The sequence below is a fragment of the Elaeis guineensis genome, chromosome 7, assembly GCF_000442705.2.
Source record: "Elaeis guineensis isolate ETL-2024a chromosome 7, EG11, whole genome shotgun sequence".
Lineage (NCBI taxonomy): Eukaryota > Viridiplantae > Streptophyta > Magnoliopsida > Arecales > Arecaceae > Elaeis > Elaeis guineensis.
This window is the reverse complement of record NC_025999.2, coordinates 37,283,647-37,410,200: the sequence shown is the minus strand read 5'-3', so window position 1 is coordinate 37,410,200 and position 126,554 is coordinate 37,283,647. Positions and strand designations below refer to the sequence as shown.

The following is a 126,554-nucleotide window of genomic DNA, read 5'->3' as shown; positions in this document are numbered from 1 at the left end:
GGCTCCTTAGGTGTCGAATTCATCAGCAATACAAGATCAGCTCGTGCTCTAGGACTATCTTCAATTTTCGATACTAGCTATCAAAATTGGATCCTCCCAATTTAACACTGTCTAACAGCAATCAGAGCGATAAGTCGGTGGCCATAACTACAAATAAAAATTAAAACCTAATTAGTATATGAATCGATTAAGCCTAAAATATAAACTTTAGTCTAAAAATTCTCTCACTATTTTAAACGAATTGATAGCCTCTACCTCCAATTCGAAGAATTATTTTAATTCTTTAGCGAGTACTAGAATCCACACAATTGCACATAAGTCCGACTTTGGCCGGCTCACCCATGTACATCTATGGATAGGTTCTTAATCAATTATTTCAACAAATAATTTTTAGTAATTGATTTTATCTCAGGATTCTAACAGTAGGCTTTGGCCTCCACTGAGAGATCTGGTTAGGTCCAACCATTAACATGATCATACTTTAGGAATCAAACCACAAATGATCAGGCCTGACTTTGGTTGGTCTCCTAATTACCCATAAGAGAGACTTGACTGAGTCGTCATATTGTGAATAATAATTTCAATAGTAGATGAACACCAGGCCTTTGGGCCATCCAATGATCTCTAACTATTGGATCCATTATCACTCAACTTAATGAGAGGCTATGATCTAGTTATCTCCATAACTAATTCATTTTTAGAGATCTAATAATTTTAAAAAATTTAATTAATTAAGTGATAGATGAAAAAAGACTCGATCAGTTATTCTTAATCCTCCCACTGACTTCACCAAGTCAGATTAAAGAGATTTAGTTTAATCTGGTCCGCCCAACGAGCCATAAATCTTTCTATTGACTTCACCAAGTCATGAAGAGGACTTAAAACAAGTTGGACTAGGAGCACTAAATCAGTCATACTGAATTTTTAGTTAGCATAAGTCAAGCCCAATCACTAAGTGATCTAAACAAAACATGATTAAGAATATTGGCCAGGGTAAGTGAAATCAATGGGAGGGATATACCATTAACTTGTCATAGACTCAATCTATATGAGTAGCTCCCAATAAGTGACTACTGATCAAGACTGTCAAACTTACATTAGACACCAACTGGTTAATCAGTTTCAATTTTATCAACTTATAACATGGATTCGACCATAGAGCTATGATCAAAGCCCATCTTGATCTAATCAAAGATATGGACTTGACCAACTACAACTATTAAAATTGATCAAGAGAAAAAATTGATCCAATCAGGATTAACTTTTAATTAGATTTGATCAATTACTAATATGGTCCATTATCAATGATTTCTAACCCTAGGTCTAATCCAGTTAAATGGACTTAACTCGAGCTAACCATTAATGCATGAATTATGAAATTGATGTCTTAGATCTTTGATTCTCAAATCTAGATCGCTTAATTCTCAATTAAGTTTTGGGCTGACATAGGTTGAGATTCGATGTTTGAAAATAGTTTTCAATTTTGTAAAATATTTTTACAAACAATCATCCAATGATCAAAATCCTAATGTCATATCTAAGATACATTATTTTAGATCTAAAATAAAGTTTTAAAATTTTTTTCATAATTCATCATCATGAAAAAGATCACGCAAACTCCTACACGCCATAGGAGATCTATCGAATGGGTAAATAGGGGTGCAAAATCCTGATTTCTCTTATGATCAGATGGCTATAAAGATCTATCCAATCAAATTACTATACTACTCAAATTTTAAATTAATTATTTAGATCTAATCTAAATAATTAATATCAAATTAATATCAAATTTATGCAGAAAATTCATGTCATAAGAAACCAAAGCTCTGATACGATTGTTGGGAAACAGGCAGTTCAAGCATGTATATTTTTAAAATTTTTAGCAAAAATAATAGATTAAACTATTTAATCTCTTACACATGCTTTAGATCAAATCTAAACTACTTCCTAAGAATTTATGCCAAGAAATATTATATAAAAAAATTTGATTTGAAATAAAACACTACATCGATCATATTAATGCCCTGAATCAGATCTAATGCTTAGATCTGATCTGATGAGTTCAGAACCCATTACCTGATCATGGGTCGATGATTATCACTATTGATATATATAGTAGGAGGTTCTTTCTGATGTCAAGTAGCCACACAGTATGTCCGACCTCTACAGGTGATCCACTCAAAGTCCGAACAGATCATCCTTCCCAAGAGTGCTAGCTCATGATGAAGGATCTGGATGGCTAATGGAGATCCTTTTCTTCAGATCAAATGGATACCACTAGATCAGAAGAAAGAGCCTTTTAAGGAGGAGATGGTGTGGAAGAAGAAGAACAAAATAAATTTTATTTTCTCTCTCATGAAATAGGAACTAGGAAATCTTAGAAACCCAACCATGGATCTCATGCCACAAAGAGGATCTTCTTCCTCTTTTTCTCAAGCACGGATGCCCACCCCTCTTTCTCAAATTTCTCATGCACTCTCTAAGGTTTTCTTATGCCAAAACTGAAATGGTTTTGTTGCTCTTTGAATTGATTTTGATGATTACAAAGTATTTGAGGGGGTTACTAATGATTTTGGCTTGAAAAAAGATTTATTGTATTTCAGGGCAAAATCATAATTTTATCAAGTTCTGATTCGAAGCCTCAAGAGCAAGAAACAAGATTTGTAATCTATTGGAGGTAATTTTAATATTTTTGGATGTGTATTTTGAAAGAAAATTATGTTTATAATTTGAGTCGACCCCATGAGTCGACTCATGCAAAATGAACGGCATGTATTTTTTGGCTGGCAACTTTGAGTCGACCCCATGAGTCGACCCTGCAAGTCACCATGAGTCGACCTCTGCTGTGTAGGCAAAATTATAGAACAGTCATTTTTTTCTGCCAAGAAGTCGACCCATGAGTCGACTCATGAGCATGAGTCGACCCTATGAGTCGACCCCTGCAATGGAAAAACTCCACACTGCTATTTTCAGCTCATTTTGGCTGATTTAATGCCCATTTAATGTGCTCTAACGACTCTATTTCAGCCCAGATTACTCTCCACCATCATTTAAGTTATAAAAGATACTTAAAGGAGGGAATCAACAAGGTTTTGAAAAGGTTCTTCAAGCATTCATTTAACCCTAAGCAAAGCCCTCTTAAAAGTTTAAGAAGCTTTTATTTCAAGTTCACCAACCCCTCAAGAGCTCATTCAAGTCTTCAAACCACCTTGAAAAAATCAGAAGAGCTTCATTCTTATTGTGTAAGTATATTTAAAGCTTTATTCGCTCATTAAAGGAGCTACATCTATATTTTCGTGTGATTAACTATTATACTCTATTTTTGAGTTGATTTTTTATTTTGGAAAGGGTTCCAAAATATGAAAAGTTGATCCGAACTTGAATCGGACTGTATTGGTTGGCTTGTATCGAAAAATAAGTGTTCTAGCTTTGAATAGCTAGAGTCAGAGGTTCTGACATTATATTGGGTTGAATACAGTTTAGTAATTTGAATTCTTAAGTAGGAGCTTGGGGAGTGGACGTAGTGCAAGGTTGGCACCGAACCACTATAAATCTTTTTGTTTGTGTTGTGCTTACTTGCTCTCCTTTTAAATTTTTTTATCTTCTTGCATTCTTGCATCCAACTTCTACACCTTGTATAAATTTCACTCTCCACATTTATCCTGCTCATTGTCAAATAATCCTCATAGTTATAAGTTAATTTTTAAATTTTTAAAAATCTAATTCACCCCCCTCTTGGGTTGCATAGCTGGGTAACAAATGGTATCAGAGCTCGGTGCTCTAGCCCTACTTTTATTTAACCATCAAAGAGCTAAAGATCTATGACAACTCAAGTTGGTGCTTCACTAGCCGAGGGGCAGTCTACCAACTGACCTCCACTTTTCCATGGGTCAAACTATACCTATTGAAAGTTTGGATGAAAATCTTTATTCAAGCACTTGACTATGATATGTGGAGTATCATAGTAAATGGACCACACACACCCACTAGAATAATTGATGGTGTGAATCAACCAAATTCGAAAAAGAATGGGATGAGGTTGATAAGAAAATGGCTCAACTAAATGCTAAAGTCATGAATGTTTTGTATTGTGCTCTAGATGCTAATGAATTCAATCATATTTCAACATGCATGTTAGCTAAGAAAATATGGGATAGATTAGAAGTAACTCATGAAGGAACTAATCAAGTGAAGGAATCAAAAATTAACATGCTTATGCATAAATATGAACTTTTTAAAATGGAGCATGATGAATCAATAACTGAAATATTTACTCATTTTATTGATATTATTAATGGTCTAAAAAGTCTTGGTAAGTCTTATTCTAACAGTGATCTCGTGAGAAAGATTCTTAGATCTTTACCAAGGACTTGGGAGGCCAAAGTGACCGCAATCCAAGAAACCAAAAATCTGAATATCCTACCATTGGAGGAGCTTCTAAGATCACTGATGATACATGAGCTAAGCATGAAACAACACCAAGAAGAAGATGTCAAAAAGAAGAGGATAATCATCCTCAAATCCACTGCTCAATCTGATGAAGAATCTGATGATACAGAAAATGAAGAGCAGGATGAAGAAATGGCCCTCATTACTAGAAGGTTTAAGAAGTTCTTGAAGAAAAGAAGATAAGAAATGAGAAGAGGCCACCTACAAAAGGAGAACATAGCAAAGAGAAGGATAAGGAGCAACCCCATATTTGTTATGAATGTAAGAAATTGAGACACTTTAAGTCTGAATGCCACAACTGAAGAAGGTCCCAAGAAGTACAAGAAGAAGGCCATGATGGCTACATGGAGCGGAAGTGATGAGGCAAGTTCAAAGAAGAAGACTCAAATGAACAAGCCAACTTATGCCTTATGGCACATAAAAATGAGGTAAATACTGAAACTCCTATTGACTTTACCTTTGAAGAATTTTATGAAGCATTTTATGACCTAATTGATGAACTAAAGAAGCTAGGGTAAAGAACAAAGAATTAAAATCAAAGAATCAATCTTTACTAAAAAAAAATGAGAGTATTTCAAATGAAAATCAATCCTATCCCAAAAAAATTTGAACTTAAAAAATGAGATTGCCAAGTTAAAATCAATGGTTGAAAAGTTTACTTTAAGTTCAAATAAATTTCACATGATACTTGACAATCAAAAGGCCATTTATGATAAAGCCAGTCTTGGATATAACCCTTTAAAGAAATAAAAATTTTTGAAAAATATCTTTGTAAACTCATCATACAATAAGTTTTCAAATATAACTTGCTTTAAATGTGATAGAATAGGACACAAATCCTATTCATATTTTTTCTAACAAATCTGAAAATTTTAATGTAAAAAAATATGAGTTCCAAGAGGAACCATTATGACTAACCAAAAAGGATCCAAAAAATTTGGGTACCTAAAGTCAAAATTTGATTCTTGTGTATAGGTGTGTCTTGCATCCCAAGGAGCAAACCGGAGATGGTATCTTGATAGTGGGTGCTCAAGACACATGACTGGTGATGAATCCCAATTCATCATACTTGATGCTAAAAATGGAGGGATGGTCACCTTTGGAGACAATGACAAAGGAAAGATCATCGGTATAGATAATATTGGTATCACTCCTCCAAGTATATTAAAAATATTTTATTAGTAGATAGTTTAAAATATAATTTATTAAGCATCAGTCAATTTTGTGATAAAGGATACAAAGTTATTTTTGAATCTTCAGTTTGCATTGTAACTAGTCTTATTAATGAAGGTATTAAATTTGTTGGACATAGACATGGTAATGTTTATATGATAGATTTGAATGATCTTTTCAAAATAAACATGCAATGCCTAGTAGCCTTGAATGTCAAGATTAATGAGACTAGTTGGCTTTGGCATTGTAGGCTTGCACATATTAACATGCATTCACTCTCAAAACTTATTAAAAAGAAATTGGTTATCGGCTTATCCAAATTGAATTTTGAAAATGATAGAATTTGTGATGCATGCCAAATAGGTAAACAAACACGAGTCTCATTCAAATCTAAAAATATTGTTTCAACTTCTAGGTCATTAGAACTATTGCACATAGATTTATTTGGACCCACTAGAACTACTAGTCTAGGTGAAAAATGATATGGTTTTATGATTATTGATGATTTTTCTTATTTTACATGGGTCTTCTTCTTAGTACATAAGGATGAAATGTTTCATGTTTTCTCAAAATTTTATCGAAAAATCATAAATGAAAAAGATTTTTCAATTCAAAATATTCGAAGTGATCATGGAACCAAATTTGAAAATTAAGATTTTGAAAAATTTTGTGATGAAAAAGGTATTGACCATAATTTTTCAGTACCTAGGACACCCCAACAAAATAGGATAGTAGAAAGAAAAAATAGAACTCTTGAAGAAATAGCCCATACCATACTATGTGAAAGCAACTTTTCAAGATATTTTTAGACGAAAGTAATTAACACGGCATGTTACATATTAAACCATACTTTAATTAGACCAATTTTAAAGAAAACTCCTTATGAGCTTTGAAAAGAAAGAAAACCAAACATTGCATATTTTCATATTTTTGGTTGTCAATGTTTTGTTTTGAACAATGATAAAGAAAGACTAGAAAAATTTGATGCAAAATTTGATGAAGTAATTTTTCTTGATTACTCCTCTTCTATTAAAGCTTTTAGAGTTTTCAACAAAAGAACTTTAATAGTAGAGGAGTCAATACATGTTATTTTTGATGAAACTAATGATCTTCCTTCAAGGAAGAAAGAAGGTATTGATGATGCAGATCCTCTTATAGAAGGGATGAAGGAGATCACTCTAAAAGACTCAACTATTCAAGATGATGAAGAATATGAAGACAAACAAGATGAGGAAGGTGAAGAACAACAAGAACAACCTCTAGGTACAAATGATCTATCCAAAGAATAGAGGTATGATCACAATCACCCCAAGAAACTAATCATTGGTGATCCTACACATGGTGTAAGAACTCGCTCTTCACTTAGAGATGCATTCAATCATTATACTTTTGTCTCTCATCTTGAACCTAAAATCATAGATGAAGCTGAAAATATTATAATTGGATAAATACAATGCAAGAAGAACTTAATCAATTTGAAAGAAATAATGTATGGACTTTACTTTCAAGACCTAAAAATTATTCAATAATTGACACAAAATGGGTATATAGGAATAAATTGAATGAACATGGAAATGTGATAAGAAATAAAGTGAGATTAGTTGTAAAAAATTATAATCAAGAAGAAGGAATTGATTTTGATGAGACCTTTGCACCTGTTGCTAGATTAGAAGTAATTAGACTTCTACTTGCTTTATGAATTTTAAGTTATTCCAAATGGATGTCAAAAGTACTTTTCTAAATGGATTTATTGCTGAAGAAGTTTATGTTGAACAACCTCCAGATTTTGAAAATCATGCTTTTTTTAATCATATTTTTAAATTAAACAAAGCATTATATAGTTTGAAACAAGCACCTAGGGCTTGGTATGAAAGGCTAAGCAAATTTTGCTTAATAATGATTTTTAAGAGAAAATGTAAACACAACCTTTTCATTAAAAGAAATCAAAATGATATATTAGTTATACAAATATATGTTGATAACATTATTTTTGGGTCTACTAATGAAACTCTTTGTCAAGATTTTGCTAAGCTCATGTAGGGGGAGTTCGAGATGAGCATGATGGGAGGACTTACATTCTTCCTCGGACTCCAAATCAAACAAACAAAGGAAAGAATCTCCATCACCCAAAGTAAGTACACAAGAGAACTACTCAAAAGATTTAGAATGGAGAACTTCAAAGCAATTGGTACACCCATAAGCCCATCATGTAAGCTTGACAAGGATGAAGGAGGTAAAAATGTAGACTTAAAATTTTATAGAGACATGATTGATTTTCTATTGTATTTAACTACTAGTAGACTAGATATTATGTTTAGTGTTTATCTTTGTGCTCGCTTTCAATCAAATCTGAAAGAATCTCACTTGAATGCAGTTAAAAGAATCCTTAGATATTTAAATGGTACACAAACTCTAGGACTATGGTATTCTGAGGACTCATCAATTGACTTGATAGGATATTCAGATGCTGATTTTACTGGATGTAGATTAGATAGAAAAAATACTAGTGAAACTTGCCAATTTCTTAGAGTTAACTTAATCTCTTGGTTTAGCAAGAAGCAAAACTCGGTAGCACTGTCTACAGCTGAAGTCGAATACATTGCAGCCGAAAATTATTGTGCTCAAATCTTATGGATTAAGCAATAACTTGAAGACTTTGGCATCAAACTCAATGAAACTTTCATAAGATGTGATAACACTAGTGCTATAAATCTAACTAAAAATTCAATTCAGTATTCTAGATCAAAATATATTGAAATTAGGTATCATTTTATAAGAAAACATGTCCAAAATAAAGATATAATTTTGATTATGTTGGTACTGAAAAATAATTGGCTGACATCTTTACCAAGGCCTTAAGTGAAGATAGATTTTATGAAATTAAGAGAGAACTAGAAATTCTTGATCCATCAGCTTAAGTATCTCTCTGATTTCAAATTCTTAATGCCAAAAATTTATTGAACCAAATCTATTAAGCTCAATTCTCATTTTTCTTAAGAGCTCAAAAGCTCAAAACTATCATTCACATGATCAATACTTGGGTAAACATCCTTCTCTCAAAGTTTCAAATTTTTTTGAAATTATCCCATCATTCTTTTGAATTTTTCTGTGCCATGAGTCACCCCTAGGGTCGACCCTAGGGTAATCTTGTAATTTTATCAAAACCCTTCGGGCGCTCTCTTCTTATTGAGAATTTTTTCTTGAGCCAACTCAGTCCTTCATCTTCTTCCTCCCATCGAACCAAAAGCTCTCCATCTCTTCTTCCTAAAATCAAAGATTTCTCTCAAATATCTCCTCCCACTAATTTTCACTCCTCAAATCATCGGTTAAGGAACCAACTTCCTCTCCTCTCCCTTCCTCATTTGGGGCGGTTTGAGCTTGCCCTAGAATCATCTCCTCTTCTCCAAATCAGTGATTTAACTCCTCAAATCCTTGCCTTCTTCCTTCCAAAATCCTTTCCTCTCTGCCTCACATTTAGTCTCCTAAGCTCCTTTCAAGTCTCTCTTGACATAATGGCTCCCAAAATGACGCTACCACAAAGGAGAAAATCTATTCGCAGGTTGGAAGAGAGTGTGTGCAGAAAGAGATTAGCAGTCGAGCCCTCTCCTGCTCCAATCCCTGCTCCAGGTCCTGCTTCAGCTTCCACTCAGTCCCCAATCAGCCCAAGCAAGGTACCTCTCTCTGATCGAAAAGTGGAACCCGAAAAAAATATTGATTTCAAGTTTTTTAAAAAAGAAGGGTTCACTATTGGATCGAAGATTAAGTATCAAGGATGAAAATTTTACTACTCTTTAAAGAAAAATACTTATGTCGATCTAGTCAGAGAATTTTACTTAAATTTGAGCTGTAGCAATGGAACAGTGAAATCTACAGTAAAAGGTATTGATGTTATTCTTAATCCAGTACATTTGGGATAGATACTGCATTTGCCTTGTGAAGGCTATACCAATATGGAGCTCCCTATTAAAGAAAAAGGAATTAATGTTATCTTAGGGAGAACCTATACTGGAAGTCTAAATAAATTGGAAGCAAAAATTCTTTCTGTTGATATGAGGCTGTTACATCACTTGGTAACTAAACTGTTTGTCCCTAGGAGTGGTAGACACGACCTTCTATCTGGTAGGGATATTTACATTATGTACCATGTGATCATCCAAACCCCCCTGAACCTTTCAGCATTGATGTTTGAGGCCATGAGGGAAACTCTGAACAGGTCCAAGGCTTACTTGCCTTTTGGTATGGCACTCACTTAGTTTTTAGAAGGTTCGGAATCAGTTTTGAGGGGAGGCAGTTGCTAGACTATCTCATTCTGACACCATCAACCACCACACACTGCATCGCATGGGTTTCTCTAAGACTGATGGCGGTTGGACAAAGGGTGTTGTGGAGAGAGCGGAGGATAGAGCAGAGGAGGAGGGACCATCTTCACCTCTTCATGATCACAGAGCATCTTCAGATATTCAATACATATCTGATCACGAGGCTGGTCCTTCAGAGTCTGTGAGGAGGTATGCTTCAGTTCCATAGTCAGAGAGTAGGGCACATCCTTCAGAGCTCAGACTAGCAGATGATCAGATTGAGATGATGTCCCAGCATGTTGCCTCTATTCTATCTCAGTAGTTTGCCACTTCAGTCTTTGCTCAGAGATCGACATCCCAGGGTGACTCAGACTAGACTCTGATCCCTCACATTTCTACTATTTTTTAGATGCTTACTGATCAGTCGGTATGCATTGAGCAGCTTGAGGGATGTATTTTAAGATTGACAGGTAGAGTATTAGACTTGCAGGGGCAAGTATTAGCTTTAGCCCATCTCCAACCGCATGAGAATATCACAAAGGTCTCAGACCTATCTGCAGAGGTGGCTAGACTTTGAGGAGTTTTAGAGTGTGATTTTGACTTCTTGAGGAGATCAGGGGCTCCAGTGAGAATGCTTCTACTCAGTTCAGTGCCCTGATGCAGTCTATATCGAGAGCCTTAGATCTTTTGGACACCATCAGATTTTTTCTTATAGCACAGTCCGTAGCTTCTCAAGCTCTAGGATCCTCTCACCCCTCTACTTGTGCTGGTACCTCTATCCATGGCCGAGACAAACATGATCGAGGTCGTGCTCGTGGACTTGATTCTACATCTCCTCACCCTATCTCTGATTCTTCAGATTTTGATCCCTCTAGCCATAACATCTATTAGATCTAGATTAGTTTGTCTCCTATGTCTAGGATCTATCTTATGGGCCTTGTATTTGTTGGCTAATTAACTCTTGGATAGTTTCTATCCATGACTTTTGTATTTTGAGTTGACTCATGTGTATTGGGACACCTTTTGTATTCAGTCACTTTTGAATATATAATATATATATATATATGTACTTTGACTTTCAATGAATGTCTATGAATGTGATCAAATTGAATTATTTTAATTATGAGATATGAAAAATAACTCATATTAGTGTTGAGAAATACTATGAATTACAATATCTTCTAGATAAGCAAATTGATATATCCTTTATGTTTGCTATGTTGAGGGGGAGTAGAGAAATAAGTAATCAAAGAAGCAGACTAAAGAAGTAAAATATGGTATCAAAAAGGGGGAGTAAAAAAAATATATCCTTTTTGTCATCTTTCTTTTCTTTTCTCTATCCTTAAAATCCCTTAAGATCTTAATCGATGCTATCAAAAAGGAGGAGTAAAGAAAATTTATCCCTTTTGTCATCTTTCTTTTCTTTTCTCTATCCTTAAAATCTCTTAAGATCTTAATTGATGCTATCAAAAAGAAGGAGTAAAGAAAATTTATTCTTTTAAGATCTCTTAAAAGAAAGAGTAGAGAATCTTAATTGATGCTATCAAAAAGGGGGAGTAGAGAATCAAAATGAATTTGAGCAATAAGCAATAAAGAAATAAGCAATAAGCAATAAAAAAATTAATAATAAGCAAAATTGTTAAGCAAATGTGTCAAAGAATCAAAATTGTCAGCTCCTTTTTTATCTAATTTTCAAAGAAATGAACTTATAAGCAAATTTCAAATTGATCTTCAAACTGCTTATGATGCATTTCGTTCAAATACTTGGCTATGATATTGAAGTGATGCATCTTCATAAATTTGAAATTCATGTTCAATGCTTTATATGCTTTTGCTCAAGTATTTTGTCATCATCAAAAAAGGAGAGATTGTTGCTCTTTGAATTGATTTTGATCATTTCAAAGTATTTGAGGGGGTTACTAATGATTTTAGCTTGGAAAAAGATTTATTATATTTCAGGAGCAAAATCATAATTTTATCAAGTTCTGATTCGGAAGCCTCAAGAGCAAGAACACAAGATTTGTAATCTATTGGAGGTAATTTCAATATTTTTGGATGTGTATTTTGAAAGAAAATCATATTTATAAATTTGAGTCGACCCCATGAGTCGACTCATGTCAAAAGGGGCCGACACGTTATTTTTAGCTGGCACACCCAATTGAGTCAACCCCATGAGTCGACCTCTATGCATGAGTCGACTCTATGAGTCGATCTCTGTTGCAGTGCAAGCCAAAGATACAGAACTGTCAATTCCTGTTCTGCACCATATGAGTCGACCACTATGCATGAGTCGATCCCTATGCATGAGTCGACCCTATGAGTCGACCCCTGCGATGGAAAAACTCCGCAATGATTAGTTTTCATCTTATTTTGGCTACATTTAATGCCCATTTAATATGCTCTAACAGCTCTATTTCAGCCCAGATTACTCTCCACCATCATTTAAAGTTATAAAAGGCACTTAAAGGAGGGAATCAATAAGGTTTTGAAAAGGTTCTTCAAGCATTCATTTCAACCCTAAGCAAGAGCCCTCTTAAAAGTTCAAGAAGCTTTTATTTTAAGTTCACCAACCCCTCAAGAGCTCATTCAAGTCTTCAACCACCTTGAGAAAAATCAGAAGAGCTTCATTCTTATTGTGTAAAGTATATTTAAAGCTTTATTCGCTTATTAAAGGAGCTACATCTGTATTTTCATGTGATTAAATGTTATACTCTATTTTTGAGTTGATTTTTTTATTTTGGAAGGGTTTCAAAATATGGAAAGGTTGATTCGAACCTTGAATTGGATTATATTGGATTGGCTTGTACCCAAAAAATAAGTATTCTAGCCTGGAATAGCTAGAGTCAGAGGTTCCGACGTTGTATTCGGGTTGAATATGGTTTAGTGGATTTGAATTCCCAAGTAGGAGCTTGGAGAGTGGACGTAGGTACAAGGTTGGCACCGAACCACTATAAATTTTTTTGTTTGTATTATGCTTACTTGCTCTCCTTTTAAATTTCTTTATTTTCTTGCATTCTTGCATCCAACTTCTACACCTTGCATAAATTTTACTCTCCACATTTATCCTGCTCATTGTTAAATAATCCTCATAGTTGTAAGTTAATTTTTAAATTTTTAAAAATTCAATTCACCCCCCCCCCTCCTCTTGGGTTGCATAGCTAGGCAACAGGTTTGGTGCACAAAAAATCACACCCATTTAAAGGTGTCATCCCATGTAGAGATTGAATAATCTGGTTCAGCTTCAAACAACCTTTGATCTTATTGTGAATTCAAATCAAATTTAATTTTTTTTTTTAATCAGATTTCATCCAGACATAAAGGACTCAAAAAGGAGGGTGACACAACTATGATTGGTGCAAAAATAATTACATAAAAATTTATTTTGCATGTGAGAAGAAGTCTGGTTGGTGGTGGGTAGAGTCCTACAAAACTTAGACTCTTGATTTAAGCTTAATTTTAAACCAATTCGAAGTCAAACTTAATCCAACCAAATCCTAATCCAAAGATAATCAAAAGAAAACATCATACACCTTCTAGACACAAAAAATTCCACATGAAAATCATTCCATGTGTGAAGAAAGGCAGGGCACAATGAAAGGTGGTGCATGGGGTGTTCTTGTTCCACTCAAATTCTAACTTGTATTCTTATCTAATTGGGTTCTTGACCCAACCAAATTAAATTAGACCCAATTAGATTACCTAATTTAATAAGGTGACAAGTGGTCTTGATTAAATCCTAATCAGATTAGAAATTAATCCAATTTGAATCAAAAATTGAACACCCTTAGCGATTAGGTCATCTCATAACCTAATCGGATCAAACAAAATTGAATCATATTCAATTAGATTTAATCCAAACTTGAATGCTCAATCAAATTAGTTAATTAATAATTTAATCGCTAATCAATCATCTTTTAATTCATCAATAATTAATAAATTAATTTATTACAACTTTTGCACAAAGTTAATCATCAATCGAATTGATGATTAAATCCTAGAATGATTTTCAATCATCAATCAGCCAAATGATCAGTCAGAAATTTCTTTTAAATGTGACCCCATAGGTTCAAACCTAAGTTGGTAGCATAAAAATAATTTTTTGAATCAATCGATGTAACCATCTAGCAATGGGATCTGATATCCGGATAGGTCAAAAGATTGCAAAGCATCATTCATGAACCCATTGGAATATGGTTACTGTATAATTCATCCTTTTGATCCTAATACTCAAGGTGACCTAAAGTTTAAATGTCAACCCTAGATATGTCAATCATATTATGTTTCAACCTTTCAAATCTATCACATAGATTATCCTAACCAAGATTTTACTAAATTGAAACACACTGATGTATTAACTCCTACTTATTCAGAGAGATCAATTTCATCTTGACTCACGCACCGACTTCGTAAGTGCTTGACTGTACCCAAAAATCTTTCATCACTAAATTAAAAATTCAAGTAGTCTGGCACCAAAGCACAGTGAGTTGCTTGCAAGTCACCGTGGTGATCTCAAATCAGAGGGACACTTATACCCATATCCTTCATGAGCTACTCTTGATAGCAAAGTGCCCAACAGTTGGTCACATTCAATGAGATGTACTCATACATCTCACTTGTATGTCATACCAATGTCTTCACACCACTTGGTTACAAGAACAACCAATGCATATGACATACAACAACATATACTTGATAAACATTATTATCCTAGTAATAGCGTATGATTTGATCGTGAACTAAATTTAAGGACCAAATGATATATCCCCCTATATCGATTAGGATAGTCTTAAGGACTTCATCACAACAATTGGAGTTCAGAAGATGTACACTATTTTATGATGAAAAAATTAAATAATAATTTTATTAATTTATCAATTTATACATATTTACATAGTTTAACACAACCGTCAACAGACTGATGATTGGCTTTGAGATATAATTTTTAACACATGATTTATCTATATTTTTGATAAAGCCAAATGATTTGACTGTCTCATCAAAATAGATATTTCAACTCCTCGATGCTGCTTTAATCTATAAATGGATTACTTTAGCTTACATACTTAATTTGCCCTCCCACTGGACATAAACTCCTCCAGCTGAGTCATATAAATTTTTTTCTTAAAATTTTTATTGAGAAAAGAAGTCTTGACATCCATCTGCTAGATCTCATAGTCATGATATATAGCTATAGCAAGCATAATCCGAATAGACTTAAGCATGACTACAGACGAAAAAATTTCTTCATAGTCAACATCTTGCCTTTGTCTGAAATTTTTTGCCACTAGCCTGACCTTATAGGTCTCTACTTGGCTATCTACTCCAATCTTCTTCTTGAAAATTCATTTGCAGCGTATTAGGGTCATATCCTCAGGCATATCAATCAAAGTCCAAACTTAGTTGACATATATGGAGTCCATTTCAGATTTTATGGCCTCAAGCTATCTGTCAGAGTCACTACTTATGACTACTTTCAAATAGGTCATGGGATCATCATTCTTAATGATATGTGATAAGTTGTCATTCTCAATGACAAATTCATATCTAAGTGGTACATTACACACTCTACCTAATCTTCAAAGAGGAGGTATGTGTTATGGCTATGCCTCAACAATAGACACAATAGGTTAAGGATCAACTTGTGGACTCTCCATATGTTGCTTTTGGATAGACTGTAGGTCTTGAATTTTCTCAAGTTCAACTATCCTCCCACTACCCCCTTCTTGGATGAACTCTTTCTCCAAAAAAGTAGCATGCCTACTAACAAACACCTTTTGTTGAGTAGGATGGTAGAAGTAGTATCCTATACTTGTTGGATTTGTATCCTAGAAGTCAATTGTTGGTTGACACATTACATAATTCTAGGGCCTATACTTATCCTTGTAATCTTTTTATTATCAATAAAGGATTTTTTCATTCCAATCATGTTTATATGTCCATAATTTATCTTAAAAATTAACAAAGATAATTTTAATATATTCTTAAAGAGTTAAGAATTTGAGACATACATTAATTAGTGATTAATTTTTAAATACTTTCGATCAAAAGATCATCACGGAGGACAGTGATCAATCTATTTGAGATCAGTGTACAATTTACCTTTCTTATGGGTAGATGAGTCTCGGATTTGCAGTGTAGAGACACTGAGGTGAAGGTGCATGTGGTTGTTAGAGAATAACTTACACTGAGCGTGACCAACACGAGAACTACATGGATGTCTACTCACTCGTCAGTGGTCTTCTCGATGCTACAGTGGTGTGAGTAGTCCTTTGACCTACGATGTCATTGGCTATTCATAGTGAGGCTACTGAGTTTGACTGCATGTTCCCTTAATCCCTAACCATTTGGATCCTTGTCGTGTATGTTGGCTTCAGCAGGTTCAAGTTCGCTATTTCGAGTAGGATGCACCTAGATGAGATCTATCGATCTTAGTAGAAAAAGAGTAGTCCTATGCAATTTGTAAGATTGAGTTCAGAAAGTCTTTGGCCAAAGTAAGTGTGAATACTAAAAAAGAGTTTCCATGGAATTCACAAATGAACTTGAGTCGAGCCAATCTAGCATATGACTGATAATGGAGTCTGACGAGCTCTCCATGACCTCCATCAAGTTGGAACTCATGATAAAAAGACTGAATCATACAATAACTACACCTAGAAGTTTATACTTTCATCTTACTAGGTTGCCACTATATACTGCTAGGTATCACGAGTAGATTGTGAGACTCATCGGATATCATCTTGATAATCGATGACTCTCGAAGGGTAGAATTAGAAATGTTCCAATCCATCGAAAAGAGTTTCGATGACATTATGATAGAGATCACAATATATCTCACTACTAGATAGAATGCAACCTATGGGGTCATACATTAAGAGATTTAATCTCGAATTTATCAATTGGACTTATGAAGTTTTAATTGGGTTAGGATTTATTGAAATCCTATTAGGTTTATAAGAACCATGCTAGCACACAATTAAACCTAATACTTCTCGAAACTTCAATTCGATCAAGTCCATAGTCTTGAACCTAACTTAAATTTATTTAGATTTAATTAAACTTTTAATTGTGAGCTCAAAAAGATTTGATTAAGTCAATTAGTTGGCATAATTATCCTAACATCTCTTCTTTATCTCCTAATTATCTCTAAGTATGCATGCGGAATAGATGGAAGAATATGTAGTGCATCTTTTTTTTTGAAAATTATTGGGCACTATATCCTAGAGGAGCCCACCCTCTCTTATGTGTCATGGCATGGAGGAGAGAGAGTGGGGTCCACACCCCATCTCTTTTGGTTAGAGACCCAACCACTTGACATGTATTCCATGGATGCCTATTGTACATACTTAAAAAAGCTGATTAATTATCATTTATATCTGATTTTATTTGGCACAAATCAGATTTAAAAAGTAGAGGATTCTTATGAGATAAGAATCTACCTTTTTAAGTTGATAGGATTCCTGATATGTGTTAGGGCAGTGTCTATATATAAAGGGTGGTCTCTAGAGTTTTAGAGGATGAATTTTTGATCAACAAAACTCTCCCTCTCTCCATCTCCACTCCTCCTCTCATCATTTTCTTCTTTTTTATGCTCAAAAGTTGGGTACTCTCTCTTCCACATGCCTAGAAGAAGTTCTGGTGACTTAGAGATCAAGGATCGAGGAGAAGAAGATGAAGGCTGCAGATCAAGAAGTTGATCTCGCAGTTAAGATCAAAGAAGTTGATCAAAGTCTTCAAGATCAAGATTCTTCTTGAGAAGAAGAATTTAATACGAGAAAAAAAATTCAAGATCGATCCCAGTGGATATTTTAGAGGCCGGACATGTGTGCGGCTCAACCTTCTATGAATCCGAGATATCAATAGCGATGAATTTCTACCCATGCAAAGATAATGAGATCTGATCTCATAAAATTTTTTTAAATTCTAGATTGATAATATGTGCTTTCTCTGGGTTTGGATAGGTTTAGATCTGATATCTAGCATGTGGTGTTAAAGGATTTAACCTGTTTTATTTTTCGCTGTCTGTTTTCAAAGTTTTGAAATCCACACATGCTGCCTACCCATTTTTCTAACAGTGGTATCAGAGCCATAGATTTTAAAAATACATATGATCTAATTTTAGATTAGATCTAAAAATTTTAATGATTTAAAATTAATTTTGTGCTGATATAAGCTTGTCCTGGTATAGAATTTATCTCCTATACTGCAAAGGTTGTCCTAGCACAAGATTGATCAATTTTGAAAATTATTTTTGAAATAATTAAATAAAATATTTTAGATCTAAAAATTAACATATGTGATATGTTTAATTTATGTTTAGATCTAAAATTAGAATGATTAGAAGCTCACATCAAGCTAATATAAGGTTGTCCTGATATAGGATTTACCTCCTATATTGTAAAGGTTGTCCTAGTTTGATGTGAATCAATTTTTGAAAAGATATTTTTAAAATATTTTGATCATTATTTTAAATCTAATTTTATACATATTTGATATGTGTAAATTTAGTTTTAGATCTAAAAGTAATATATATGTTATGCATATTTAATTTAGATCTGAAACTATATATATTCGATATATGAAACTAGGTTTAGATATAAAACAGTTTCAAGATCATAAGTCATTAATTGCATGCAATAAAATATAATCTAAAAATTATTTTTTGATTTGAAATTATGTTGTTGCATGTGGGTATAGGTTAAACAAATTAGGTCTAAGTGAACAAACTATAATTAGGGTCTAATTGATTAGATCAGGCTAGAATCTATTTTTGATTTTGAGCAGTTGATTGAACCTAATCAATGGATGATTAAGATTAGATCAAAGGGGCTCAAAGTCGACCTTAGTTGTAGTTGGTCGCATCGATTCACATTTTGATATGAGTTGATTGACTTAAGACCAAATTTGGCTCAGTGGTTCGGACCCGTCTCAATAGGTTAATCTAATCAACCAATTTGGTGTCTAAGACAAGTATTTAGATGGTGGTTATTTAATTGATTCTGTTGTCTGACCTGACCAATTTTGATTAATATCTAAGGAAAGCAACAGGGGGACCCCCACACATCTTAACTTACCTGGCCATCTTGGGAGATTCAGTTTCATGTTAGGTTACTTGTTGACTCGAGTTCACCCATACCAACTAAGATGGTTAGACATATTGATGTGCTTACCTAATTTAATCAGTCGGATGTCAGATCTGCTGATTTAGAAGAGACCTAAACTCAAATCTCCTCATTAAATATTAAGTTTAGAGGTCTTCCATCATTGTAGAGATGCGGGTATCTTCCTGTCATTGATCATTCTCAATTGGTTACAGTAGTTTGATTGCATCGAGAAGGTACAACCACTCTATTGATATTTGATGTCCTGAGATAGAGATAGGGTTGGGCCCAATAACTATTAGGTGACGGTCCCAATGACGGCTTTGCATCCACTGGTGAATGATGGATCTGACTTAACTAAGAAATGTGTCAATAACTGTTAGGTGAGGCCACAGAACTTAGAAACCAAGCCCACTGCATCTTGCTTAGTGAAGCAATGGATAAAGTATTGTCGGCTCATCGGTCTGTACTCATCAATAACTGTTAGATGAGGTGTGTATAGATTAATGAGACTGCAGTACCTATTTGAAGCCGATCACGTATAGATTTTCGTTTCTCCACCCGAGCGTGGGAGATTTGAGAAAATAATGAGAGCCTTTGTTTGTTTTTAAAGACCCTAAAATAAATATTTTTATAAGTATAAAATCTAACTAGAAATTTTTTTCTCTGCAGATAACCATCTCGAGTTCAAACCCCTTAGTCTAAATCCTTGATACAAATAGATTGACCGACATCAATTACAAAGACTGGCTCTGAAATTTGAGAATTGTTATCAATTTCAAAAGACTCACCCATATCCTCGATCAGGAAGCACCTACGTTATCTGCTTGCCCATCCACTGATCAACAAGCTGTACATGAGAAGTGGATGGATGAAGATAACAAGATAAGATGTTATATCTTAGTATCCATATCCAATAATCTTCAGCAGCAGTATGAAGATATGAGGACTGCCAGGGAGATGCTGGTTCACCTGCAAGAGTTGTATGGTGAACAGAGTCGCACAACTCGCTTTGAGGTCTCCCAGAGTCTTTTCAGAGTGAAGATGCGTAATGGGCAGGACGTCAATGATCATTGTTTGACAATGATCAAGGACATAGAGGAGCTTCAGAAGCTCGGGATGAATATGGATAAGGAATTGCAGGTAGATCTGATCCTTCAATCTCTTCCTAATTCATATAAGCAATTCATCATGAACTACCATATGAATAAGATTGATGCTACTTTTTCAGAGTTATTGAATATGCTGATGACTGCAGATGACATCTTGAAAAGTTCAAGGGGCACAGTTCTGGCTGTGGAGTGGGTTTCCTCCAAAAGGAAGTCTTCTTTCAAGAAGAAGAAAAAGCCCACAAAGAAGTAAAAGAATGAGGCCAAGCCCAAGAAATAGGTTTCGAAGAGGGCTGACGATAAAGAAAAAATATTTTCATTATGATGTTGAAAGTCACTGGAGAATGATGGATCTTCTAAAGGTACATCTGAGTTGTTCATTATTGAAACTAATCTAATGGTTCCTCTTCTTCTAGTTGGGTTCTTGATTCTGGTTCAAGTGCTCATTTGTGCACTTCAATGCAGGGTCTTAAAGAAGTTAGGGGGCTGAGAGAAGGTGAGATTACTCTCCGAGTCGGTAATAGAGTAAAGGTTGCTGCTGTGGATGTCAGGATCTACCCTCTGCGACTGTCGTTAGGATTTAGTTTGCTTTTGAAAGACTATTTCTATGTATCTGTAATTAGTAAAAATTTGATTTCTATCTCTATGCTAGCACAGGATAATTACAATTTTTATTTCAATAAAGACATGTATTTTATTTATTTTAAAAATAAACTTATGGCACGTGCTTTCTTGATTGACGATCTTTACTATTTGCATACGGATGCAAGTGTAAACATTAACAAGCAAATAGTGAATGCCATAGGGTCTAAGAGATCTAGAGATAGGATCAGCCAAAAGTATCTGTGGCACCTTAGGCTCGATCATATTGGAGAAAACAGACTCATCAAACTGGAGAAAGATAATCTTCTTGGACCATTAACTTTCAAGTCTTATGCAGTCTGTGAATCGTGTCTTCAAGGAAAAATGGCCAAGCTGCCCTTTATGGGACAAAAAAAAAGGGCCATCGAGATATTAGCCCTGGTATATACTGACGTGTGTGGTCCATTTGATGTATAAGCCAGGGGTGGCTATATCTACTTCATAGTCTTTACTGATGATTATTCATGGTATGGGTTCATATACCTGATGCATCGAAAGTCTAAAGCCTTTGAAAAGTTCAAAAAATTCAGATATGAAGTAGAAAAATAGACTGAAAAATTCATCAAGATTCTTCGATCAGATCGAGGAGAAGAATACTTTAGTAAAAAATTTTGGACCTATCTCAAGGACAATGACATAGTCTCACAGTGGATAGCTCCAGGGATGCCTCAACTCAACGGGGTATCCGAAAGGAGAAATCAAATCCTATTAGATATGGTCCGATCTATGATGAGCTTCACAGACCTTTCTAACTTTCTTTAGAGACATGCTTTGCTTTCTGTGATTCATCTCTTAAATTGGGTTCCCTTTAAATCCATTCCTACTACACCATATGAATTATGGCATGATAAGAAGCCAACTCTTGGATACCTCAAGATTTGGGAATATCCAGCCCATGTCAAGCGACAGCAGGTGGACAAGTTAGAGGTTAGGTCCTTTAGGGCTTGTTTTATAGGGTATCCTAAGAAAATCATAGGATACTACTTCTATCTTTCTGAGGATCATAATGTGATTGTGAGCCATCATGCCATCTTCTTAGAAAAGGAGTTTATCCAAGATGGAGGCAGTGGGAGGAAGATTGAGCTCGAAGAGAAAGTCTCTGAAGAGCATCAAGTCCAAGGATCTGAACCCAATAATGAGCCAGTAGATGTGATACCTCCTCCACCTCATAAATCAAGTAGGGTCTCCCATCCTCTTGAAAGATACTTAAATATTCTTACAGAGAATTTAAAAGAAGCATTCTTTGTGGGAGATAGGGACATTAGGAAAGATCTCAAAATTTACGATGAGGCAATGTTAGATGTAGACTTTGAGAAATGGATAGATGCGATGAAGTCAAAAATTGACTCCATGTATTCTAACCAAATTTGGTCCTTAGTAGATCCACCTGAAGGTATTGTACCTATTGGGTGTAAATGAATTTACAAGAAAAGATTGGATCGGATGGTAAAGTAGAGACCTATAAGGCAAGGCTAGTCGCGAAAGGTTATAGTCAATGTGAAGGTATTGACTATCATGAAACTTTTATGTCTGTAGCCATGCTGAAATTCATCTATACTCTGCTTACGATAGCAGCTTTTCATGATTATGAAATCTAGTAGATAGATGTAAAGACTACCTTCCTAAATGGATATCTTGAGGAAGATATTGATATGGAGCAACCTCTGGGTTTCACATCCAGTGATAGTGATCACAAGGTCTGCAACCTGTAAAGATCTATATATGCACTCAAGCAAGCATCTCAGAGTTGGAACACTCACTTCAATGATGTGATCAAAATATTTGATTTTATCAAAAATGAGGAGTCATGTGTATACAAAAAGATCAAAGGGAGTGCTGTCACATTCCTCATATTGTACGTAGATGACATCCTTCTGATTGAAAATGATATTCCCATGTTGACATCGATCAAATTATGGTTGTCGAAAGAGTTCGCCATGAAAGACCTAGGATAAGCTTCCTACATGAAGTGAATTTTCAATGCAGGGATAAAATGATAATTTTAAATTTTTTTTAAAATTACTATTTTACAGTAGAAATTATTAATTAATCTAATTAATTAATATATATTTACTCTATACTAGGATCTAAATATGATATATAGCATGCATGCATTTAAATTTAAAATTCAAATTTGAACAATAAATAATTTACTGTAATGTGTTCAAAATATATTACCTTTATGCGGGTAGTCGATCGCCACAATCTGATCACCATCGGGAGGGTCTGATCATCGCTACACAATCACATAGCATGTCTGGCCTCTGTGGATCATCCACACGAAGCTCCCGATTTGATCGGCTCCTCACGAATGCTAGTTCGTGACTGCACCTTTTTGATGGCCGATGTTGATCGAACTCCTTCGATCGATGTCTGCCGACTTCTCAAATACTTCAGATCATCAACAAAGATGGTAGAGAGGTTGATGATGCTCTCTCTGAAGTTTGGTGGGCACACGACACTCGTAGCTCACGTTCTCACTTTTCGAACCCTAAGCCAAAACCCTAGGGTACATAAGAAAAGAGTGTGCCCACTTCTCTCTCCTTTTCTCTTCTTTTCTTTTCTTTTCTCATGCCAGAAACCTCTCTCACACCATCCTTTTTTCTTTGATCATCTGTGCACATGTCCTCTCTTATCTCCTTTTTAAAATGATGTAAGACCGCATCTTTGCAGCATTTTTACCGCGTGAGAGGATAAAGATAAGTGGTTGCTCATTTGAATTCAAATCGAATTTGAATTCAAATGCCAACCAACTCATTCCTATCCACTCTATGCATGAGAAGAGAGGAGGCGTGGCTTCTCTTGTGCGTGGAGAAATTTCACGAGAAACTCTTTCTCGTGTATGATAAGTGGCGCACAAGATGGATAAGGCAAGAAGGCGCAAGGGATAAATTATCCATTTAAATTCAAACACCCTTTGAATTTGAATGGCAAACAACTCAAGTTTTATCCAAAATTTAGCACACAAGTGTGGGCGTGAGATGCCTTCTGTGTGGGAGAAAATTCATGAGAAGTTGCTTCTCGTGAATTCAAATGGGTGCTGAAGAAGTGAGGTGGCGTAGGGAGAAAAGTCAAGGTGGTTTGAACCTAATTGAGCCAACCTAATCAAAATAGGTTAAGCACAATTAGACTAAATTAAACCCAACTTAATTAGGCTTAATTAGGCTCAATAAAATTTTAATCAAATCAAAAATTGATTAAGTCCAACCCCTGATCAAATCAGGGACCAAACCACTTCGATGATTAGGTCAACACTTAACCTAATCGGGTCAAACCCAACTGAATCTAATTCAATTGGACTTGATCCAAAAATAATTACTCAATCAAATTGAGTTAATTAGTGATCAAATCATTAATTAAACCTCTCATAAATACTGAGTCCAAATCTGATAGGCAATCGGGTATCAAAGTCCATCGATATGAAACCTTGATCGAAGAGTCCCAAACCAGTGGGACTCTTAACCCCGATATCCAAAATGTGTGAAACTCATGATCAGAGAATCTTGATTCTCGATCATAGAGTCCCAAATACGTAGGACTCATAGTTCACGAGCATTAGGACTCTTCATCAGCCATCAGATCAGATAGGAACCTCTAATGTGTGTGACCCCGCAGGTTCGAACCTAAGCCGGTAGCACAGGAACCAATTTTTGTACTAATCGAAGTGACCATCTAGCAATGGTACCCGATGTTTGGATAAGTCGAATAGTCACAATTGCAACACTCAGAACCTACGTGAATATGGTTACTGTATAATTCATCCCTTTTGATCCCTGTGTTTAGGATGACTCAGGGTTAAACTGTCAACCCTGATTAGATCATCCGAATCATGCTCAACTCAAACAGTCTTGAGACTCCTCACTAGGACTACCCTGGCTAAGATTTTGCTAAATTGAAACACGACTGTACACAGCTCCTGAACTGGAGTGGTCAATCCCATCTTGACACACGCACCGACAAGTCAAGTACTTGACTACACCCAGCAGCCTTCTGTCACTGAATTAGAAATTCAGGTAGTCCAATGCCTAAGTGCAGTGAGTTGCTTGCAAGTCACCATGGCGGTCTCAGGTCGGAGAGACATTTATATCCATATCCCATCAGAGCAAGTCTTGACAGCAAAAATAGCTCCGGAGTCGGTCACGTTCAGTGCAGATGTACCCTTATATCTCACCAGTATGCCATATCAGTGTCTCCACACTCTTTGGTTAAGAGGAAACCAACCCATATGGCGCATAATAACCTATGCTTGATAAACATTGTTGTCCTTGGTAACAACGTATCATTTGATCACGAACAAGTTTAAGGACTAAACGACAAATCCTCCTTTGTCGAGTCTAAATAGTCCTAAGGACTTCACCACAACACAGGAGTTCATTAGAAGATGAAATAATTTATGATAAAAAAATATCAAAATAATTTTTATTTATTTATAATTTATATACTAATACAAAAGGAGCACAACTGTCAACAGGCTGACGATTGGCTTTGGGACACTATTCCCAACAATCTTCACTTGGCCTAAAGCCAATCGGTGCAGTATCTAATACCCATCTTCGACTTGAAGTCGTCAAACTCCTTCACCGCAATGGCTTTAGTGAATGGATCGGCCAGGTTCTCCTTCCCGTCGATCTTCTGAAGGTCGACGTCTCCTCGATCTACGATTTCTCGGATGAGATAGTAGCGGCGTAGAATATACTTCGTCCGCTGGTGTGTCTTCGGTTCCTTCGCCTGAGCAATGGCTCCAGAGCTGTCACAGTAGAGCAGAACTAGACCAACAAGAGAGGGTGCCACTCCGAGCTCGGTGATGAATTTTTTTAGCCACACCACTTCTTTGGCAGTATCTGATGCAGCGACATACTCTGCTTCGCAAACTGAATCAGCCACTGTGTGCTGCTTGGAACTCTTCCAACAGACAGCCCCACCATTAAGGGTAAAAATAAATCCCAACACACTCTTGCTGTCATTGTGATCAGACTGGAAACTAGAGTCTGTAGATCCTATAAGTCTCAAGTTCGATTCACCATAAACAAACCACTGGTCCTTAGTATTTCTTAAATACTTCATGATGGTTTTAACAATCCCACTGGTTGTGTACAGTCATGGCATACATGATAGATCCCACTGCTGAAGCATATGAAATTCTACCCATACGCTCTCTCTCTTGAGGTGTTGTCAGACAATCCCACTTTGAGAGAGAAATTTCATGGCCTATCGGTAGATAGCCTTTCTTGAAATTCTCCATGCTGAACCTTTTCAGTATAGTATTAATGTACGTAGACTGGGATAAGCCAAGCAACCTTTTAGATCTATCCCTATAGATCCTCATCCCTAGGATGTAGGAAGCTTCTCCCATATCCTTCATGGAGAACTGTGACGACAATCAAATCTTTATTCCCTGTAATGCAAGAACATCATTTTCGATTAAGAGAATGTCATCCACATACAATACAAGAAATACCACTACTGGACCATCAGCCCATTTATAAATGCAGGGCTCTTCTCCGTTCTTAACGAAGCCATACGTCTTGATCATCTTATCAAAATATATATTCTAACTCTGGGATGCCTGCTTAAGTCCATAACTGGACCTCTGTAGCTTGCACACCTTAGACTTATCTGTGGATGTGAATCCTTCAGGTTGTATGTGTTGGGAATAGTATCCCAAAGCCAATCGTCAGCCTATTGACGGTTGTGCTCATTTTTGTATTTGTACATAAATTATGAATTAATAAAAATTATTTTGATATTTTTCATCACAAAATATTTCATCTTCTAATGAACTCCTATGTTGTGGTGAAGTCCTTAGGACTATTTAGACTCGACAAAGGAGGATTTGTCGTTTAGTCCTTAAATCTGTTCACGACCAAATGATACGTTGTTACCAAGGACGATAATGTTTATCAAGCATAGGTCGTTGTGTGCCATATAGGTTGGTTGTCCTCTTAACCAATGAGTGTGAAGACACTGGTATGGCATACAGGTGAGATGTAAGGGTACATCTGCACTAAACGTGACCGACTCTAGAGCTATTTTTGCTGTCAAAATTTGCTCTGATGGAATATGGGTATAAATATCCCTCCGACCTGAGACCGCCATGGTGACTTGCAAGCAACTCACTGCACTTAGGCACTGGACTACCTAAATTTTTAATTCAGTGACGGAAGGCTGCTGGGTGTAGTTAAGTACTTGACTTGTCGGTGCGTGTGTCAAGATGGGATTGACCACTCCAGTTTAGGAGCTGTGTATAGTTGTGTTTCAATTTAGTAAAACCTTGGCCAGGGTAGTCCTTGTGAGGAGTCACAGGACTGTTAGTTGAGCACGATTTGGATGATCTGATCAGGGTTAAAGTTTAACCCTGAGTCATCCTAAACACAGGGGTCAAAAGAATGAATTATACAGTAACCATATTCATATAGGTTCTGAGTGTTGTGATTGTGACTCTTCGACCTATCCGGACGTCAGGTACCATTGCTAGATGGTCACTTCGATTAGTACAAGAATTGGTTCCTGTGCTACCGGCTTAGGTTCGAACCTGCGGGGTCACACACATTAGAGGTTCCTATCTGATCTGATGGCTGATGTAGAATCCTATATATTTGGGACTCAGTGATTGAGAATCAAGATTCTCTGATCATGAGTTCCACACATTATGGGTACCGGGATCAAGAGTCCCACTGGTTGGGACTTATCGATCAAGGTTACATATCGATGAATTCTGATGCCTAATTGCCCATCGAATTTGGACTCAGTATTTATGAGAGGTTTAATTAATGATTTGATCGCTAATTAACTTAATTTGATTGAGTAATTATTTTTGGATCAAGTCCAATTGAATTGGATTCAATTGGGTTTGACCCGATTAGGTTAAGAGTTGACCTAATCGTCGAGATGGTTTGGTCCCTGATTTGATCAGGGGTTGGGCTTAATCAATTCCTGATTTGATTGGAATTTTATTGAGCCTAATTAAGCCTAATTTAGTTGGGTTTAAATTAGTCTAATTGGACCTAGCTTATTTGGTTCAATTAGGTTGGTTTAAATAATTAAACCACCTTGACCCAATCTCCATGCACCACCTCACTTCCATTGCACCCATTTGAATTCATGAGAAGGAACTTCTCATGAATTTTTTTTCTCACACCAAGCCCTCTCCATGCCCCACTTTAATGTGCCATATGAATGGATAAGGATGATTGGTTGGCCATTCAAATTCAAAATAAAGTTTGAATTTGAATGGGCAATCAATCTTTGCACCTTATCCCTTTTTTTATGCCCCATTTATTACATGAAAAAAGATTTCTCATGAAATCACTCCATGCACAATTTAAGCCATGCCTCACACCTTTAGTGGATAAGGAATGAGTTGGTGTCCATTTGAATTCAAAATTTGATTTGAATTCAAATGTGCAATTACTCATCTTTATCCTTTCTTTTGGATAAGACATTTGACGTTGTTATAAAAGGAGGAGAAGAGTGGGGCGTGCATGAAGAAGAAGATTTTTGGAGAAAAATTCTGGGGCATGAGAAGTCTTGTGCGTGAGAAGGAAGTCCATATCCTTCCAAGAGAAAAAGAAAGAAAGGAAAGAAAAGTGGGTGCAAGGTTTCCAATGAGTTCCCTAGAGTTTTAGCCTGGGGTTCGAGAAGTGAAAAAGTGAGCTACGAGTGTCGTGAGCCCACAAAATCTTTGAAAGATCTTCAACATCCTCTCAAGCACGTCTGTTGATGATCCGGAGCATCTGAAGAATCGACAGACATCGATCGAAGGAGTTCGATCAGCATCGGCTGTCAAAAGGGCTCCACAACGAGCTAGCATTCGTGAGGAGTCGATCAGACCAGGAGCTTCATGTGGATGATCCACAAAGGCCAGACACACTGTATGGCTGCATCGTGACGATCAGACTCTCCCGACGGTGATCAGATTACGGCGATCTACTATCCGCACAAAGGTATTGTGTTCTGAACACATTACAGTAAAGTGTTTACTGTTCGAATTTGAATTTCAAATTTAAATGAATGCATGCTATATATCATATTTAGATCCTAGTATAGGATAAATTTATATTAATTAATTAGATTAATTAATAATTTTACTGTAAAATAATGATTTTGAAAATATTTTAAAATTACCATTTTACCCCTGCATTGAATTTCCCAAAAGTATCATATACACCTCTTCGTCCAGCTCTCCGTTTAGGAAAGCTGTCTTCACATCTATCTGCCAGATTTCATAGTCCAAATGGACAGCTATCGCAAGCATAATCCGAATGGATTTGAGCATTGCCACAGGAGAAAATGTCTTGTCATAGTCTATACCATAACGTTGACAATATCTCTTGGCAACCAGACGGGCTTTATAGGTCTCCACCTTTCCGTCTACACCCCTCTTCCTCTTGAAGACCCACTTACACCCTATGGGTTTTACTCCTTCGGGTGGGTCAACCAATGTCCACACATCGTTGACCTTCATGGACTCCATTTCAGATTTCATGGCCTCTAGCCATTTCTCAGAGTCAGATCTCTGCATTGCATCCATGTAGGTGATCAGATCCTCATCGTTTTCATCAAGTTCTACAGGTTCACCATCCCGAACCAAGAAACCATAGTATCTGTCCGATTGACATGGTACTCTACCAGATCGCCTTAAGGGTGCAGGAACAATGGGCTCCGAATTTGATCTAACCAAATCTGATTCAAGTTCAGCTACTTGTATCGATTTTTTCACCTACCGAACTTCCTCAAGTTTGACCTTAGAGGCAACAATCCCTTCACCAAGGAACTCCTTTTCCAAAAAGATTGCCTTAAGGATGACAAATACCTTTTGCTCATCAGCTAGGTAGAAATAATACCCTTTGATCTCTTTTGGGTACCCTATGAAATTATACTTGTCAGACCTAGGTCCAAGCTTGTCCATAATTAAACATTTAACATAAGTCAGACACCCCCAAACCCTAAGGTGCAAGAGTACTGGCTTACGTCCTATCCATATCTCATATGGCATTTTGGTTATAGACTTACTCGGAATCCTATTTAGAAGGTAACAAGCCGATTCGAGCACATATCCCTAGAGGAAGATCGACAGACCAGCAAACCCCATCATGGATCGAACCATATCCAACAAGGTCCGATTCCTCCTTTCAGACACACCATTATGCTGTGGTGTTCCAGGAGGAGTCCACTGAGAGAGAATCCCATTCTCCCCAAGATATGTCAGAAAATTATTGAAAAGGTATTCACCTCCTCGATCAGATCGAAGAGTTTTAATACACTTCTCAGTTTATTTTTCTACCTCATTTCAGAATAGTTTGAACATTTCAAATGACTCCGACTTATGCTTCATTAAGTAGACATACCCATACCTCGATAGGTCGTCTGTGAAGGTTATGAAGTAGAAATATCCACCTCTTACACTTGAGCTCATGGGTCCACATACATCAGAATGTACCAGACCCAAGAGTTCACTGGCTCTCTCACCTTTTCCAGTAAAAGGTGACTTGGTCATCTTTTCAAGAAGACAGGACTCACAGGTTGAAAGTGATTCACAATCACCAACTTCAAAAATTTCTTCTTGAGCCAACCTGTTTATCCTGTTCTTATTGATATGACCTAGCCAACAGTGCCAAAGGTAGACTTCTGACACATTATCTATTCTAGCGCGTTTACCGGAGGTTTGTACCACATTAACAGGCTGTGATAGTAAGTAAATTTTATTATTTATTTGTCCAACAAATATTGTAACACCATTCAAAATGATATTATAAACATTTTTTTTTATTAAAAATTCATAACCGTACATGGCCAAAAGGCCTACAGAAATAATATTTAATAAAAAGCTTGGATAATAGTGACATTCACTCAGAATTACATTACAAGAATTGATTACAAGGTTCATGATTCCTAAAGCTAGAACTAAAATTTTGCTTCCATCTCCAATGTTCAGGAACCTCTCACCGTCATCAAATCTCCTACTGACCTACAGATCCTGCATCGAATTGCAGATATGATAAAGGCTTCCGGTATCCAATACCCAGGCAGTAGTATCACAAATGAAAAAGTTGCAAGGTGTTATCATATAATTACCTTGCTTCTTCTTCGACCAGTTCGGGTCCAGGGAGGCAATGTATAGAGGACAGTTCCTCTTCCAGTGCCCCTGCTTCTTGCAAAAGAAGCACTCCGCCTGGCTCTGGTCGGGCTTGCGCTTCTTGGTCTGACCCTGTGCTGACGTCCCAGCATGCAACTGCACCTTCTTATTCTTCTTCTTCTTATTCTTCTTCCCTTTCTTAAAGGGTCGATGATCAGAAGAAGATCCTCCCACAATATTCACAGACTCCTTTTGGAGCTGGTGATCCTTCTCAAAGTTCTGCAGCAACCCCAACAACTCATTTGAATTCATTTGCTTCATAAAGATAAGTGGTTGCTCATTTGAATTCAAATCGAATTTGTATTCAAATGCCAACCAACTCATTCCTATACACTCTATGCATGAGAAGAGAGGAGGCATGGCTTCTCTTGTGCGTGGAGAAATTTCACGAGAAACTCTTTCTCGTGTATGATAAGTGGTGCACAAGATGGATAAGGCAAGAAGGCACAAGGGATAAGTTATCCATTTAAATTCAAACACCCTTTGAATTTGAATGGCTAACAAATCAAGTTTTATCCAAATTTTGGCGCACAAGTGTGAGCGTGAGATGCCTTCTGCATGGGAGAAAATTCATGAGAAGTTGCTTCTCGTGAATTTAAATGGGCGCTGAAGAAGTGAGGTGGCACAGGGAGAAAAGTCAAGGTGATTTGAACCTAATTGAGCCAACCTAATCAAAATAGGTTAAGCACAATTAGACTAAATTAAACTTAACTTAATTAGGCTTAATTAGGCTCAATAAAATTTTAATCAAATCAAAAATTGACTAAGCCCAACCCCTGATCAAATCAAGGACCAAACCACTTCGACGATTAGGTCAACACTTAACCTAATCGGGTCAAATCTAACTGAATCCAATTCAATTGGACTTGATCCAAAAATAATTACTCCATCAAATTTAGTTAATTAGTGATCAAATCACTAATTAAACCTCTCATAAATACTAAATTCAAATCTGATGGACAATCGGGTATCAAAGTCCATTGATATGAAACCTTGATCGAAGAGTCCCAAACTAGTGGACTCTCGACCCCGGTATCCAAAATGTATGAAACTCGTGATCAGAGAATTTTGATTCTTAATCACAGAGTCTCAGACACGTAGGACTCATAGTCCACAAGCATTAGGACTCTTCATCAGCCATCAGATCAGATAGGAATCTCTAATGTGTGTGACCCCGCAGGTTCGAACCTAAGCCAGTAGTACAGGAACCAATTCCTGTACTAATCGAAGTGACCATCTAGCATGGCACCCGACGTTCGGATAGATCGAATAGTCACAATTACAACACTCAGAACCTACGTGAATATGGTTACTGTATAAGTCATCCCTTTTGACCCCTGTGTTTAGGATGACTCAGGGTTAAACTATCAACCCTGATTAGATCATCCGAATCGTGCTCAACTCAAACAGTCCTATGACTCCTCACTAGGACTACCCTGGCCAAGGTTTTGCTAAATTGAAATACGACTGTACACAGCTCCTGAACTGGAGTGGTCAATCCCATCTTGACACACGCACTGACAAGTCAAGTACTTGACTACACCCAGCAGCCTTCTGTCACTAAATTAGAAATTCAGGTAGTCCAGTGCCTAAATATAGTGAGTTGCTTGTAAGTCACCGTGACGGTCTCAGGTCGGAGGAACATTTATACCCATATCCCATCGGAGCAAATCTTGACAGCAGAAATAGCTCCGGAGTCGGTCACGTTTAGTATAGATGTACCCTTACATCTCACCTGTATGCCATATCAGTGTCTCCACACTCCTTGGTTAAGAGGACAACCAACCCATATAGCACACAACGACCTATGCTTGATAAATGTTATTGTCCTTGGTAACAACGTATCATTTGGTCGCAAACAGGTTTAAGGACTAAACGATAAATCCTTCTTTGTCGAGTCTAAATAGTCCTAAGAACTTCACCATAACACAGGAGTTCATTAGAAGATGAAATAATTTGTGATGAAAAAATATCAAAATAACTTTTATTTATTTATAATTTATATACTAATACAAAAAGAGCACAACCGTCAACAGGCTGACGATTGGCTTTGGGACACTATTCCCAACACTACATTCTTGGTATAAAGGTCTATAGAGATAGATCTAAAAGAATGATAGGACTCTTATAGCATATGTACATAGAGGAGGTGCTGAAGAGGTTCAGCATGAAAAATTTCAAGAGGGGTCTTTTACTCCTTAGACACGGCATTCATCTCTCCAAGAAGATGTGCCCTGATATACCTGAGGAGATCCAGCGCATGAGCAAGATCTCTTATGCTTCGATAATAGGAAGTCTCATGTATGCCATGTTATGTACACATCCTGATATAGCACTTGCCATGAGTGTCACGAGTAGATATTAGGCGAATCCAGATGAAGAATACTGAATTGCTATTAAAAATATCCTTAAGTACTTGAGAAGGACTAAGGATTTGATGTTGGTCTTTGATGAAGGATCGGAGCTAAAAGTTGAGGGATAACTGATTCAACTTTATGACTGATGTCGATGATAAAAATCTACATCGAGGTATATCTTCTTGTGTAATGGTGGTGCGGTAAGTTAGAAAAATTTCAAGCAGCCGATCATTGTAGATTCGACCATGGAAGCCGAGTACATCGCCACCTCTGAAGCTGCAAAGGAAGCCTTTTGGTTCAAGAAGTTCATTGCAGAGCTGGGTGTGATGCCATCAGATGCCATTGCACTGCACTGCACTACAACAACAACAGTGTCATAGCTCTCGCTAAGGAGCCCAGGTCTCACCAGAGTCCAAGCACATAGAGCGACAGTTTCACATCATATGCGAATACCTTAAGAAAAAGTTCGTCAAGGTGCAGAGAGTCGACTTCGCACTAAACGTGACGGATCCGCTGCCCAAGCCTCTCAGTCAGCAAAAGACCAAAGCTCACCTTGAGAAGATGGGTCTTAGGTATATGGCCAATTGGCTTTAGGTCAAGTGGAAGTTTGTTGGATTTGTACCCTAGAAGTCAATTATTGGCTAACACATTATGTAATTTTAGAGCCTATACTTATCCTTGTAATCTTTTTATTAGCAATAAAGGAATTTTTCATTCCAATCATGTTTATGTGTCCATGATTTATCTTAAAAATTAATAAAGATGATTTTTGTATATTCTTAAAGAGTTAAGAATTTGAGACATACATTAATTAGTGGTTAATTTTTAAATACTCTCGATCAAAGGATCGTCACGGAGGACAGTGATCAATCTATTTGAGATCGGTGTACGGTTCACCTTTCTTGTGGGTAGATGAGGTTCGAGTCTGTGGTGTAGAGACACTGAGGTAAAGATGTAGGTGGCTGTTAGAGAGCAACTTGCACTGAGCGTGACCAACATGAGAACCACATGGATGTCTACTCACTCGTCAGTAGTCTTTTTGATGCTGCAGTGGTGTGAGTGGTCCTTTGACTTATGGTATCATTGGCTATTTGCAGCAAGGCTACTAGATTTGATTGCATGTTCCCTTGGTCCCTAACCATTTGGTCCTTGCTGTGTATGTTGGCTTCAGTAGGTTCAGGTCCGCTGTTTGGAATAAGATGCACCCAAATGGGATCTATCGATATTGGTAAAAAAGTAATCCTATGCAATTTGTGAGACTGAGTTCAAAAAGTCTTTGACCAAAGCAAGTGTGAATACTGAAAAAAAAAATTTCACAAAATTCACAAATAAACTCTAGTCAAGCCAATCTAGCATATGACTGACGATGGGGTCTGATGAGCTCTCCATGATCTCCGTCAAGTCGAGACTCACGATAAAAGTATTGAATTATACGATAACTGTACCTAGAGATTCGTATTTTCATCCTACTAGGTTGCCACTATATACTACTAAGTGTCACTAGTGGATTGTGAGACTCATCGAATGTTATCTTGATGATCGATGGTCCTCGAAGGATAGAATTGAAAATATTTCAATCCATCGAAAAAAGTTTTGATGATATTATGATAGAGAGCACAATATATCTCACTATCAGATAGAATAAAATCTATGGGGTCACACATTAAGAGATTTAATCTCGAATTTATCAATTGGGCTTATGAAGTTTCAATTGGGTTAGGGTTTATTGAAATCCTATTAGGTTTATGAAAATCATGCTAGCACATGGTTAAACCTAATTTTTTTTGGGACTTCGATTCGATCAAGTCCATACCTTGAACCTAATCTAAATTTATTTAGGTTTAATTAGGCTCTTAATTGTGAGCCCAAGAAGATTTGATTAAGTCAATTAGTTCGCATAATTATCCTAACATTATCTCTTCTTTATCTCCTAATCATCTCTAAGTATGTATATGGAATAAATGGAAGAATATGTGGCGCATCTTTTTCTTTTTGAAAATTATTGAGCACCATATCCTAGAGGGGCCCACCTCCTCTTATGTGTCATGATGTGGAGGAGAGAGAGTGGGATCCATACCCCATCTCTTTTGGCTAGAGATCCCTTTATGGGGCGCCAAGAGTTGGCACCCCAACCACCTGACATTTATTCCATGGATACCCATTATACATACTTAAAATGGCTGATTAATTATCATTTATATCTAATTTTATTTAGCATAAATCAGATTTAAAAAGTAAAAGATTCTTATGAGATAAGAATCTACCTTTTTAAGTTGATAGGATTTCTGATATGTGTCAGAACAGTGTCTATATATAAAGGGTGGTCTCTAAGATTTCAGAGGATGAATTTTTTATCAACAAAACTCTCCCTCTCTCCATCTTCATGCCTCCTCTCATCATTTTCTTCCTTTTCACACCCAAAAGTTGGGTGCTTCCTCTTTCACATGCCTAGAAGAAGTTCTAGTGACTTAGAGATCAAAGATCGAGGAGAAGAAGAAGAAGGCTGCAGATCAAGGAGTTAATCTCACAGTTAAGATCAAAAGAGTTGATCAAAGTCTTTAAGACCAAGGTTCTTCTTGAGAAGAAGAATCTCATACGAGAAGAAAAAATTTGAGATCGATCCCGATGGATATCCATAAAGGTCGGACACGTGTGTGGCTCAATCTTCTACGAATCCGAGATCATCAATAGCGATGAATTTCTATCCGCACAAAGGTAATGAGATCTGATCTCATAAAATTTTTTAAATTTCAAATTGATAATATGTGCTTTCTCTGGGCTTGGATAGGTTTAGATCTGGTATCTAGTATGTGGGGTTAAAGGGTTTAATCCATTTTATTTTTCGCTACCTATTTTCAAAGTTTTGAAATCTACACATGCTGTCTACCCATTTTTCTAACAATACTCTCCTTAGGATAACCTACAAACCTACATTTATCTGACCTAGCACTTAGCTTGTGTCCTTCAGCATTCCTGACATAAGCAGGACAGCCTCAAATATTAAGATACTTAAGATTAGGCTTCCTATCTCTCCATATCTCATATGGAGTACTAGAGACAGATTTACTAGGTATCCTATTTAAAACATGTGCAGCAGTCTCTAGGGTATGATCCTAGAAAGAGATCAAAAGATCTGTGAAGCATATCATGAACTGCACCATATCTAATAAGATGCCATTCCTCATTTCCACAATACTATTTAATTATGGAGTGTAGGGAGGAGCCTATTGAGAGAGAATTTTATTTTCTTTTAAATGATCAAGAAACTCACTAGTTAAGTATCGCCACCTCGATCAGATCGAAGAGCCTTGATACTCTTACAAGTTTGTTTCTCAACCATTCTTTGGCGCTCCTTAAACTTATCAAAGGCTTCAGATTTGTATTTCATTAAATACACATATCCAAACCTAAATAAATCATCAATAAATGTGATGAAGTAGAAGTATCCACCTCTGGTCTGAGTCAATATTGGACCACAAACATCAATATGTACTAGACTCAAAATGTCACTCATCCTCTCTTCATATCCAGTAAATGGAGTCTTGATCATTTACCCATGAGACAAGATTCACAAGTTTCATATGATTCAAAATCATAAGGATCAAAGAAATTTTCTTTGTATAACTTGTTAATCCTTGACTCATTGATATGACTAAGTTGACAGTACCAGAGGTATGTGACATTCACATCTTCTCTCTTTATTTTCTTCATTAGATTAACATGAAGAATATTATAATTAAGTGACAAGAATAAAAGATCATTATCAATAAAAATATTTTCATAACATTCATTAGAAAAATAAATAGAGCAACTATTATCCTTTTTCTTATTTCAAAATCTTATTCCAGTAACATAGGTACAGAAATAATATTTCTAATAAAGTTAGAGATGTAATAATAGTCTTTCAATTCTAAAACTTTGCCTGGTTTCTATGGTTTCAGCCTGGATAGACTCTCTACTAGTACTGAACAACATGAAGTCACCTTCATTCAGACTCTTTATGTCTTGCAGACCCTACAACGATTTGCAAAGATATGAACCACAGGGGGTATCCAATATCCAAGAATCTGAAGTTGAAATACTTAATGATAAGTTTTTTTGTATCATATACAAACCTTTAGCAATACTTGCTTCCTTGTGCTTCAAACTTGCAAGGTAGTCCTTACAGTTCATCTTCCAGTGCCCTTCTTTGCCACACTGATAACAGGTACTTTTGGTGGAGACTTTCTTCACCTTCTTCTTAGAGATGCTAGTCTTAGGGTTCAACTTTTTCTTAGAACCCTTCTTGCCTTTCTTCTTGGAGATCTTATCTATAAGAAGAACATGAGCCTTATCATTCTTGAAATGGCTCTCTGTTGTCTTCAATATATTAAGCAACTCAGGTAGTCTGATGTTTAGTTTATTCATATGATAGTTTATGACAAACTATGAGAAAAAATCAGGGAGTGATTGCAGGATCAAATCTTGATTAAGCTCACCATCCATTGTAAAATCTAATTATCCCAGACGAGTGATCAGATCAATCATCTTCAGGGCATGAGTCTGTATGGATGTGCCTTCACTCATCCTAGCATGGAACAACTGTTTACATATCTCATATCTAGCAGTCCAACTTTGTTCTCCATATAACTCCTTTAAATTAAGGAGTATGGAAGGAACATCCATACCTTCGTGATGCCTCTGAAGCTCATTGCTCATAGAAGCAAGCATGACACATTTGACAATCACACTGTCATCTTACCACATCTTGTATGTGACCCTTTCCTCCTCAGTTGCATCTTCACCAATCATATCGGATGTAGGAGTATCCAGAATATAGAAGACTTTTTCTTGTGTGAGAATAATTCTCAGGTTTCTCAACCAGTCTACATAATTGAGTTCAGTCAACTTGTTAGCATCAAGTATGCCATGCTGTGAAAGTGAGGATGCCATTATGCAGATTAATCTACAATAACAAGGAACCAATATAAGTGGACAACTCATGATGACCTGCACAACTAGATTAGATCTTTTATCTAATTGTTACTCCCACTATTTTATCGAATATCATAGCCCTCTCCTATGATAAATGAGAAATCCTATTGATTTTCTTAGTGAGGTTGAGATCCTAATTCCTCACAAAAGGTCATGTGGTCCACAACAAATCTTCATGAGTTCAAAGGTAGAAAACTTCTTTTCAATTGTATCTCATGCAACTCTCAACATCTTCTTGCCTCTAAAACATTCAGTCTTGTGGTTGCACAACAAACTAAATATTTTAATTAAGTTGGACCCTTCATTTTCATACAATCATATCTGAATGGTACTATCTTTGTGGTTGCCCAACAAAGCAACATATCCAAAATACTGTAAGCAACAAATATACACTAAGATAATCCCACGTCAATCTCCATAGTAAGCCTTGTGCTTGCACAACAAACTCACTATAGCTCTTGACATGATATTGGCTTAGCATTAAGGCACATGTAGTGTCTACATCACTAAGCAATCCAAATTCGAAATTCAACAGACCAGATTAGCTAGGTAAATAGATGGGACACTCCCTGATGCTTTCCTTAGATACTAACATCTTAGCCAGATAAGCAAACAGACTTAATTAAATAACCATCTTTAATACTTTTCTAGACACCAACTGATCAATGAATCCGACATTCGATTAGCAAGTGAATTCTAATACTACAACTTAATATAATTTTTAATGAGGATTTTAAACAGGTCTCTAGCACATCCTAATACTTACATCATATGTAATATGCATACAAAAAGAATGAAAATAATTTTTATGTATCATATCATGCTATATAATATGCTATTCAAATTGTAATATCATTCATATAACTATGTCAAAAATTATGATTACAAGAATCATGTAAGGGTGTACTTTGGTTCAACACTTGAGCCAATACTATTTGACTATGATCTTGACTCAATCTTTTGGTCCAATTCATATGTCAAATTTGACTTGAGTCAACAAATTGAATCAATATCCAAATCCTAATCATATTTGGCTTGACCAAGTCAAAATAGGCTTGAAACAATACACCCTAACAAAATCGATTCAAACATCAATCTACCATGAATCATAAAATTTCAAATTATGATAAATTCAAATTTTAACAATTGAAATTTAAAGCCATACTCAAATTATGGTCAAAAAATAATTTTTAATTTTAAAATCGATGCAAGAAATCGATAGAATATTTCGGCATCATATGAATCAGATCACATATATACTACAACAATCGCACCTGATTGATTGAATCTAACAAGGGTGTCTCTGATACACCTATTGCGTTTCGATCATGCAGTGGAATAAGATTTCAAAATTTTTTAACATGCATAAAAAGAGTTTTAATACTTAAAACTAGCATATCAGAACTCAAACTCTAGAATCACCTTATAGACTTCAATCAAACCGTTCAAGCATGCAATAGGATAGAAATTATACTTTCTAAAAAAATGATCAAATGGCAAAATGATGTCCATAAGGCTCCAAAATAGAAGCCCTCCAATAATAATCCACACAGAAGATGATCAAGATCCTTCCCAACCGAAATAGTGCTGCAACCTTTCTTCACAAGAACACTGCCGATGTCCTTCTTCAAGAATGAATCGCACCACTATCTATTTGCCTTTAATTCTTCCATTAGGACCACGCCAAGAACCTCTTCTCAAGAGATCTCACCATCTAGAGTTTAGTTTTATACTCCAACACATAAAAAAATCAAATCTTAGGTCAAGCAGCCCTCATTTATGTTTTTCTCTATTCTTCTCTTTTTCTATTTTTCCCTCTCTTCTTCTCTCTCTTTCTATTTTTCTCTCTCTTTTTTTCTTATTTTTTTTCAAAATTTTTTTGCTTAATCCTCACTTATCCCATGTCCAAATGCCAGGATATGGGGCTTCCGCTATAAATAAAAAATGAAGAGATGTATGGGTCACCCAAAGGGCGCCAAGTCTTGGTGCTCCACCTTCTCACATGGAGAAATAAATCCTCATGCAAGAATAAATGGTGTAAAGGAGTCCTAAGTGCAGAAAAACTCCTCTTTCACACCCATAAATATCATATATTAATGGTGTGTAAAAGAAATAAATAGAGTGAAAAACAAAGAGATGTATTAAAAAAAAGACTCTTCTTTTACCACACCCATAAATTTTGATATTGAATTCAAGTTGGTGGCATGAAGAACCTCTTTCACAGATGAAACACTTTCATGTAAAGGCAAAAAACTAATTAAATATGAACCTAATCCAATTAGGTTCAAGGCAATAAGTTAAGTCTAGCTCAAACACTTTGAACTAACCAAATTGAAAACTTGGGTTAACACAATATGCTAACATATCAAATTAATTCTTAGAAATTACAATAAGTTCAAATAAAATTAGATCATGATCAAATTCTAAAGTGTGTGATCCGTTGGGTTCTAAATCTAATCAGCAGTAGACTCAGACTCTTGACCTAACCTTAATCCAATTAGATTAGATCAGCCCAATTGCATCAATAATCAGAACTCTTTCTAATTAATTCTTGAATTAAACTTATTTAATTCTTGCGAGTCCAGAAGTCAAGATTAACGTCTAGCAATGTATCATGACTATCTGCAAGAGATGAAATTTGATAGAAATATCAAAAGTATCCTTCAGTGATAAATTATCGTGCAATTCAATTTTTCAATTATACAATATCCCAAACGAGCAATGGGTATGGAATCATGTCAAAATTAAATACTCATCTATATGTGTCTCGATCAGAAGCTGATGATTCAGTTGATGATACATTTTAAAATTTTTTTCTAATTATTATCCTACTCTGACCAAAGATTTTTCGAATCATCAATCTATGAGATCATATAGGATGTTCACTTTTCTTATTAGGAGTGACCGATCCCTTATTGACCACTCACAACCTCTATGCACACTTCACCACATCCAGAGCACCCGACATAAGGATCAGAGAATCAAATTAGAAAATGAATCAAAATATGAATTTATGTATATACGGTACAATAGTGATCTCAGATCTAAGGATCACTTATACAACTCTCACTAAAGAACAACCTGCTGACATGCAATAAAACTCCATCAGATATTCTCTCATAGATCAATTCAGTGAACTCATTCTCTAATGAACACCCACATCCTTGTATTAGTGTCACATACAAGTGGTTGTGAGATCAACCATCCTCTCCATCGAGCATACATAGGATGTGCCAATCTTTCTGGTATTATTGATTCCTGACTCAATGAACCAACGACTGAAAATATTTTAGATCAAGCCTATTAAGAATTTAGATCTCACTGGTATAATCTCATCATGGTTCTAAAAATCATTGTCCTAATCTATGGGATTCATTATAATCTTAACTAAGTATAAGATGCAGCATATAATGAATCAAAGATACCTAACTTTATTAATAAATAATGTCAAATAAATGAGTTTGAAATATAAAATATAAAAAAATATCCCATCGCATCACATATGCGATTGACTTATAGGACATTATTCTTTCACTAAGTTAGCTCCTTTCTAAGTTGACTCATCTTAGGCTCTGACTCGGTGGAACGAGTCGACTCATCCTCTTTCCCCAAACTGACCGACACCTTCAAGCCAAGCAGCCACTGAAGGATGGCCACCAACCATGGCCCAGGTGTAGTCCTCCATCCACCACTCCCATCTCCCCTCTAGCCTAGACCACGTTCTCCAAACATAGGCCAAATACCAAGCCTCTTCCCTCTCCGATTGGGCATGCAACCTCTAGAAGATAGAAATGCTCACACCGAAGACACACCATCGAGATTTTCATACACAAATCTCTATCAGAAAGAACCCTCCGATCCCTTGAGTAGACCCCCAATCTCACCGATCGAAAAAGATCAATCTTCACAGATGCCAGGCGAAGCCGAGTCTCCTCCCCTTCGTCATGTGCTCATCCACTGACAAAAGTTCTCCAACCGAACAGAGAACTCCCTAGATCACCACCTTCCTCTAGACTCCATCGAAAGCTGTGACAATCAAAACCAAACTAGGGCTAATCAAATAACCCCCTTCAACAAAAAGAAGCTAGGTCGCCATGGCTCCACAACTAACGCCTGACTGATGACCATCTCCAGTCGATAAAGAACCTAGTCCCTCTCCTCAACCTCCTTGAATCGAGAGAGAAGGTAGCCCTTCACCTCTACTTTCAACCCAGCCCACAGCCAAAAATCCCTAGCCATTACTTCCACCACCACTCTTTGACCGAGAGAACTCACCACCACCATCAATACTACCCATCCCTCCAATTCCTCCCTCACATCCTCTTCCGAGAGCTCAATCACTTCCAAAAACCACCTAATAAGCCCCACCTCCGATGACAACTCCAACGAGATTGGTACGCCCTTGCACCACCCTCCTTCAGCTTGATTCCAACCTATCCCCCACTGTTGAAGCCCTAAGTCGGATCTTGAGATGGCTCGCCAACCACTCTGATGCCGCTGCCTACTGTAACCAAGCTAATCGCTGACGATCAAATGGGAAGGGTCCTAAGCATGAATCTTAAAGCACACAACGGAAACAATTCACAGCAGCCACAATGGATTGAATCCTAAAGCTGGCCTTAAACTGTCATCTGACCAGTCTTTAGGGACTAAGTAACTCTTATTCATGGTTACAACATTTCTATAAAATACAACATTATAAAAGGATTGTCTCATCGATGCATTATTTCAGTTCAGTGACACAACTAGGCAAAAAGAGCAGGAGAATGCAAATAATACAAGAAAAACATTTATGCTCTTGTTTCCAGCTTTGTTCCGCATTTATATATATATATATATATATATATATATATATATATATATATATATATATATATAATATTCATGATTAGACTTAATAAAAAAGCGCAGCCCACAGCCAGAGACGGCTATGAAAGATCAAACCATCAAAAACATTCCAGGAGCACCACCGTCTACAACACCAAATCCCATACAGAAACTACCGCATCCACAGTTTCCTTGTCCAAAACAAGCAGTCATGAAATATGAGGATATACAAAAAATAAAGAAAGAAAGAAAGAAAGAAAAAGAAGAAGCAAAGTTCAATCTTAAAACATCTCGAGCGGTAGCACTCCTCACATGTATGGTGGCATTCGAGGGGTCATGCGCTGAAACCCATTCTCAGGACGGCTCTGCGTGACCCTTTCAGAAGCAGTTCTTTGAGTGAAGCTTCCTGGCTGAGGATTCTGATTAGGATTGAAAGGACTCCACCACTGAGATTCACCCTCAACTGGAATCCAGGGTAGCGGTGTGAAACCCTCTCGACCCCATCCATAAAACTGGTCGATATGTCTGCCGATGTTCTCACCTTCTTGATGGTTCCTGCTTACAGATCCAGATACAGAGAAGCCATAAAAACCACCAATTTCAGCTGAGGAAGAAGTTGCAACTGAAGAAATAAGAGTCACCCCCCTTGGCCTCATTCTCCTAATGGGAGCAAAGGGAGAAGATCGCACTGATGAAGAAGATACAGACTGTTGATAGATGTGACTGCCAAGCCCACGAGTATGACCTCTGGCCTCCCCCATAACTGGTGGTCCTAGTGATCCGAGTAAATTGTTCCCACTGCGAGAAATAGAACTGCAATAGTCGAGCAAGTAGTTCTGATGAGCCAATTATATGGACGAACTCTAGAGAAACAGAGGAAAAGATGTAATTATCATAAGGAAAAGATGAAGCAACATTTACCCATGCATAAGGGGGTGGGGATGCACAAAAGATCCTAATCTCTGCTGGCTGCTGGTGTCATTTCTAGATAACCTTAAACCAAATTGAGATGCAGACTGATCGTTGTTTCCTGACAAAGGAAGTGTAAAGGAATGCTGTTGCTGCCAGTTGGGGTTTTGTGGCTCTGTTGCAGGAAAACCGTGGGAGTTGATCATATCAGCAGATGATTGTCCTCCCATGCTACTTGGATGTCTATGAAATGGACCATTTTCAGGAAGGGAGTCGGCAGAACTTGAAGGTGCAGCATGCACAGCATGAGGAAACCCATGCATGGCCAAGTACGGGCACACATGTGAACTACTTGAAGCACTTGAATGGTCTCCATATGCTGGGTTGCCCATTAGCTCACGATCTTTGATACAAAGAGCAAGTAAAATCAACATAAAGATAGCACTACTAATAATTATAATCTTTGCTAAAAATCTGATTATTGCTTTGATATAGGCAGAGTGCTTACAAGAATTTGGCTGGGGTTCTCCTTCCCTGCAGGCAGAATATTTCAAAGTCAATTCACTAGCATCAAAAATCAAGATAAATAGGGCCTGTACAAAAATAGCAAGCATCATTGTATGGTCAACAACTAATCTAGAAAGCAAGAAACATACAGTAGCAGTTATGGTTTACATATTTTGGATGAATTCCTAGACGTAGAATGTCTGAATAAGCTCCAAGTTAGAAGAATCCTGGGGCAACCTCATTTGATGGATTGACATCATAAGAATCGATGCTCCATCAACCAACAATACAACTGACGGGCTTGTACAATTCGGACTTGTATTTTTAAGGTTTAACCATTATGTCCAACCTAATCTTGTAATGAAGGTCATCAGGAAGAGTAAAATCTTGGAAATCTTGGAAAACAAATAAAGTTATGGAAAAATTATGAGAACCACCACCTAAATTGTTGTCATTCTTTATATTTTCCTCTGAATATACAATTGGTGATTTTGATGTAACAGTTATGAAAATTTGACTAAATTAATTTAGAAGTATAAAATGAAGACCTATAAATGAGAAGGATATCTCAAAATCAAAGTGCATACATTCGCCGATAATCTTCCCTCCATGGTTCCTTTCTGCTCATCTTCATTAATGTCATATGGGTAGGCCCAAAGCTAACAAGGTTCACAAGCAAGAAAAGAACAACCGGAACAGATCCCGTGCGGGCTAGCCAGCATTACAGTTTGGTATGCCCCCATATTGGACCCTACCGGTCCCAAGCCAACACGGAAAAGAAGCTGAGAAGGAGAAGTGAAGTGGAGAAGAGAGAATGAGAGAGAGAGGGGGGAGGGGAGGGAGGCCGGTCGCCACTTGAGGGTCATGGAGGCCCTTGAATGACCGAACCATGGAGTGAGAGAGAGGAAGAGAGAGAGAGAGAGAGATGAAAGGAGGGGGAGGCTCGTGGTGGCTGCCAGAGGGACATGAAGACCCCTTGAAGGCTGGAATAACCCCTCCCCCCCGGGGCTTCCAGCAAAAAAAAAAAAAAAAAAATTGCCCGATTCAAAACAAGGGTGATCACCCTTGTTTCAAGCCAATGGAAATCGGAGGGATTCCGGCCTTTTGGGGGCCTCGCCCTTCAATGGCCACTGTTGGCCTCCCCCTCCCATCTCTCCCTCCCTCTCTCTCTCTTTTCCTCTCCTCTCTCTTCCTCTCTCCCTCCATGGTTCAATCATCCGAGGGCCTCAGTGGGCCACCACCATCTTTTTTCTCTTCTTCCCTCCTCCCTCTTTCTTCCTCTCTTTCCTTCTTCCTCACTCCGTTTTCACCGGTGTTCCAAACTAAACGTTTGAACCACATAAATAGGCTGCCAGTACAGTGCCGAGTGGTACAATTTAGCATGCCTTGAATCATTCGATTCAAGATGGTTCAGCGAACCTTGTTCTCAAGGATATACTCAATATTAAAAACATGAGATAAACACAGTTTATCAATAAAATATATTTGTTGATCATTAAGAGCAACCTTATAACATGGGTTTCAATTCCCTTGACGGGTCCTATTTTGCCATTCTTGTAAATGAGGAATCATTCATAATGAAAAGTATCACTAACCTTCAATTTACTACTTTGAGCAAGTTGTGTGGTCTATCATGCATCTTTTCTAAACCTTCAGCATGAATTTATGAACATGTTCGATAGCCATAATTGGTTTAGGGTGAATATGTTCAATGCATTTCAAGTCGCAGCTCCATATTTCAAGTGACACATGATTTACTTGTTTCAGGCTCTTAACCATCCTTTTACTGCACAACCCACTGATTTCATCTCCTACCATTTAATCGCTGTTCATACACCACCCTTGCTTCATAAAGTTAGACTTGGATCTTTACAACCCTGTATATATGGGATAGAGCCTGCTGATTATGGTGAAGGTCAAGGCTCATACGTCATTATGATCCATATTGTAAGATGAATCTTACTTACATATTATCCATCTCCGTCCAAAGGCACATCTACCATGTAGCAAACCATACTTCAATTGGAAAAAATCATTCTGATGGAACAACTTCACAAAAAGTAACTGTTCAAACCATTCAGCAAATATCCCTTACTTACTAGAGTTGATTCCATGACCTCGAGGCGCATTCCAGGTCCACTATTTACACTGTCAAATAGTGAAACCATATGTTTATAACTTTTTGAACTTCAAATTAACATTCAAGCTTTTAACCATGAATAACCTATTTGCATATAATATACGCTAGGGAACCTGTTGTAGAATAGCTAGTTCTTCCAGGTATCTTCCGTTTCGCACACCATATATTACCCTTAATATTTCACCATAAGCTATTTAGGGATCATTCTATAATCCTTTTCATTTTGAAAATTTTTGCATCAGCCATATGAGTAACATAATTACTTCAATAGTTCAACATCTTGGCATGATGAATTGCTTTTAAATTTATTAAATGTCAAAACCTTTATTTAGTAACATTATCGTCAAAAGCTTCATATGATTACTCATAAATTCAATTCCCCAAAATATTATTTCTTGATACCTTATAGCTTGAATTACCATGCCTTTTGTTCCATTCATGTAGCAATATCTTTTTTTGGGAAAAAAAAAAATCTAAACTTCAGAGAATAGTGGCAATTGTATGTAGAACTAGAGAATATAATCAACCATTTACACTAACTCCATCTTTCAAGCCAAAGTGAATCATATACAGAATCTATTAGAAATGCAATGTAACATGAGAGGTGGAGAGTGGGTTAGCCCAATAAAATAGTGATAACAAGTGAACTGCCCATTGATTTAAAGTTTGGTATTTAATTTTATGTCCACGAAGGAGATGTTCCACAGGATAATTGTGAGGGTGAAATGACAGGTGAAATCGTAATTGATCTCTAAATGGTATAAAACTGTAACCACTAAAACTTCATAATTTAACATGCATCTCTTTTTCAAAATCATCAACCAAAACTAGATTTTTTGCATATAACAAAAACCATGATGCATCCTTTATATATTTATATGGTCTGCATAATATTCAACATTATCAACACATATATACATATTTTATTGTCCACTGCTTGCCAAGTAATGACCATTGATACTCTATAGCATGCTTGTCCTAGGCCATTAAGAAATGCAAGTAAGCACTTCCTTTTCATTTTAAATGCTTGCATTAATCATCTAATTCCTGAAGTCTAAATCTGAAGGATGAATGGAGAAGTGAAACAATTTTCCTATGATAATTCTCAATGGATAGGTGGTACCTAATGGAAATGAATGGTTGTTGAAGAATATTGAAGTTGGAATAATTGGTGAGAATGTAAATAAGGGAAGAACAATAAACTATTTTAAATAATGGTGACATGAAGAAGATACCAATGTGAGAACAGAAAACCAGAGAGGAAAGAGCGTTAGCATGAAACTGATGTCGCATTCTAGACCTGTTTGGTTGCATATCTTGGAAGATATGACCACCATACTGGTTGGCATAGATGTGCAAAAATAGAAATCCTATGAAGAGCAGAAGAGTATGAAATAGGATAATAAGGAGAGGGTCAACAGGAGGAAGAGAAGGCAAAAAAACACAGATCAAGAGAAAAGATAAATATCAAGAAAGATATTACCCAGCTGCACTTAAAAAAGAGAGAAGAGAGAGAGAGAGGAGAGAGAGAGAGAGAGAGAGGAAAAAAGTAAGACAAGGCAATATAATCATTAATGGATGATTGGCAGAAGGAAACAAGGAAGAACCTGGCAATGAAGGGATTTGTATGTAACTTTATGAATCTTTCAGTCATCATGCAAACAGAGATGGCTTTGACAGCTAATTTCAAGAGAGCAACTCTGGAGAAGCAAAAATTTAAGACAGCTTGCATTTTCAGTGTGTAATTGGTTTATGTGCTAAATAATTACCTATTAAGGATTTGAACGACAAGTTAGGTAGCTAAAAGTACATCGAATAAAAAGCTGTACAGTATGGAAGTTTTTTGTAGTGAAAAACAGCCTCTAACAGAACTAGGGAGGAACAAAGGCAAAAGCAAAAGCAGATAAAACAATTTTTTCATTGTCTATTAGGGAACCAGAGTTGAGACAACTAATCCAAGAAGGCAAAGGTCAAGGGTATCAACTCATCACTATAGGAAACAAAACCTAGATAGCTTTATAGAACTGAGTATAACTTATGGCAGCTTGATCCTTGTTAAAATGAAACCTTGGGAACTACATATGCAAGACATAGTCATATAAAGTGCAGTCACTAATAAAAAATTTAAATGGTAAAAGCATAATTAGAAAATAACCATGTAAGATATCAGCAAAATGCACTGAGCATATCCACATAGAAGATGAAATATCAAGAAAGATCAATGGATGTCACATGTGTGCTGAAGCATGGAGGTGAGAAAATTAAATGAAGAGTCAATGCAAAGTTCGTGGTATTGGTGCGTACCACCCTATACCAGGCATATCTAACATATCAATACCAAACCAAAACTTAGGGTATGTAAGGCATAAAGAGTCTCAATACATTGAACCGACCCCATATCGACCTTGTAGTAGTATAGTACTGATACAGGATCCTATATTGAGATTTTGAACCTTGAGTCAATGTTTTGCCTATTTTTAGTACATACAAATCAAAATATTCTAAATCAGCATTCCTGAATATCAAGAACCTTTCAATATTGTGACACAACATAAAGTCAAGGCTATATGCTCATTAGCATTCAAGATATCACCAATAAGTTTATCAACAGCAAAAATATGGCAACTAATAAAACAAATTGCAGTAATAGTCATTTTACAGTCTATACTACAAATGTCAAACACAATTTCAAAATAGCTCCAGCATGCAAAGCAAGCTCATTTGGCCCAAAAGTAATTCAAAAAAAAAAAAAAAATGCAAAGACAATGCAATTGTAGTTGAGAAACAAGCTTACTCGAACAATGATGCAAGTTGAGTATATCCACGAAAAGGACACCACTGAATTCCAAATGGCTGCAAAAGATATTGTTCTTGATATCAATGTTAAGTCTAAAAAGTTGCAAAGGATTGGAGGATAATATACCTAATTTCATAATTGATAGGCTAGTACGTACAAAAGCAACATAACTAAAAATAGATTGCACATAAAGGTGTCCATGGGTTGATCCAACCTGATTTGCCGGATGGTTAGCCTGCATAATTGCAGGCTCTGATTCTGGTAGTAGTGATGAGATTCAGATTTCAGGCTAGATAACCAGATCCCAAGGAAGGAATTCATCTTATGGTTGATAATCTAACAAAGAATCAAGTTTGGGCCTTTGAATGACCTTATAACACAATGAAATCTGTATGCAAATCCTTACTCCAACATGCAACCACTTAGTCACTTAAAAGCAACAAGAATTCTTATTCCTCATTGTCTCCAATCTCCTCACAACAAGAGCAGGCTAAACCTTGAAGTCCACTCACCTCTCCTTCAATTTATGCTATAAAGTAAATATCTTCCTGCGATGTACTATTAAGGAATGCAGTCTTGACATCCATCTGCCAAATGTCAACAGTATATTAAGCTGCTATGGCCAATGAAATCTTGATAGACTTCATCATGGCCACCAACAAGAAGGTTTCTTCATAATCCACTCTATGAGCGTGAGTGTAAGCTTTCGCAACCAATTAAGCCTTGAAGGTTTTCAACCTTCCTATTAAAGGTGCTATGATGGAAGACTTGATACGGTTTTTACCAGTAAAGGAGTCTTTTATTGATAAAGGAGTCTTTTATTGATAAAGGCTCCTTTACTGATAACCTACTATTGTTATGGACCAAGATTGGTTTTGTTACTTCTTGAGATACAACGAGCTAGAAAGATCACCATAAAGCATGATTTCATTTGGCATCTTCAAACAAAGCAGAGCCACAGACGAAGACCGGCAAAATCAGAAAGAATCGATATGCCGGTTTTCTCTTCTCTAGAATATAGAGAAAAAGAAACTCACAAAAAGTTTGCATATCAGATTAAGTGCATGTTGGCAAATCTACATCACCACAGACTTCTTAGAAAATATACAGCAGCCAGTAGTGTCAAGCATGGCATATGAACTACAGAAAAATTCCTCAGTACAATCTCTATCATGAATATTGAACTTTTCAATGCTAGTTTATCTCAAACGACCAAAATCTTTTGGCACATAAAAACTGGTTAGAAAAAAAAATTATCCTCTATATTCAAAAAAAGGGGCATTCCCTTTTTTACAAGTTATGCTTACCAGCTCGGAGTAACCAAGATCATAGATGTCTTCAGTAATCCAGCCATCAAAATCAAATTCAGAAGAGGAGCAGTGTCCATTTGCATAAAGCCATCGACCTTTCTCAACTTTCCGACAATTTGGGCACTGCATTGCCCCCTTTGCATTAAATGCTGAGCCAATGCAATCTGAACAACAGAAAAATGGTTGGATCATAAAAATAATGATCAAATTGAAGATAAAGTATACCTCAACACTCTAAGAGCAAAGTGCATGCAAAATTACATGAGATTTAGTGGATAGAGAGTATAACAGTTAATGACAAAACCCATTCAACTATGCCAAATTAGAGACAGCATAACAGTTAATAACCACTAATGGCAGCATAATAGTTAATGATGGGAGGTGGCTAACATTCAATTATGCCAAATTGGAGACTCGCATGAAGGGTAAACTATCAGAAAATTTTTATATGCTTAGCAATGTGCCATAAAATCAACAAAACTAATTGATCGCTTTAGTTTGGAACTAGTGGACTGACACTGGACCTGATCTGACAAAACCCATTTGAAGAAAAATGGTATAATATTCTGCATGTACATCAAAAGGTTTAATCAAGTTTTGATCAGCCAGTAATATTATGGGGTCAGGTAGCCACAATGCTTGGAAGGGAAGTTCGAGCAATGTGGCTCTAATCCTCTTTGAAAAAAGTTATGGCACAATATCTCATATGTGTGTTGCACTCACCGCCTCCTATCTCTGGTCTTTTCTTTCTTTCACTTTATGATGTTCTCGCATCACCAAAAACATGTGATCATTTAAATTACAAAAGGTGGCAGTGCTTCTATACAGGATAGGAAAGGACCGGACATTGTCCACTTGTAAGCACACAAGGTTTCAACTGCCATAAATGAAAGAAGAGTGCTCTATAAACCAATCGCAAGTGTGTTGCGATGGAACTTTTCTTTGTAATTTTCCAACTAATGGAATAACATTTATTATTTGAAGCATTGATTCATCATTTTAGCTGCATCTTATTATGTCTAAGATTATGATAAACCTCAAAAATTAGGACAATGACTTTAGGAGACATGAATGAATCATGCTAATGAGACTTAAAACTCTAAAACCCTAATCTTAAATATTCCTGATCGTAGGAGCATTGAGTCGGAGATTAATGTTTCGGATAGACTGGCACATCCTATGTATACTCGATGAAGAGAGTGGCAAATCTCACTAGCCACTTGTGTGGGACACTAATACAAGGATGTGGGTACTCATTTGGAGATGAGTCCACTGAATTGACTTGATGAAAGGGAACATCTTATGAAAGCCTTACTTGCATGTCAAAGTTGGTTCTCTAAGTGGGAGTTGTGCAGGTCATCCTTAGATCTGAGATCACTATGGAATCTTATGCACATGAATCCATATTTTGGTTCATACCCAGGCATGGCATTAAGACATGTACGGGATATTTTGGATATGGTGGAGTGTGTATGAAAGTTGTGAGTAGGTCAACATAGAATCGATCATTCCTAGTAAGAGAAAATCGCATCCTGTGTATTCTCATTCCTAGATGACTCGAAAGAAATCTTTTGACCAAAAACAGAAAGGAGATTAGAAAGAGTTTCTAATGCTTCATCATCAGAGTCATCATTGGTTAATTGAGAATCAATATGAATGTGTTTAAGTTTGACATAATTCCATACTCATGAATATATTCAGGGTGCAGGGATGATCGAAGGATTGAATTGTATGGTAACTTGTCATTGAAGAATATATTTGATATTTCTACCAAATTCCACATCTTCTGAGTAGTCATGATACGTTGCCAGACGTCAATCTTGACTTGTAGGTTTGATCGAATTAAAGAATTTAATTCAATCGTCAATTAGAAAAGATTCTAATTGTTGAACTCGGATTAGCACGATTAGACCTAAATCAGTTAGATTGAAATCTAATCAAATTCGATCAACTTGCATCCAGACCTACTGCTGGCTAGATGTGGAACCCAATGGATCACACACATGAAAATTGATCAAGGATCTTTTTGATAAGGTTGATTGAAATTTTGAATTCAATCAGGATTCTCGATAAGCATGCTAGCACGTGTGGAAACTCTAACTCCTTGGGAGATCAATTTGGTCTCATCCCTGGCTAATTAGCTAGCCCAATTTGGTGGGCATTTGGGTTAGGTCGTGCCACCTAGAAGCAGCCCAAAATGGGGTGCCACATCCCATGTCAACGCCAAAAATCAAAGAGTCAAAGTTGTGAAGGATTCTTGGCGCAAAACAGGTTTTGCGTGCGCGTGTTGGCATAAGCAGAAGAAAAAATCCTTCTGACATGGGATTAAGATGCGTGTGGCGGTCCTAATCACCCTCCATTCTCTAGTGCACATCTCAAAGCATAAGATGGATTTTTCTGGATTAATATGGAGTAAAGAAAAATTGAAAATGAGAAGGGTCTCTCGTGCACACGTGATGAAAAGTCGCGTCTCTCTGCATTTTGGAGAGTCCTGATCAAACTCATTCAAATTGGAACGATTTTTTCTGATAATGTTCCATATTTGATCAGGTATTTTTGGTGATTTTTTTGGATTTTTTCCAGACTTATCAAATGGCCAAATGGATGCCAGAAACCTCCTCACGTGCGTGCGCGCAGTGATCAGAACTCGCATGAAGAGGTGCGAAGATAACATCCTTCCGTGAGATTTCTATCACCTTATCAATTTTTCTGGAATCAGAAATGAGTCTCCTATCCACGTGGAATTTTATGGATTTTTCTGATTTGAGAAGAGACATAAAAACATCTCTTCTTTGATCACGCGCGCAGGTGAAGGTGCAGATCGACGTATCATTGATAAGAGTCCTTCTGCTTGAAAAAATTCTTATCTCTGATAATCAGATCAGATAAGACCTTTTTGTGAGGCGTGTCCCTCTCTTTTGGCGTCCCTCTGGTGGCTATAAAAAGGCCTGGGTGCTGGGTGTCTGAGGTATTCAGATCGAGTTTCCATTTTCTCTCCGTTGCTCTTCCTTCTTTCCTACAACCTATCTTAGTTTTAGGACAAGGCTTTGGGATTTAAGACAGCCTTATCTGGTTCAAACAAGGATTGTGAGGGTCCTAAAGAACGAGAATCAAAAGTCCAGAGGAAGTTTCAAGAGGATCGAGTCAGGTTCTTGAAAAAACTTGACCGATACAGGGCTAGTCGAATTCTAGGGGCTAAAACTCTTGAAGCAAGGTGAAGAAGGAGTGCTGTCTTTGGTCTAATTTCCGTGTGGATCACCGTTGGAGGGCGGACACTTGGACGCCTCGTAGAAATTGGATTAGCGCTATAGGTATTCTTCTTATCCTAGTTTAATTCAATTATACTTTGATTAATATAGTCAAAGGTTTCTGGACATCAGGATTTTCGATATATCAGGTGTTTTGAATGAAAATTTTAAACACCTAACCCTTCCGCTGCTCCTCCGAAACCCAACAGTGGTATCAGAGCCTACCTTGATTTATATAATCAAAGGTTAAATTATTGTCTTGATTGTAATCAAGCATGGGTTTTTTGTTTGGTTCAAGTTGGGTCAAGGGTTGAACCCAATTGAACATCAAACCCTAGCATGTCTTAGAGATATGTTTTAAATATAAAATGCATGATGTATGTATAGATTTTTTCCTGAATAGCCTAGTACTCGAATTGAGGTTCATCACCAGGCCATCCAATCATAAGAGCAAGTAAGGTTCAAAGACTCTCTCTTCCTATTCCATAGGGTACTCTTATGGCGTGTAGGGGTACCACTGTGATATCCCAAGAAGAAGAACCGCGAAAAAAGTATTTTATATTCATGCATTTGATATGCTATGATATAATCATGTTGTATGATTATGATTTCATATCTTAGAGATATGATTAGATGCTATGATTAGTTGTGATGATTGTTAAGATACAACTGTAATAGAGCATTATTATGATTGATTGAATTAAGATGTGCATGAGACCATTAAAGTCCTCATAAAAATCATATTAAGTCGTAATGTTGTAAACCAGTAGCTGACCTATTTCTTGATTTGATTAACCAATTGGTGTCCAAGGAGTGTTTCAAATGCGATAGTTATTTAATTGATTCCGTTTGCTGGCCTGGTCAATTTTATTGCTGTCTAAGAAAAGTAATAGGAGAACCCCCACCAATCTTAACACTTTTCTGACCAATTAGATTAGTTCAAATCTTGAATAAAGATTGCTCAGTATTTTGAATACTATATTTGCCTTCCTTCATGTCTAGTCAATATTCTATCAAAAATCATAGGTTTATTGTGATATCCACAAGACTCGCTATGGAGATTGATGTGGGTTTGTCTTGGTGCATATTAGATGTTTTACGGCATATTTTGGATATGTTGCTTTATTGTGATATCCACAAGGATAGCATTTTTCAGATATGACTGTATAAAAATGAAGAATCTGACTTAATTAAAAATACTATAGTTTGTTGTGATATCCACAAGACTGAGTGTTTGAAGAGGCAAGGATTATGTTGAAAATTGCATGAGATGCAATTGGATAAGTTTTCCTACCTTTGAACTCATTGAGGTTTGTTGTGATATCCACAAGACTTCATTGAGGGATTAGGGTCTCAACCCCATTAAGAAACCAGATTAAGATTTTTCGTTTACTATAGGAGAGGGCTATAGTATCCGATAAAATAGTGGAAGACATAACTAATTAAAAGATTTCATCTAGTTATGCATGTCAAAAATTATCTTGCAAGATTGAAACAGGGTGCAAGTGCAGCACCAAAGGTGTGTATATGATACAGACCTGTTTTTCATTGAATGGCTCAGACTCTAATACTTGGGTATGGATACCGCCTGTGGATCACATATTTATAATTTATTACAGCGATTACAGAATATCAAAGTCTGAAAAGGGATGACCTTGAGCTTTATGACACAAATGGAGAGTCCATTAGCGCAGAGACTGTGGGAATCTATATGCTTAATTTGTCTTCGGACAAAATTTTAGAATTGAAAGTCATTAAAAATATTATTTCTATACCTTTGTTGTTAAAACAAGATTATAAAATAAGGCCAATGAAAAATGGATGCTCCATTTTCTTTTCTAATGAATTTTATGGCAATGATTATATTGATAACAATCTTTTAATTCTTGCACTCAATGAAAATATTTTTCATATTGAAAAAAATATGAAAAGAAAGAGAGACGATGTGAATATCACATATCTCTGACATTGTTGCCTTGGTCATATTAACGAGTCAAGGATAAACAAGTTATACAAAGAAGAATTCTTTGACCCATATGATTATGAATCATTGGGAACTTGTGAATCTTGTCTCATGGGTAAGATGACCAAGACTCCATTTTCTAGACATGAAAAGAGGACGAATGAGTTGTTAGCCTTAGTACATACAAATATGTGGATCGATGATACTCAGATCATAAGAGGATACTCCTATTTTATCACCTTTACAGATGATCTATCAAGATTCGGATGTGTATCTCATGAAACATAAATTCGAAGTCTATGATAAGTTCAAGGAGTATCAAAGTATGGTCGAGAAACAAACTAAAAAAAGTATCAAAGTTCTTCGATCTAATCGAGGAGGATACTTATCCAGTAAATTTTTTGATCATCATAAAAATAAAAGTATTCTCTCTGAATGGATCCCTCCTTATACACCCCAGTTAAATGGTGTAGCAGAAAAAAGAATAGTACTTTAATAGATATGGTGCGATCCATGATGTGCTTTATAGATCTTCCAATATCTTTCTGGGGATATGCCCTAAATACTACCGCATATATTTTAAACAAGATGCCTTCAAAGTCTGTTGTAAGAACTTCATATGAGATATGGAAGAGGAAGCCTAATCTTAAACATCTTAAGATTTGGGCTATTCTGCTTATGTCAAAAATATTTTTGGACATAAGCTTAGTACTAGATCAGACAAGTGTAGGTTTGTAGGCTATTCTAAGAAAACTAATGGATACTACCACTACCCTACTGAACAAAAAGTTTGTATTAGTAGGCATACCACTTTCTTGAAAAATGAATTCATCCAAGAAAGAGACAGTCGGAGGAATATTGAACTTATAAAAGTTCAAAATCTACAAACCAATCCATAAATACCTATGGTTGAACCACAAGAAGATCCTCAATCAGAAGTACCCAAGGATGAGATACATCCACAATATACATCTCCTCTCCGAAGGTCAGATAGAGTGCGTTAAGCACCTCTGAGATATGATTTTGTCATTAAGAATGATAATTCAATCAACATCATTCAGGATGACGATCCACTGACCTACTCGGAAGCTGTCATGAGTAGAGACTCAGACAGATGGCTGGAAGCCATGAAATCTAAGATGGACTCGATGTACACTAACTAAATATGGACCTTGGTTGATGCGCCTAAGGGTGTGACCCCAATAGGGTGCAAATGGATTTTCAAGAAGATCAGAGCAGATAGCCAAGTAGAAACCTACAAAGCTAGGTTGGTGGCGAAGGGTTTCAAACAAAGGCAAGGAATTGACTATGATGAAACCTTCTCACCAGTGGCTATTCTCAAGTCTATCTGGATTTTGCTTGCTATAGCGGCATACTATGACTATGAGATCTGACAGATAAATGTCAAGACTGCTTTCCTCAATGATAATTTAGAGAAAGAGGTCTATATGACTCAACCAGAGGGATTTATCTCAAGTAGGAGGACAAATCAAGTATGCAAGCTAAAAAGATCCATCCATAGATTGAAGCAGGCTTTTGAGGAGCTGGAACATCCGATTTGATATGACAGTCAAAGAGTTTGGCTTTATCAAAAATAAGGATAAACCATGTGTGTATAAGAAGACAAGTAGGAGTGCTGTTGTCTTCTTGGTTCTGTATGTCGATGACATTGGGAATGATATCCCAATGATAAAATCTGTCAAGACTTAGCTATCGAATAAATTTTTCATGAAAGATTTGGATGAAGCATCCTATATACTGAGTATAAAGATCTATAGAGATAGATCTAAAAGGATGTTAGACTTATCCCAGTCACAGTACATAAATCTCATATTAAAGAGATTTAATATGGAGGCAAATAAGAGAGATTACCTACCTGCAAGTCATGGTATACGTCTCTTTAAGAAAATATCCTATGACACCAGAGGAGAGGAAGAGGATGAATGAAATCTCTTATGCTTCGACTGTGGGATCAATTATGTATGCCATGCTATATATCAGGCCTGATGTAACTTATGCTTTAGACATAGCTAGCAGATTTCAGACTGATCCAGGGGAGGATCATTGAAAAGCTGTGAAAAATATTCTGAAGTACCTAAGGACTAAAGATGTTTTTTCTCAAATATGGAAGAGGATCAGAGTTGAAACTAGAGAGATATACTGATTCTAATTTTCAATCTAATCCGGATGATAGCAAATCAATATCAGGATACGTGTTTATCCTAAATGATGGGGCAGTGAGTTAGAAGAGTTTCAAGCAGCAGACAGTAGTTAACTCAACCACTGAGGTAGAATACATCATTGCTAGTGAAGCCATTAAGAAAGCTGTCTGGATGAAGAAATTCATCATGAAATTAGGAATCGTTCCTGAGATTGAAGGATCGGTGTCACTCTATTGTGATAATACTGGAACCGTTAAGGAATCTAGATCTCATCATAAATCCAAGCACATCCTCAGACGCTTCCATCTCGTTCGAGAAATTGTAAAAGGACAAGATGTTGTCCTTGAACGAATTGACACAAAGAACAATATAGCAGACCCATTCACTAAGGCCATACCATAACAGCTATTTGATCGTCATCTTGATTGTATGAGATACAAAGGCAATTGGCTTTAGTGCAAGTGGAAGATTGAAAGAAGAGTGTCTTATAAGCCAATCGTAAGTGTATTGCGATGGAACTTTTCTTTATAATTTTTCAATTCATGTAATGACATTTATTATTTAAGGCATTGATTCATCATTTTAGCTGCATCTTATTATGTCTAAGATTATGATGAACCCAAAGATTAGGACGATAGTTTTAGGAGACGTGAATAGATCATGCTGGTGAGACCTAAAATCCTAAAATCCTAATCTTAAATATTTCTGATCGTAGAAGCATTGAGTCAGAGATCAATGTTCTGGATAGACTGACATATCCTATGTATGCTCGACGAAGAGAGTGGCAGATCTCACTAGCCACTTATGTGAGACACTAATACAAAGATGTGGGTGCTCATTTGGAGATGAGTCCATTGAATTGACTCGATGAAAGAGAACATCTTATGAAAGCCTTACTTGCATGTCAAAGATAGTTCTCTGAGTGAGAGTTATGCAAGTGATCCTTAGATCTGAGATTACCATAGAATCTTATGCACATGAATCCATATTTTGGTTCATACCCAGGCATGGCATTAAAACATGTACAGGGTGTTCTGGATATGGAGTATGTATGAAGGTTATGAGTAGGTCAACATGGAATTGATCACTCCTAGTAAAAGGAGATCGCATCCTGTGTATTCTCATTCCTAAATGATTTGAAAAAAAAAATTTTGCCAAAAGCAGGAAGGAGATTAGAAAGAGTTTCTAATATTTCATCATCGAAGTCATCATTGGTTAATTAAGAATCGATATGAATGTGTTTGAGTTTGACATAATTTCATATTCATGAACATATTCAGAATGCAGGGATGATCGAAGGATTGAATTGCACGGTAATTTGCCACTGAAAGGTATATTTGGTATTTTCATCAAATTTCACATCTTCTGGATAGTCATGATATATTGCTAGACATCAATCTTGATTTGTAGATTTGATCGAATTAAAGAGTTTAATTCGATCGCCAATTAAAAAGAATTCTAATTGTTGAACTCAGATTAGCACGATTGGATCTAAATCGGTTAGATTGAAATCTAATCAAATTCGATCAACTTGTATCCGAACCTACTACTGGCTAAATGTGGAACCCAATGGGTCACACATGAAAATTGATCAAAGATCCTTTTGATAAGGTTGATTAAAATTTTGGATTCAATCAGGATTCTCGGTAAGCATGCTAGCACGTGTGGAAACCTTAGCTCCTTGGGAGATCAATTTGATCTCATCCCTTGCTAATTAGCTAGCCCAATTTGATGGACATTTGGGTCAGATCGTGCCATCTGAAAGCAGCCCAAAATGGGATGCCACATCCCATGTCAACGTCAAAAATCAAAAAGTCCAAGTTGTGAAGGACTCTTGGCGCAAAATAGGTTTTGCGTGCGCGTGTTGACATGAGCAGAAGAAAAAATCTTTCTGACGTGGGATTAAGATGCGTGTAGCGGCCCTAATCACCCTCCATTCTCTAGTGCACATCTCAAAGCATGAGATAGATTTTTTGGATTAATATGGGGCGGAGAAAAATTGGAAACGAGAAGGGTCTCTCATGCGCACACGCGAAAGCGACGCGTCTCTCCACATTTTGGAGAGTCCTCCTAATCAAACTCATTCAAATTGGAATGATTTTTTTTGATAATGTTCCACATTTGATCAGGTATTTTTGATAATTTTTTTAGATTTTTTTCAGACTTATCAGATGGCCAAATGGATGCCAGAAATCTCCTTGCGTGCGCGCACGCGCAGTGATCAGAACTCGCATGAAAAGGTGCGAGGATAACATCCTTCCGTGAGATTTCTATCACCTTATCCAGTTTTTTGAAATCAGAAATGAGTCTCCTATCCACGTGGATTTTTATGAATTTTTTTGATTTGAGAAGAGATGCGAAAACATCCCTTCTCTGGTCGCACACGCAGATCGACGTATCATTGATAAGAGTCTTTCTACTTGAAGAAACTCTTATCTCTGATAATTAGATCAAATAAGAACTTTTTGTGGGGCGTGTCCCTCCCTTTTGGCGTCCCTCTAGTGGCTATAAAAAGACATGGGCGCTGGGTGTCCAAGGTATTCAGATCGAGTTTCCATTTTCTCTCCGTTGCTCTTCCTTCTTTCTTACAACCTACCTTAGTTTTAGGACAAGATTTTGAGATTTAAGACAAAGCCTTATCTTATCCAAACAAGGATTATGAGGGTCCTAAGGAAGGAGAATCAGAAGTCCAGAGGAAGTTCTAAGAGGGTCGAGTCAGGTTCTCGAAGAAACCTGACTGGTACAGGGCTAGTCGAGTTCTAGGGACTAGAACTCTTGAAGCAAGGTGAAGAAAGAGCACTGTCTTTGGTCTAATTTCTGTGTGAATCACCGTTGGAGGACGGACACTTGGACGCCTCGTAAAAATTGGATTAGCACTATAGGTATTCTTCTTATCCTAGTTTAATTTCATTATACTTTGATTGATATAATTAAGGATTTCTGGGCATTAGGGTTTTCAGTGCATCAAGTGTTTTGAATGAAAATTTTAAACACCTAATCCTTCCGCTGTGCCACCAGAATCCAACAACAAACCCTTTAAAAGCAACATAATCAATTTTAGAGGACATTTCAGCAGATATACCAATTTGAAAACTTATTGTTTGATCTTTCTACTTAAGATGACAATAGATTGAGAGCACAACGTCTTACATTTATCATTCATTTGCAACCTGGAAAATAAAAATCTAGAGTTGAAGCCCACCATGTAAAGAATTAAAAATTTGCAATTCCAATGTTACAGCAGTTCACAAAAATTGTATCATTTAATGGATTAGTTGGCTTCCTCCTCTCCTCCAAATCAGCATCCATGCCAGCTTCAACTAAACAAGCATGATAAATTAAGGGAAAAATTCAAATCAGCAAGCAAAAAATTATATTAAAGATTTGATCATAGCACCAGAAAAGCCCTGGACATTTTAACTGTAAACTTAATTATCTCATTGACTCATCTTCACACTTCTGTCATTTAACAATATATTCCCACTTCCCCATAAGCCAACAATCTGTTTATCTTATCCACTTTCACCATGGCAAACTTCTGGTGCATAAACCAACCTGATTTTCACTTTTATAAACGATGAAGATCACACTAGATCATGGTATCTTCATGCATCTTTCATTGACTTGTATGAGTCTGTACATAGATTGTTTTAGCATAGAGTCTGTGCATAGTTTTGTACATGGCCTGGATGAGATATTGCATTCCCATTACCATTTGCCCCTAAGGATTTAAATTTAGAGTTTATTTCAGCAACATTAGTTTAACATTTTTAGGTTCATGTTAAGTTGTGTTGGACAATCAGAAACATTTACCTAGCGCATACCACACGCATGGCAAAATGGCAGCAACCACAGGGAGTATGTTGATGTGGAGTATAAAGATGTGTGCATATGTCTGTTTACATAATAAATTGCATGTTCTGTGCATAATCCTTTCTAATGTTGATTTTGGAATATAAGAAAAACAAAGACATTAAATAAAAATTGAAATCATAGGGTCACAAATGAAAAAAAAAGAAACTTTTATATCTGTAAAATAATAAAATAAAAGAGGTTTACATAATTTAAAAAATATAATTTTTGTTTCCTCTGCTTCAGCTTTCAAAGATGGATTTCACAAAAGAAGAGCTTCCTCCTCTTCTCTTGTTTGTTGTGCAGTGTGCTCCTCATATTAATATTACTACCATTTTGGACGGGTCTATATGGTAGCAAATAGTGAATCAATGATCAAACTTCATACTTATGATATGAGAGCTGAATTCATGTGCAATGCCTCCATTTGTTTTCTTATATCATGGTATTTTTAGTCATATTCCTGTTTTCCTCCTCTCCTCTTGTTTGTTGTGCAGTGTGCTCCTCATATTAATATTACTACCATTTTGGACTGGTCTAAATGGTAGCAAATAGTCAATCAATGATCAAAATTCATACTTATGATATGAGAGTAGAATTCATGTGCAATGCCTCCATTTGTTTTCTTGTATCATGGTCTTCTTAGGCATATTCCTGCTCCAACAGATACCAACAAAGTGGTGCAGTTGACCGCAAACAGCAATAGACACAAAAAAAAAAGGAAGAATGAGAAAAAAGAACTTGCACTTGAGCTTCATGATGAAGTCTTTTTCCACCGAGAAGTGAGGGGAAAAAACAAATGAAGACTTTAGAACTCAAGTCCTCCATAGACCAACTTTAAACAAAATATCTCCAACTTGTTACTACTTTCCAAAATACTTGATAAAGGCTAAAATCATGGTTCCTTTTCCTATTAAATTGCTATCTGTTGCTGCAGGGCTCAAAATCTGGAGTAGAGTGAATCGGCTTGGGTGAGATTGGACTGGAGCAATCCTTACAATCTAACGAAAACTCCTTCGATCTGCAAAATCAGTCAAAAAACCGAATGAAGATCCTCCAATTCTTGACCCTCCGATGCTTAAGTCAGTTCAAGCCTTGAGAACAGAGGTGGAAAAGAGTGGAAGAACAAGAGAAATTGAATGAAACTGAAGGAGAACTGGATAGGAGCCAAGAGTCTGGCTTAATTTTCTACTGACACACTTTTTTCTAGTTTCTGAGAGTAGAACTTACCAATGGAGGATCCTGACTCTTTATTTATAGAAAGATTGAGGAGGCCGTTCCAGAGTTTGTTAGGCTATTAGAAGAGTCTGTTAGGCAGTTAAAGAGCCATCTGTAAGTGAGCTGGCATACAGCTGTGCATATGAGCTGGACATAAAATCGTGGTCAGCTGTGGTCTGGTTGAAGAAACCGCCATGGGTGTTTGCAGAACGGTTAAATCCGTCACAATAATAGCTCACCTCGATAGATGACCGGGGTAAAATAGAGATGCCATAACATTCATCTCAGATAAAGAAGGTATCAGGGTTTAGGTCGGTAGATACCCGACCTGAACATTTCTTTGTCGACTGAGACGTCGTCCGGATAGAATACATAAGAATGCCTTTTATTCAACCCGATAAAATACCGAGCTGAATCTGCTTATAAGTAAATTGGTATGTTGGGATCCAATGCTTTAAGATTGATATTTTTTGATCTCGTATGATGATGCCACGTGTCTCGAGGCTGGTTTAATGCACCAACACTTTGTCTCCCACTTTCTATGTCCGAGGTGATAATTTTCTGATCGGACTAAGTAAGAGTATCCTTATAAAGTAGAATTTTCACCAATTTGGAAAGCATGTGCCATACAAATCATATTTTACCAGTCGGAGAATCTTATTTCTGAATTAGCCATTTCTTATTCGATTATCTCGTCCAGGAGATCTTATTTCCACTCTTGAATTTTCGTCGGTTTTCACCGGACAGGAGATCTTATCTCCACATTTGACTTTTGACTTGATTTTTTACCAACCAAGAGATCTTATCTCCGTACTTGAATTTTCGGCCCGATTTTCATCAATCAGGAGATTTTATCTTCATATTCGGCTTTTGGCTCGATTTTTCACCGATCAGGAGATCTTATCTCCGTACTTAAATTTTCGATCCGATTTTAACCGATCAGGAGATCTTATCTCTACATTTAGCTTTCAGATCGGTTTTTCACCGATCAGAAGATCTTATCTCCATATTTGAATTTTCGATCCAGTTTTATCTTATCTCCATACTTTAGCTCAGGACTTTTCGGGCTGATGTCGTCACTGTCTGGAATAAATGCACTGCACCTAGAGAGCATAAAAGATTAATTACTTGGATGAAAACGAAGGGACTTGACCTTTCAGAAAATGATCCGCCAGATCTTCCCTCATCATTACTTGGACGGACGATTTGAAAATATCAAATAAGAATGCGACCACTGTCAACGCCTGGTTGGCTTATCAGCTTGGGCATGGATCGGTCTGTCATGACATAATATGAGAGGTGCACCTAACCACCGTCTGACCGAGCATCGGATTAATGCCAGTGATCACAAATCAGCAAAGAGACTAGTTAATCCTGACCATCGATTCGCCTATAAAAGACTTTTGCCCCCCAATCACTATTTATTTTTGTTGTCACCATGCGAAGGTGCTACCAAAATATTTTCGGAGACTTCTCAGTGTCGAACGATCATTGGAGATAGCAAGAAGCATTGCTAGAGTGGGAGGAGAGGAGTCCACTACTCATCTCTTAGGAGGATTTCATCTGTCTTTTTTAAGTATCAGTCCTCCCTCGTTCTCTTTTAGCCTTATTCTCTTTCAACCATAGGGTAGCTTTCCCTTCCCTTTTGAGTCATTTCGTTTTTCCTTATAATTTTTCCTTTGAAAAACATGTCTAAGAGAGGTAGAAAGGGGAAGGGATCATAAATGACCCACAAGTTAGGTCGACTCAACTCCCACTGGCCATAGAGGTAGGAAATCCACCCTGAGAGGACCCTAAAATTGGTTTGTTAGGTAAAGAGAGTTCGGATCATAGTGCAGAATCTCCTGTGCGTGGTCTTACGAACTACCTCGGTCAAAAAACAGAGGGATCTATTTTGACCGAAGAGAACCTCATAACCTTTAGGGATAAGTATGACATACCCGCCGAATATGAGATGATAGTGCCGGATTTGGAAGGTCGGATCTCGGAACCACTTGAGGATTGCATAGCTTTTTATGATGAGTCCTTTCGATCTGGCCTGCGGTTTCCACTGCACCCCTTTTTCTGTAATGTCTTTGATTTATATAGGATCCACTCCACTCAAATAACTCCAAATACAATTAGGATGATTATAGTATTCATCATCATATGTAACTTCTTTCACATAGATCTTAGGATTTTTCTATTTAGATCCTTGATCCTTTTGAAAAGATATTCGAGTGAGAAGGATTGGTGGTACTTCTTATCTCGGAAGAGCTATAAATTTGGACCTAGCCTTCTCTCTTCCATTCACGGCAGGAAAGGCCATTTTTCTTTGTTCGGACTCCCATTCCATGGAATTTTACAACTTTCTAGGGGCATCCGAACACCCAACATAACTCCCATGATAAAATTCTCTCCAGAGATGAGATGGCTCATCAACCCTAGTCACAACCAAAACACCCAAGCTTTCTTCTCTGATAAACGATCAAGCATTATTGTATGATGCCGATATTAGTCTGTACTCTCCTCGAAAGAAGACCGAAGTGTTTTACTTTTTAACTTCTCCCTTTTTTGTCTTAATTGTTCTGAAACGTATGCCTGATGCAGAAATGAGGTTCAACCCGACGAAGGTGGAGGATAGGAAGAGGAAGGATCAACCAAAATTATCTACCACCGTCCCCACGCCCAAAAGAGTTAAAAGTACGGAACCTCTTCCTGTCCCGACGCCATCCCGATCATCATCGGCGACTCCTTCCCCGACCAATTCGAAAAGAAGTGAAGCCTCCAGAGGACTGCAAAATTCTCCTCGGGCACTCACTGGAACCACCTCGCCAAGCCACTGTGGTGAGGATCAAGAATACTAACGCCCAGCCTGCACCACCTTCCGAAGAGCCCGAGCACAAACCGACCACAATCTCCGAGGCTCTATCAAGCTCGGCCGACATGGACGTCATGACAAGAATGTCACTCCTAGAGCGATCCCGACTAGACTGAGATCTCCTCGAATTAGTAATGTCGACCATCGATCTAGAGGCATGTCGAAAGAATAAACCAGAGGAGATCGTCAACTACGGATTTGAACAACTCATGCATGTGAGCATTTCTTTCTTTTTTCTTTCCTTTTTTTCACTTCGATGAATGACCGATCTGAATCTTTTTATCCTGCAGATCGCCGTTGACTTCAAAGTCATATATGAGAACATGGTCTACCTACTGAAGAATAGAGGCCATGGATGCCAATCTGATCATTCTCCAAGAGAAGAAGAAAAAGGAGTCCGAACTCATCGTCGGACTCAAACATCAACTCGAGGGGAAGCTGAAGGCCTTGAAGGAGAAGAATCAGAACCTGTTGGACCTTCAGCGAAAAGTAAAGTAGGAGAAGAAAATTTTTGACCCGCACACTATTGCTGAGAAGAATAAAGAACTGGAGCCGAGGCTTAGAGAGACGGAAAAGATCAATGAGGCTCGTGAGAAGGCCATCGAGGCCTTGAAAAGACAAATTAAGAAAGAGCAAGACAAGGCGGCCAAAGCAGTAGAACTATACAAGGCTTCCAAAGAGTTCGAGGATGAAATATTCGAAAGCTCCGAGGGTGCGTATGACTATGCCTTCAGCCAGTGTCGCAACCTGATCAAGAAGTATCCCGAGGTAGACATCTCTAAGGTCACTCCAAAGGTGGCCGTCGAGATGGGCATGAAGGGAGGATCTTGAATCGCCCCCCGAAGCAATAGGAGCCAGTAAAGGAGTCTGGTCGATCTCCCACCGAGGTGAACACAACTGAAGCTATCACTATGGAGCCTATATCCGTAGTGCCCCCAAGAAAGATCGAAGTTCTCGAGATCGACAAGAAATCGGAGCCCACCCCAGCCATACTGCCTGCTATTACTGATACTGGGAAGCCGATGCAACCCAAAAAGGAACCAACCAAGGAAAGCTTCAACACGCCGATGATCATTCAATGAAAATTTCTCTTCTTCTCTGGATGTACTGACCTGATATGGGTCTTCTTTCTTCTTTTTTGGGACATGTAAACCCGATGTGGGTTCTTATTATTGTATCTTCTTTAAATATCAATGCAAGAGATATTTTCTCAAGCGTGCTTGAGTCATGTATTCTGAATTTTATTGCTTGTCAGAATAAAATAATCACATGTATCTTTGTAATTCAACAGAATCGAAAACTAATAACCTTAAATTCATCCATCATCAATTAATTAAAAATGATGGGACGTACCTTTATTTGCATGATCGCAGACGAATCAAGTTTTGAGATTTGATCCGAAGATCGATATTTTCAAGAGAACCCAAAGATAATCTCGCTTTAGAAATCGATATAATATCATATCGGTTCAAAACCGATGTAAAATCTCTTCGGTCTCGTATTCGACACAAGACTCGTCAGTCGATGGGGGGATCAAGTCCTTTAGGATATACCGGACTAAAATTTGGATTAAATTGTGTCCTTCGGGGCTTCACCGGACTAAAATCCGGATTAACACATATGCTCTTCGGGGCTTTATCGGACCGGAATCCGGATTGATGGATGTGCCCTTCGGGGTTTTATCGGACCAAAATCCAGATTGATAGATGTGCCCTTTGGGGCTTTATCGGATTGGAATTCGGATCGATAGATATGCCCTTTGAGACTTTATGGAATTGGAATCCGGATCGATAGATGTGCCCTTCGAGGCTTTACCGGATTGGAATCCAGATCGATATACGTGCCCTTCAGAACTTTACCGGATTGGAATCCAGATCGATAGATGTGCCCTTCGGGGCATTACTGGATTGGAGATGTGCCCTTCGGGGCTTTATCGGATTGAAATTCGGATCGATAGATATGCCTTTCGGGGCTTTATCGGTTTAAGAACCGAATCTCGATAAATGGAAGGACATGACATACAAGAAAGAGCTCGTTAGAGCATTTTCATTGATAATATTTTTTAAGATTTTCAAAATTTTAAGTGTGGGGAATAACAGAACTGTCTAAATTCTCGATTTTATAAGCCCCTGGATGAACTACATTAGTGACTCGATAAGATCCTTCCCAATTGGGAGCTAATTTATCTCGCTCAGCAGGCTTTGAGACTTCAGCTCGTCTCAGGATGAGGTCATCCTTCTGAAATGACTTCGACTTGACCTAAGCATTGTAATATCTAGCGATCCTCTACTTGTAGGTCGCTATTCTGACATGGGCTTGTTTCCTCACTTCATCAAAAAGATCCAGATCAGTCCTCAGCCGGTCAGAATTGGTTGTCTCATAAAAATTTCTGACTCTATCAGATAATAGGCCAATTTCAACTGGAATCACGGCTTCAATCCCATAGGTGAACCTGAAAGGAGTTTCTCCTATAAAAATTCGATATATGGTTCGGTATGCCCACAATACACTCTACAACTCTTCAGCCCACAAGCCTTTTGCATCAATGAGCCTTGTCTTCAAACTATGAAAGATAGTTCTATTGATTACTTCAGCCTCACCATTTGACTGTGGATGCCCAATAGAGGTGAGTCGATGATCAATATGAAACTTAGAGCAGAATTTCTTGAATTTGGAATTGTCAAACTACCGATCATTATCAGTGACGATGACTCAAGGTAAACCAAATCGACAGATTATAGATTTTCAAACAAAATCCTGCATCTTTTTCTCTGTGATTTGGACCAAAAACTCTGCCTCTATCCACTTTGTGAAATAATCAATAGCCACCACCAGAAATTTCTTTTGACCTGTTGCTACTGAAAAAGGCACCAGTATCTCCATCCCTCAAATTGCAAAGGACCAAGGGATGGTAATAGAAATAAGCTCAGCAGCAGATTGATGTTGGATATGAGTGTACCTTTGGCATTAGTCGCACTTCTTGACAAGATCAACTGCATCTTTTTGAAAAATGGGCTAGCAGTAACCTTGCCGGATTACTTTATAAGCAAGTGACCTGCTCCCCAGATGATTTCCATATATACCCTCATGCACTTCTCGAAGTGCGTAGTCAACTTCATATGGCGTCAAGCATCGAAGTAAAGAGAATAAGACTTTTTATATAAGCGGCCTTCTTGAAGAACATACCATGGAGCTTGTCTTCTAATGCCTCTGGCCTTGGCCGGATCATTAGATAGAACTCTTGTAGATATGTAATCTACGAGAGGATCAATCCAACTTGGCTCAAGACCGATCTGAAATAAAGAGAACACCTCAATACTAGGCCTGTCCAGCTGTTCAATCAATACTTTCTGATTTAATTCGAAAAAATCCGAGATGGCAGGTGCGATAGAGCATCAGCTCGGACATTTTTCGATCTAGGAATTTAGAGTGCTTCAAGCTCTTCAAAATTTTTGGCTAGCTTTTCGACATTCTGCAAGTAACGGACCATCATAGAATTCTTGGCTTCAAATTGACCTCGAATTTGGACGACGATAAGTTGTGAATCTGTAAAAACTTTTAATTTTCTAACTCCGAGCTCTTTTGCCATTTTGAGATCTGCCGTTAAGGCTTCATATTCAGTACCATTATTGAAAGTGTTAAAATTAAACCTCAGGACCTGCTCAATTACGAACTCTTCAAGACTAGTCAAAATCAAACCGGCATCACTTTCTTAAAAATTTGAGGCTCCATCCACATGTAGAATTCAGAATGAATCATCACCTTTAGGACTTGTCGAGATTGACCCATCATCTGGGACAATGCATTCTGCAATAAAATCAGCTAATACCTGACCTTTAACTGCAGTTTGAGGTCGGTAATGGATATCAAATTCACTGAGTTTAATGGTCCATTTAACGATTCAATCTGAAATATCAACTCTTTGTAATATCGATCTGAGTGACTGATCTGTCAATACTACCATAGTATGAGCTTGGAAGGCCTGAGTCTTCGAGCTGCCACAATCAGAGCATATATCATTTTTTCAACCTTTTTATATCGGATCTCTGCGTCCGCAATAGTTTGCTGGTACAGTAGATAGGCCTTTAAATTCCAATTTCTTTTCGGATAAGAGCTGAACTGACTACAAAAGATGAGACTGAAATATACATGTACAATTCTTCACCTTTGACCGGCTTAGAAAGGAGACGGACAGCCAAGATACTTCTTAAGATTTTCAAAAGCAGCCTAACATTCTTCTATCCAGTTGAAGTTTTTGATATTTTTCAATATTTTAAAGAATGGAAGGCATCTTTCAATTGACCTGGAAACAAATCGACTGAGGACTGCCACCCGCCTGATGAGCTTCTAGATTTCTTTGATAGAGGTCAGATATTTCACTTTCAATAATGCTCTAATCCTTTCAGGATTAGCTTATATTCCTCTTTGATTAATGAGAAAGTCAAGGAACTTACCCGAGCCAACTCCGAAAGCACATTTATTAGGATTGAGCTTCATCTAGTGCCTTCTAAGTTTTCCAAATGCTTCCTTCAGATCGGTAATATGCCAATCTTCCTCGATGCTCTTTACTATCATGTCATCAAGATAAACCTCCATATTCCGACCAATCTGTTGCTTGAAAACTTTATTGACGAGGCATTAAAATGTAGCACCTATATTTTTAAGAACAAAAGGCATCATTTTGTAACAATACAAACCTCTTTCAGTGACAAAGATAGTATTTTCTTCATCTTCTGGAGCCATTTGGATCTGATTATAGCTTGAGAAAGCATCGATAAAGCTGAGGAGCTTGTGACCGGAGGTAGCTCTACGAGCTGATCAATTCTCGACAAAGAAAAACTGTCTTTCAAACAAGCTTTATTAAGATCTTTATAATCAATGCATATCTTCTATTTGCCATTGGCCTTCTTCACCGTAATAACATTGGCTATCCATTTCGGATAGTGAGCTTTCCTGATAAATCTCATTTTTAAAAGCTTGTCAACTTCCTTATCAATGGCTTTATGCCTTTCTGAGGCGAAACTCTTTTTCTGCTATTGAACCGGCTTAAAATTTGGATCCACATTTAGTTTATGAATAATCACATCGACAGAAATGCCAGGCATATCAAAGATCGACCAAGCAGAATTTGCTTGTAGAAACTTAATCAGTTTCTCTCATAAGCCAGGTTTAAGATTCATGCCGATCTGGACCTCTTTTTTTTAAATCATCTCCAAAAAGAATGACCTCAAGCTTTTCTGCCGATTCACCTTGAAATTTTTCCGACCTCATCCAATGCATCCAATATGTCAGCTAGCACAATTTCTGTCGGTTGATTCATTTTAGCAGAAATCATAAAACACTGTCGAACCATCGTCTGATCGCCGCGCATTTCACCAACTCCTCCCTTAGTCAGAAAACGTACCAGCAGATGGTAAGTAGAGACAATGGCTTTGAGGATATTAAGACCAGATCGATCGAAAATAGCATTATAAGTAGATGAGACTCTGACCATCAGAAAAATGAGCTGTACAGCTGACTGCCTTGGTTCCTGTCCCGCCATAACTGGTCGAGTAATTTCTTCCTCGACCGCCACCGAATTGCCTGAGAACCCAACAAGGGGAGTACCGATTTTCCTGATTTGTCCGATCATATTCATTTTTAAGAAAACATCATAAAACAATACATCAGCAGAGCTTCTATTATTAATAAGAACTCCTTTTACATCATACTTTGCTATCATCATAGAGACGATGACAGCATCATTATGAGGGGTTTGAATCCCCTTTATATCATTTTCAGAAAAAGAAATAGCATCTTTAGTTCTCTGCCTCTTGAAGGATGGGTCATCAGTACCAGATAGGACGTCGAATATCATATCGATAACACCAGCAGTTAGTCGATTGTGATCATCAGAAGTTTTTTCTGCTGGAGGCCTGTACTCTCCAGTTTTGGCCGGTCTGACATATTTATCGAGGTAACCCCGATGCACCAAGATTTCTATCTCATCTCACAGCTGTCTGCATTCCTCGATGTCGTAGCCATGATCTCTGTGGAAGCGGCAATACTTCCGTTTGTCTCTCTTCTCTAGAGGGGCCTTTAAAGGATCAAGCCTTCAGAGATATCTTTCTCCTTCAATCTCCATCAAAATTTAAGCTCGAGGGACGGACAGAGAAGCATAAGAATTAAAACACCAAGGTGGACTCGATCTCGAATTTTTTCGGGATCGATTTGAATTTTCAGTCTACTGCATCTCATCATTTTTCCTCAACCATTTTTTTTCATTTTTATCCTTCTTTGCCTACCTTAAGATAGCCTCCTCCTCCTTGATCTGGACATACGTATCCGATCAAGCATCTCATCGTAAGTATCCAAAAAAAAAAATTTTAGAAAAAAAATCAGACGATTGCTCCAGAGTCCCCTTTTCAAAGCAGACATGGCAACTGATTCATTAAAATTTTTACTTCTAGGATGGCCATGTTGATACAAACCACGTATTTTCGAAGATCTTTTTCTTGTTGTTGAACAAAGAAAAGACTATCCACATGCCTCAAATAAGGTCTATTAGTGCCAAAATAAGTGACAAATAATCTCCCAAGCTACTCAAAAGAAGAGATGGACCCTTATGGGAGTCTAGAAAATCAAACCCTTTCTACCTTCTTGAGGGTTGCAGAAAAAGCAATGCACAATAGGACATCAGAAGCCCCTTGTAAAGCCATGAGGGCCCTATGTCCCTCGATATAATCTATCGGATCAGCAAAGCCAGCAAAAGACTCGATGGTGAGCATTTTGAGCCGACTCGAAACTAGTTCACTCAGGATCTCATGAGAGAAAGAAGATCGAAGATTGAAACTATCTTTATTCTAAGATTGACCTCTTACCTAAAGCTCCATCAGATGCCTTTCACGATCCAGGATCTTGTGCTCCAGTTGTCCCCTCTTTGAACTTTTAGAGTACTGGAGGCAAATTCACTGTCAGCCTCATCAATGTGGTGTTCATCTTAATGGACTAGTTGAGGGCTGTGCTGGGACAAAATATTTGGGGGAGGAGCCTCTTTCGACGGCTGCTCCTTTTGAAGCTGTTGAACAGCTGCTGTCAGGACTTGGACTTGCTGAACAAGAAGGCTGAATTGTTGAAGATCAACAGCAATTAATTGCTGTGGTGGCGCCTCAGGTGCTCCTTCTGGAGTGGAGGGAGGGGTGCTAAGCTCGTGCTTTAATCATTTTTTCCACAAAAAAATCAAAACCCTTCCTTTAGCACCAATCTGTTTTGTAAGGCTCGAAATCTGGAGTAGAGTAAATCAACTTAAGTGAGATTGAGCTGAAGTAATCCTTGCGATCTGACGAAAACTCCTTCGATCTGCAAAATCAATCAAGAAACCGGATGGGGATCCTCTGATTCTCGATCCTCCGATGCTTAAGTCAATTCGAGCCTTGAGAATTGGGGTGGAAAAGAGTGGAAGAGCAAAAAAAATTGAATGAAACTAGAGAACTGGGTAGGAGTCAAGAGTCTGACTTAATTTTCTACTGGCAGAGTTTTTCCTAGTTTCCGAAAGTAAAATTTACCAATAGAAGATCCTTAACCCTCTATTTATAAAAAGGTTGAGGTCGTTCCAGAGTTTGTTAGACCATTAGAAGAGTCTGTTAGGTAGTTAGAGAGCCACCTGTAAGTGAGCTGATGTACAGCCGTACATACGAGCTGAACATGAGATCGTGGCCAGCTGTGGCCTGATTGAGGAAACCGCCGTGGATGTTTGCAGAATGGTTAAATCCGTCACAACAATAGCTCACCTCGGTAGATGACCAGAGTGAAATAGAGATACCATAACATTCATCCTGGATAAAGAAGGTATCAGGATTCAGGTCGGTAAATACTCAACCTGAACATTTCTTTGTCAACTGAGACATCATCTGGATAGAATACATAAGAATGCCTTTTATTCAGCCCGATAAAATACCAAGCAGAATCTGCTTACAGGTAAATTGGTATGCTGGGATCCGATGCTTTAAGACTGATATTTCTTTGATCTCGTATGACGATGCCACGTGTCTCGAGACTGGTTTAATGCACCAACACTACCCAAAAAATACTAATATTTATTCTCATAGTTTAGTGCCAATAACCAGCCTCCTCTCCCCAGTTCAAATTATGTAACTCCAATATGTGCTTGCATTTCATGAACTCTACTTTGGCATGTTAGGAAACACTTCATGTCATGACATAGGGTTCTTTTGCTGATTTTTCCTCATGCTTTGTTAAGAATTCCTTCTTAAGATCATCAGAACATTAGCTAGATTGTTTCATCAAAGACCAAATACACTGTTCACCTTCACGAAAACTCCGCAAAACCAATGTTAGTTCACATCAATCTACAAAAGAATAAATTCTCCACCCTTTTTCACGACATTATCTTAGAATTATCTAGATTCACTGGTCTACACAATGTCTTGACAATATAACACGTCATCCCATTGAAAGCCCCGTGTAAGATCTTTTTTCTTCTTATTGTCAGCTAGAGTTACTAATAAGATGGTCAAACAATTTATAAATTACATTGCAGCTATGACCACGTTTAGTATCATTTCTTAAATCATGAAAGTCATTTATTTGGGAAATTCAGAAGAGTTATGTCTAAATAAAAAAAGGTGTAACAAACCTACACCATTAATATAATTATAATTAACCTTAACCAGCCACTACTCCATTTGTATTGGTCAACTTATGGATCAAAATACAAAAGTCAAGATTGAATGGCTTACGACTAGCTCTCGACCTGTGATTAAGCTTCTATGAACTATCAAATATGTGGTGAAGGTAATTGTCATCAAGAGAGGGGCCTACAATGGAAACCAAAGACTAATTTTACACACACACATACACTCATCGATAGAGGGGCCTACAATGGAAACCAAAGACTAATTTCACACACACACGTACATGCACATGCACACGCACGTGTGCGCGCCCGCCCACGCCCTCATGCGCGCGCATGCATGCACATAGATATATATATATATATATATATATAAGCTAGGGCTGAAACCGGATCGGATATCAGTACATCCATATCCATATTTATTTTGTCTAATAAATACAAATACGGATATAGATACTCATTGTGTTAGTACATGTTATACGACCTTATCATCTGAATACATGGTAATAAATTATTATCTAAATCATAAATGTTCCTTCAGATCACATTGGCTATTTATCGATCTGCTTCTTCAGTCGGACATTTGATCAACCTAATTCGCCCAGAGCTGTTCTTAAAATATGATACTCAGTTCAGCTAATTGCCGATCTAAACTGTCACATCAATAAAACACCGATGTACCGTCAGAATGCAGACGATTTTCTGGCAGCTATCATCCAACTAAGCATTTGCTGTCTTCCAGCTATACTACAGCCAATCACCATGTGGGCAAACGCCTCACGATCTCTATATAGCTGGTCATTCTGTTATAACAAATTGATGGCCTAACAAACTCTTCTAATGGCCTAACAACCTGAGCAAGCCTTCTCACCCCTCTATATAGAGAGAGACAAGGTTACCCTCCTCAAGATACGTCAGAACTGATAGAGTTGACTTTGCTGAATTATTTTCAGCTCCCCCACTGAAGGAAACAAGAGCTCTCTCTCCACTTGTCCACAATTTCCTCTATCATCTTTCTATTCTCCTATCTCCACAACCTGTTCTCAAGACTCTAACTTAATCGTCGAGGGTCCTAATCCGAAGGGTATCCCACCGGTTTTAAGACTTCTTTATAGGATTCGTTGCGGACTTCATCGAATTCAACCAAGAAGCATTCCAGTTCGGTCCAAGACCGATCTAGTTCGGAGCCTTACAGCAACAAATTGATACTAGAGAAAGGATTTTTCTTGAAAAATTTTAGTGGAAATATGGAACAAGAAGGCACCAGATCATTCTTTACCTACTCCATCTACTCCCGAAGATGTTCAGAAAAACACCCAACCTTCCAGTATTGTTGATCCACAACAATTCAACCTCTTGATTCAGTAGGTCCAAGCTCTTACTGTTGTAGTACAGCAACTCCAGCGTATGACAGAACGACAGCAAGAAGCAGCCCCCCAAGAAGTTCAAGCACATCATACTCAGCAACCAATCTCTCAAGATCTTCACCATGATCTTCTTGACCATACCGATCAATCCTGGGAGGCAGAATCTACTGCACATAAGAAGCCATGTATAGGTCTTAGACAGAAGATCCAAGATCTTGAGAAGAAATTGATAAAAATACAGATTGAAAGCCACTCTCAGGGCCGAAGAGATTTCGACTTACGGTCCCCCTTTTTTCAAGAAATTCTTGATGAACCCATTCCTTCCCGATTCAAGATGCTCGGAGTAGAATCATTTGATGGCTTCACTAACCCTCTAAATCATCTCAAAGGCTTCAGAGCCATTATGAGATGCCCTACTCTGCATCACCTGCCCAATTACTTCAAGAAATCTGCAAGAATCTGATTTTCCGACCTTCAATCAGGATCTATTTCATCTTTCGAGTAGTTGGCAAAACTGTCCGTCACATATTTCGATAATAATCGGGTTCATATGAAGAATACTTACAGTTTTTTTACTATCAAACAATAGGAAGGTAAATCCCTTTGAGAATATGCGGCACGCTTTAGTCACACTAGAAGTGAAGAATTTCAACGACTCTGTTGCAATGGCAGCTTTGAAGCAAGAACCCAAAAGCAATCACCTAATCTTCTCTTTCAATAAGAACTATCTAGACAATTATGAACAAATGCTGATCCGGATTCGAAAGTATGCTCAAGCTAAAGAGGAAGAGAGCATACTCCATTAGACGAAGAAAGAAAAGGACGGAAAAAAATGGTCCCGAGAAGAAGATCATAGAAACCAATCGGATAATTCTGAATGACCTCAAAAGAATCCGAAATCCAGAAGTCTACCTTGGCGATTTGATACCTACACCTCGTCATCTACCCCTCGAGTTCAGATACTGAAGTCAGAGAAATGTGGAAAGATCGTATGCTTGCTAAGCAATGCTTTTTGATTGCCACAAAAATGAAAAGACCTGTGGAAGCTCTGCCAATTGAAATAAATGATCAAGAAAGTAAAGCTGATATCAGCAACAATCGAGAAGAACCAACCAAGAAACTTATTACTGTTCCTTTGGATGATGATCCAAATTGGATCCCTGCTAAAACTTGACTTGAGGGAGAAATTAATATCTTTTCTTCGGACAAATGTCAATGTCTTCGCTTGGTCAGTCTCTGACATGTCTGGGATTTCAGCCGATGTTATATACACAAGCTGATGTTGATCCAAAGCATAAATCAGTGCAACAAAAGAAAAGAAACTTTGCCCCGAAAAGACAAAAAAGCAATAAATGAGGAACTCGACAAACTCTTCAAAGCCAAATTCATCAGAGAAGCACAATACCCAAAGTAGATTGCAAATGTTGTCATGGTTAAAAAGCTAATGAAAAATAGAGGATCTGTATTGATTAGATCGATCTCAATAAAACTTGTCCAAAAGATAATTTTCCTCTTTTAAGGACTGACCAGCATGTTGATGCTACTTCGGAATATAAATCACTAAGCTTAATGGATGTTTTCTCCGGTTATAATCAAATCAAAATGGCACCTAGGGATAAAGAAAACATGGCCTTTGTCACTGAAAGAGGTTTATATTGTTATAAAATGATGCCTTTTGATCTTAAAAATGCAGGGGCCATTTACCAATGCTTGGTTAATAAAATCTTTAAGTAACAAATTGGCCGCAATATAGAAGTTTATGTTGATGATATGTTGCTGAAAAGCACTGAGTCTGATCAGTATATTGTCGATCTAGAGGAAGCCTTCGGAGAACTGTAGAAATATCAAATAAAGCTCAACCCCAATAAATATGCTTTTAGAGTAACTTCGAAAAAATTTCTAAGTTTTCTTGTAACTCAAAGAGAAATTAAAACTAATCTCGAGAAATCCGAGCCCTATTTGAAACAAAGCATCCGAGCTCCATCAAAGAAGTACAGCAATTTACTGGACGAGTAGCATCGCTCAGTCGATTTATTTTTAGATCAGCTGAAAAATCTCCCTTTTCTTTAAAATTCTAAAACAAATCAAAGACTTCAATTAGTCAGATGAATGTCAAGCTGCCTTCAACGATCTCAAGAAATATCTTGGCATAGCTCCATTACTATCAAAGCCAATTGAAGGTGAGGAATTATTCATGTATCTATCCGTTTCAATCAGACTTTCCCCTACGGGCTCGAACCGGCTGGTACAGGAGTACCAAACCAAATCAGGGGGGAACCGATGCGGTTCACCCCCCATTTTCAATAAATGAACCAAACCGCACCGAATCGAGCGGGTTCGGTACGGTTCACTGCCGAACCACTCGAAATCAAGCGGTTTCACTCGGTTCGGGTCGGTACGGCTCGAAACCGAGCCATACCGACATCACCATGTGGGGGGGAGGGAAGTCGGGGGTGGGGGGCCTGGGGGTGGCTTTGTCTCCCTTCAGCCTGAGATCCTGAGAAACTCGAGAGCAAACTCTCAGGTTCTCAGAGTTCGACGATGGGTGCGACGGCCTCCTAAAAAAAATGAACAAAAATTCCATAACTCCTTCAACGGGACAACAAATTTCAATCGAAAGTAAGATAATCCTTCGTTTTGCCACTAAATATTTTGTTTTTCATCTTTTTTTTGATCAATAACCACAAAAAAATAGAAAAATAAGAAAAAATCATGTCAAAATTTATGATTTAATATGATTTCATTATATGTTATAGATTATTAGACGATCTACATAATGATACTAAAATCATTAATTTTTGTTAATTATTTTTTAAAATATATATATTTTTTAAAAAAATTATTAAAAAAATTAAATTCAAAAAATATAATATCAAAAAATTATTAAACTATAATATTTTGTTAAACTTGCAAAAATAAGGAAGAAGAAGGATCCAGAGCGTGACATTGACTAGGAGCATAATGAGATACTTTCAGCTCGACACCATTGGAGATGCAAATGATACGGCACAGAGTTCAAAGGAAGAGGGATAACTAGGTTGAAGCAGTATTTGACTTATGATTATCGAGATGTGGCCATGTGGCAGAAATGCCCACAAGAGGTCCAACAGCTTATTGAAAAGCACTTCGCTGATCAGAAAGTAGAGAAGGAGAGGGCAAAGAAGAAGAGGACATAGATGGACCATTGAGCTGGAGAGCCATCTTCTTATCACTCCAGATAGTTAGAGAAGGCCTCTGCTCCATATGATGAGAAGGCAGAGATTGAGACTGCCATTAGGCAAGTCTGAATGATCAGTACAAGCTGGAGGAGATGGCCAGCTATAGAGATCGATTTGGACCGTCATTCTATGAATCGAGGTCCGACTCTGCAACCGCTAGAAGAGAGTCTGAGTTCAGGAGGATCACCTCTGTCAGAGAGCCAGTCAGTAGAGAAAGGAATATTTCATCGATGCTGGAAGCTTTTGGCAGTAGGAGGAGATCCGACAAAGATATTCCAGCATGGGCCACCATTCACAATGTAGATCTATGTACTTTTTCTAGCAAGAATTCAAAACAACACAGGATTGATACTATGCTGATGAAGGATAAGAAAAAGGATATGTGGCGAGTTATTGGATCATGATTTTATTTTAGCCACATTCCAACAAATGCAACGAGCAATACTTACTGTCGGTCTATCATTTCAATAATACAAGCTGCCGATCCCGGTTTAGATCCTTCAGCACCTAAGGATATCCATAGTCAGCTTCTTGATAGCAATAAAGAAGAGTTAGAGAGATGGATCTCTTCTTATAAAAGTAAATGGCTCATATACGGATTGACGATAATGTGTGATAGTTGGATCAATCCTACTAAATGAAGTATCATAAATTGCTTGACATATAATGATGGAAAAATATTTTTTCACAAATCAATTGATGCTTCAGATAAGGTACACGACACCGCATACATCCTTGTACTGATGAAAGAGGTGATTGATTAAGTTGGAGCAGAATGTCGTGCAGATTGTCACAGATAATGGGCCGCAATATAAGGCCTCTTGCGAATTGCTGATGGAGCAGCGATTGTATATTTACTGAAGATCATGTGCTGCACATTGCATTGACCTCATGTTGATGGATATTGGGAAGCTTCGTAAAGTGCAGCAAGCAGTGGATACAGCCCAATCTATTACTAAATTTATCTACAATCATACATGAGTGCTGTCATTGATGGAGAAATATATTATGGAGAGATTTTGAGACCGGGTGTCACACGGTTTGCTACAAACTACATAGCATTTGATAGCCTTCTGCAGAAAAAAGCAATCTTGCATCTGATGTTTGTCAGTATCGAGTGGCAAGAGAGCAGATATGCAAGGACCGACACTGAGAAAAGTCATGTGGAGAATATGGTGACCAGTCAATCATTCTGGCAATGGGCTGATAAAATAGTAAAGGTTATCAAGCTATTATATAAGATGCTTCGCGCCGTAGACAGTGAAAGATACCCCCAGAGGAGCTTCCTATATCACATGATAGAGAGGGTAAAGCAACAGATCAGTGAGATAGATCCCAAATATGTTCGAAAATACATCAACATCATTAAGCGTCGTTGGGACTATCAGATGGGTAGGAATTTACATCTAACCGTTAAGCATGAAATCAAGAATCATCTGAAAATTTTTCTTTTCTTGCACTAATATAAATTTACGTAATCATTTGTGAAATTTATTTTTCGCTTATTATTTGAATCCGAGATTCTAATGCTCTCCGTAATGTTATATATAAGATGGTGCTCGATCCCAAAATTGCATCTATATGTCTACAAGAGGTACGTTAGGTCAATTAAAGATGCGACCATTTAACTTAATAATATATTTGTTACTAAAATGAATATATTTTTCACAGACGAAATAATTTAGAAAAGGGACAGACAGCTTTGGAGTCTCATCGACTGTCGTAAGCAAAAAAAAGATGAATCCAGATAAATTACACATCAACAATGAGGACTTTGTTAAAATTACATGACTATTAATATCATAAAATCTGATATGTAATTGTCTAATTTTTTGGCAACTGAATAGTGGATCTATTTTGGACAGTCCGCACCAAATTTGAAAAGTGTGGCTATCCGCATTCTTTCCCAAACGGTCTCCTCTAGTGGGTGTGAGCGCAATTGATCGACTTTCGTCCTTATCCACAATAAACAGAGAAACCGTCTGACACAGAAGTGCCTCAACGATCATGTTTGTGCACTATAATTTGAGATTGAGGCTAAAATATGTCTAGGATGAAGTACAGCTGAAGTATACGAATTCGATGATAAATGATTATATCATTGATGATGAGGATCCAATGATTGGATGGCTTGCAAGCCAGCAACAAGAGACGAAACTTGATGAGCCAAGATCCCCTCCACGACCAGTCAGTGTGGTAGTTAAAAAGATCAGGATGGATTCAGAATAGTGGACAGAAAAAAATATTCCACATAAAGTTCCAACTGATCAGCTACAACCTGAGGGATCACAGGGAAGTCATTCATCACGTGACTCCATATTCGAGTCATCCGGCCAGATGTTTGAGCGAGAAATGCTAAGATGAGGTCGATCACAATGGGCACCGAGGGAGCTCGAAAAGGCAAAGAAAAATGAACCGCAGTTGTAGCACCCTCGTGAGTGCAAGAGTCAGTTGACTCAAATTCAGAGACCAACAGCAGTGAGAGTGATGGTAACAATCATAGATCTGATGATTAGAGAGGGATTGGAGGATATGAGATCACTATTCATGAGATACAGCTGCAAGATGGTATTCAATTCATCGGTGAGTCCCAATTTACACATGCCACATAAGATAGGGACCACGGTAGACGACCTGATAGACCCGTAAGAAGACGATCTCATATAGGCGACAGCCTTCCAAAGGTCATCCAACACATGATACAGCTGCAGATGATCTTGTACGTGAAGTAGGATCTATAGATATATCTGAATCATCCTCGTATTATGTATCCTATCACCTGCAAGCAGCTTATGATCCATATGGATATGGTGTATCCGAGACATCGACTTCCAATAGCTACTATCCTATGTAGTCCGGAGCATCTTATGGATCAGATTTTGCTACTAACATATTTGGATGGGTCCCTCCACAGCCATACCATCATCGTAAGGATATCTCTCAGAGTCAGAGTTTGAGCGAGAGATCTGATATATCTTATAATCCAAAAAAGATACCTTATGGGATGAATATTTAGGATTACAGTACTACTTGATTAGAGGTATGGACTGATGTTCCTTCGGAGTATACGAATGATCCGGATATTTACGAGCCACACAGACACTCGATGAGATATTAGATCAGTAAAGATCCTGAGATTAGCATATTATTCTTTGTAATTTGTACTTTAGATATATTTAATGCATTGTTTGTCTTTTAGACTTATTTTATTTTTTTTGAATAGTACAATTGTTATATGACATAAATAACCATTAATTTGGATATAAAGTAATTTAAAAAGTAAAAAAAATAAAAAATTCAACTAAAAAAATCAAAAAAAAAATTTTGGTGGCGTACCAATATCGAATCGATACGCCACCATGTACCGACGCACGGTACAATACGATATCCGTGTACCATACCGTACCATATTGAAACCAGTACAGGGCTCGATACCAATTCCGAAATCCTTGGTTTCAACTAACACTGTTAGTTCGATTTTAGTCCGAAATGATGCAGGGATACAAAAATCAATTTATTATACAAACAAATTATTTAGAGATGCTAAAACTTGATATTCTAAAATTGATAAGACAATTTATGCCCTCATTGCATCGGCAAGACGACTCCGACCCAGGCTCATTCTATTATAATCCTGACCGATCAACCTTTAAAATCAATTTTATAGAGGCTTAATACTTCAGATCGAATAGCCAAGTGGATCATTAAATTAAGTGAATTCAATACTCACTATCGATCTCGATTTTCATTATAAACTCAAGTATTAGCCGATTTATTATTGAATACTCTATTCCTAATGAAGAACTAGTCTTGAAAGACATGAAAAATGTTGAGGAAGATTCTTATTGGATACTGCATGTTGATGGAGCCTCAAGTTCAAAAGAAAGCGGAGCTGGTTTAATTCTGACGAGTCCGGAAGGCGTTATTACTGAGCGCACTTTGAGGTTTAATTTTGACACCTCAAACAATAGAGCAAAATATAAGGCACTAATTGTAGGACTCAAAATGGCTAAAGAGCTCAATATTAAGAAATTCAAAATTTTCACCGATTCTCAACTTGTCATCGGCCAAGTATGAGACCAATTTGAAGCTAAAGATTCTATAATATCCCAATATTTGCATAATGTGAAAGAATTATTAAAAAACTTTGAAGATCTAGAGATCATGCAAATACTAAGGTCGAAAAATGCCCGAACTGATGCCCTATCTTATTTGGCCACATCGGGTTTCCCCGAACTCAATCAAGATGTTCTCACTGATATTCTTGAAAAGCCTAATATCGAGGCCTTGCTAATTGTCCAAATTAAACATGAGCCAAACTGGATTGATCCATTAATAGTATATTACTAAAGAAACTCTGCCGACTAATCCAGTCGAAGCAAGGAGGATTAAAAGATAGGCCCTATGGTATATTGTTCAAGGCGATTAATTATATAAGAGGTCCTATTCACTCCCGCTGCTCCGATGCCTAAGGCCATCGAAAGCTGATTACGCCCTTCGAAAAGTTCATGAAAGAATCTGTGGCAACTATTTGGAAGACAAATCTCTAGCCTATAAAGTAATCCGACAAGATTATTAAGGGCTTACTATACAAAAGGACTCAGCCGATCTTGTTAATAAGTGTGATCCGTGTCAAAGGTGAAAGAATAATATCCTATAAGCCAATCGCATGAGTGATGTGATAGAATATTTTTCTGTATTTTATCTTTCAAACTTATATATTTAACATTAATTATTAATAAAATTAAGTATTTTGTTTCATTATATGCGGCATCTTAATACCTATTTAAGATTATAATGAATCCCATAGGTTAAAACAATGGTTTTAAGACCATAATGAGATCATGTCAGTAAGATCTAAATCCCTGATAGCCTTAATCTAAAAAAAAAATTCAATCGTCGGATCATTGAGTCGGGGATCAATGATACTTACAAGACTGGCACATCCTATGTATGCTTGACGGAGAGAGTGGTTGATCTCACAATCACTTGTGTGGTGACACTAATACGAGAATGTGGATGCTTATTAAAGAATGAGTTCACTGAATTTGACCAAACGAGAGAACATCTGATGGAGCTTTATATGCATGTCAGCTGGTTGTTCTCTAATGGAAGTAGTGCAAGTGATCCTTAGAATCGAGATCACCATGATACTTTGTATAGACGAATTTGTGCTTGGTTCATTCCTTAAACTTGACTCTTTGAGCCTTGTGTAAGGTGTTCTAGACATGAAGTATGCATGGAGGTTGTGAGTGGTCAACAAGGAATCGATCACTCCTTATAAGAAGAGCGAACATCCTATGTGATCTCATAGGTTGATGATTCAAAAAGTCTGTGGCCAAAGCAGGATGATAATTAGAAAGAATTTTTAATATAACATCAATCGAATCATAATCTTCTAATCGAGATATATATAGATAAGCATTTGGACTTGACATGATTCCATGCCCATAGCTCATCTAGAATGTTGTATGATCAAAAGATTGAATTACACGGTAACTCGCTACTGAAGGATATTTTTGATATTTTTATTAATTTTAATGTCTTTCGGATAGTCATAACATATTGTTAGACATCAATCTTGACTCGTGGACTCGCAAGAATTAAAAAAATTTAATTCAAAAATTAATTAAAAAGTGTTCTGATTAATTAATGCATTTGGGCTGACTTAATCTAATCAGATTGGTTTAGGTCATGAGCCTGAGTCCACTGCTGGCTAGATATAGAACCCAATGGGTCACACACTTTAGAATTTGATCATGGTCTGATCTAATGAGATTTATTGTAAATCCTATGGGTTTAATTAACTTGCTAGCACATGAATTAATCCAAATTTCCAATTAGATTTAATTCAAAAGTGTTTGAGCTAACTCTAACCTGATGCCTTGACCTAATCGGATTAGATTTAATTTTTGGTTTCCTAAATAGGTTGAACCTTGTCACATGGAAGAGTTTCATGTGAAACCAACTCTTCCTCGACACCACCACACTTTATTCCATGCTAAAAAATAAATGTCACCCCATAATAAATGATGCCCAGAAGGAAGAGTCCTTCTAGGCTACTCCTCTTAACAATTTGCCTTAAATTCCCATGATATTTTGAATGGGATGTGCCATATGATGGTGCTTTGGCTTCTGGGTACAGAAGAGGATGAATCCTTCTTCATGAAGTCTCTTCCATGCCTAACTAACTTCCTCAGTGAATTAATTCACCACGTGAGGGAAGAAGGAATGCCAAGGAAAGTGTTTCAAGCGCCCCTTCTTACCTTATTTAAAAGGTGCACTCCTAAAGGATTGGCGTGCGTTCCTTAGTGGATTAGGCATAGGCTCTTGTGAGGAAAAGAAGGAAAAAAATCAGAAAAGAGAGGAAAGAAAGAAAAAAAAATGAGAGAAAAATAGAAAGAAAAGGCAAGAGAGAAAAAAGAAAGGCAAAGGTTGTTAATCCTAGGATTCAAATTATCCAAAAGTTGGATTTCTGAATCAGATCTAGGTGGTGAGATCTTTTGAGAAAAGATTTAGATGTGGTCTAAATGGAGGTTTGAAGGATATCAGGCTGAGGTGCAATTTATTCTTGAGAAGAAAAAACAGCAGTAAACTTGTGAAGAAAGCTGCAACACTACATCAAATTGGAAAGAACCTGATCAATCCCATGTGGATCACCGTTGGAGGACATCTACTTTGGTGTCTTGCAGAGATCATCCTAGCACCGGATCGTCATCTTCAGAAAGGTATATTTTCAACCTTATATGCATGCTTAATTTGTTTGATTGAAATCTACAAGATGCTCCTAGGGTTTGTATTTCGGTTAGCATGTTTTAAGAGTTAAAACTTGTAAAAAAATTTTAACAGTCATATTCGGCTGCCCAATCGGAACCCAACAGTGGTATCAGAGACACCCTTGTTAGATTTAATCAAACAAATTGTTATTGTTGCAATATAGATTAGATCTGATTTATATGATACTATATTGTTTAATTGATTATTTGCATCGATCTTTAATTAAAATTGTTTTGACCATGATCATAGTTAGACTTTAAATTTCAGTTGCTAAATTTAAACTTTATCACAATCTGAAATTTTATGATTCATGATAAATTAATATTTTAATCGATTTTATTAGGGTGTATTGAACACAAATCAGTTGTTGACTTGGCCAAGCCTAATTGGATTAGGTTTTAAATTAATGTAATCCAAAATTGGATTATGATTCAAAATGTTGGCCCAAATCAAATTTAATATGTGAATTGGACCAAGTGTTGAATCTAAATCATAGTCAAATGACATTGGCTCAATAGTTAAACCAAAGTCATATATACACCCTACATGATCCTAGCAATTATGATTTTGACATAGGCATACAAATGATATTACAATTTGAATAACATGATATATTGTTTAAATGCACAATTCTTATGATATGCATATTCCATGGGATGTAAAATGTTAGGATATGCATGAGACCAATCTAAGACCCTCAATTAACAATTATATTAAGCTGTAGTATCAGGAATCACTTGCTGACCGATTTTCAAATTCGTTGATCAATTGATGTCTAAGACAAGTGCCAAAGATGATTATTTAATTAGGACCGTTTGCTTACCTAACCAACTTAGTGGTGTCTAAGGAAAGCAACGGGGAATCTCCCACCTCTTTACCTGATCAATTTGATCAATTAAGTTTCCTATTTGAATTGCTTAGTGTTGAAGACACTACATATACCTTCCTTCATGCTAAGTCAATAAAATATGTCAAAACCTGTAGTAAGTTTGTTATGCTATCCACAAGACTTGCTATGAAAATTGATATGATGCTGACTAAGTACATTTTGATGTTTATGGCATATTCGAATAGTGTTGTCTTATTATACTATCCACAAGGGTAGCATTATTCAAATATGACTATGTAGAAATGAAGTGTCGAACTTAATTAAAACACTTTAGTTTGTTGTACTATCCACAAGACTATAAATATTCTAAAGACAAGAGAATTGTTGGAAATTGTATGAGATACAATTGGTAAGAGTTGCCTATCCTTGAATTCATAAATGCTTATTGTGCTATCCACAAGATGTTTATGAGGACTAAAGATCTCAACCCCACTTAGAAACAAGATTATGTTTCTCATTTTTCATACTTGAGGGCTATGAAATTCGTTAAAAAATATGGAAGACACAATTAGACAAAAGACCTAATCTAGTTGTGCATGTCATCATGAGTTATCCACTTATATTTTGTTCTTGTACTTGTAAATTTAACTGCATAATGACATCCTCACTTTCACTGCGTGGTATTCTTGATGCTAACAAGTTGACCAAACCAAATTATGTGAACTAGTTGAGAAACTTGAGAATTGTTCTCGCACAGAAGAAAATCTCCTATATTCTGGATATCTCTGTACCCAACTCGATCGTAGAAGATGCTACTAAGGAGGACATGACCACATATAAGATGTGGCAAGATGACAGTGTGACTGTCAAATTCATCATGCTTGCCTTTATGAGCAATGAGCTTCAATGGCAACATAAAGGTATGAATGTTCAGTCCATACTTCTCAACTTAAAGGAGTTGTATAGAGAACAAAGCTGAACTACTAGATATGAGATATCTAAGCAGTTATTCCATGTCAAGATGAGTGAAGACACATCCATGCAGACCCATGTCCTTAAGATGATCGACCTAATTACTCGATTAGGTCAATTGGGTTTTGCTATAGATGGTGAGCTTAGTTAGAATTTGATCCTGCAATCACTTCCTGAATCCTTCTCACAGTTTGTCATCAACTTTCATATGAACAAACTGAACACAAGCCTGCCTAAACTGCTAAATATGTTAAAGACAGCAAAAAACCATTTCAAAAGTGAAAAGGCACCAGTTCTTCTTGTAGATAAGATCTCCAAGAAAAAAAGAAAAAAGAAAAAAAGGTTCAAAGAAAAAGACGAACCCTAAGGCTAGCATCTCCAAGAAGAAGACGAAGAATGTCTCCACCAAGGGTACTTGTTTCCACTATGGAAAGGATGGGCACTGAAAGAGGAACTGCAAGCATTACCTTACAAGTTTGAAGCAAAAGGAAACAAGTATTACTAAAGGTTTGTATATGATACAAGCAAATTTATCATTAGATACTTCAAGTTCAAATTCTTGAGTATTAAATACTGTTTGTGGTTTATACCTTTGCAAATCATTGCAAAGACTGCAAGGAGTAAAGAAACTAAATGAAGGTGACTTCATGCTGTTCGACGCTAGTGAAGAATCCATCCAAGCCGAAACTGTAGGAACCCTCTTGTTGAAGCTGCCTTCGGGCAAAATTTTGAAATTATAGGACTGTTACTATATACCTAGTATTATTAAAAATATTATTTCTGTCCCCATGTTGTTAGAATATGGTTTTAAAATAAAAGAAAAAGACAATAGTTGCTCTATTTATCTTTTTAATGAATTTTATGGTAATACTTTTATAGATAATGGTCTTTTATTCTTGTCACTTAATGATAATGTTCTTCATGTTGGTCAAATGAAGAAGAAAAGACAGAAGATGTGAATGTCATGTATCTTTGGCACTGCTGACTTGATCATATCAATGAGTCGACGATTAACAAGTTATACAAAAAAAAAAGTTCTTTGATCCTTACAATTTTGAATCATATAGAACTTGTGAATCTTGTCTTATGGATAAGATGACCAAGACTCCATTTACTAGACATGGAGAAAGGATGAGTGACTTATTGGGCCTAGTACAGACGGATGTTTGTGGCCCAATGTCAACTCAGGCCAGAGGTGCTTACTCCTACTCATCACATTTATTGATGATATATCAAGATTTGGATATGTGTATTTAATGAAATACAAATCCAAAGCCTTTGATAAGTTTAAAGAGTATCAAAGAATGATTGAGAAACAAACTGATAAAAGTATTAAAGCTCTTCGATCAGATCGAGGAGAGGAATACTTAACTAGTGAGTTTCTTAATCATCTTAAAGATAATGAAATTATCTTTAAATAGACTCCTTACACTCCACAATTAAATGATATTGTGGAAAGGAGGAATCGCACTTTATTAGATATGATGCAATCCATGATGTACTTCACAAATCTTCCGATCTCTTTTTGGAGATATGCTCTTGAGACCGTAGTGTACATTTTAAACAAAGTACCAACTAAATCTGTTACTAGCACTCCATATGAGATATGAAAAGGAAAGAGGTCCGATCTTAAACATCTTAAGATTTGGGACTACCCTTCTTATGTCAAGATACTGAGGGACATAAACTTAGTGCTAGATCAGATAAATGCAGATTTGTAGATTATCCTAAAGAGAGTATAGGATATTACTTCTACCATCCTACTCAACAAAAGATATTTGTTAGTAGGCATGCTTTCTTCCTGGAGGAATTTATCCAAAAAGAGGACAGTAGGAGGACAGTTGAACTTGAGAAAGTTTAAGACCTACGATCTATCCAAAAGCAACATGTAGATAGTCCACAAGTTGATCCTTAATCTGAAGTGCCCATTATTGAGGCACAACCACCACACACACCTCTCTAAAGGTCAAATAAAGTACGATAATATACCACTCAAATATGGGTTTATCATTGAGAATGACAATGTTCCATACATCATTGAGAATGATGATCCCACAACCTATTTGGATATAGTCAAGAGTAGTGACTCTGACAAATGGCTTCTGGCAAAAAGCTTCAGACAAAGACAAGATGTTGACTATAAAGAAATCTTTTTGTCTGTAGCCATACTCAAGTCTATTTGGATTTTGCTTACTATAGCTGCATATCATGACTATGAGATCTGGTAGATGGATGTCAAGACTGCCTTCCTCAATGAAAATCTTGAGGAAGAAGTCTATATGACTCAATCAAAGGGATTTATCTCCAGTGGAAGGGCAAATCAAGTATGCAAGCTAAAAAAATTCATTTATGAATTAAAGCAGACATCGAGGAGTTAGAACATCCGTTTTGATGAGACAGTCAAATCGTTTGACTTTATTAAAAAAGTGGATGAATATGTGTTTATAAAAAAACTAGTGGGAGCGCCATTGTCTTCTTAGTCTTGTATGTGGATAATATACTGCTCATTGGGAATGATATCCCTACGTTGCAATCGGTCAAAACTTAGCTATCACAAAAATTTTTTATGAAAGACTTGGGTGAAGCATACTATATACTTGATATAAAGATCTATAAAGATAAATGTAAAAGGATGCTAGGTTTGTCCCAATCTGGGTACATAGATCTAGTGTTGAAAAGGTTCAACATGGATGAGAGTAAAAAAAATTACATACCCATGAGTCATGGCATATATCTCTCTAAGAAGATGCCTCCTAAGACACCTGAAGAGAGAAAGAAAATGAGTTCTATTCCTTATGCTTCGACTGTAGGATTAATTATGTATGCTATACTATGTACCAGACCTGATGTGGCTTATGCCTTAGCCATTGTCAGCAAATTTCAGACAGATCCAGGAGAAGATCATTGAAAAGCTGTGAAAAATATTCTCAAATACTTGAAAAGGATTAGAGATGCTTTTCTCATTTATGGTGGATCTGATCTGAAATTAGAAGACTTTACAAATTCTAGTTTCCAATCTGATCCAGATGATAGCAAATCCATATCAGGATATATATTTACTCTATATAGTGGTGCAATGCGTTGAAAAAGTTTCAAACAACAGACTGTAACTGACTCAGTTACTGAGACAGAGTACATTGCTACTAGTGAGGCTGCTAAGGAAGCAGTCTGGATGAAGAAGTTCATCTCAAAGTTGGGTGTGGTTCCTGAGATTGTATATCCTATGCCATTTTACTGTGATAACACTGGAACTATTGCTCAAGCAAAGAAACCAAGATCTCATCACAAATCCAAGCACATCCTAAGGTAGTTCCACTTCGTTCGGAAGATTGTCGAAAGATAAGATGTGATCGTAGAGCGAGTTGACACTAAGAACAATATAGCGGATCCATTCACTAAGATCTTGTCACAGCAGTAATTTGATCGCCATCTAGATTGCATAGGCATCAAGTATAAAGATGACTAACTTTAGTGCAAGTGGGAGATTGAAAGAATAATGCCCTATAAGCCAATCACATGAGTGATTCGATATGATATTTTTCTATATTTTATCTTCCAAACTCAGATATTTGACATTAATTATTAATAAAATTAGACATTTTGTTTCATTATATGCTGCATCTTAATACTTGTTTAAGATTATAATGAACCTCATAAGTTAGGACAATGGTTTTAGGACCATAATGAAATCATGTCAGTGAGACCTAAATCCTTAATAGCCTTAATCTAAAAAAAAATTTCAGTCATAGGATCATTGAGTCAGAGATCAATGATACCAATAAAACTGGCACATCTTGTGTATGCTCGACAGAAAGGATAGTTGATATCACAATCACTTGTGTGGTGACACTAATACGAAGATGTGGGTGCTCGTTAGAGAATGAGTTCACTGAATTGACCAAACGAAAGAATATCTGATAGAGCTTTATATGCATGTCAGCTGGTTGTTCTCTAGTGGGAGTAGTGCAAGTGATCCTTAGACCTGAGATCACCATAGTACCTTTTGTATATGAAGCTATGTTTTGGTTCATTTCCTAAACTTGACTCTTTGGGCCTTGTATGGGGTGTCCTAGACATAGTAAAGTATGCATGAAGGTTGTGAGTGGTTAATAAGGAATCGATCACTCCTTATAAGAGGAGTAAACATCCTATATGATCTCATAGGCTGATGATTCAAAAAATCTTGGGTCAAAACAGAATAATAATTAGAAAAATTTTTAATGTATCATCAACCGAATCATCATCTTCTGATTGAGATATATATAGATAAGTATTTAGGCTTGACATGATTTCATGCCCATAGCTCATCTGGAATGTATGATCGAAAGATTGAATTGCACGGTAACTCGCTACTGAAAGGTATTTTTAGTATTTCTACCAAATTCATGTCTTTCGAATAATCATGACATGTTGCTAAACATCAATCTTAACTTGTGGACTCACAAGAATTAAAAGAGTTTAATTCAAAAATTAATTAGAAAGTATTCTGATTAATTGATGCATTTGGGCTGACCAATCGGATTGGTTTAGGTCATGAGCTTGAGTCCACTGCTGGCTAGATATGGAACCTAATGGATCACACACTTTGAGATTTGATCATAAAATGATCTAATTGGATTTATTATAAATCCTATGAGTTTAATTAACTTACTAGCATATGAATTAACCCAAGTACCCAATTAAGTTTAGTTCAAAGATGTTTGAGCTAACTCTAATCTAATGCCTTGACCTAATCGGATTAGGTTTAATTTTTTGTTTCCTAAATAGGCTGAACTTTATCACATGGAAGAGCTCCATGTGAAACCAACTCTTCCTCCACGCCACCACACTTTATTCCATGCTAAAAAATAAATGTCGCCCCATAATACATGGCGCCCAGAAGGACTCATACATGGTGCCCAGAAGGAAGAGTCCTTCTGGGCTACTCCTCTTAACAACTTGCCTCTTATTTCCACAGTATTTTTAATGGGATGCGCCATATGATGGTGCTTTGGCTTCTAGGTGCAGAAGAGAAGGAATCCTTCTTCATGAAGTCTCTTCCATGCCTAACTAACTTCTCCGGTGAATTAATTCACCGCATGAGTGAAGAACGCCAAGGAAAGTGTTTCAAGCGTCCCTTCTTACCTTATTTAAAGGGGGCGCTCCTAAGGGATTGGCATGCATTCCTTAGTGGATTAGGCGTGGGCTCTTGTGAGGAAAGAAGGAAAAAATCAGAAAAGGGAGGAAAGAAAGAAAAAAAAAAAAGAGAAAAATAGAAAGAAAAGATGAGAGAAAAAGGAAAAGCAAACGTTGCTAATCCTAGGGTTCAAATTATCCAAAAGTTGGATTTCTGAATCAGATCTGGGTGGTGAGATCTTTTGAGAAAAGATTTAGGTGTGGTCTAAGTGGAGGTTTGAAGGCTATCAAGCTGTGGTGCAATCTGTTCTTGAGAAAAAAAAAACGACAATGAACTTGTGAAGAAAGCTGCAGTACTACATCAAATTGGGAAGGACTCTGATCAATTCCGCATGGATCACCGTTGGAGGACATCTACTTTGATGTCTTGTGAAGATCATCCTAGCACCGGATCGTCATCTTCAAAAAGATATATTTTCTACCTTATGCTTGATTTGTTTGATTGAAATCTACAAGGTGCTCCTGAGGTTTGTGTTCGATTAGGATGTTTTAAGAGTTAAAACTTGTAAAAATTTTTTGAAAGTTGTATTCCACTGTGCAATCGGAACCCAACAAAAGATACGCCAACATTTAGCATCAGCCTAGAGCTGAACTCATTTCTGTTACAGCTCCGTGGTCTTTTGCTATATGGGGAATGGATATTCTGAGACCCTTTCAAATGGCCATAAGGCAAAAAAGTTTTTTTGATTGTCGCTATTGATTATTTTACCAAATGGATAGAAGCTGAATCTCTGGCACAAATTACTGAGAAAAAAATGCAAGATTTTGTATGGAAATCAATTATTTGTCATTTTGATTTTCCTCGAGTTATAATCACTGATAATAAACGACAGTTTGATAATCAAAGTTTTAAAAATTTTATTCTGAGATCTACATAGATCAAAGATTTACTTTGGTTGGACATCTATGATCAAATGGGAAAGTCGAAGTCACAAATAGAACTATCCTTCAGGGCCTGAAGATAAGGCTCATTGAGGCTAAAGATCTTTGGGCTGAAGAACTTTATAATGTTCTATGGGCATACAGAGCTATACCTCGGAAGCCAATTGAAGAAACACCTTTAAAACTCACTTTCGAAACAGAGGCTATAATACCAGTCGAGATCAATCTACCTACGATCAGAATAGAAAATTTTCATGAGAAAAATAATTCAGATCGATTGAGGACCGATCTCGATTTACTTGAGGAAACTTGAGAAAGAGCCCAGATTCGCATGGCAGTTTACAAACAGAAAGTGGCCAGATATTACAACTCTCGGGTAAAACCTAAAATTTTTCATAAAGATAATTTGGTTCTCCGACAAGTTGAAGTCTCGAAGCCTATGGAGCAAAAAAAAACTCGCTCCAAATTGAGAAGGATCTTATCGGATTATCGAGGTGATCCATCCAGGAGCTTACCGAATTAAAAATCTGGATGGTACAATCATTCCGAGAACATAGAATATTGAAAATCTCAGAATGTACTATCAATGAAATCTTTCAATAAAGCATTCGATCTCTGTCCTAACGAAGACAAAGTTCTGATCAAAAATTCCATTGAAGAATTATTCATCATCCAAACTAGATCGGTAAAAACCAATCAAACAAGGATGATGATAAGTGAAAATCTTGTTTGACGATATCATGTCGATCGAGAAGAAATAAATCTATCCCAACAAGGTTAGTATGTCTGACCAAAATAAGGATGAGAAAAAGATTCAGGTGTCCAAACGAGATCGGAAAAAGCCGAACTAAGACTACAAAAATTCCAATCAAATTAGGATAAAATGATGTGAGACACCCGATCTCCGGATTGGATCTCACAAGATGATGTGAGACATCCGATCTCCAGATTGGACCTCACGAGATGTGGTGAGATATCCGATCTCTGGATTGGACCTCACGAGATGACTGTGAGACATCCGATCTCTGGATTGAACCTCACGAGATGACGTGGAACATCCGATCTCCGGATTGGACCTCACAATATGACATGGGACACCCAATCTCCGAATTGGGCTTCAAATGAAAACCACCTATTGGGCTTCAAATAAGAAACACCTAATTTTCCAAAACAAATTTCGCAAACAGCGAAATAGACTCAATCCGATGAAAAGGCACTCAGATCTATAAATCGGATTTCACTACATCAGTTTAAAGCGATGAATAACAAAGATCACAGAAAGGCAACACAGGTCACAAATCCATAGATAAAAGAACCCGATCTGCCACTCCGAACTCAGATAAAGGTACTTTCGAAATCTTTACGATGAATTATGAGATTAATTTATCTCTAATTAGTTGATCTGATTCAGTTCATTTCAATGACAAACTTGTTAAGGTTAATCACATTGACTTCGTTATTAGCTCGATTGAGAATAGTTAATATTTGGTTACTTATCTAACCAAAGCTGAATTATATATACTCATAATTATCTGATCGAAGTCAGAAAATAACCATCTGTCGTGAATGACGATATTTTTCAAGACATCAAAATCCAAATCGGATCATCCAAGATCGATATTAGTTAAAGAGAGAAAAATATTGACATTGAAAAATTCATTTCATTGATGTAAGAAATTTTATAGAAGCCCACGGGCTAATACAAAAATTTGAAAAGGGAAAAAAGAGATAATTCAGGCCTTAGCCTAGGAATTATTTGTCGGAGGAGCTGAGATAAGATCTTTGTTGACTGATTCCTTCGAGACAGCTTTAACGACGAGGACCTCAGCCAGACTGGCTAGAACTTCAGTCGGAGGAACTTCAATGGAAGAAGTGGTAGAAAGCTTCGTAATGCGGACCCCAGCAGCTATCCCAGAAGTCACTTCAACTGTTGCTTCCAAAGCTGCTTCCATTGTGACTTTGCTGAGGTTAAGGTTTGGAAAGAGCATCATAATTAAACTCCTACCGCTCAAAAGGCCATAATCGAAAGCTCCTTCTGAGGCCTCCATAACCTCATCCTGAAAAGCGTCAAAATTCTTATAATCTTCGATAATCCTTGTCATCCGCTCTATCTTTATCAAGTTGTCTCTGATATGAGACAAGAACTTCATCGCATTTTTCAATCACCGACTCGGCCTCCTTCAGCTTGGCCTCCAACTCGGAGATCTTCTCTATTTGTTTTTTGCAGCTTGTGATCTTTATCATTCATCTGGCGATGGTTGTCCAGAAGCTGCTTATTCTTCTCCTTGATGGAGTCTATTTTTTCCTGGAGCTTTTTCTTCAGCCCCTCCATCATTTTGCCTTCTTTGCAGCCTTCTTTTCTGCTGCCTTCTTAGCCTCCTCAATCGCTTTTTTGGCCTCTTTCTCGGCCTTGAGCCTCTCTTTCAGGAACTTCTTATTTTCAAAGAACCATGTCAAGTGCTCATTGAGGAACTTGAAATACATGGCCGACTGCAAAAAGAAGGATATAGTCAGGTTGACAAACAACCGATGTAAAAAAAAAAAGAAGAAAAGAGCAGAAAATAGAAAAGAATGAAGTCTCACATCCATAATACTGTTGAATCCATAATTCATTACTTGCTCTAGGAAAAGGTCCCACCTCCGAGCATCCAGATCCTTTTGGGGCATCATTGTACAGAGCAAATCCTTGCCCAGTCTAGGCATCTCCAGAAGTGATGCCTTCACCAAATCGATCTTTTTCGATGAGGAAGATGGCGGTTTGACATCAAAAGTTTGGGACCTTGGACACTGATCGATTGGTTGAGCTGACTTGACCGATGTTAAAGGAGATACTGGAGAAGGCATCTACTTAAGGTGTGTAGATTCTTTTAGGGACAGACGAGCCACCTCAGCAGATTGATCAGTTGATTTCACTGATGGTACAGCAGAGATCGAAGCAGCATCTATGTCCATTAATATTGCCCCAAATGATGATCGAAGGGTAGCCGATTTTGGAGGAGCAGTCTCCTTACTTTTCTTGGAAGCAGGCTGATCAGTTAAATCCTACTTTCTCTTCTTTGAGTCAGCTAGCCTTTATCTGTTGAACTTCATTATTACTGCTATGTAAGAAAAAAGATTGTTAGAAAAGAAAAATGATAGAACATGGAGTAACGAATAAAAGAAATTAATGTCAGACTTATCCTGGGGAGAGATCTGATTGATGCCAGCATCAAATAAAGACTGGTCGGACACCAGTAGGCTCAAATTGGGTACTTTCATATCCAGAAGTTCTGCAAAAGCCTTCTCGTCTCCAGATAATATTTCGTTATTTGAGTTCCATTTGGTTTCAGGCTTACCCCATTTATAACTAAAAACCCATAGAACATCAGAAGAAAAATAAAGAAAAAACAATTTTTCCAATTGTGTATTGAAGAAAGAAGAACAGGGCCAAATTTACATTTAGGCCGAGGTGAAAAATACAACCAGTCTTTTTTGTAAGGATGTTTCTTTAGGACAACTAGCGCCCTAAAGAGAGAGATCCTAAGTTCTATAGCTAAAAATTTGCAACAGATGATGAATACTATGATCATCCTAATAGCATTGGGAGTGATTTAAGTTGAATGGAGTCTATAGAATTCCAAAACATTATAGAAGAAAAGATGTAAGGAAAATCGAAGTCCAGATCGAAGTGCCTCATCGTTAAATGCGACATAACCTTCTGAAGGTTCAGTAATCCTACCATCTTGACCTGGAGCTACAAGCTGGAATTCTTCAAGAATTAAATATTTTTCCCTAAATTTTTGAAGATCAAGATCATTCCAGACAGATTGTTCAATACTTGAGCCAAAATAATCCAAAATATCCCTTATAAGAGATTCTAGATTATCCCAACCTGAGGTACTGATCTCAGCTGTTGCTCGAGATGAACTTTCCATCTCAAACTCGAGCAGTGGTTGGATCGACTGAAGTATCCGATTGCCCTGACTTATCTCATTACTACTATCAGAAGATATTTTTGAAAAGAAAGAAGAAAGCAAAAGTGAATGGGAAAAGAAAAGCAGACAAAAAAAGAGAAAAAAATGGGAGAACTGTCCAAAAAAAGGGAAATAAAGATTGTAGAAACCTAAAATCTCAAATTTGCATGACAAAGAAGCCGAAGACGAAGAGTCTACCTAATAGGTAAAGAGGAGGATCTGATGAAGCTTTTAAAGGATTTCTTTGCTTATTTTTTCTCCGGCTTCAGTGACTTTGGGGGGTCTCTTCTCCGATATCGATGATGTTGGGGCTCTGAAAAAATTTTAGTTAGTCTTTCATGCGAAGAAAACAGTAAAATGATTTTTGGATAGAATACAAACTTATTTATAAAACTTACCAACAGTCTAAATTGATTTGATATGCCATTGGATCATACAACTTGTTGGTTATCTAACGGTTCTGCAGAGAGTCGTTTCGACGCACCTCTTCCTGATCAAGCCATGCAGGCAAGATCCATGTGATAGCTAAAACGGCCAATTACAGTATGACACCTAGCACACACGCATCAGGGACTAGCCGTCCAAATAATTGCGAGCTTCCGATTTTCTAAGCACTCATCATTACTAAATCCAACAAATCATTTTCGAGAAACAGTGTCGCTTCGAATAATTAAAAAATTAATACTTTCAACTGTCAACAGTACGGAGCATTTATGACAACAATACAAGTCAAATGAGATCTCCTGAAGAGACTTTCCACACCTGATGTGATCTGAAAAGTGAGAGGCATATATTAGTACACGTTATACAACCTCATTTAGACATGTGGCAATAAATTATCATCTGAATCATAAATGTTCCTCCAGGTGATATCGGCCATTTATTGATCTGCTTCTTTAATCTGACATTTGATCGATCTATCTTGCCCAGAGCAATTCTTAAAGTATAATACTCAGTTCAGCTAGTTATCGATCTAAGCTATCACGTCGGTGAAACACCGATGTACCGTCAGAATGTAGACGGTTATCTGGCAATTGTCATCCAACTAAGCATTAGCTATCTTTCAGCTATACTAAAGCCAATCACCAAATGGGCAAATGCCCCACGATCTCTATACAACTAGCCATTCTGTCATAATAAACTCTTCTAACGGCCTAACAAACTCTCCTAACGGCCTAACAATCTGAGCAGGCCTCCTCACCCCCTCTATATAAAGAGGAGTAGGGTACCCTCCGCAAGGTAAGTCAAGACTGATAAAGTTGAGACTCTGTTGAATCATTTTCAACTCCCCCACTGAAAGGAACAAGAGTTCTCTCTCCATTTGTCTACAATTTCCTCTATCATCCTTCTATTCTCCTATTTCCACAACCTATTCTCAAGGCTCTATCTGACTAAATCATCGGAGAGTCATAATTCAGAGGATACCCCACCGGTTTTAAGACTTTCTTTGCAGGATTTGTCATGGACTTCATCGAATTCAACCCAGAAGCATTCCAATTTAGTCCAAGACCGATCTAGTTCGGAGCCTTACAGCAACAAATTGGATGAAAAAAATTCACATCCTTATTTGTTTTAAATGGACACGGATACAAATCAGATACTAGAAATATAGATATAAATACGGATATAAGTCGCATAATTAAACTTCATGAGCACAAAATCAAAAATATTACTAAGTGGATTGTAAATCAAGTTAATAGCACATTAATATAGTTATAAATTTCTTTTAAAAGTTAATGGATGCTATAAAAAATTAAATAAGATTACAACTAAAATCAGATATTTGAATACAGATCGGATACTTATCTATTTATGTCCATATCTATTTTTCTTTGACAAATATGGATACGGATGGATATTAGTCGGATACTCAAATTTCTATCCATATCCGAATAAATTCAGATATGAAAACGGATCCAGATGGATATCATCTAGTCCACTTTCACCCCTAATATTAGCTCATGCAATTAGGATACAGCTCTCCAAAATTTCCTTATAATGAAAAGAATTTAGACACTAGGTAGGAGGCATGATAATTTGACCTTAACATGACACCGCTACTACATTTATATCGGTCAACTTTATTGATCAAATTGCAATCCAGATTGAATTGCTAACAACCAGCTCTTGACCTAACATTAAGCTTCTATGAAGTATCAAATATGTAGTGAAGGTAGCTTTGGTCAAGAGAGGAGCCTACAATGAAAACTGAAAGGCTAGCTAACTAGAAGGAAAAACTACCATATTAAGGAGGGGGGGGGAGAAAAGCTCATGCAACCAGGAAACACTCTTCTAGATTTCCCCACAATTTGAAGAGTCTAGGCAATAGAAAGGAGGCAAGGTGCAATACGGAGTTGCATTTGTATTTAAGGGACATATTATAAGCCAAAGAGTGGAACTAAAACAATTCTATGATTTTTAGAATGAAATTACCAAAAAAAAAAAGAAAGAGTTTTCTTGGGGAAAAATGATACAATAAATAAGATGTATGGGCTACAAATAGATTGATCAAATCAAATAAATTCAACAATTAGGAATACAGACATATGAGTAATAAAGTAAAAAGGCAGTGCTCCAAATTTTCAGGAAGAAAAGAAGGAAACAAACATATGCAATGATTTACAAATATTATAAGATGACAGCATTCACTTATTTGGCAGGTGCTGCTTATTCCAGTTGTTCGTTCCACACAAGGAATGAAATATTATTTGTCATGTTAATACATATTATAAGCTTGCAAAGTCAAATTATGCTGAGACTGAGCTTGCAATGACACAGAGATATGCAACAATATACGATATGGTTCTAGCATTCTATATCATACTAGGTAAGTCCCTTTTTGGGCATCGAGACTAACTTGAATTGCTTTTCTAGCAGAAAGTAGATAAGCATTAAACATCAATAGATGACATGATCCATCTGTCTTAAACAAACTAAAGAGATGCCAATAAGCATGACTAAGGAAAAGATAGCATTATGTTAGATCAAACAAGAAAAAGAAATTCGAGTTTCATAGTGGAAATGAAATTACATTCAATGGAAAGTAAAAGTTACTACAATGTTGTCAACATGGGAAAGGAGTGATATGCATGAATCAATGATATAATTAATGAGAAGATGATACAAAGCAAGCTGCAACAAACAGACCATCTACATATCAGTCTATATTGAAGTTTAGCACACCTAGACACTACAATCTAAGCATTACTAAAAGATACAAGCCAGTATTATGGGTACATCATGTGCACACCTTGTATTATGACAACTCTTTGGCACCATAATGTGTATCATAATTTAGATTTGCATTCATCAACCTCTGCATTTTCTAAAACACAGATCCGAGATTAAGAAATCAGGTAAACTGGTACTTTTAAAGAAATCAGGTACACTTTGGTATTTCCTAGTCATCAGTATCAACCAAGTTACTCATCTCATTTATATTTCCACAGTAATTGCATTTGTATAACCTATTTCCACTTTATTGATCTATAGGTCCATTATCCTTTAAGGGTTTATTCCATATTTACAATTTAGAATTTAACATTTGCATGTTCTCATCAACCGAATCTATATCATTTGCTTACACCATCTTATATCTTCCTAAATACAAGTACAAATTTGGCGCAAGCCCACATACTCACTAGTCTCAAAAAAATTACCTGTGAAGCTTGCCATGGCGTCAGCATCTTCGCATCAATTGAACCTATATCATTGGCCTACACCATGTTATTTCCTCAAATACAAGTTTGGTGCAAGCCCCTATTAGTCATTAGTCCCACAAAAATTACAAGTGCAGCTTGCTGTGGCATCAGAATATTTTCCTCAATAATGTCAATGTAACTTTTATGCACATTCTTTTCCCTTGCAACAAATCACCAATATTTAACCTGAATTTGATAACAAACCCCCATTTTATATTGAATTATAAGTTAACAACCATTTTACAAAATACTAGATGAAATTAGCAAAGCCCTCAACATATATGAGTATATCATTTGACAAGATAGCTTTTGTCAGCCCCAACCACACAAAGAATTCAAACATATCATTTCCCACTACAGGGGAAGTGTCTCTTACAAAAGAGATGAGAGAGATAAGTGGTGCATGGATAGTAGATAATCTGCACAAGCATTGGACCTTCTAAGCATTATTCTTTAATTCTTAACTATTGAAAGTGCTAAAAATAGAATAAACTATTGGTATCTATAGTCAAAGACAGTTTGAGTTATATAATTTTGCTTGTAAGCAAGTCAATAAGTGTTACTAAATAAATTTAGCATCATTAAAGAAAGAAGTATTGAATCATGGATTCAGGTATCAAGCATACCAGCCCATACAAGCCACCCTAGATCTACGCCTAGTAAACCCTATACGATTAAGTGTCAAGCTTAAAGGGACTTATGTGCCTTTTTTTGTATGTACTCTATAATACCAACTCCCATAATGTGACCGTAAGTGAGACGTCTGTGACCATCCATGTCCCCGAACCCACGTTCCATCTACCGCACTATCAGCATTTCCCACCCTGCATTGGTTAGAGGGGGTGGCTGTTAATCATGATGTGGAAGGTTCAAATCCCTCCTCTTGCATTATCATTTATTTATTTAGATAGGTTTTACCTTTTCCAAAAAAAATAATAATAACAGACATGCAAGACATTTGCCATGCTTTGGTTTTGCTTAAAGTCATGCCACTGATACCTTGTGTCAATACAAAACATATTATGACACATAGCATACCAACATATAACCAATAAGGAATTATATCTCAATTCATAAAATATTGGGTCAAATAGAATAATCGATATCATGTTTGCAATGCACACACTATACATGTGAGTGTGATATATTTATGCATGGTCCTTTGAACCTGCAACATTAGATCATCACTTGGTCTCACATTCAGAATACTAGCCAGATTTACCAATATTGGTAATAAGAACTCATGCAATTAATATGTGCTATACAATACAATTTAAAGGAAGCCAAATTACATCAAGTACATTTTACAAGGCATTAGAAACATTTAGTTGAGTTGGTTTGTAGGTTCGTGAGTTGTGTAATGCCTTCCCTACATTTGCACTGCTCATTCCTATATACTTGCTGCATTGATTAGAGTGTTGAGTGCAAGTTTAACACTTATTGCCATCTTTGGTTGTCAGAAATTGAAATCAGGATTGTCTACCTATTCCCAGGATATCCGTTCCTAGGAGTCAGCACAAATGACTGATTTGGATTTCTATGTTTGGCTAATCGAGATAATTTGAGTGAATTAAACAATTCTTGAAATATATTCCAATCTGCATAAAATAGACTATAAAATTATTATAATATTATGATATAATTATTCACCATTACATAATCATACATCATAATGGATGTTATGATATTAAAATACAATAATATCTTATTATTGTTATATATTGTTTTTAATGCATTCTTATATTGTAGTATCTAGTCTATAAAATAAAATGTATCATATAATTTAACTATATGTTTAATAATATATGGTTCATAGAATTATATATTATATTAGATAACATATGATTGTTTTATATGTGATAATATATTTTGTTATAGTAATTAAATCATATGCAATAAATAGTATATGTTATTATACTAAAATTATATAATTTATATTATAAGAAACCTCTTTTTTATTATTGCTCAGGCTCATATCCAACCCCACCCCTCCACATACCCTCCCCCTGGGGATCCTTTTACCCCTTTTATGGTAATTCAATAACCACTTAAGTCAGCATTTTTGTGTCTAAATCACCTGTAAATCATGGTGATGGACTAAAATGGAAAACTAATACCCATTCCCAATTCTCATTTTTGATTCCTATTCCAACAAACACAATGTGGCCTATAATATGAAGCACTGTAACACTTCTACAAAAGCCTAAATTAAATACCCCTATCCAGATTTGCAATAGATATTCTCTTATTCTCTATTGTCAATCCTATTTGCCTCCTTTTACCCTATTAAATCCACTATCCCTTTTGTGAGGTTTTGGTCGAACCTTGGCACATACATTTGTTTGAATTCACAAATCCTACTATATCATTTTTAACCTCATAGCATCCATTCTATGTATTGACACTGCATTTATTATTGGGCTGCCTAAACGTCAATTGTTGATTCTCCTTTCTTTGCTTTTTTCATTCTCAAACAAACTAAGCCGCTCTCTTTTCACCTTGAGCTCTCTCTAGTAAATTTCTCCCTTCACTATCTTTCTGATCTGTGCAACTCAGTCTTAAATGATGTGAGAGAGAAGGAGAGTTTCCTTCTCCCACACATACGCATAAATTACCTCAACTTCACCTTGACAATTGCAAAAGAATCTTCATTTCAAATATAAATAAAGTGGTGCCCTCAATGACCAACCTTTATTCAAATCCTTAATGGACATTTGCCGATAGCCCAGGCCCATACACATTCACAAAGTGCTAACTTGACCAAGACAAACATACTCTATTTTAAGCATGACATGCTACAAATTATGTCGATCAAACTTGTCAGTAATCATGATAAACAATGTTTTAAAAGGTGCCGTGCTTATTTCTTAGTACCTAATACCAACCAGCAGAAGTTATAATAATTAATGTCCTAACATTACTAATACCCGTATCAAGCCCTCCCAAAATCCACATAAAGCATAACCATCAGCTTAGATTCACACCCCTACCTAGGAATGAAATATTTGGCTGTATATGTGGCTCCAGAATGATTAATCATAAATGGGCCCACATATTAGTCATACAATAATAAGCAGCTTATATATGCAGCAGCATCAGCACAATGCTAAGTGGACCACCTTTTACGTCGTTTAGCAATATGACTATGACCACATACAGTAGAGACATAAAAGCAGTACAGTTAATATTTTTCCAGGTAGCAGGCCCTCTAAAGTTGTCTATGCTACGAACTTGGGACTATCATTTAAAAATTTAACATTAGGCTGATAGTCGATCACAAAAAAAATTACTCTTTCTAATAAAGCCCTCTCACCTTAGGGTTATGATCCAAAACTCATCCCATTTTGGCAGGAAAAGGCTTGGAGGACAAGAAGGATGATGATGATGATGATCATAAGGATAACCATAACAACAACAAGCAGGGCTTAGAACTGATCATCAACAACTATAATCAAATTTAACACCATTTCTTCTTTTAGCCAGCATATAGAAGATCAGAGTAAAGAAGGATTAACCTCAAATGGAAAGCAAGCACTTCTAGCCCTAAAATCACTTATTATGCATAAAAGTTATGATACCTAACAATAAGAAGATGAGATGCGGCTTATTCACATTTAACTCTTGCCGTGCAAATAAGTTTCTTGCTACAAAATGCATTTCCATCTTAGAAAATCACATGCATATCAGCCAGCACAAACCAATTAAGTCTCTATTCAGGCAAAGAAGCTCTGAAACAGGAAAAAAATAGCCCAAATTTGCATTAAATTTCACCCTTCATACAGTGGAAATTCAACCTTAATTAGCAATCTCACTCGTAGATGTCACCTGTGAAACTAGAAACTTAACAGGTTAGCCAGCGAGCTAACCTAATTCCTACCATAGTTTCACATGGGGCATGCATCAGACTTATTGTTGAATGGATAATTATGAAACAGATACCCCATGTTTCTTCAAGGATTTTTTTAGTTTCCTTCCAAACCCAGGTCAAAAAATTATGAAAGAAAATGCCAATATCATGAATAAAGGTTGAAACTTTATACAACTAAAGAATCACCGATCACCGTCAAAATCCATCCTTTACAACGCAGACAAGGTAAACTCCATGAAAAAAATCCAGTAAGCACAGATCTAAACAGCACCATACGGGCCAACAAAAAGGTTCGAAATTGTCAACAGGAGATGCAGGCAAGCCAGATTCAAACAACCCTAGAATAGCCATAACAGCGGATAAGATTGGGCAATTCATGCAAGATGCAGCGATAGGGAACAATTCATCACCTAGATGGAATTCGTGCCCGCATTGGAGCCTGGCGGTCGATCTATCCCCCTGATTCAGCACGAGCTCCAGGCAAATCGAGCAGGAGGAGGCCGCGGACATGGCTCCCTTCCCCTCGTTAGAAAACTCCACCTTTTCCAGATTCATGGCCTCCAAGCCGCTCATCGATCTTTCCCCCTTCTCCTTCCTTCTCCCCCTCCGCTCCTCGAACGGTTGCTCAAAGACCCCAGAAGCCCCGATCGATTTCCACTTCCACCATGACGAGATAAAAGCTAAAGAAGAGAGAGAGCGGAATGAGAGGGTTTCGGTTCGGACAAGAGGGTAACGGGATTTCTCTGTAAGAGTTTTTTTTTTTTTATGCCGTCTTTATTTATTTATTTATTTATTTATTTTCCTTCTGCGGTTTTACGACGGTGGTTTACGTACGGTTGGGAGGTTTTAATGGAAATAAACAGGCATCGTCGGAGTCATGACGTTAAAACAGGTCCATCCTTTCTTCGATGTGTATATATATATTATTTTTCTAAATAAAACTTTTCTCACGCCCATATCTTTGCAGAGGATTATATACGTACAGTACGTACTATGAATGTGTATATCACCGAGAGTGTGCTATTAGATCCATTTAAGAGACTTGGTATCTGGCCTTATCTGTATAATTTATTGGTTCTTTTAACATCCACCGTTTTCAAATCCTAAAAATTATTGCAACTTAGCATAATATCTTAATCTCATCCCTTGAATTTATTTGAACTCTTGCTTTCGCTCCATGCAACAGTGAGAAAGTAATATTGTTTCGTTCATATATATTTTTTTATATATAATTATTGTATATTAATCTTCTTATTATATAATATAAAAAATTTTATTAATTATATTAAAATTATTTATAAAAATTTTATTTTAAATATAATGAAAGAAAAAAATTGATAAAATAAATATTTTTTTTTTTAACATCTTTGTAGAGACCAACTCATATATTCTTTTTGTCAACTTCCCCTACTTGCTGTTTAGCTTCATCGTAAAGCATATATCTACTTGCCAACTAAATAAAAGTAGAAACAATTGCCGACTAATATTAACTCACCAACTTATCATCATCTCCTATGCTTAATGATGATAGTTTAAAAATTATATTAGGTTGAATGGAGTAGGCTCATGAAACCTTAAATGCCCATTGATAGAGCTAAATTTGGATTTGTTGTCATCTTTTTCATCTTATTCCAAATAAATTAGAGAACTCGAGATTCTCATTGAGCTCCATTGGTTGAGGTAGATGATAGTCCATCAAGCTTAACTAGGTGAGATTGGATATATGCACAAGCATACTGTAGTGTCGACTTAGCCAGAAAGATACGGATCCGAAGAAAGATAGAGAGTAGCATGGAACCAAATATCTTGATCTTTAAGAACTTTCGCCACTGTCATACTGTTTGAAGGAGATGGAAATGGATGGGAGAGTAGCATTGGACAATAGCAAAGGTGTAATGCGGGACTAAAGTAAAGATGTAACGCCAGGCTTCAGTAAAAAATTAAGTTACACTTGTTTCTAAAATAAATGACTAAGATAAAGATAAAAGTAAAGATAAATTATTTCGATTGATTGTCGAAGGATCTTTATATAGAGTATAATTCTAATATTATACTAAGACACAATAACTAAAGAATAACTAAAACAAAATAACCATAATACAACTGTTAGCCCTTTCAACTATCTTCATCATCATGATCTTCGATGCCTTTGATAGTTCACTTTCATGATTCCAATGCGATGTAACCACATATTGAGATATTTCATGTCTCTTAATCTGCTATCTGTATCATTATGATTTTGAGTCTTCAGCCTACTTGTTTATATTCTGGCTAAATCCAATCTATTCAATTTTTATTGCATACTTAGCACAATTTGGTACAACCAAACTTCATCCCATCTAGCAAGGGTGGTGCTTACTATTGACAACGATCTAAATTGTGGAGACAAAGTATAAATAATACCCTCTACATCATGTTAATTGATGATCAAGAGGCTGTTTATGAAATGATATATCCTCTTTCAACTTTGAGTTCCTTACATGCCTCCCACAATGCAGAATAGTGCTTCTTAAATACTTCCCATTAATAGTTTAATCCTGAAGTTCATAATTTATACTCCTTAAAATATATACCCATCCAAGTTGTACTTGATCAATGATATATGATCCTTCCCTGTTCATGAACTATTTTTCAAACCTCGAAACAGGGAGGATCAACTTTCACACCAAATCTATAACAATCAAAGATGTTGACTGAACTTGCTTGTCATAAGATAAAGAAACTTTAAAATTTTAGGCATGCAAACAATCTAGGACTGTCAACTTCTTTTTGTATAAATATCTTAATTTGGCCATTATAGTCTAAGAATAACTCTAATCATCCAACTCAACCTAATGAGCTATCCTGTGTGATCTAATGATCATCTCCGTGGATAGCACTGCTTTTAAGCGAAAATTGAGTGCAGGGGTATGTTGGGAAATGTGTCCCAAAAAGTCAATCGTCAAGCTGTTGACGGTTGAGCAACCAAGTATTGTAATTGATTTGTTAATAAATAAAATATATTTGGCATCTTCATCATAAGCTTTCATCTTCTAATGAACTCCATTGTTATGATGAAGTCCTTAGGACTATTTAGGTTCGATAAAGAGAGGATTTATCGATTAGTCCTTAAAACTGTTCACGACCAAATAATAGGCTGTTAATAAGGACGACAGCTTCTATCGAGCATAGGTCGCTGTAGGCCATATGGGTTGGTTGTCCTCTTAACCAAGGAGTGTGGAGACACTGGTATGGCATACAGGTGAGATGTAAGAGTACATCGTCATTGAACGTGACCAACTCCAGAGCATTCTGCTGTCGAGAATGTCTCTGATGGGATATAGGTATAAGTGTCCCTTAGACTTGAGATCGCCTCAGTGACTTGCAAGCAACTCACTGTGCTTTGGTACTGGACTAACTGAATTTCTAATTCAGGGACGGAAGGCTTCTGGGCACAGTCAAGTACTTGCGAAGTCAGAGTATGATCGAGATGGGATTGACCACTCCAAGAGTTGGAGAAGAATGAGTCGCTGTATTTCAATTTAGCAAAACCTTGGCCAGGGTAATCCATCAGATGGATTTGATATTTTGAAATACAATGTGGACAACCTGATCAGAGTTGACAGTTGAGCTCTGGGGTGTCCTATGATCATTTTGGTCAAGGGGATGAATTATATGAAAACTATATCCGCATGGGTTCTAAGGATGTTGTTCTACACATTCGACCTATCCGGTCGTCGGGTACCATTGCTAGATGGTCACTTGATTGGTATAGAAATTTGTTTCTATGCTATCGGTTTAGGTTCGGACCTATGAGGTCACACACATTAGAGTTCATGATCCAATCGGATGGTTGATCAACGATTAAGAATCGTTCTAGGGTTAAATGATCAATACGATTGACATTTAAACCAGTGCAAGTGTTGCAGGAGGATCTATTAGCAATTCGATTGCTAATTGGCTTAATTTGATTAAGCCAATGGGCTGAGATTAAGTCTAATTAAATATATTTAATTAGATTTGATTTGGGCTTGATTGGATCAAGTCCAATTGATTTATTGGATAAGCCAAGTGCAAGGAAAAATTAGTCCTAGTTCAACTAGGACTTGGGTCAATCTAATTTCTAATTTGATTAGAAAATTAAATCAGATTGAAATATAATTTAATCTGATTAAATTAGGTTCTTAATTGGGTTAAGACCTATTTTAATTGGGTTGATCTAATTTTGATTTGATTTGGTTTGGGAAACCAAATTAAAACAAGTTATGAGATAGAATCCTAGTTGGAATAGGATTCCACCTTGCGCCACATAAACCTTCTCCACGCCCTCTCTCTTATTCAATGCCAATCTCCACTTATTTTGTGCGACAAAAGCCCTCTCTCAGATCTCTCCCACGTTCACAAAAGGTCTCTTCTCTTCTTTCTTACATGGAAGGTGGTTTGGATCAAATCTAAAAGGAATAAGTTTGGATTTTGAATTCTATGAGATAGAGTTTTAGAAATCCAAAACTCTTTCAATTTTGCACCGAATTTATCCAAATTTTTTTTGAAATTTTTGTGACTTTTAGGGTATACATTGTGCACCCTTTTCTTATGATCCATACACAAAAATATGGAGGAGGTGCTCAAGAGTTGGGCGTCCCTTAACTTGCCATGTTTGGATAAGCCTTGACTAGGTGTTTGACCTAGACAAGGACTCTATCATATCTCTCTATATAAGATGAGTTTCTTCATGAAATTTTAAGGGGAGATAGAGATATGAGAGACCTTTGTGCCATCCAAAAATTAGAGAGAAATACCTTTGGATCGTGGAGATATAAAAGACGCAAGTTAGGGCATCTAGAGAGAAAAACGTGAAGAAGAAGAGGGTCTTCTTCTTGGGTTTTTATTTTCATATCTTTCCTCCCTCCATCTTGAGTTTCCTGAGAGTGTCTCAGATCTGAAACTCCTCCTTCTACTTTCCATCTTTGGAAGAGTCCAAATCAAGAAGAAGGAGGCACCTGATCAACCATCAAAGAAGGATCAGCGCAGTACTAGCATACTGTGCTGATTTCCTGAAGCAGGACTTCTGATCGAGATTCGTGGGCTCGTGTGGACGACTCCTAGAGGCCGGACGTGTGTGCGGCTTGCAACATCATCCTCAAGCCCAGATCAGCAAGGTTAGAACGTCTAACTTGCAAGGTAATAGATCTGATCTATTGTTTAATACATACATTAGATGTAGTATAGAAACATGTTGATATGATCAACATGTAGTTCATGCTATATTTATATATTTTAATTTTTGATTTAATACCATGTAATAATCATGTAATAGAATCTTAGATCTAGAGATTTTCTGATCTTAGAAAATAAATTTTAATTTATTTTAGTCTTCCGCTGTATGATCTTGAAAAAGTTTCAAGATCTAATCCTCTTTTTCAAGATCTAACCCTGAAATCCTAGATCTGGTTCCCTACAGGGTAAAATGGTAATTTTAAAATTTTTTCAAAATCACTATTTTATAGTAAAAATTATTAATTAATCTAATTAATTAACATGTGTTTACCCTACACTAGGATCTAAATATGATATAAAGCATGCATGCATTTAAATTTGAAATTCAAATTTGAACAGTAAATAATTTACTGCTGTGTTCAGAACACATTATCTTTGTGCGGATAGTCGATCGCCATAATCTGATCACTGTCGGGAGGATCTGATCGTCACAATACAGCCACACAGTATGTCTGATCTCTGCAGATCGTCCACACAAAGCTCCCGGTCTGATCGGCTCCTCACGAGTGCTAGCTCGTTGTAGAGCCCTTTCGACGGTCGATGCTGATCGAACTCCTTCGATCGATTTCTGCCGATTCTTCAGATACTCTGAATCATCAGCAAATATGTTTGAGAGGTTGATGATGCTCTCCTTTGAATTTGGTGGGCTCACGACACTCGTAGCTCACTTTCTCACTTCCCGAACCCCTGGCTGAAATCCTACGGTGCTCACAGAAGACCCTGCGCCCACTCTCTTTCTTTTTTTCCTCTCGGAATGTTTTGAACTTTTCAAAAATATGCAGAAATCTTCCTCACGCTCTCTTTTCTTTTTCAGATCTGTTGGGTATAAAATACCCACAGCCAAAGTCCTCAGCAGAATCAGCTCCAGGAGGACTCCGCCCGGACTCCTACGGGAGCCGGGCTCCGCCCGCGACTTCAACTCCAAGAGGACTCCGACCGGACTCCTACAGGAGCCGGGCTCTGCCCGCGACTTCAACTCCCGGAGGACTCCGACCGGACTCCTACGGGAACCGGGCTCCACCCACCTAACTTCAATTGCAGGAGGACTCCACCCGGACTCCCACGGGAGTCGAGCTCCATCGCCAATTCAACCGTCGGTAAGATCCGTCCGGACTCCCACGGGAGCCGGACTTCGCACCTAACTTCAATTGCAGGAGGACTCCGCCCGGACTCCCACGGGAGCCGGGCTCCATCGCCAACTTCAACCGCCGGTAAGATCCGTCCGGACTCCCACGGGAGCCGGACTTCGCACCTAACTTCAATTGCAGGAGGACTCCACCCGGACTCCTACGGGAGCCGAGCTCCATCGCCAACTTCAACCGTCGGTAAGATCCGTCCGGACTCCCATGGGAGCCGGACTTCGCACCTAACTTCAATTGCAGGAGGACTCCGCCCGGACTCCCACGGGAGCCGAGCACCATTGCCAACTTCAACCGCCGGTAAGATCCGTCCGGACTCCCACAGGAGCCGGACTTCGCACCTAACTTCAATTGCAGGAGGACTCCGCCCGGACTCCCACGGGAGCCGGGCTCCATCGCCAACTTCAATCGCCGGTGAGATCCGTCCGGACTTCCACGGGAGCCGGACTTCGCACCTAACTTCAATTGCAGGAGGACTCCGCCCGGACTCCCACGGGAGCCGGGCTCCATCGCCAACTTCAACTGCAGAAGGACTCCGCCCGAACTCCTACGGGAGCCGAGTTCCGTCCTCGACACCAACGGCTGCAGACAGACTTCGTCCGAACTCCTGCGGGAGCCGGACCCTGCCCACGACCCCAACTGCAAGTAGACTTCGTCCGGGCTTCTACGGGTGCCGGACCTCGCTACCGACTCCAACCAAGCTCCGACCGACAAGTCTGGACCCCCTGGCGGGCCACAATAACGGACAACACTGCTCCACTCCCTGCAGCGGACCCTACGCGACCCCATTACTCCCTGACAGGCTATATTAACGGCCATGATTCTGCTCCACTCCCTGCGGCGGATCCTGTGCGATTCCACCACCCCCAGATGAGTCACGACAGCGGACGCCACTCCACTCCCCGTAACTGATCCCGCGTGGCAAACCACGATAATAGCCACGACCCCGCTTTACTACTCTCCGCAATAAATTCCTCCTGACTCTGGGCGGCCCACTACCAGACGGTTACAGGCGTCGCTATCAATCTGTTGCCCTCTCCGTCTATAAAAGGGAAACTCCAGATACGTTATTCGATAAGCTTTCATCTTTCATCTAAAAACTCTGCTAAATTCTCTGTTCGAGCACTCCATTCTTGTTGAGGCAGAGAACTGACTTGAGCGTCGGAGGGTCTTGCCGGAGCAACCCCACCTCCGGTTTAGACTTCCTTTGCAGGTCTCGGCGGCGACCGCGACTTCCTCGACTCCAGCTTCTCTGACGCAAGCGGATTTTTGCACCAACAAGATTGGCGCTAGAGGAAGGGCTGTGTCTTCGCAACACCCTTGTTCTTAAAGGAGCGCTCAACGGATCCACCTCCGGTCATCTTATCCGGCACCCACTCCTCCTTTCCTCATCTGCCCACTCCTCCTTTCCTCATCTGATGCCTTCTCGCGAGGCATTCGCACAACTACCTCTGGCTATGGTCGCCGACAAGGAGTGGCCGGACGATCGGCCTCTATCGGATTCCATCAACACCATTTCGGGGGGATCCCGACGGGAGGCAACCAACATACCGTCTGTATCCCCAAGCGGTTAAAGGTTGAAGAATCCATAACCTTTACCGAAGAAGACACCCAAGGAGTCCAATTCCCTCATAACGACGCAGTCGTAGTTTTCTTGAATATAGCAAATTACGACGTCCGTCGCATTCTTGTCGACAACGGAAGTTCGGCCGACATCTTGTTCTACGATGCCTTTTCAAGAATGTCCGCTCTTGGCGGTCATCTGAGGCCGATTTGCTCCCCCCTGGTAGGGTTTATCGGTGACGCCATTCTGACGGAAGGAATGATAGCTTTGACTGTGGCCGCGGGTCAATATCCAAAGCAATCCAGGGCTCTGGTGAATTTCTTGGTGGTGAAGGCGCCATCCGCCTACAATGCAATCCTTGACCGACCCGGCCTCAATGCTTTCCGAGCTGTCATTTCGACCTACCATTTGAAGTTAAGTTTCCCACCAACCAGGGGATCGGAGAGGTCCGGGGAGACCAAGCCCTGGCCAGACACTGCTACAACATCACCTTGCAAAGAAGCGATCAGGCTGACCCCTGTCCCGTCGATGGACTAGATGCTCGCGATGACCTCACCGAAGAAAGGGACGGCCCAATCGAAGATCTGGTACCAATCCCTTTGAATGATGGGAATGCGGAGCATGTGGCGCTAATTGGCTCCAACATGGGGGAGGAGGTGCGGACGCGTCTTATTGATTTTCTACGAAGGAATGTGGACGTTTTCGCTTGGGTTCCAGCAGACATGTCGGAGATTGATACGAAAGTCATGGAGCATCATCTGGCCGTCGATCCAAAGCATCGACCGACGAAAGAAAAAATCCGGAGTCATGCCCCGGAGAGGCAGAAGGCGATAGCCGAGGAAGTGGATAAGCTCCTCAAGGCCAGATTCATTAAGGAAGTCAATTATCCTGATTGGATTTCCAATGTTGTTCTGGTCAAAAAGCAAACGGCAAGTGGAGGATGTGCATAGACTTCAAAAACTGAATAAGGCTTATCCAAAGGACAGCTACCCCCTTCCCAGAATCGACCAACTGGTGGACGCGACCTCAGGCCATGAGCTCCTCACCTTTATGGATGCGTTCTCCGGCTATAATCAAATTAGAATGGCGTCGGAAGATGAAGAAAAGACAGCTTTCATCACTAATCGCGGCCTTTACTGTTACAGGGTCATGCCTTTCGGCCTCAAGAATGCAGGCACAACCTACCAACGGTTGGTGAACAAAATCTTCAAAGAGCAGATCGGTCGAAACATGAAGGTCTACGTGGATGATATGCTCATAAAAAGCAAGTCTTCCAGAAATCATGTCCCGACCTCGAGGAGACCTTGACGCTCTCTGAAAGTATAGAATGAAGCTGAACCCAACTAAATGCGCTTTCGGAGTAACCTCAGAAAGTTCTTGGGCTTCATGGTATCAGGTGCGGGATTGAGATCAATCCAGAGAAAATTCGTGCCATCCTGGAGATGACCGCCCCAAAGTCGATCAAAGAGGTTCAGCGCCTCACAGGGAGGATAGCGGCTCTTAATCGCTTCGTTGCGAGGTCGGCCGAACGGTGCTTGCCCTTCTTTCAAACCCTCAAGCAGCCGAAGAACTTCTGTTGGACCTCTGAATGCCAACAGGCGTTCGAAGAGTTAAGAAGCTACCTTAGCTCACCCCCCTGTTGGCAAAGCCTGAACCTGGGGAGGAACTATTTTTATACCTAGCGGTCTCTCCCATGGCCCTCGCGGCCGTCCTTGTCAAAGAAGAAACGAAAGTCCAGCGACCAGTCTACTACATTAGCCGCGCGCTGAGGGACGCCGAGACAGGTACACCAAATTAGAAAAACTGACCTACGCCTTGTTGGTTGCAGCTCAGAGGCTCCGACCCTACTTTCAAGGGCACACCGTGACGCTACTCACCGATCAACCGATCAAGGCGGTTTTGCACCGGGCTGACACCTCCGAAAGAATGGCAAAATGGGCGATCGAGCTCACAGAATTCGACATCAACTACAGACCTAGACCAGCAGTAAAGGCCCAAATACTGGCATATTTATAGTAGAGTGCACCATCCCAGAGGAGGCCGAACCTGAGCAAAGCAAAGTTGACGACCTGAAGTCTCAACCGAACTCCCCAACGAAGAGGCCAATCCCTCCGATCACTTTTGGACCCTCTATGTGGATGGATCTTCCAACATGTCGGGCGCAGGTGCAGGCCTGATCTTGGTCAGTCCGGAGGGAGTCATCGCGGAGTACGCTCTGCATTTCGAGTTCCCGCAACAAACAATGGAGCGGAATATGAAGCTCTGATCGCAGGACTAAGGATCGCCAGAGAGCTGGAATAAGTCAGCTCCGGGTGCATAGTGACTCTCAACTGGTGGTGGGGCAAGTCAGCGGGAGTTACGAAGCGCGGGAGGACAGTATGGCCAGATACCTTGAGAAGGTAAAGGAGCTCACCCCCGCCTTCAACAGCTTCAACATTAGACAGATTCCAAGGCTGGAGAATACCAGAGCCGATCTTCTCTCCAAGCTGGCGACATCGCCCCGACCGAATTGCCCAAAGGCATCCTCTTTGAAGTTCTAAAACACCCAGTACAGAAGAATCGCGGCCCGTAATGGAGATCGACCACGAGCCCAGCTGGGTCGACCCGCTGATAACCTATCTCAGAGATGGAGTTCTCCCCCAGGACGGAAGGAGGCTCGGAAGCTCCGAAATCAAGCCTCCCGATACATCCTTTATGAGGGCAAATTGTACAAAAGATCATACTCCTTGCCCCTCTTGAAATGTCTCCGGCCCTCGGAAGCTGACTACGCCTTGTGGGAAGTACATGAGGGATTTGCGGAAACCATTTGGGGGCTAGATCTTTATCCCACAAGCTGCTCCGCCAGGGATATTACTGGCCAACGATGCATCGTGATTCGATTGAATATGTCAAAAAGTGTGATCGATGCCAGAGTACGCCAACATCCAGAGACAGCCCACCACCGAACTCACACCCTTGAGTGCCCCATGGCCTTTTGCACAATGGGGGATGGATATCCTTGGCCCTTTTCCCATGGCATCTGGGCAAAGGAAGTTCCTCCTCGTAGCGATCGACTACTTCACCAAATGGGTTGAAGCCGAACCACTAGCAAAAATCACGGAAGCAAAAGTTCAAGATTTCGTCTGGAAATCGATCGTGTGTAGGTTCGGTCTGCCTAGAACCCTAATCACTGATAATGGACGACAATTTGGGGAGCGAAATTCATCGAATTCTGTGAAGATCTAAACATCTCCCACAACTTCACATCAGTAGCCCATCCCCAGGCGAACGGCGAAGCTGAGGTGACCAACAGAACCCTTTTGCAGGGGATTAAGACAAGGCTTGAAAAAGCGAAGGGAACTTGGACGGACGAACTTTATCATGTGTTGTGGCGTATCGAACTACTCAGAGGCTACCTACGGGGGAGACCCCTTTCGCTTTAGCCTTCGGTACGGAAGCCGTCATCCCCATCGAGCTTAAACTCCCGTCAGCACGAGTCGTGGCGTTCGACGAACATCAAAGTTCGCAAGGTCTTAGAGCCAACCTCGACCTACTGGAAGAAAGACGGAGATAGCTCAGGTCGGATGGCAGCCTACAGACAGAAGGTTGCTCGATATTACAACGCCCGGGTTAAGAACAAAGCCTTTGAGGGGAGATCTAGTGCTTCGACGAGCCGCTGTCTCGCAACCTCAGGACCGAGGGAAACTCGCCCCAAACTGGGAGGACCGTATGAAGTCAAAGAAGTAGTCCGGCCCGGAACTTATTATCTTAAGGAACTCGAGGAGCCGACCTCCCACGACCGTGGAGCTCGAAAAACTTGCGGATGTACTACCAGTAACTTCATTTTAATTGAAAATCACATACCTATATGCCTTGGACAATGCAAACAAACTGTATCAAAAACAAAAGGGAAACCTCATCCCGACAAGGTCGAAGGCCCGGTTCCATTTAGACCGGATGGGGGAGAGGCCTTACAGCGCCTAATGTGCCCCCACAGCCATGTCAGGAACAGGAGGAGAACCTCGTCCTGACATGAGCAAGGTCGAAGGCCCGGTTCCATTTAGACCGGATGGGGGGAGAGGCCTACAATGCCCTATGTGCCCCACAGCCTGTAGGGACAGGAGGAGAACCTCGCCCTAACTTGAGCAAGGTCGAAGGCCCGGTTCCTTTAGACCGGATGGGGGGAGAGGCCTTACAATGCCCTAAATGCCCCCACAGCCTGTCAGGAACAGGAGGAGAACCTCGTCCTGACATGAGCAAAGTCAAAGGCCCGGTTCTTTTAGATCGGATGGGGGAGAGGCCTTACAGCGCCCTATGTGCCCCCACAGCCGTGTCAGGAACAGGAGGAGAACCTCGTCCTGACATGAGCAAAGTCAAAGGCCCGGTTCTTTTAGACGGATGGGAGGAGAGGCCTTACAGTGCCCTAAGCGCCCCCACAGCCGGGCCGAAACGGGAGGAGAACCTCGCCCTGGCTCGAGCAAAATGGAAGGCCCGGACTCCTACGGGAGCCGGGCTCCTCCACGACGCCAAGGAAGACTCCACCCGACTCCTACGGGAGCCGGGCTCCGTCCACGACGCCAAGGAAGACTCCACCCGGACTCCTATGGGAGCCGGACTCCATCCACGACGCCAAGGAAGCTCCACCCGGACTCCTACGGGAGCCGGGCTCCATCCACGACGCCAAGGAAGACTCCACCCGAACTCCTACGGGAGCCGGGCTCCGACCCGACGCCAAGGAAGACTCCACCCAGACTCCTACGGGAGCGGGCTCCGTCCACGACGCCAAGGAAGACTCCACCCGGACTCCTACGGGAGCCGGGTCCGTCCGAGGAGTCCGGCTCTGTCCACGACGTCAAGGAAGACTCCACCCGGACTCCTACGGGAGCCGGGCTCCATCCACGACGTCAAGGAAGACTCCACCGGACTCCTACGGGAGCCGGGCTCCATCCACGACGTCAAGGAAGACTCCACCCGACTCCTACGGGACGGGCTCGTCCACGATGCCAAAAGAAGGCTCCACCCGGAACTCCTACGGGAGTCCGGGCCCCTCCGTCCACGACGCCCAAGGGAAGACTCCACCCGGACTCCTACGGGGAAGCCGGAATTCTGTCCATGACTCCAATCACAGGAGGGTTCCGTCCGGACTCCCACGGGAGCCGAACTTCGTCTTGACTTCAGCGGAGAAAAATTCTGAGTGAAAAGGAAAAAGAAAAGGCAACGGACCATGACAGCTACGATGGAAAATGGACAGCGATCGAGGTACAGAAAACTCTGTCACACAAGGACTGGGGCTCCCCATCAGGAGTCCCAGCTTTTGAGGAAGTTGTCGACACCAAAAATAAGACAACTTACTTAGGGTGACAGAAGCTCGGACCCCCGAATCCAAGCCCTAGGAGGGACCCCAGGCTCGAATGGCCCCAAGCGAGCCTGCAGCCATTGATGGAAAAATGACAACCGGATATCTTCGAACGGCGTTAAAAGTCGAAAAGGAGCTCGGCAAATAACAATCCAACACGAATAAAAGAGGTCGTCGATGACCTTAGGACGACGTGAAAAAGAAAAGAAGAAAAGGAGGAAGGGAGAAGAAAGAAGAATAAAGAAGTTCGACAGACGACTATTCGATGCAAGATGCAGACGAGGTAACAAAATCTCCTTTTCATTTTTCAACCAACAAGGTGTACGTTACAAGACCCGGAGGGCCAGAAAAAAAAAAAAAATACATCATCAACAACATCGAGAACACAGTTTGGAAGGGATACGCCGGAAGTCGCTTCAAGCTGCAAACTTCTCTTCCCATTTCGTGTCCAGTGCGTGTGGCGGGCCTATCGGCTTTCGCCCCGTCTTGCTTCGCCCCACCTCTGAAGTCCCAACCTCATGGGGAAAAGGATGGGATAGATTCCCGGGGGCGGTAAGAGGCAACGGCAGCGGCGACGAAGACCTATTTCAAGAAGAAACCAGAGTCACCCCTGGGGGCAACGGTGGTGCCAGAGATATGCGTCATCACCGAATACTCCGTGGTAGCCACCATCCAAAACGCTCCGGCAAGGTCGGCATGCGCTACTTCCACCGCCCCCGCAACAAGTTTTACTGCCCACCGTCGACGTCGACCGCTTCTGGTCCTCGGCCCCGACGGCATCAAGGATCCCGCCACAGCTTGTGACGACAGCTCTGCCCTCTTGACCGGTATCACCCCGCCTTGCTACTCCAAAATTCTCGGGTAGAATACCTTTATCGGCGGCCCCATTATTAAACCCCTGTTGTTGAAGAAAATTCTTTCTTGAGCCCCCTTTGAAACGACGGGATCCTCAGGGCCACTGATGACCGGAGAACTCACCGACCGCTGTTCTCCTCCTTGCCTTCCTCCAAGCCCTAGACATCCCTTCGAGGATGGCCCTCTGGAGTGGAGGACATGACGTGGGAACACCTTAGAGAAGAATCGAGGGGCTGAAGATGGCAAGGACTGGTGCGGAGGAAGTGGCTGAGTAGCTAGGCTCTCAGACGAAAGAAAGGTGTCGTCCTCTCGACAGGATGAAGCCCGAAGGAAGAGTAGGGGTTTAAATAGCCAACGATCTTAGCGCAGTTATGGCGGCGGTCCCTTAGGCCAACTGGTGCATGCCACGTGTCCCGCGTGCCACTCGCCGCTATCGAGGGTTGACTGTTCGCAAATTTCATAGCGCGACGCTTGGGATCATGTTTCGGCGGGAGTTCCGAAAAGACTCTTCAGGTCGCCTTAACCGGAAAAAGGGCTCTGACGTGCGCATATTAAATGCCAACATATCCAAGGCGGTTATGCGTAGGATTCGAGGAGATAACTTCGGCCATGCCCCACCTCTCTGTACTTCCTTCATTCGAAATTCAAACTCGAAAGTAGGGGATAGTGTTGGGTACAAAATACCCACGGTCGAAGTTCTCAGCGGATTAGCCCTTGCGAGCTCCGCCCGGACTCCTACGGGAGCCGGGCTTCGTCGCCAACGTCAACCGCCGATAAGATCCGTCCAGGCTCCTATGGGAGCCGGCTCCGCAACTACTTTAATTGCAGAGAGCTCCCCGGACTCCTACGGGAGCCGGGCTCCGCCCACGACTCCAACCTCAAGGGGGGCTCCGCCCGAACTCCTACGGGAGTCGGCCTCGCCAACGTCAACCGCCGGTAAGATCCGTCCGGGCTCCTACGGGAGCCGGACCCCGCACCTGACCTTCATTGCAGGAGGGCTCCGTCCGGACTCCTACGGGAACCGAGCTCCGATCGCAACATCAACTCCAGGAGGGCTCCGCCCGGACTCCTACGGGCCGGCTCCGCCCACGACTCCAACCTCAAGGGGGCTCCGCTCGGACTCCTACGGGAGCCGGGCTTCGTCGCCAACGTCAACCGCCGGTAAGATCCGTCCGGGCTCCTACGGGAGCCGGACTCCGCACCTGACTTTAATTGCAGGAGGACTCCGCTCGGACTCCTACGGGAACCGAGCTCCGACCGCAACATCAACCCCAGGAGGGCCCCGCCCAGACTCCTACAGGAGCCGAGCTTCGTCGCCAGTGTCAACCGTCGGTAAGATTCGTCCGGGCTCCTACGGGAGCCGGACTCCGCACCTGACCTTAATTGCAGAGGACTCCGCCCGGACTCCTACGGGAGCCGGACTCCGTCATCAACTCCGACGGTGCCAAACTTCGGCCGACGGATCCGCATTCACAAGCGCGACGCCGCAACCGCCACGATCCCACTCCACTTCCTGCGGCAGATTCCGCGCAGCTCCATCACTCCCCGACAAGCCGCAGTAACGGTCAGCACTGCTCCACTCCCTGCGGCAGATTCCACGCAGCTCCATCACTCCCTGACAAGCCGCAGTAACGGTCACAGCACTGCTCCACTTCTTGCGGCAAATTTCACGCAGCTCCATCACTCCCTGGCAAGCCACGATAACGGCCACAACCCCGCTCCACTTCCTGAGACGGTTACCGTGCGATTCTTCCACCCACTGGCGAGTCGCGACAACGGACGCCGCTCCACTTCCCGCGGCAGGCCCCACGTGGCACACCCCGATGATAGCTACGGGTCCACCCCACTACTCTCTGCAACAAACTCTGCCTGACCCTGGGCAGCCCGCTACCAGACGGTTACAGATGTCGCTATCAGTTACCGCCCTCTCCACCTATAAAAGGGAAACCTCAGATACGTTATTCCATAAGCTCTCATCTTTCATCTAAAAACTCTGCTAAATTCTCCGTTCGAGCACTCCATTCTTGTTGAGGCAGAGAACTGACTTGAGCATCGGAGGTCTTGCCGGAGCAACCCCACCTCCGGTTTAGACTTCCTTTGCAGGTCCGACGGCGACCGCGACTTTCTCGACTCCAGCTTCTCCGGCGCAAGCAGATTTTTGCACCAACACTCGGTAAACGACAACTCAGAGCAAGAATAAACAGGTAATGAGAAAATTCTTTTTCATTTCATTAGTGAAGAGTGCATTACAAAAGCTTTTGAAGGTCAAAAAAAAAAAAACAACAAGAAAAGAAAAATACATGGAACAAAAGGTAAAAGAAGTTCTAAGCACTATCTCTAAACTCTACTAAAATTGCATTCGAGTGCTCTATTTCTGTTGAAGCAAAGTACTGACTTGAGCATCAGAGGGTCTTGTCGGAGCACCTCCAATTCTGGTTTAGACTTTCCTTGCAGGTCCCGGCGGCGACCGTGATTTTTTCGATTCCAGTTTCTCCGACATCGATGGAATTCTGCACCAACAATTATTATTATTATGATAATATATGATCTAAAATCTCAATGTGCAACCGAGGACATGCATACGGAGAGATTAGTGAAATGACTAATTGACTTGTAGCTTTGTGGCCATGAAAATTAATCACTTGACCCTAAAACTTGATTATAATGGCTCAATAAATTGCAAATTGCATCCCTTGAAGCTACGCAGAACAAGAGAGTAAACTAGAGTTTCTCATGAAATTTTGGTTGAGGCAAAATAGGTATTTGGCTTTAAACGAAACACCAATCTGCATATTTCATACAAGCAAACTGGGTCTACACCTTATTTAATTACAAGCTTGGGGAGCATGACGGTGCTCCATAATGTTAAATCCCATCAATTTTGAATCCAAAATTATGGTATAGATCCATTTCCTCAGCTAATGTTGGTGTTTTAGCTGCGAACCCTCGTTTGGCTTTGGCATACTTAAAGTTAACCGTCAGGCTTTTGTACATCCCTGAATCGAGAGCAATCAAGTCAAAGTCTTGTCTACGAACATAAATCTTCTTTTTCTCTTGATGTTTGGAGAGCAAAACCTAACCCAAGTATCCGGTTTTTTGGTCCAAATTAGATTGTTGTTGGGTCTCGGTCTATCCAGCCACTTACATCCTAAACAAAGGCTTGTCTATATGCCACAAAGGTGACAGGAAATTAAAATCTCAAAGACCGGGACAAATTTTGGCATGCACCACCTATTCCGATGGTTTTTTATATTGCAAGGAAACAAAATTAATTGCTCAACAAATTGCCTTCCCCCATGCATGGAACAAAACCCAGACCTTACATTAGCTATTTTTTGTTTGCTATAACAAGCCATTTCAGGCCTTCATCCTCTTTCAGTAACAGGTAACAGATTTAAATGATATTAATAAACATCACAAGAAAATACTAAATTAAGTAACACTTAGAAATTATCACCAAACCTAAAAATTAAAAAGATCATTTCCCTTTTATTGATATTTTGAAACATTGAATAAATTTAGCGTTGTCTATAGCAATATCAGAGCAACTATTAGTATGACTTACCCCAATGTTTATAAGAAATGTTGCTAAAGGTTAAAGCAGTGTGGTGCTTTTTATGATAGTTCAAACAAACATCACTAAGATGACACTTAACATCTAATATAATGTTTCTTTAAATTTTTGTGAGGGATGTTTTCTAAAATACTCTAATAGACTATATCTGTTGAAGTGAGTAGACCTATGTACATTCCTACAGCCCGTTTACTTGTTGTGATGGATTAACGAAACTCTAGCTTCACCATGTTTCTTTTGGTGGTGACATTCCATAGTATTTAGCGATGTCTACAGCAAATATCAGAGCAACTATTATGACTTACACCAATATTTATAAGAAATGTTGCTAAAGGTTAAAGCAGTGTGGTGCTTTAATTTTATGATGGTTCAAACAAATATCACTAAGATGACACTTAATATAATGTTTCTTTAAATTTTTGTGATGATGTTTACTAAAATACTGTATGTTGTCATAAGGCGCTGGAAGGAAAAAGACAAGATCAGTGCGAGACCAAACTGGGATGCTGTTGAAGACTAGATCGATATAAGCCACGAGTAAACCTACAAAATAAATCCTAGAGCCGATGGGGTATCATCCGGTTTAGAACCTTTCAATGCTTAAGTCAGCTAGAACTTTGAGAAATATAGTAGAATAAAAAAACTAAAAGGCAAGAAGGCAAATACAGAGTGAGGACTCTTGTTTCCTTCAATTGAAAAGCTAAAAAGAATTTAGTAGAGTCTCAGCTCTATGAGTTATACTTACCTTATGGAGGATACCCTAGCCTTCTTTATATAGAAGGGGCTTTTTTAGGCCGTTAGGCCGTTATAACAAAATGGCCAACTGTATGGAGATCATGAGTTGTTTATCCATATGAGATTAGCTATAGTATAGCTGAAAGACATTTGCTATTGAGTTGAATGACAGTGGTAAGGTAACTGTATGTGTTTTGAGGTTACATTGGCTTTGGATTAATGTCCCTTATGGTAGATCGGTAATAGCTGGGCTGATCATCATGCTTCATTAGAAATCAACTCTAGTTAACTCAGATCGGTATAGAGCTGAAATGAGGGTTGAATCAGATCTGTATTTAGCTGATCTGACCTATAAGTGTACTCCGATCAATATAACTTCCAGATGACTCTGATGTTGCTATGTGACTTGATGATGAGGTCAGTTTATATGTACCAACACATGCCTCCCCACTTTTCAAATTTGAAGTGGAATTCTCTACGTCGGGTGTAGAAAGTCAATCCAAAAGGTCTTATCCGACTTCTGTTGTCAACATAAATGCATCATATGATGGATGGTTGAGAATATTAATTTTTAATCATTTGAAGCGACATGTCACTTTTTGAAAATGATCCGTTGGATTCGATAATTATGGGGTGCTTAGAGAATCGAAAATTCATTATTACCTGGATGGTTTACCCAGACATATGTGTGCCATGTGTCATGCTATCATTGATCACTTTATTTATCATACGGATCAATCCCGTACGGCTTAATCAAGAAGAGGTACTCAAACTGACTTTTTTTAGAACCATTGGATTATTAACAAGTGGCATTGATCTAATGGTGTAGCCGATTAATCTGAACCATTGGTAAGTTTTATATATAGACTTGTACTCCATTTAAAAACTATTTTACTATCTTTTCTATAGGAAGCTCTACTGAGATTCTCCCAGAGCTTTCTCAAACACCACTAGAGTCAGAGAGGAGATTTTTCAGCATTGCTGGTGCTAGAAAATCAGTGTTTTCATGCATGCAAATTTTAAAATTTATAACATAGTGGAAAATCATATTAAAACTCCTTTTAATCTAATTAGTATGCATGAGGTCTAATATACAAAACACCTAAACAAGATCCTTCATATGAGAGATAAAATTTAGAGATCTAAAAATCTAAAATATTAGGAATAAGATCCGATCTTACACCATTGCATGGATAGTTCTTGATCACGATCTGAGATCTATGGATATCTTTGAGATTTTTTGAAGCCACACACGCATCTGACCTCTATAGATATCCATACAAAGCTGATCTCGATCAGCCATCAGGTTGCTAGCTCTCCTACAAGTTTCTCTCATTCAATAGTTTGATCTATCTTCTTCTTTTTGTCTTTTTCTTTCGTAAGAAATCCAAAAAAAAAACAAGAGGATGAAGAGGGAGAAGATGCATGTACACCTTCATGCGAAAGAAGAGGAAGAAGAAGAGAGGAAGAGATCCTCTTTTTTCTCTCTTTGACGTCAAGAAAGGGAGGGGAGCACTGATTTTTTTTTTGGTCACTTCTTTTTCTCCGTTCACTTCTCTCATGCGAGAATAGCTTCCTTTTTACTCTCCACACCCACCTTACCTTAAAATTGAATCAAATTCAAACTTTAAATGCTAGATAAGGATAGATAGAGGCCAATCGGGTTGTAGCCCAAGTGGAATGGGCTTTGTTTCCATGCAATGGACCTGAGTTCAAAATGCGTGTGTGTCGATTAAATGAGGAGCAGATGCCCTATACCCTAGTCGATTGCACGGGAACGCTATTTGTTCCACTTGATGGCCTGGTAGGCACCAAAGTGATGTACTCACATGAAAAAGAGGAATCTCCTCAACCCGGATGGAGAGAACCGGCCACTTTGAGTATCCTGTGGTGGGGTCTTGTGACTCGAGTGAGTTGGCCATAAAGCAAAAGCTATTCAAATCAAACATTCCTCAGTAGAAGGGGGACCTTATTGTCACATCTAAAGGGGTTGCTACATAGGTCATTCCCCCTTTCTTTGTAATAACAAAAAAAAGAGATAACGATAGATAGAGAGAAAAGAGAGCCTCAGGGCACCCAATACTTGAGATGCGCATCCCATCTTTGTTACGCATGCATGAAGAGAGGCACGCTCACTTTCACACCCTCTATCTCTTAGGCATGGATAAGGTAAGAGAGTCCCAGTCCACTGGGACTCTAGAATTCTAACCTAATTCAAATCTGATTCAAATCTAATTCGAATCAAATCAATTAGAAATTAAGTCCAAATCTTATTTAGACTAAAAATCTAATAAACCAAATCCAATCAGATTAAATTTGATTTAATTCGATCCTAATTTGATCAAATCAAATTACATAACAAAAATTATAATTAAGTCCTTCTATAACTTATTAACTCTTAGCAAGTCATCTCTTGTAACTTTTATAAATCAGTCTAATCATCAATCATATTGATCATTGGATCTAACTATGATTCTAAAACATGAATCATTTATTTGATCAAGTCAAAATTCTTACTGTGTGAATCCCATAGGTCCTATTCTGTCTAGTAGTAAGATATACTGTGCATCTATCAACAGTATTATTGAAATCCTTTTCAATGGGTTGGAACAATTCTAACTCTCTCTAATCAAAATCATTGATCTCAAGATGTTCTTATGAGTCTCACAATTCATCAGTGATACCTAGTAA

General features: G+C 38.5%; 1 protein-coding gene and 1 long non-coding RNA gene across 2 annotated transcripts; both read right to left on the bottom strand.

Moving 5' to 3' along the window:
* Window positions 1-43,166: 43,166 nt before the first annotated feature.
* Window positions 43,167-106,155, bottom strand: LOC105035392 (E3 ubiquitin-protein ligase IPI1). The gene is made up of 6 exons (XM_010910941.4): window positions 105,816-106,155; window positions 50,723-50,889; window positions 49,413-49,471; window positions 44,480-44,505; window positions 43,984-44,374; window positions 43,167-43,875 (listed from the first exon to the last, which is right to left on the bottom strand). The coding sequence occupies exons 1-6, from the start codon at window positions 105,976-105,978 to the stop codon at window positions 43,371-43,373; spliced, it is 1,311 nt and encodes a 436-aa protein (XP_010909243.1). The 5' UTR covers window positions 105,979-106,155; the 3' UTR covers window positions 43,167-43,370.
* Window positions 95,531-103,062, bottom strand: LOC140859163 (uncharacterized). The gene is made up of 3 exons (XR_012142635.1): window positions 98,235-103,062; window positions 96,467-98,149; window positions 95,531-96,373 (listed from the first exon to the last, which is right to left on the bottom strand). It is a non-coding gene; the product is annotated as an uncharacterized lncRNA (long non-coding RNA).
* Window positions 106,156-126,554: the final 20,399 nt, after the last annotated feature.

Excerpts from the sequence above, each read along its gene's own strand:
- LOC105035392 (XM_010910941.4), bottom strand. The coding sequence starts at position 105,978 with ATGAGCGGCTTGGAGGCCATGAATCTGGAAAAGGTGGAGTTTTCTAAC. Across the intron at positions 50,890-105,815 it reads CGGGCACGAATTCCATCTAG|ATTGCATTGGCTCAGCATTT; the intron begins GTGATGAATTGT and ends TCTGTTGTTCAG. Across the intron at positions 44,375-44,479 it reads AGAACCCCAGCCAAATTCTT|ATCGTGAGCTAATGGGCAAC; the intron begins GTAAGCACTCTG and ends TTTGTATCAAAG.